We start from the raw sequence: 104483 nt of genomic DNA, 5'->3' as shown, positions 1-104483 counted from the left end.
AGAGAGAGAGAGAGAGAGAGAGAGAGAGAGAGAGAGAGAGAGAGAGAAAGGACACTTTCATACATGTGAGATATTTGATTTGTAATTCATTATATTTTATAAGTGTATCTACATGTCTCTCTCTCTCCCTCTGACTCTCCCATTACACTGTAAACGATATGTTTAATTTTTATGCCTAATCCATAGCTCACGTTAAATTACATTGAAGATAACTACTGGTTGTTAGAAGAAGTGTAATGGAAAAAGAAACTGAAGCGTCACACTTACAAATGGTCTTGTCGTTTAAATGCTTTTGAACACATGCCACACACATATTTTCGTTCATCACTATGAGTAAGCTTATGTTTTGCCAGCGCGGACGCATTCCCGAACACTTTACTGCAAACCTGAGGGTGATAATCAAATGAAATTCATTCATTGGTTATAAACAATAACTTATTGAAAGCCAGTGTGCGACACATAAATGATGTTATTGATTAAACGTGAAGTCCATTTTTCAAAATAAACTTCGTATCCATATAAACGAGAATTGCGAAACGTGACGATATTTACTTGGCATTGTTGGGGTCCAACATGTCGTGTTGGTGATGATGTTTTCGGCCTGGATTTTTTCACTGTTACTGCTGTTGCTGCTGTTGCTGATGCTGCTGTTGTTGTTGCTGTTGTGTTTGGAGCAGTTGCAACCACATTTTCTTTGGCATTTGAGTTCGATGATTGGCTACGATTCACGTTGCTGTTGGTGTTTCCGTTGCCAATGCCATTGGTCGTTGTGACTGGCACGGTTGTAACGGTAACGGTTCCATTGCTTTGCACCGAGCTTTTATTGACTACGCTACCGACTATTGAACATCGAACGAAAATAAGCAGACGCAAATAATCGAGGGAGAGAAGGAAGAAGAAGAAAAGAGAAGAAACAAAAAACAAACGAAGAAAAATATGAGAAACGTTCAGTTGAAAGCATTTGGTGTTCGAAGAAACAATTCGAGTACACGCAATTAAAACTCAACACCTGCGTTACTCTCTCAATGGCCACTGTAATGCTTTTATTATCAGTATTCTTAAGAGCACATTCATTCGAAAATACTATAGCTTCTGGTGGCTGGGTATATTCATGTGAAAGTCATCAAAGCGAACAATATTGAGGTGATAAAATTAACTATGTATAGGGAGGTTTATGTGTTCTTTTTTTTTATTACATACGCTCTCTGGTATATCTATAGTCAGCGCGTTAGTTTGAGGGTTTCAACAATATACCGCACGTTGTTATCGCAGTTCGCATAGGCATAGCTAAAATGAGCAAATGATTCTTGTGTGTGTGTGTGTGTGTGTGTGTGTGTGTATTTGTGCTTGCGCTTGTGCTTTTTTGCTCTTCACTCTCAACAATGTTTACCTGTTTCGCCTTCAACATATGTAATAACCGACTGTGTTGCTTAGCTGTTCGAAAGAACATTCAAAATGCCTTGATCTGTGTTATCTAAAATATCGAAAATGGTAACATCATCTGTTACTTTAATTTTGGCATACAATAAATGTAAAAATAATGCGTTATCTGGGCACATTCCTTGAGATGTGAAATATCATATGTGAAACATAAAATGAAAAATCAAAATGCGATTGGTGAAACTCAGCACACCGTCTCGCTCTCTCTCTTTATCTAACTCGAACAAACAAAACAAACACGCCCTTAATTCACTCGATGCTGTTGTTATTTGGTGCCGTTGCCATTGTTTCAATCGCAAAAATTTCACCACTCACATATGCATACCAAAAATCACAGAATAACACAATAAATTGAAGATATGGACATCTGCATAGGATTCGCATAAAAATCGCTGAAATAAAGCCCCAAAGAGCTCTCTAAATGACTCTTCAGTTATTTGCATACAGAAATCGTTTATGCTTAATGCACACAAACATTTCACACTCATATTACGAACGAGAGAACGAGAGCAAACGAGCGGACGGGCGGTTGGTCGGTAGAGTGAGACCGTTTTGCAGAAGTTTTGTGCGCTTTCAGAGAATATATCAGCTATTCATTTTTGCACATGTACACATAAAAGCACCCCACACACACACATAGTAATAATGAATTATGTGTCGAAAATGAATATATGACAACAGACGGTGTTCTGTTCTACGTTCACGGTTTTCCACTGTTTCTGTGTTCAATATTGATAAAAGCTTTTGTTATTTTTTCTCCGTTTTTTTTTCTTTCTTTAGCCTGCACATTTGCTGCTGATGGGTAGTAATAGTGACACACACACACAGAGCGGTGCCGGAGCTAGGATATTGGGTCAAAGATTATGATTTACCTGTAGCCTGTATTGATCCTTGTATGTCAGCTAAAAGATCTGTCTCTGGATAGCCGATAGTCAGTGCGGTTGTGTCAGATTGTCCACTTGAATCGGGCGCTTCGACTGCCTCTCGTAATTGAAGTGTTACCGAACCTTCTGCACCCATCGATGCGCTACACATCAAAAGCCTCGGCGATGCGATACCAGCTAAAGGAAGTCGAAGGCCTCCTTGAACCTAAACCAAACAGAAGAGAGAAAGCGAAAAAAAAAAACCGATATGACAAACATAAATTTTAGACCGAAACTTTGGCAAAAAGTTTAAATTCACATGAGACTAACTAATCGACAAGCATCTCTGTTTTTCTTTTAATTTTTTTTCTTCTCTTCTTTCGACTACATTCCAAAATCCCCCGACTATTCATGTGAATAATGAGTAATTGGATATTGTTTTTGACACACCACTCGTATCTATCGAATATCACACACTTACCGAATTTACTGCAGCCATTGAAAGATTACGTCGTTGAAGGTATCCGTCTGAAAATGATAAGATAATAAGAATGAAAAAAATGTTTCATCTAAAAACTGTGTCATAAAATGGATGTATGTGCTGTTATATGTATGGGAACGAGAGAATGTGACAAACAGCGCCACTCTGGCTGTGACCCGCCAAAATTTATTGATAGTTTTTCTTTTCTCTTTGGTTCCATAGGGGAACTCTACTGTACACGAGACCAGTTCACATTCGAAGCAAATCACTTAAAAATGAATTGAACTTCCAAATCATTCGAAAGTTATAGCCTGTGTTTAGGAAGAAAAAGCAGTTAAATGACACAAATCAAAGGGGAGGAAAACGACAACAATGACAAAAACAACGACGACGACGACGACGACTATGAAGAAACGAAACAAACAAACACATTTTCGTTGATTTGGTGAATATAGTTTTCATCTCCCTCACCCCGAACTGATTAAAACGTCGTGAGAAAAAGATTTCGCATCAATTCCAGCTAACAATTTCATTTTATTGTACACAATAAATCAGTGTAAATATTCTAGATCGAAATTGAGCTGCGTTCATTACAATCCATATAAATCACAAATCGTTGAAATGGGAAAATATGAAAATATCTCACGAGCTAAACAATATATGGAAAATATTCATACTTGTTCAATCGTGTCACTGAAGCGAGTAAGTTTTTTTCCCTCACTCTCTCTCTCTCTCTTTCTTTATTTTTTTCCTTTCCGAGCAGCAGCCCAACGTAACAAACATAACTGTAGATAGAGATTTTTATTCTTCGCTGTTTCGCTTTCAAAGCATTCGCTAAGTGGATGTTATTTTTATGCGTTGGAGATGTTTTTCATTGTGTGTACGTGTTTGTGTGTGTGTATGTCTATATATGCGTTGTTTTATGTATCACTTTGTTGTTGGAGGAAAAACAGCCCTACCACTCGCTTTTCATTTTCATTTGCCAGACTGTTTAAATGGTGACAATAAACCAAGTAAACACACACAAACAGAGAAAATGAGGGAGCGGAGGAGTGAGAAAAAGAACGCGAGAGAGTGAAGAGAGAACGAAAAAAACACACACACACAAAAACATGCAACATCATACGATAATCTGGATATTCTAGATTTCATGACTGAATCAAGGCTTATTGAATACACAATTGTTTTGTTTTATTTTATGTTTATTTTGTTTTTCATCCTTCTTTTTTTCCGCATCCAATCTATAGCGATATATTTTTTTTTTATTAAGTATGTGAATGGATAGAAAAATGCCAAGTTTTCGGTTTAGCTGCGATGTGGTGGATGGGGATAGAGGGAGCAAAGCAGCCACATACATGATGTTTTCTTGATGTCTTATATGCGCTCATTGAGCTCATGGTTGGACATGGGCATAATAGAAATCAAAGTTAATGTGAAAAACTTGATCAGATGAACAATTTTCATAGACAATTTATTCACAGACTATTGATATTTTACACGACATAGAGCACACAGAGCCGAGCCAGCCGAGCAATGGCAGTGCTTAAAGCTTCAATACAGCTGAATGGGTTTTTTTTTCATCTTTGAGATCTATTTTTTTCTCTCTTTTGCTTCGGTTCAATATCGTTTTTTTTTCACTCCCGTCTCTCTGTGTCAACGTTGGCATCGTACATAACATTGTTCTTAGACTGACGGCAGTTTTACAAAAACCATCTTTTCATGCATATACAATATACATACATATAAATACATAGAATAGGGATACGTCCGTATATAAATATAGATGTATATACGCGTCGAAAGTAAACGTAAATATGAAAATGCCTCGAATTATTATAAAATGCAGAAAAAAAAATTCCACAACACTCGGAATCACTTGAAATACGTCTATAAGCGGACTTGAGGAATGCTTTCAAACGGAGAATTAATGCCACTTTGGTTTATTATTATTTTCCAGCATTTCTATCAAAAACAGTACGCTTCATTTCGTCCAATGCGCTGTGTGAAGCGTTTGGCTCCGTCTCTCTTTTTTTGACAAGCCATTTCCACACTGTTTTACAAGTAGAACATTTTTACTGGCTTAGATATTTTTTTTTTTATTAGTTTCAAAGACCATATACAACATCCAAATGGTCTTGCTGCTAAAAAAGGTGCTACTGCTCCTATTGAATGAATGAAATGAAAATCAGTTTATCGTCGAAATTTTTTGTTCTCTACTTTTGCCATTGTTTTCACACGTTATGAAATGGGCTTATTGAATAAAAATGCCTGTGCTGTGCTGTGTTTTGTTGTCAATCGACATCGTTGTCGGTCGCAAAATGCCACCGTATCGTCATTACGACTAAAATCAATCAGGCAGGAATGACAAAAATGTGTACCATTTGACTGATGGTGAATGCACGTACATCGCGTCATATAAATGTTGGGATGCGCGTGCGGGTTTTTTGATTGAAATCTCACTCATTTTTCGGCCGCATTCAGATATAATGAACGCCCTTTCCACATTTCACGGCAAAATTATAACTTTCAAACTTTTCCAAACAAGGGACACACGGGCGAAAGACAAATAAAATGTCCAAAGCTTACACCTTTTAAAATGTCATGCTGTTTCAATTGAGCCCATGGCACGCGCACATCCACATCGCCCTTTATTCTATTGGAGATAGGTTTTAATTATCGCATACAAAATTATGCATAAATCTTTCACAATGCTCGGCGCGTCACACCAACCACTGTAAAGTAGAAAAGTGAAAAGCGGTAGGCGAAAAAGGCATGTTTTGCGCGAATCCCCAACTGAACGTGGCACTCCAAATGTATAAAGGTAGCGGTTTTTTTTTCCTTTTTGAAGAAATGCGATTTTATTAAGTAATGTGCAAAACGTCCGACCGAATCATGAAATTAAAACAAAAAATATGCATGAAATGAAATTCGATTGTTTTTCGTACACGTAAAGAGAGGGAAGAAAAGAACAGCTGAAAATTTGTGAGCGATGAGAGAGCCGACGAGTCAGCGAGAGCGAGCGAATGAGTGAGTGAATGAGCGCAGAGAAAAAAAAACAACACAACAGAAATAAATGAGCATAGAAAGGCGAACATTTGTGTAAAAAGACGCAGACGTTTACATATGGCAGAACCCTGGCCCACATTTCCTTGTTAATTACTTTTGGGTAACATATTTCAAAGTTTATAAATATATACGAAAATAGTTTCATTTTCTGTTTTCTTGCGGTTTACTAGATTTTTCTTTGTGTTTTATGTTTCATGCGGATGGTTTGTGTTGTGAGACTTCTCTCTCTCTCTCTCTCTCTCTCTCTCTCTCTCTCTCTCTCTCTCTCTCGACGTTATTGTTGCGTTTCAGTTTCTCTCGGTTTCACTTGATGTTTTTTTTCTTCTTTCTGTCGGTTGTTTTTTTCATTTAACTACATTTCATGTCAATAATACTTTTGGTTGTTGTTTCTGCTTCATTTCGACGATACTCGCCCATAAATTCGCAAAGTACACGAAAATGTATCGAATCTCGGAGTGAGAGGCCTCAAACTGAATTTCCGTTACGGCCCTAATATAATATCTATCTGTGGTGTTCTCATTTTTTGCCATCAAATCGTTTCATTTATAGGCTTATAGGATTTCACAATTGATTTTTTTCCCTCATCGTTGTCGTATTTTTCACACAAATACCAAGTACCAAAACCAATGAGACTGTAAAATGAGTCAGAAAAAAAAACGAAATTAAATGTGCATTTAGACGTATTGTCCGTCACACATGTACACTCCGGAAATAAAACGAAACGCAGACACATTTCGCGTTTTTGACTTGAAACCAGAGAAGAAAAACAAAACACACAATTAAATGTAGTATCCCCAATGTTTACGTCTGTTCATATCTACGGCAATGTTCATATGCTTTGGCGAGCAAATACACATCAAGCGCCCAAATGCTTCGTACCATTGATGAAAATGCGGTAAATTTTCGCGAAACACATGCCCAAAACATCCACAACTGTATGATGTTTGACATATATTGCCAGACAATATGAAATTTAATTATTATTGCCCATTTATTTTGATTGTTTTCGTTTTTTTTTCTCCTTCGTGTAATTTATCTCTGTGTAATGCGCTTTTTATGGTTGGGCAATGCGGATCTCTGAAGAGTGAGCGACAGAGAAAAAAAGGCGATTGAATTGAATCATCGAACAAGAATCCGATGTTTTTATGTGCTTCCGCTCAACGAATAAATATCATTGTCGTATCAATAACGCAATATTATTGTCAATTGATATTTTCTTTTTTCATCGCTCAGCTGAAACAACCCCACTTCACTGACAACAACAAACATGCAAAACGAGAAGAATAAGGAGAAAAAAAATGTCAGTTATAAATATATTTTCAATGGTCGGATTTAGTACTTATGTCAAAGAATCAAATTCTAAATCGCATTTATTTAATACAATGCAAATAAAAATAAATTGTACGACTCTGAGTTCAAAGAAGAGGGCGAGAGCGACAGAGAAATGGAGAGAAGGAAATATTATGACAATGAACCCAAACTCCTGTGAAAATTATTCAAAATTATATATGCTAACCGAAACTTCTCCGAAACATTTCGAATAAATGTAGTGTTTCATTCTATTATCTATGCAGAATGCTAAGCCGATGAAGGCTCATCAGAGTTTTGTACCTGCGATTTGAATGCTAATGAAGCCAGTGTAGTTTTCTCAACATTCCATATTGTGGTATATATGGTACATACATTATATACTGGCTATGTGATGCTATGCTCGTGTTGTCAATTTTAAGCGTAGCTATCAAGCTGTGCATATCTTGGAACAAAAACAATTTCGTTTTAATTTGGTTAAACTAAATTTTGCTGTCAGTTTTATACAAAATATATACATATGGATAGATGGATAGATGAAGTATGCGTTAATTTGATAAAAAAAAGACTGTTCGTTAAGCGTAATTTTAATCTCGCAGTGGGAGAGTATGACAGTATAGCTACATATGTGCATTTCTCGTTTCGAAAAGTGATTAAAATCCATCCCAGGACATTAAAGAAACACAATCGAACAAATTGTGTTATGTGTCAATTACGTTAAACTGTCCCCACTTGAATGCCACTGTTCTTAACGTCTCGGCGCACACGAATAGACACACACGCACACACATATTCATTCGGCTTGGAGTTTCATGTCCATACATGACTACATGCAATATTCTGCGATATATAATGGTTGCTTGTTTGAACAGCAGACGATAAATGGTGTGGGAAAAATAATTGTTTTTATTTCTTTGAGCAGGGGAAGGGGGTTTGTTGGTTTAAAATTTCCACTTGAAACCATGAAATTGCATTGATTTAGAAATCTTTATTATGTTTCAGCATGCAATAAATTTGGTTTTATCTCGAAAAATCATAGTAAAATTCCCATTGTGATTTCTCTCTCTCTCTCTCTCTCTCTCTCTCTCTCTCTCTCTCTCTCGTTCTTGTTTTTGCTCTCCACCCAAAATGCACTAAGTACACGAATACACACATTTGGCGTGAGCTTCCCACAAGAGTCGTAAAAATCACACTCTGCTCGCACTCTCTGCTCGCTGCTGAACATTTTCCAATCAGTCCTTGGTTTTTCATATTACATACATGTATGTACCATCGAGCCATAAATACACAATACACACATGCTCTCGACTGCGGCTCTGTGCGAAAACAAGCAACAAAAAAAACACATTCGTTTCGAATATTGGTATTACGCAAAGAACCGAAAGCATGTTAATGACGACTACATATTTTAGGTGACAATTAGTATAAATGTCTCTCACAGTTTTTTCTCTCGCTGGTTTTGATTTTAGTGCGCGGTATTGTTGGTGCCGTATTTTGTTATTGTTGTTGCGCGAATACATTTATCGCGCCTCTTTTAACTATTGAATTATTTTTATTTATTTGATTTCTGACATTTATTATCAAGCATATGCGCTCGTTTAATACAAAAGTGTTGAGCTTTGTCTCGGTTTCTCTCTCTCTCTCTCTCTCTCTCTCTCTCTCTCTCTGCCTATGTGTTTATATTATGTGCATGGTGAATCACAATCGTGCCCATGTGCCAGGTGTTGTTCAGTTTGTGCATCATTTGAGATTTGCTTTTATGAAAAAGCTCCCTTTGATACGAATCTCGCAACAAACTTTCTTTTTTCTGCTTCGAATAATAAAATTAGTCGCTCCGACTTTATTCCCTTGAATATTATGCGACATTCGAAATTTACAAAACAAATCCAATGGACTTAAATAGTTTTTTCTTCCAGATTTTTCTTAATAGCAAATTTTCTACGCAAAGAAAGTCAAGATATGTCGACTCATGACAAATTGGTGCCTCATGCAAAAAAGTTTTTTTTTTCTTTTTCTGCGGTACATAAGAAAATATGTAGTCTGCGCGCCTGCGATGAACTCACGATGTATGTAATAGAAGCTACAGATAGATTGAAATCGACGGGAACCTACAAACATTTGACTAAGTTAAATAACATATGATGGCAGACTTGGCGAATTATCAAAATTTAAGTTATATTTTGTTTTCATCGCAATTTTCGTAATGTTTGCTCTTTGTGTTTCTTTTTCGGTCCGTTTTTTTTCTTTCTCGTCATTTTATTTATCTTTTTTTCACTGCTTTCCGTTCGGTTTCTCAGTCTATCTTCTTTTTTCTTGCTGCTCTTATTAGCTCTCATGTTTAATGTATGTATATTTTGGCTGAGATCGCATTCATTTTGGGACATCAACGTAGCGCCTCATAAAATCAACGTTTGTACGCATAGTATAGTCGAGTCGAGTCGAGTCGAGTCGAGTCGAGTCGTCGAGTAAAATGAAGTGAACAGATTAAAGAAAAATGCAACGACAGAGCGAGAGAATGACAAAAAGAGCACCACAACAATCTCGACACAAAAAATGTAGGCATCAAAATGTATGACATGCGTCTGCATATGCTATGTCGTTGACTCACCATTGCCCTTTTGAATTTTTCGTTTTCGTTTTAAAAGCATGCCGAGTGAATTTTTCTGTTAGCGCTCTCTCTCTCTCTCTCTCTCTCTCTCTCTCTCTCTCTCTCTCGCTCTCTCTCCCTCTCTCTCTCTCGAATTTCGTTTGAGACGATGAAAATTCGTAATCGTAAAATGTAAATGAAAAACTTACAATTTTCTTAAATAATATCGAGCAAATGGTTTGTCATGAAAAAATGGTAATCATCGTATGACATTCAACTTTCAGCCATATTTTGACACGACCATTGGTACCTATGTATGTAAAGTGTTGCCGACCATTACAAAAAGATGACTTCATCCCAACGTATTTTCCATAATTCACATAAAAGCTCCTGGCTCTTGTTCCTCAAAGCTTATTGCTCCATTCTTCGCTTATTCTCTCAGATATTTGTGGAGAATGTTTTCCATTTGAATGGCTGTTCAATATTTAAAACTATTGAAACAAAAGGACACATTTTACATCGACCATCATGCTATTTAGCATAGAGACGAGCCAAAACAAAGGGAGAGAAATAGAGAGAAACAGAAAAAAAGTAGCGTAGAACACACACATAGCTGCTGAACGGGCGAAGAATGTGAATAAAACTGGTATCATTGAGTGAATTGTGAGCTGGCTGTGAATTGTGAATATCAGTGTAATTGACATTTCATTTGCATTTCATACGCATCGATCAAAGCCGTAACGTTTATGCCGATGTTCGAGTTTTAAATATTGAATTGGGTTGCCTTTACATGGGGACAGATTTAAACATCGTTTATTTTTTGTTTGCTTTTTTGCTCCCACTCTCTCCACCACCCCGGCCCATTTTGGGCCTATGAAAGGAAGAAGAAAAAAAAAATTCGCTCCAATTTCCGTATGCACCATAGGATAAATGGATGGAATCAAATGAATGTGCAATTGTACATAATAGATGATGCGGGATCTTTTTCATTTTCATTTTCAAGACTTTTCACAACGCGCGCACACACGCACGCACACACAAACGGAACACTAGTGGGTATCTATATAATGTTTAGAAAGCGCTATGAATACGGCGCCATTTGTCACTTCGAATTGCAAAAAATACGAGCGATGAAGAAGAAGAAGAAGAAAAATGCTTTGTGCCAACAACAACGAAAATATACATATATCATTTACGAAATTTATTGAGACGTGTACATACATACCTTTGGAGTAGAACTTGGCTGGTAAAACTTGCTTCGCACAGGAGAAAACGAACGGGATCACACGAAAAAAAAGGAGACGAAGCTAACCTATTGAATTAAGTCCTTTATTTGGTGCGTCCTGAGCAGTATAGTTGTCAATCAAGGTGCTATTTATTATCTGAATTGCAATGAACGGCTTTCAGATTGCTGTGATCGAATAGTTGTCTGCCACTTTGATGGATCACGAAATGATAATTCGAGATTAGTTTATGTGTTTTGTGGGTGTTTTGTGTGTATATGTGCGATATAATTGACGGTGGCGGATTTTATGTCAAAGTTCACACTTGTCAACCGAAGCAGAAAAAAAAGGTTCGTCCAATTTAAATCTCACTCGTACTCCGTCACTTATTTGTACATTGTTTACGGTTGTATCGCGTTCGTTTTTCTTTTCGATTCACGTCCTTTTTACAGTTTATCCTTCTTTTTTTTTATTCTCTGGCAAAACCACCCTTTTTTGGGTTTTGCTTTTGATTTTCAACACTTCAAGCTGTGTGCCAACCACAACTTATATGATTCCCCGTTTAAAACTTTGGCTACTTGATTTGTTTTTTTTTCTTTTTATATTTGCGTTTGGATTTAACCGCGCACGCAATGATCAAAGATTTATTATTCAAGTGAATATATCGTTGCGATTGAAAAGGAAATGGAAAAGAAAAACAAAGGATAGGAAAAAAACGCTCTAACAGCTAGCTAGCTTTTGATTTGATTACTTTTGGCTCCTGCTGCCAATGTTTCTTCGGTCTCTCTTTCTCACTGTTCAGTTTATATCCATTTATGTTGTGTATACATATACAAAAAATAATTGTAAATAAATCTTTCTACAGATCAATGAGCAAAGATAAACACGTCGATATTTGGTTAAAAATTCTTTTTTTATCTGTTTTGTTTAATAGTTTAAATATGAAATGTTTTATTTTGAAATTGCCTCATTCGCAGTTAATAGTGTGTGTGTGTTTTTTTTCTTTTAATTTGTTTTAAAAAGAGGACGGTAGTTTTATTTAAGTTGGTTATCAATAAATTTTATATATGTATATATACTTTTTGTTGTTGTTTAAATTGTTTTTTTTCCTTGGTTAAGTGTAATTTTTCTTATGTTGATTGGCTTAAATAAATGACGAATGATTAAGAAATGATTATCGATGGAGAAATTAGTTTTATACGTAATATTGCGTATCGTTTTGTGTGTTTGTTGATTTTGTTGCAGTTTTTCTCTTTCTCTCTCTCTCTCTCTCTTTTTCTCTTTTTTTAATTTTATTTTAATTCGTAAACATGGATTATGATTTTATTACATGTCGTAGCTTAGTCTTTTGGTTTTGTGGGCTTTGTTATTGTAGTAGTTGTTGATCTCACGAGTTAAAATTAAAATGTTCACAACCATTTGAGAAAAATTGGAAAATCAAACACATTGTTATTGATTCGGCATTTAGTCCATATTGATGGTATATATTCTAGATGCAATTCGCCAATTCGGCGTTGTTGATGATATAATTACTGTTGTGTGCAGCATCTATCATCATAATTGGCATCGACATCGCCCTCATCATCATCATCGTCATCGTCACCACCACCACTGCCATTGCGGTGCCTACAGCTATGCGTAAATGCTTTTGTCAAGTGATTAAATTGAGTAATTGTTTTAAATTTCAATCGATAAATCGCCTATATTACTCTGCCACACTCTTTCTCTCTGTCTCTCGTTCGTCTATTTAATGCACACCAAACTGTTCATTGTCATTTTAACTGTGGCCATGTGATGAACGAACTCCATTCTCATTTTCACATTGAATTCACTCGTCGTCGTCGTCGTCGTCGTCGCTGTCGTTGTCGTCGATGGTTTTTTTTTTCGAAAGCGGTTTATCAACACTTTTTTGTTTAGTTCTTTATTGAATTGAGCATTGTGACCGACCGAAATGTTCGAATTCAAACCGTAAAAACCCGATTCATGACAAGGGTGAAATCACGTTTTTACTCAATCCCACTTCGTCGCCGTTGCATATTGGATAAATTGTGGTGGCTAATTTTATCGTGAATTTTGCGATGCATCCTCAATGCTCCGATTTTTTTTTTCTACTAATAACTATATCGTTCTCACTCTATTGTACAATGTACATAAGTACACAACCATTTATTTACGTAAAATATTAAGGACTGCGATTGTTATTTTTATTTTGTTCTTTTTTTCTTCTTTCGTATGCTGTCCTTTTTCAAACTTGCTTGCTTTCTGTCTCTTTGAAGTGTTTTTTATGAATTTGTATGATTTTTTATGGATGCCAATTATTTCATACTGTTTTGTATATGTACAGGAAATTCATTCTTTTAAAATGTAAATAGTTTTTGTTGTTGTAGTTGCTTGTAGCGTATAAAATAATTGCGTATAATGAGTGTTTGTTCACTATATATGTAGAAGAAAAAAGTGTTTGTATGAAATAATAAAATTTTTGAGCAAATCTTATCAAGTTATATATTTGTGTGTATCATCGCAGCTAAATCTCACTCGCATAACAATTGTTGCCGTCATTTTCAGAAGAAGAAATAAACTTTTGTGTTTTAGTTTTCAGTTTTATCGTCTTAGTTTTACTAAATTTTGCATCGTATTTTAGGTACACTTTTACAAATTTCACATCATTTTTATTGTTGTTATCAATATTATTATTATTTAGGGGTAATTCGCATAAAGTTGATGTGCTTTTCCTTGAACGAAGTGGTAAACGAACAAATTACGAAGATTGATGTCTGTTTATCTGGAATGGACAGAGAGACGAAGAAAAAAAAGAAGTGAACAAATGGGTATGCAGGCATACACATAAAATGTATATGTGGTTTGATCTAATGTTGGTAATAAATGAGTACGTTGCTGTTGGAATTTAGCAGTCATATCATAATTTGGTCGAATTCTCTGTCAACTTGGTCTATTTTGAACGGTTGTATTCGAGTAAATATGAAGGATAACTAAATACACTACATTCAAAGAACATGTCTATTAGACATTGTCTATTTCTATCTTTTCTCTCCCTATCTACCCCATTCATCCATCCATCCATCTCTATCTCACATCGTATCTGAGCCAAAATAAAAGCGACCGAAACCAAAACCAACACACAAAAAATGGTGTTGTTTACTCGAGAATTTAAGTTTAGATTAAGATACACTTAGAGTACGGTTACATACAACAGAAGAAGAAGAAGAAGAAGAAGAAGAAGAAGAAGAAGAAGAAGAAAAAAAAACAGTGAAAGAAGAGAGCATACACAACACAATATACACATACATAAATGTGTATGCCCCAAAGTGTAATCCATCCCTTGTACAGAATGGTTTGACTTCGCAACGACAAAGTAAATTATCCCTGAATGTGTGTTATGGTAAATGACCTATTTAAAATTCCGAGTTCGTGAAGCGTTCTCTCTCTCTCTCTCTTTCGGTTTTCATGTTAGATTCTTTGAAAGATTCGCAAAGAAAAGCCACAACGAACTTCAATTTCACACCAAAAAGAGTCCACAATCCAACATACATACAATATCACCAAACCGAACGAAAAAAAATGGAAGAGAGAAAAAGAAAAATAGGAGAACGAGAGAAAAAAAACCGAAACGAAACTAAATTAAATAAATCAATGAATGGTCCATTTCTGTGGAAGTATATTCTCCAAATTGGTGTTTATGTAATGCAATGGCTGGATGTATATTCGTGTATTTGTTGTACGCGCACTCGCGCATTCTATACACAAATACAAGCACATCCACAGACATGGAATTATGTAAAGAATCCAAATGTGCCAGCATCCAACAACCAACAACCAACATTATCATCATCAGCAGCAGCACCAGCACCAGTACCACCACCACCACCGTCAGCAACATGAATAGAGAGACACATGCTTTATTCAGATTGACCGAGCGTTATATAAATTTTTATTAGCATTGTTTACTTGCTCATTGTAGTGTGTTTCATTGGGCTTTAGTTCTCTTGAGTGTAATTTATATAATTGTTTGTGTATATACACATGATCCGAATTTTCTTCGTCGTCTTTTTTTTTCCTCTTTCGCATCTCTCTTTTGTGCCTTTGTTTGGTCAAGAGTTACTAAATGGATTCGACAACACCGAGAGTGAGAGTGAGTGATGAAGAGAGAGAGAGAGAGAGAGAGAGAGAGAGAGAGAGAGAACCACTCAAAACTAAACTGTTTTCATATCATGCAAACCATCATACGAACAATCAGCCGGAATGTTTTTTGTTCTATGTCATCAAATCAACATGCAAAATCAGATCGGACACACAATTTTAAGACATAAACCTTGCATTAACTTTGCCCCCTTACACAGATACAGCTCCAAAAATGAATCGTTCGCGCCTCTGACAAACGAATAGCGAAAAATCCAACATAAAAAACAAACTTTGTTCTTCGGTTCTTGTGTATATTTGATGGTGCTGTTGCGTAACAAGCTTAATGTATTGATGCCAATGGCACCGCAGCCACCGACAAGCGATTCAATGCCAATCTTAATGTATTAACTACTCGGCGATGATAATGAGGAAGCGCTCTCGTAAACAAAGTTTAGCCAGTTTTAAGTTGAGTCCCTCCCCACGCTCATTCACTCTCTCCCTCTCTCTCTCTCTCTCTCTCTCTCTCTCTTCCATGTCAAAGCATCATCTTCTGGGAGCAGAAATGTGTTTTGTTGTGTTGTTTTTCGTCTTTCTGGCCCGTCAAGTATCATGTTTGCTAATGCTTCATTATGAATTAAAGAACAGTGGTCCCCCTACAGTACTTTAAATTGTCTTGAGTTCCGTTGTAAGATGTTCGCATTGCCAGTTGGTTGCGACAACAGGTAACAGATGTGTGCGCTATGTATCAAGTTGTTTTATAGGTGGGAACCATTAGAGTTGTTTTTTGTTTGAAAATTGCAGTAAAATCATTCTGGAATCTCTCACAATCTAGCCGGCTGTATTTTGTTGCTTCGAAGCGGAAATAGTTTTTAATGTGGGGGACAACTTTCGTAATTTTACTGCTTTGCAACAGAAGGCAGTAACAATAAACTCACGCACACACATACCATCACTATCACAACCTCAACCGCATCGAAGCGAAAATTGAAAGTTTCCCAAAGTGTCATGAAAAACTGAATACAGTCAGGTGAATTGCTTAATCAAATCCAGAGTGTGCTTTCAGCGATAATTTATGTGACCACCGCACAGGAAATGTTGGCAATGTGCGTTTAGTATCAATTATGGATATGTAAACAAAAAACCTTTCTCTCGGTAGAATTGGTTGAGTAAATGTTGCCAAGTGTTTGCATTTCCATAGGCTTTGCAAGTCGAGGATCGAGGCATGAACATGTTCTCGCAAATTAAAATAAATATTTACATGGTATCCGGCCGTTTGATGAGAGGATATTTGTCGTTGTCGTTGTTTTTGCCACCCCACCACCACTATCATCACCACCACCATCACGGCGCAGCCATTGCCTTTTGTCATCGTTGCCAATGCAAAAATATATCTCTCAATTTTGACAATTTAACTATAAATAAATGAACCCATTAATTAACATCCAGCGCTTTTGAACTAGTCGTTTAAAGAGTTTATTGCTGGCATAGTAATTATAATTCAATTCTGAAATCATTCAAGTACTCGAAATCATAACGGTCCGCATTTATTTACAGTCAATAAATTATGAAATTAGTATCTGTTGTCTGACAATAACGATGACGATGACGATGATGATGGGAGGAAGAGGAGGAGAAAAAGGCATGCAGGCGGGCGTATGTACATGGCCCTCAAAATCCATTTACGTTGGTCGGGTGGTTGGATGGTTGGTTGATTGTTCGGTTGCTTCGTTGACACATCGACATTATGCCAATATACAAATATATTTGTATAGATTGATAAAATCACCGCGGGAACGGGCTTGAGCTTTTTCTCTTCGCGCTCTCCCTCTCTCGCTATCTGTGTATTGCTCTCGTGTAACCAGCATCACTTCTTGATCTTGATTGTTTTCATTGTTTTTATTGTTCATTTTTCACGTTTGATCGTTTGGAACAAACAATTATCATTTGTCACAGCATTTGGGATTTGTACACATTAAATGGCGCGGTAGCGCATACACAAACACATTTGAGCAATAACAACAATGACGAAAATCTCCACACTAAGCACATCTCATGCAAATCGAAGCACGAATGAATGGCACACGGGATTACCGTAGTCAGGTGGAAAATTGAAATCTACCTCAATATTTATTCTCATTTCGTTTTGTTTTATTTCATTCGTTGTGTTCAGAGAAAGAAGAAAATCATCTTCTCGCCATGTCGCTATCGAGTGAGCGAGCGCGAGAACGAGAAAGAGATAGAGTGCGCACGAGAGAGACTTCAAGAACTTCGTATATAAGAGTATAGAAAGCGATAAAAAAAAGAAATAAAAGTAATGGCGAAAGATAACAAAAACCATGGAAAATTGCTTCGACAAAGGCAAAGTCATCTTTCTATGTGGGTGTGCATATTTTACAAAAATACTTTTTTTTTCCTGCTGTTTATTTATTTCGCTTGCTGCCTTTCCTATCGTGAAAATAACAAACCATTCCGTTTTTTTTCCTTTATTTCTGTCTTTTCTTCTTCTTTCACAGTCATTTCATTTCGTTGACTTTTTTTTGACCGTATTTTGTTTCGTTGCTTTGCTTTTCCTTTATTCTGTTCTGTCGTCCAATGAAATATTGCAACTGGATTCAAACATATTTTTTTCTCAACAAAACAGAAAATATATGGCAACTACACTACAGGTGTGAACTATATATGCTCACTGTGAGTTGTAACAAAGTTAGTTTGGATTCGTTGTGATACTGGATGCTGCTACGTTCTTCTTTTTTTTCCATGGACTATTCGGACTACCACAACTTCAATTACAATGCAATAAAAGTTTCGCGTAAAATATGCATCATCTGTGATGATGACGGTTTCTTATATTTTTATTCATTTTGTTTGTTTGTTTGTTTGTTTTCTTTTTCGTTGCTTTCTTGTCGCATTTACGCAACTCATAACTGCACCACAAAATGGATCGAAAGTTTATCTTCAGAGAAAAACTAAAGAAACACTCAAACACACTGGTCCATTGTCGATAGTTGTTGTACTTTGTTTCAAAGCATCACAATTTCATTCATGTATACGACGACATGTAAAATATGAAAAACAACAAAACTATCGCTCAAAAATGCAACACCAACATTTTGGTTTTATTCGAGAGCTTATGATGAACTGGACCATTTTTTCTCTATCCTTTGTTGAACTCTTCTTTTGCATTCATCGTTGTGATTATTTTAGAAGATTGTGGTGGAGAAGACAGAAAGAAAAAAAAACATCGAACTCGTGCTCACTGTTTTTATTCACTTCACTGCAGATTCATTCGAGAATAAATTGTAAATTCAACTTGAGAATCATGCGATTTCAAATAAATATGCTGCTATTTTTTTTCTCTCGACATGTACTCTTTTACATTATGCTATTATTACTTTATTTGTATTTTTACCATAATTTTTTTTCTCCTGTCTAAAAAAATATTGTGTGTACTATTGCATGTATGTATGCTTAAGAATTTTTCGTGATCTATAATGATTAAAATAAAAAAATGCGCTATGTATAATGTGTGCATTCGATTACCAACTCTATTCAGACACTAGGAGAATTCGTGAAAAATGTCTCTAGTATATCTACTCACGGTAGGAAAACTGTATATTATTTTTTCTCTCTATCATGTGAACGAAAGGAAAAGAGCCGAACGAATCTCGTTCGTTAGTCTGTTCGTATAAAACGATTCGTGCCGGAGTCGAAGCTGAGTTTGAGAACTCCGAATTGAAAATGCTGCGCCGTTTTCTATTGCGTTTTCGCTCTCTCTTTCTATCTTTCTCGCTTGCTCACTCACTCACTCGTTTGCTCTCGCAACTCGTCTCGTTCTCGCTGCTCTCGTGCACATTTTCACTTCTGCATCTGTGAATATTGGCAAGTGAGATTTGTTGCCATGTATCCGTGTGTTCCATCCGTGTGTGTGTGTTTATCTCAATATATACGCTGTGGACCTGTGTATGTGGTTGTGTGAGAGCGAGACAGTAGGTGCGTGTGTATGTCAGAGATTGAAACGAATGAAAATCCTCTGGAGTGTGTGTTTGTGTGTGTGTATGTTGGTTTTCTCGTTCGATCTTTGTGTGATGTGGTGTATATTCACTTCGCATGTTTTCATTTCATTTCATTTCATTTTCAATATTGGAAATATAAGTACAATTCAGACACTTGCTAGACAATATTTAATTTTAATTTTCTTTTCCATTCGCACCACCAAAGAGACACCGAGTTAAGAACATTAAAGACAGAGAGCATGTTGTTCGGTTGCGAACGTATTGGCACAAACGATGGGAAAACTCTCATTGAGAAAATCGGATTGCATTGCAAATGCGACAACGGCAAACGGCGTTGAAATCGAAGACGACGACGACGACGACGATGATGATGACGATGACGAATAGAAAGAATAAGCTAAAAAGAAAATAAATAGAATACATTTGCCCTCACAGCATTTCCCAAATGATCCACGATCTGTATGCTCGAATGAATCGGGTGAAAACAAAATGCTTGAAAGATGCATCGTAAAGCACGTTCTCTATCATCTATGCAAAGTTTTCGACTAAGAATTCCCCCGATTCAATTCCATTAGAAGATTTTCTTCTCGGATAATGCTGATTTTCCATGTCAATTGTTCCGTAAATTCTAAACAAGTGTGCATGTCCTCACATATTTATTGTCGTTTGTTTACTTAACATCTCTTTCTTTCGTTGTTTTTCTTCGCCTTTTTCCCTGTAACAGTTAACTCGTTTTGCATCTTTCGGTGCGACTGTATTTTGGTTTTGGTGCAGATGTGTACGTGATCAGCGTTTCAACCATGTTTATGTGTATGCGTTCATGATAATGATTTTGATAGGGAATGCGGGCGCACATTAAAACGGTTCGATGGACGGTCGCACTGTGTGGCCTTTTGCAACATAAAAGCTTGTAAATTCCAATCCAAATGTATGCCATATTTGGTTGCGTTTTCCCAGCGATGCGAAGCGGTTGCCGCTGGTCGGGTCGGATCGATAGATGGTCGTGTGATGCTTTCAGATTAAATTTCACCAAGACTGTTTTCGTACTCTCCGGCATGCGCACATCAAACGTCAATAATTTCTACGAAGTTTATGTAGTTGCTGCTGGGCGAAACATAATGAAAACGAAGTTGCTGTTGAAAAGCAGTCAAATTTGTGCTAATGAATGTGTTGTATACCACTTCATTGAGCTTAATCTCTTTCGACGGTATGTATCGCACAGCACATCTCATCTCACACAGAGTAAATATGTACCCATGCACGAAGGCATACACAGGCATAGCATGACCACATCTACAGAGCAAGCATATCGGTTGGGCCCATTGCATATCTCTATCTATCTCGTTGTATGTGTGTGTGTGTGTGTGTGTGTGTGTGTGTGTGTGTGTGTGTGTGTCTGTTTCGCCTCAACTCTGATGAACATTCGGCAATTAACATTTTTCAATTCCTATATTATATTGTGCGTTAATATTCCCTTCGAATATATCTCGACGAATTTCGATGAATTTATATCATGTTATTTTTTTCGAATAAATTTTGCTGTGCCGCTCATGAGTTACGGGTACGGCCACCATACATCAGAGTCTAAAATACGGAAAATTTGATTTTACTCTAGAATGGAACGACTGAACGAACGGACGAATAAACGAATGAAAAAAAAAATTATTATAATTTTTAAACCATTCAATTTTAAATTGACGCTGAAACAATGTTGCGGAAAATTTCACGCGTTTGTCTTCATTCGTTCCCGTTTCAAGCGTTTGATATGAATCAAACCGTAATTATCGTCAATTTCCAATTCAAATTTTACTTATTAAATTTATCATGGGGTCGAGGTGAAGCGATTGGCTGATTGCACACGATTTTTCATGGTGTCCCCTATTGAAAGGATGATTTTTGAATTGGAAATCTCTTTTTGTTCATTCGTTCGAAATATTACAACAGTTCTGAAACTGATTATTCATATATAAATGGATGTGTTTCGTGGAAAAATTATAATGAAAATGTCAAAAACGAATGAATGGGGAAGCATGAAAATGAAACTAACGTTTTTTTTTCGTTTGTTCCGCTTGATTCTTTCGCATAATGTGACTTGCCACAACACATCTCGGCATCAGCGCATATTTCAATTGTTGGATGGATCGCAGTTTTCTCTCTCTCTCTCTCTCTCTCTCTCTCTCTCTCTCTCTCTCTCTCTCTCTCTCTCTCTCTCTCGTTCGCCTCAGAAGTTTCGTATGTAGTTTGATGAAAGGCAGGGTAACAGGTGTTTTCGGCGAAAAGGTTTTTATGAGATCTAAATTCTTGTCGCATGTGAATTCAATGAAAAATCGGGAAAAACGAACGGAAAAAGCAAACAAACAGAAGGAAATAAGCTTCGTCAGAGAGTGGTAAGTAGTACAATCGTTCTGGATTGTGAATTTTTATGGGTTTCACAATTTATGCTTGGCGTTGCCAATTCAAGTGGTAACACTTCAGCTGATATTAGGCTGTGTCAATCCATCGTGTGCTTTTCGGTGCATGTGTTTCGCCACGAAGTTCTATCTACATCACGATTAAACAATATATTGAAATTACGATGCATAGATGGTACAGAGGAGTTGCATACGATAATAAAAGGAGCCATTAAGAGTACAACAACACTTTGCAAACGAACGACAAAGAGTGCTAGAGAAGGAAAGTGATGAACGGATAAAAGGACGTTTTTCCCCCTGCTTTTTGTTGTTGTTGTTGTTGTTGTTAGCTAGAAAATCATGCGATGGACATTTCGCAATGTCTTTACACAAACACACGCATAGAGTTCTATATGGTGTGCATAAATGTAGGTGGTTTCTGGGTTGAAAGAATTGAGCGTATAATTAGTGTATATTGGCAAGCGTGATGATATAGAACATAATGTGAATGGGGAGGGTTCATTTGGGGTACAAATGATATTGTTGTTTGTGTTCCGTTTTCAACATTAGTATGTATTTTATTATCGATAAAACACCGAAAAATACAAATAGCCCAGCTCAATAAATACCGCGAATTGATTTCTTTATTACCATTAACATGCATCGGAATGTGCCAAATAACGTGCCATAAAATATACGATAGTCTCACACCAGTCGTTCACAAAAGAGCGGTCATTTATGTTTGGTATATGCCCACTAGCTGGGGCTATCTTGGCCGCTAATAGTATACACACAGACACAAAAATATTATGCTTTAGCCATCGGGTCATTTTTCACATAAATTAAAAACAACGAATTTCTCGTAGTATTTTAATTGTCAGCATATGAATATCAGCTAGCAAGAAAAATGTGAACAAGAGAATAAAATAACAAAAGTGTATTCATATGTATAATACACACGATGATGATGATAAAAAAGAGAAAAAAAAATGTTTCGTTTTCGACATCCTACTCGTTTAGTTTTACGTACATTAGGAAAGAATTTTTGGCCGAAAGGCAGAAAGGAAAGGAAAGAAAAAAATTAAAAAGCCAACTAATGTGATGTGATGTAAATTTAGAAATGTGTAAACAAATGATGTACATTCGCCATATGTTTCTAGTAACTTTGCCACCCACTAACACATTTCTTGTCGTTATCGCGTGTGCCGCATTCAAATGCCCGTTCAGATTTATTCGACGTCGACGGTGACAATTATTCGAATGCGGCATTTTTTCACCTATGATTCCGTTTTTGCGAACCAATAAACGTGAAAATCATTTACGTACGGAGAAATTGATTTGAACGGACACAACTCATGGCCTATCAACGCGAATGAGCATTGGTATTTCACACCATGCTCGACGACGGTTCACTTTTCATGTTACACATAAATGCTAGGCTAAATTAGACTATTGTTTTCGTCATATAGTTGTTCATGTTTTCTCATCCGACTATTTTTATTTCTCACTTGTTTTTTTTTTTGTTGCCTCTGCTTCCTTTTCCTTCTTATTCTGTGGCATTCTATTCCGGCCTGTCCTTTCCGTCGATGTTTTTGCCGCTCATTGCACGGAACGGGCAGAAACAACAAAAAATCATGAGCTCAAGTGGCTTGCAGAACAATTTGGAACAAAGACAAATTCATTTGTTCTGAAGTAGCAAAGAGTAAAATGACGCACAACCGAACAGAAATATGATAATTTATTAACTACGGCAACAGATCACGCTCTAATCTACTCTTTGCCGCTAATCCTCATCTTCTTTCATACTTTATTCATGAGTGTTGGTCGCTATAGCGGAAGTGTATACACTTCCATTTATTTCACACATTTATATGATTTGGTGGGACATTTCGCAATGAGCCAAAAATTTATCAACATGAATTATTTGCAATTTGGAAAATTTATTTTTAATTTACCCAAAAGTAGCCATTTCATCATTTCGAAGCGTGAAACGACTCGCAACTAATCCGATAAGAAAAGGCGCGAGCGGTATTAAACATTCACATTTAGCTTGTGAAACAAATACAGATATCGTTCGCCCAATTGAGATTTCCGTAACGAAAAGAGAATCTGCCATGGTTTTTGAGTCGATTTAAGAATGAGAAAGAGAAAGATAGATAGTGAGAAAAAAATACAAAGTGGGTCGGAAAGTTTTTTTTTTCTCTCTCAAAGCAACTCAAGGCCAAAATGTAAATCAATTATGGTCGAAGTTTTTATAATTTTAGAGAAGGCAATAAATCTGTTGGGATATTTTTTTTATCTCTGTCAGCAATTACTATATTGTTTTTCTTTTCTTCTTCTGAAGGCAACAAGGAAAAATGAACAATAAAATTGAATGAAGAGGTTACGTTTCATTCGGTTGGCCTCGGTGTACGTGTTTTTCGTCACACCGTTTTTTTCTTCTTCTCCTCTTCTCTATCTCTCGCCTTTTACTACTCTATTGCTTCGCCCAAATTTCGTAAGTAGATCAGTTTAGGGATACTTGAAGCGAATGAAAAGTGTTTATTTGCTTCGTTCACAAATTGTTGACTCAAAACATCTATTCCAAATGTTTTCATTAGGAATTCTCCACTCTATAACAAGAAAACATGTACTCCACTTTTCGCTACTTGGACTCATCGTTTCGGCTTGTCAGCAGTGGATTTGAACAGCTCAAGTTCATCCAGTTAGTATATTATTTTTTATGTGTATGTAGTTGTCGTGGGTCGATCCAATTTTGTTTTTTTTTTCGTTCGGCTAAACTATAAATTGGGCATTAATACAAAAATAGATATAATCGTTGGCCGAAAAACCGTACTTACCCTTAAAGTTTTATGCCAAATGGAAACCACAAAAATATTCTTCGATGGTGACACAAGAGAAACGGAGCAAAAGTTAGACAGCATCCCAATTGGGAATAATACTTTTTCACATCACAGAATTATGGAAGCAGAAGAAGAGTGAGCATGGTGGGTGGTGGCTGGTTTAGAAAAAAAACGATATATAGGCTGTGTTGAATGAAAAGCCAAGTGGTCGCTGCTCTTCAAACGCATCGATAGGTTTTTGATCAGTTCAGACGCATAAACCCATAAGTATTACGTTCAACATTTTCTGTCATCTGGAAAATCACTTCCATTGAAAATAGAAAATAGTGATGCCCATGAGGCATTTGTACATCAAGTGTGCTATGTGTGTCTATGTGTGTTCATGTGTGTATGGCGTTTGTGTTTAGTAGAGTGCAACAAGCTTTATACCATGGAACGTTATCAAATTAAGAGCAAAAAGCGCTACCGCGAAACCTGATGACAACGTCTCGTTTTCATTTTTTCATCTCTCTCCCTCCCTCTCTCTCTCTCTCTCTCTCTCTCTCTCTCTCTCTCTATCAATGCAGACGATTTACCAAAGTCAATGAAACTATATGAATGTCCGAGAATGAAAACGCAACTTCTATTCACAACACATATAAGTGAAACAAAAATAAAAAATTTATTGAAATGAAACAGCAAAATCGAATTTTTCCAAAGTGTAACAACAAAAAAGATTTTTTTAAAGTGTAACATCTGTATGTAGTAAGTGTAACAACATACCGATGTTACACTTTAAAAAAATCTTTTTTGTTGTTACACTTTGAAAAAATTCGATTGTGTTGTTTCATTTCAATAAATTTTTTATTTTTGATTCACTTATATGTGTTGTGAATAGAAGTTGCGTTTTCATTCTAGGACATTCATATAATACTCAAGCACAATGGAATTCTGCGACACAAAAGAACATACACAAATTGCACGGGGTTAAGTTTGCACACGAAACCATTGTACATAGCAATCTTTTGTGCATAAATTGTTAGCCAACTTCAAAACTAACACTTAACCAACGGCTAATATTAAATATTATCTGTTTATGCTTGATAATACGTACGGAATCACGAAATTCATAAATTTATTCAAATCTAAAAATAGACAACAATAATCGTTTATTCCATTTACATTGCAATAAGAGATGGAAATAGATGTAGAAAACGAGAGAACATTACAAGCAAAGTTATGCTTACCTTCGATTATATGTTAATAGAATGATCCGAGAGGAGTTGTCAGTTGTCGGTTGTTTTACAAGACAGACAGGCAGGCAAGAAAGAAAGGAACAAGAAAAGGAAAGCGGAGAGTGTGAGCGAACGCTAAATCACTGTAGAGAAAAAAGAGATGAATAAGCAAGAAAAATACTTGATATAGGCATTTTTCAATTCATCCGCCTATGGATCATATGACGTTTATTCAAAGCCACACACTCATGATATTCCAACACTCAATTTTATATGGATCTATACATATATATTTATGGTATTTTTTGTTGCTCTCATATGATGGCTCTTGTCTAGATAAATCCAAAAATTCACTTAAGTTGAATGTGAATATTCCAACGTAAACTGTGTCTCTGCTCTCCGAATGTTTTCTTCTTCTTCTTCAACGCATAGGACATTTCATTCCGAGAAGACGACATTATGTGTTGAGTATGTTGTCTTTCTCTCTCTCTATCTTTCTGGCTTCTTTTTTCTCGCTCGTATGGAAACTCATCTGTCAATATATATTTTATAATGTATGCATTTGCATTTTTGCGTTCACATCCATCTCGATTGATGAGACGATGAATGAAAAAAATAAAAATAAAATAAAACGATACATTTTCATCACACGCCATCGTCGTCATTTCAATCGAAATCCAAGCAGCAAAAAAAAACACATCGACAAAGAAAGCAATATCAATAAGAGATAATAGCTCTTAATTTCAAGAGAAATGGTTTAAACCGTGGATTTGAAAATGAAAGTAAGATATTTGCCAACGACGTCACTGGCTTCATTCGAGCCGAAATTCCAATTCAATATCGTTGAAAATGCCATTTCGATAAATAAGGATTTTTGATAGCGAATCGCTTGGCAAATTAATGGTAAAAATAGCATCAGTTGTAGTACATTTTAGACTTTTTTTGCTTCAACCAATAAACTGTTCGATCTTCGTTGATACAAACGCGGAGGCGGTAGGTCTAGAAAAATGGATAGGTGGCGAATTTCAATAGGATGCCATCAATTCCATTTTGGAAATGCGAAAGGAGAAATGCGGGAAAATTTACATTTAATAAAAATTCATGCGAGTCATAATGCTTGTGTTGACAAAAACTTATTGATTTTATCGATGTATATACCGCACAACGAAACGCAATGGCATCTTCTTATGGTTTCTTTTCACGAAACGTTAACTAAAACTTCGATGTGCTATCAATGTGTGCGATACCTTTTTTTTCCTCCCTCAATCTCTCTTTTCCTTGTCACCTATTCCGAAAGAGAGACAATGAAATTTTATTGAAAATTGTTTTCCGAGTTGGCATATTGTATAAATGGTATGGACCGAGAGAGCAAGTTGTGTATAGATAACATTTAAGCACATTTGCTACAAATTGATATCATACAACGCAAGAGTGAACGCCGTGTATTACTCAGCTGGGGATGATTTGAAATTTAAGGAAAATACATCTAGGTAGAAGAAGCCCACACACACACACACACACACATACACAAACACACACACACACACATTCACAAACACATTTCGGAATTATATGTGCTGCTGATGCACATCTTATCAATCCAATGTTATCAATTTCTACGATATATGTATTACATTTTACATCATCGTCAAGTGTGTACAAACATTGTAATACGACTACAACTATTTCATTTGATTATGTGTTGTTGCAAATATTTGCGCTAAAGGCTATTGAATTCAGTGGTTCTGTCTCTTGGAGACGTTTCTCTGTTCGCCATTCATTAAACCGTACGTACGTAATCCATACAGAATGTATGGAATGGACTGAAGCAATGTTGATAAAATTTATCAATATTTTGATGAAATAAACAATGCTGGTGCTGGTACTGCCTTTAGTGCTACTGATGCTGCTTCTGCTGCTGTTGCTGAGGTGCCACTTTTTCAATCTTTTCACATTTGTTGTGTGCGTGTGTTTCACGCAATGGCATCCATTCATTCGATGACGGCATTTTCTTGTGCTGAACGATGTGCTGAATGGGCACAACAATGAAGATATTTACTTCATCTACTTCTCGTTTTCTTCTTTTTTAATAGCACTCAAAAATATGCAATCCAACTCTTGATAAGAATTGGGGAAAAAGTCGAAGTTCTTAAAGAAGCTGAAAACAATATTAAGTTTTACATAGAGACACACACAGAGAAGTAAAGCTCATCACAAGCTGATGCTTTACATCACAATCTCGTTTAAATGTTTGTTACTATACAGCAAAATGAAACAGCGTAATGCCCGAATTACACACAGTCGAAAATCTTGAATCGTGCCCAGATTTTCATTCCGCCATGTAAACGCTCTCTCTCTCGACTCACTTCATTTTGTAAATGTTTATGTTGGTGTGAATTTTCCCGACAAAGTACAAAGTACGAAAATGAAGCAAAGAAAAGTTTTTCAGTAGTTGACTTACAAGTTATCTGCTCGTCGTGCGTTGTTTCTACGGCTTTTGGTTAGGGGCAACTGCATCAACACGCTTATTGGCACTGTTTACGTATTCAATTCTTTTTTCGAAAAATTTACTCTATTTATGGAAGCAGTCCACCGAAAATATTTGTCAAGATTTATGATTTTTTCGACGATACATAAAATCTAAATAAATCAATAGTATAGTATCCTTATACTGAGCTCATTGCTTTTATGTCGTTTTTTGCCTTTCCGCTCACTCGCTTTCTATCTCTCACTCTCGCATATCTACAGCCACTTAACGCAAATTGAACAAATTTATGGCAACATCATGAATTGATAAAATAATTTTTTGTGTTTTCATCTATCGTGTGTATGAGTGCGCGCGCGGATACGCTTCGTCTCTTCATTCACATAAAAATCGATCAAGTGTATTCAGTTTGGCCAAATTAAAATTCTGTTCACATGAATTAGGATGTTGTTTCATCATTTTAAATCGTTTACACTCGCTCAACAAACGCGCCGAGCCACTTTTCCCATCCATGCCGTGGATAGAGCACGATTGGCAGAGTGAAGTGCGCAGCAAAGTATGGAAATTTTTATCTGTACACAAACTTTTTACTGCCATTGCAAGCGGATGACGTAAACTAACAACATTAAATGTTCATTTTTTTCGGTTCATGTTTTTTTTTAACGGAAATTTTCTCTTTCTCTACCTCTCTCTTTTTCTCTCTACTCGACAGAAAACATCCATGCATACGTACACACATCCATGCATTTTCTTCCTTCTGAATGTTCCAAATCATAAAATGGGGTAGGCCATTCCTTTCTTTTACTTATGAATATCGAATTTCCACATAACCCAAAAACCATTCCATGCACCGATCAGATGGCCACAAATATGCAAATCAGCTAGTATCCAAATTGGTAGCTGTTCTTATTACTTTTCAATCGACGACCGTGTGTATGTACAGTGTACACGGGTGTGTGTGTGTGTGTGTATGTGTGTGTTTCATTGGCATGCAATTGCGGCGAGCGCAGGCATCGTTATTATTCCATTAAATGTATGAATTTTCGAATATTCCTCAAAATTTGTCGAACAAAACAATGCTTTATGATCAAGTGATTGATTGAGCGAGCCGAAACGACTGGGTATAAAATTAGTTTCAATGGGGCAGCGAGCTTCGTTCCAAGTCTGTGGTAAATGAAATCCCCAATTGATATGCCCCAAAGGCTAAGTAGAATTTCCATCACATAATATATCTCAAATGAGGTTTTGTTGAAGTGTTTAATAGCAAGAGAACTCATTCTTTTTTTCGTTGTCATTTTCACTTGAATTCACTCGCTTCGTATAAAATAAGATAGTATGCAGACGCACGTTTTTACAATCAGAAACCGAAGCAGCAGCACCAGCATCAGCAGCAGCGGTAGCGCAACTCTTTGAGGACGTAATCAAACATCGGAAATGTTCATTTTTCACAAAATCTCAATGTGCTCCAACGAACGAACACACGAGAAAAATAGAAGCAATGAATTATAAATTGAAATTGCAGTTCGTGCGACAGATGATACGGTGTAACGTAAAGATTGTCTCGCTGTAAGCAAGAATAGAATCGATCTGGACGCACTCAGTTCAAATGACATGATGTGAAAAGAAGAGTTAATGTCTATTGAATGCACAGCACACACACACACACATACATAATGCATTCAGCACGCTTGCTAGCTGCTCAAACCATTTCAAAACGTTTATTTCACATTGAAGATTGATCCCATAAATTTATTCTCATGACATGAATACTTAATAAATTAGTACGGAATGACAGCAAAGACAAAGGTAAATCCACGACTAAAATGACACAATGAAAAATAGGAAGAAATACAAAACGAAAATAAACCAAAAAAAAAACATTAACAATTAACTCAAATCGATTTTCTTTGGCAGCACTTTAAATGTGCCTTAATGAATTCGAAATGAATAAAGTTTGTCTTAAATCCATTTTAAATATTATATCGTTCTAATTGGGCGAATTGTGCAAACATATAATATATATATACACCACAGGCCATAAGTTTGGATACCCCTATGAATGAATTTGGCCCAAAATTTTAAAATTTCAAACCGCTTGTCCAATTTCAACATGCTATACGTCGTTGGAAAGGTCTCGGAGAGTACGTATCATTTTTGGTATTAAACATCAAAATCGACCAGCTTTTGGCCAAGATATGGCTGATTGAAGATTTCGGCCAAAAATTACAAACGGCCATATTTTGGCCAAACGCCGGCCGATTTTGATGTTTAATACCAAAAATCACATCGACTTTTCAAGACCTTTCCAATGGCGTATATAACTTTTTAATCCGATGGCCCGTTTAAGACTTTGATTTTGGCTCCCACAGCTCAAAGGCCAAAAGATGGCCATAGGCCGGCCAAATGTTATCTTCCAAAACTTCCATTCGGTCAGAATTTCGATATATTTTCATATCCAATACTAAATTTCAAGTGAAAATGTTCAAAAAACGTAGAATCAAACGTTTCATAGGGGTATCCAAACTTATGGCCTGTGGTGTATATATATATATATATATATATATATATATATATATATATATATATGTTAACTGCTTCTTCTTGTATATACATATTAGTAGTAGCAAAACTTCGATTTGTGAACGACTTGCGTTCGACGCATAATCCCAATGTGATATACCAGTAACGCACACCAATCAAGTATATTGAATCCCTCTGTCTTGCAGGAATCATTCAATTTAGTTTTGTGTTAATTGAATGGGGAGAGAGACAGAGCGAAAATAATACAAGCAAAATGCAAACGATTACCTATTTCTTGGTATTTTCGTGTCAGATTCGTTGATTAGACGAGAGAAGTTTTAGCAAAAGCAATAGCCGCAGCATCAGCACCAACACCAACAGTAACAGTGGCGGCGACAAAAGGCATTGGCAGTAGCAGCACACAGTCATGTGTTTTGTTGAACAGAGTCGGTTGTTCGTTATCATCCAGTTGACCTTAGAGTGAGTGTGTACACGTCATACTCACACTCTATCTCTAATACAGCTACTTTTGTCATAGCTTCGTTTCGTCTCGATATATAAATAAAACTAATTTTTTTTTCTTCGTTTCGTATTCATTTCGTTTGCTTCTTGCTTGTGTCGATATGATCAACGTTTTTGTAAATTAGCATTTTGACTGGGAACATCACAACCTGTTTGATTTGTTGACAGACATGACAAAAATCTCTTAATACTGCTTCATTCCCGTTCTTGTTTGTGTGTACATATCTAGACTGCTTCTTCTTGTTCATTGTTGCTAGATTTTTGTCTTCTTTTATTCATCGAATATAACGAACCGAATAGCGAATCTGGTTTTTCGTCCGTCTCTTTTTATTTTGTTTCCACTGGGTTTCAAGTTTGTTTTCAGTTTTGCGTCGTAGGTCATGTCAAACTGATCATTTTTTGTTTGTCTTGGTCTTCAGTTTAGTCATTGCATTTGATTCGGTCGATTGTATTAAAAGAGAGAAAAAAACACATTTTTATTTTTCGTTTGGCAATTCAAATTTAATATAATTATGAATTGCTGGTGCATTTTAAATTATCTAGTCGTATTGTTTTTACTGTCGGAATCGGCATACGGTGCATCGGGCCCGTTTAGGGAACGAGCCAAAAAATACTGTAGTGAGTATAACGAGAAAAATGAAATAAAATGACGAATACGAACAGGTTCTTTCCCAACCGAAATTCCCCGGATTAACAAATAGTTCATGTGTTGTTGTTGTTTTTTTTCTTCATTTTTTTTTCTCTCTCTCTTCCTCTCCTACCTAGGATTGAACAAAAAATGTAAAATACGTGAAGAGCGAAATTATGACTATAAAAAATTGATGAAAATCAGCGATTTTCCAGGAATTCAAGTAAGCAAAAGTTGTCATTCCATGGCAAATATTCGAAATCAGTTTATTGGTTTCGTTGATTCAATTTGATTTATTTATTTTTTTTCTGCAGCCTTCAGGATATTTTGTACGACTACCATTTTATGTCTTAGCGCCAAGAGATGCGCACATTGTATTTTCACCGACTGAATCTCCTAACTGGACACGAGACAATGTGTATGAAATATGTTAGTACATTGAATCATGTGTTGTCTGCTTCGTTTTTTTCTCTGTTGACTTTAACTTCACAGAGGCGCTTGTGTTTGAAGCTCTAATAATTTTGTTCTTTTGTATTTTGGGCGAATGTTCAAAAGTGGTCGGCGGATGGGCGAATAACCGAACTTTGATACGTAGAAAGCGGCAAGACTACGACATGACCGTTGAATACACATTCAATGCTTTGCGCAAAGATGATCCACTGAAGTTGCTCATCGAAATATCAAATGGTAAGTGCTGATGCGGCCACTGCTGTTGCTGTTGTTGTTGCTACTGCTACAACTATACGGTTGATGCTGAGGCAGGCTAGTGCTGTTTTTGCACAAATTTGGCAGAAGACCATCATATTTTCATTTGTGCGTTAAAAGAGAGCGCCTTTTTATGATGCGTTATTTGATCAAATTGTCGTTATTACGTTAGCTCCGAGAAACCAGAACAGATGTTCAACGCATTAGCCAGAGATAATTCTTTAAATCTAATTTAAGTCAGTGATTTCGAATCAGGTGGTCCAATAAGGCACAGTGGACAACGCAATGTGAGGGTGTATTATCACTTCACAGGCTTCATTACCTTCTAATTGATTAGGACGAAAATTCATAGCGATTATCAAGATTTGGATGTTACATCGTTTTTTTTTCTCTGTTCATTTCCTTCTTCTCTTCTCTTCTGTACATTATAATACTATAATGAACCTTTATTATTCGTTAATAAAAATGTTTGGTGTGTGTGTGTGTGTGTACGCACTTTTTTGTTTTTACAGAGGGGAAAATCCAAGTCTTTATTGAATATCAAAAAGAGCCGTTAGCTGTGGCCCAAGATAAAAGCGTTTTGCCAGTGAAATACTTTGGTTTTGCTTCATATGACAATTCGCCAGCCAAATTTTTCTACGATTGTGAGGGTGAAAATGCTTACCAAGATGAGGATATAAAGAAATTGTGTCGTTATGCTGACGCTACGGAAAACGAATACAAAGAATTCTTCAAGATAACCGACATAACTGGCATTCGGTCGGAGGGCTACATCATCAATTTCCCATTTTATATTCAAGCCGAAAAGGATGCTCATGTTCTTTTGACAGCAGTGCCAATGGCAAATCGTGAAGCCAACGAATATGAAATACGTAAATATTCAATTACTCTCACATAAACAGCGACTTTTCTCTTTCACTTATAGATTTATTATTGTTGCCATTGCCATTGACATTGCCATCGTTGGCGGTGTCGTTTGATTTGTTCAGTTTCGTGTGCGAAAATCTGCACGTCGAACCAAATGTCATGGCAACATTTAGTGTACAGTGTACAGTGTACACACATTGGAAAGTGGTGAAATTATTTTAATTTGTTCATATTTATCATTTCCGGTGTACGGCATCAACGACGACAACGACTAAAGTGATCGGTGGATGGGGAAATCAACGTGTAATCGTCCGTAGAAAGCAGGGCGCCAATGTGTTGCGTGATGTTTCATTGGTGGATATTTTGGTGCCTGACAAATGGATTGCGTTTTTGATTCAAATTACCACACGTACGACTGCGATAAATTCCATTCGCTTATGATTTTCAGCCATACATTATTTTGTTGTTAGGTTTTTTTTCCACGTTCCACCTTTAATCCGATTGAATGTAATTTGCTCTTTCTTTGTTTGTTACACTTTTGACAGGAGGCGACATAAGAATATTCCGCAAAGAAGACACGCATTCGTTCAAACTAATGGCCGAAGCGTACGACCCCGAACCGCTTCCAGTTGAATACATTAGTTTTGGGTCGTACAACACAAATCTCGTGAAATTTTATTTCAATTGCTCATTTAGCTTTGCCACACCAGATGCCGTCTACGATACAACCGACCATCCATTGCTCGCCAAGGACGTCCCTGCGTCCATTGATTTGAGAAATTGTATGTGGCACATTTTCAATTACTACAAAGAAAAAAATACCAACCGCAACCAATTAATTCAAACCCGAATTCATTCCTCTTCTTCGTCTTTCTCTCTCTCTCTCTCTCTCTCTCTCTCTATTTTTTCTCGTTTGGTTTTGTTTCTTGTGTGTTTGTGTGTATAGTCCTCGTTACGAAATGCGGCTACTATTCAATTTCTGACTATGACTACCGTCACTTTGTCAAAATAAGCGACATCAAAAATTCGCAACCCGATGGCTACATTCTGCGAATCGTGATCTACATTCAAGGCGCACGAGATGGTAACGTTTTGCTCGCAACATCCGATCATCCAAACTGGGAAAGAGATTTTGTCTATGAATTTGGTAAATAATAACAATATTTTGATAGAATTTGTCGTTTGCTCAAATTCGGCACGTTTTCTCAATCGAAAAAAAATTCTATTAATAATTTTATCAAATGTTTTTTCCTCTCTCTCTTTTTATAGTGATTGGCGGCTGGGGCAATGAGTTAAGTTACCAAAACCATTCTATATTATTAGAGCTTGTTAAGAGCAAACGTGACTCTAGTTGACAATATTTTGGAAACAGTGTATTTTTTCCCATTTTGATTGTTCAATTGTTACTTTGTTCTCGGTGCATTTTCAATGGTTAAATGCAACCGAATGAACCGAATGATTATATCGAATGTTGGCTTACGCTTGCATTTGAATTGCATTCATTCTATCTCGTCATCGAAGTCCATGCCATATGTATTGTATATTCTGTATCTAGAGTCGCGTATGCACATCATTTTGCAATACATATACCCACATTGCGAAGTATACGTAAGCATTTGGAATAAAGTGTGCTATTGATTTGTTATTACAGAGGGTGCTTATAAGAAAGAAAAAAGGTGCCAATGTGTTGGCTGAAGTGTACGAAAGCCATGTAATCAATCAGGAGAAACCGACGAAAATGCTCTTGGAAATCGCAAACAGTATGTATCGAACCAATAATATGAAGAAAAAAAAAAGAAATATATTGAACAAATTCCCAAAGCCCATTTCCATCCATTTACATTGCATACATACCGTTCACACACATACACACTCACACTCGCTCATTCATCTATTTACTTTTCCTTTTTTTCTTCTTTCTCGCCCTCTTCTCTCTTTTTTTAGGTGGTAACATTCGATTGTATACGGAAAAGCTGAAGTCACAGCCAATAATCGCCATTCTCGAGGAGAACCCATTGCCTATTCAATACATCAGTTTTGCTTCGTTCGAAAACTCGGAAACTCAATTTTTCTACAATTGCAGCCACATTGACACGTCTGTTAAATCCGTTATGGGCTGAATTCAGTGTTAAAATATTCAAAAGACGAAAATTTGTAATAGTTTGACAAAGGAATAAAAGTTTTATATTCATGCAACTTTTCTACAATAGCTTCAACTGCTTGCTTTCTATTTCCCGTTTTTTCCCCGCTAACTCTTTCTGTGTGTGTGTGTGTGTGTGTGTGTGTGAGTTGATGGCTTTTATCTCTTCATCCGCACACCGCACCACTCTGTGCCGTACATATACAGGCAGTTGGTCGACACAAAAGAAATCGTCAAAGGACGTATGTATGTTCTTTTTTTTACCATTTGAACTGCAGAAGAAGAAATAAATAAAAAATACTTTTTATGAAGTTTCCGTGTGTCCCTTCAACTGCAATGGAACAGAGCTAAAGTGACAAGCATATCGTACAATTGGCGTGCGCGCGCGCTCGAATCGGAGGATGCGTTCGCTTAATTAAACAAAATCAAAAGTCGATTCACTTTTAAGTGCACCCAGTGAGACGACAGGACGATTGGCATTGCGATGTGAACGACATTGGAAGGGGAGCTGACTCTCGGTAAAATGGTAAGCAATATAAAGCGAACACGAAAAAAATGAGCGATTGAGAGAGAGAGCGAGCGAATGAATCGGTGCGCCGACAGTGACTCGACAATGGAAACAAAAATATGTATGCGAAACGATTTAACATTTAAGCTGATTCATTTGAAATTCTCAATAAAACACAACTCGATGGCATTTGTGAAATGTAATTGTTTTATGCCTCTCAAACTCATTAATTTTGATTAGTTAATTAAAACAACCATTTCTGAAATAACACATGTTGTTGCTCGGCATTCTCTGCTGTAACGCATTTGACAAATGGTTGAAAATATCTCCAAACGAATTGTACAATGTAATTTAGTTGGTAAAATTTAGTACTGGTTTGTTGTTTTTGTGCTCCTCGACTTGCTTTGGTTTGTAATTGCGTTATATTTTACAGCGCTCGGTCTCTTTCTCACTTTAACTACCTGTTATGTACGGCATAAAATTTCGACGCACTGAAATTGGTTTCAAGTGTGGAATGAGAGATAAGAACGTCTTAAGCAAATGCAGCATAGAAACGGCGCTTAAACTTTTCTCTCACACTCTTACGTCGACTCTATACGTCTAAACTACAGCCAAGATCCATTGAAATGTCGAAAATCACAAAATCAAATGCTTCGCTTTAATCTTTCTCTCAGTTTGCCCGTCTGTATGTACCGTTTGCATATTGTTTATTTGTTTATTTGATGTGTTTTTGAGGGAAATTCTGTTTCGTAAGCAAAATACTGTCAAGGGCGAGAGTGTAGGATGTTGAATAAGTCAAGCCGGGGCAATTATATCTCTGATAAATAAAATGACACTTCTTTCGATTGCATTAGCAGATTTTCAAATGAAAATATGTTATCAGTGTTTCGGATGCAGTTAAACGATTTGTGTGTGTTGCGTATAGTGTTAACGTCAGCTCAGTTTTCGATACGAAACGTGGCGACAAAATGCCAGTGTCGATATGAAAACGGTATTGATAATCAATATTCACATTTGGTTATAATATTACAACTATTATTGGTTGGACAGTTGCTGAGTCGGTTATTGAAACAGAAAAAGAAGAAGAGAAAACAGTATGTTGGTGGTGCGTGTGTTTTGTTTTTGGTTAGCAAACGAAATATTTTGCTGCATAGTTTCAATTTCGGCCATTAAGCCGTTGCCGACAAGTGATGCGTGCGAGAATAATTATACACCATTTTGTGGTACGTAGTAATCAATTATAAAATTATGATGTCCGAAACGAATTTCGATTGCTGTGCGTGTGTCTGTGTGTGCGAATATTTATTTTGACTTTGTGCCTCATTCACAGTTATTTTTCTTTCCGTTTCATTTACTCCAATTCTCTCTTTCTCCCACTCACTCTTTCCGATCGGAACCCGAATAGAAGAATTGCGAAACTGCAAAAACGTTTACACAAACAATATCGAACATCGTGAATTCATCGAGCTGTCATCGAACCACACAACCGATTTGTTGTTGGAGTTTTATGTGATTGGATCCAGTGATTGCCATGTTCATTTATCGCCGGTTGTCAATCCAAATCAAACTAACTATGGAGTCTATGATTTTCGTAAGTGAAAAAGAAAATCCATTTTTTTTTCGTTTCTTTATTTCATTCTTTGCATTGTTGTTCTGTTCTGTGTGTGGTGGCATTGGCACATTTCATTCTGTTGCTCGTCTTGTGCACGTGCTCACCGCCCAGAAAAAGTAGTTTTTTGCACATGTTTGCTATATATTCACGTTCAGCAATTGTCGTTTTCAGTGATTGGGGGATTTAACAACTCCCGCACCGTTGTTAAACACGGACGGAAAATATTTCGAGATTTACGAACGGCAAACGTACTATCGGAAAGTCAACCAGTTCAATTCCGTATCGAAATCATACCAAGTGAGCACAAAATTAAGATAATGAGGCAGCCTGATGTGGCGACGGCGGCTTCTTCTTTTCTTTTTTCCTTTTACTTTTCCTCCTTCTCCTCCTTCTCTCTCTCCCTCTCTTATTCTTGTCATGATAGCCATTCCATATCTCGGTTGTTGTGTGTTGACAAATATTATCGTTTGTATTGACATGATTCTTTCATCTTAGGTGGCGTTATTCAAATTTATCGCAACGATTTACTGCTGTTGGAGACGCTCGATCGAAATGTGGCGCCTGTTCGATATTTTAACTTTGCAACCGACGACCATTTGAACGGAATGTATTTCTATTATGATTGTAAGCACGCTTCATTGTCGGCCAAAAACGTCTCAGCCGATGCCCCTGATGATTTCAAGAATGCTTCAGCGTCGGCACAAAACATCACAATCGATGATGATAAGCACGTTTCATCGTCGGCCGAAAACATCACAACCGATGCCCATCTCAAAGTCTTTGTCTTGGTCGCCTTATGTATACGATTGACCTTATTTAGCTACAGATAAGTTTTGATTATTCGTCTTCGTCGTCGTCTTCTGTATTTGACTCAATTAAAACGAAAATAAACATGAAAACACCCCATAATACAATTCAGCAATGACAACAACATCAAACAAAAACAAAAATATTTAGAAAGTATTGTAGTAAAAATAAATCGATTATTTTTTTTGTGTTCTGTGTTTTCGGAAATGTAAGCCTAATGAAAACGGTTGTATAACGTCGAAAATTTTACACATTTGTTGTACTCCGTATGTACCGCGATGGTTTTTTTCGGAACAAATATCGATCCTTTTGTTTAGCACCAGACAGTTGAGTGCGTGTGTGAATAGAATGAGTGCTATAGCTTTAATCAACGAACGTATGAACGAACAAACGAATGAATGAACGAATGAATCCCAATAAATCCACACGATATGAACAAAAGGCAAATCCATCATAAAGCATCAAAAGAGTACTTCATCCATAAATCGAGATGTATATTTCGGTTTTTTGGCTGCTGACTGTGAGTCTGCGGTGCGGGGGGTATGCTCTTCAGTTGTATCCACCTGAGTTATGAATTATATTGATAAATGGTAATTATAAAACATTTAATAAATGTATTTGAACTTTGAGTGGAAAATGTCGGCACGTTTGTATCTTGTTTCTTGATGCTAGGCTTTTGTAATACGATTTCACCGATTTTGAGTCACAGTGCATATCTCGTATTCAATGTACCCATCACAAACACAAACCAAACCAAACCAATCCAATCATATTTTAGACGTGGCATTTTATGTGAAGGGCAGTAAAAAGTGGCATATATCGTTTAGCCAAAGCGATAAAGTAAATTATCACGACGGTGCTAGCTATGAAATTCGTAAGTACACCCATAAAATTAGCTGAAGAAAAAAGCGCGCCAACACACACACACACACACACCAAACTACATGTATATATTTCTGAAAAACCTGTGCGAAAACTTAAATGAGACAGCATATCCGTTGAGATTGAATAAAAGATGAAGGTAGTTCGCTAAACGGTTTTTATTGTCAATCTAATAGCCTGAAGAAACGCGCCTTTAAATTACTCGCTGAATTTAATGGCATGATTAAATCGGGCGTGTGGTGCTTATTAAAATAAAACCCGAATATTATTTATTCACACAGTTGCCAAATAGAATAGCGCACGCGAATACTAATCATTCGCAAGAGGCGCATTTTCAGCCGATATGTTCTTGAGGCCAGCAGCTGTAGCGGTGTAGTTCTACATATCGAACTAAGGAAAGTTGTTCAAAGTCAAAATACAAATGACCAAAAGGTAACAACGTTCAAATAATAATAAATACCATAGTCTGGATAAACGAAATTTAATTTCCTTCTATTGATTACTTTTTAGCTGGATTCATTTATCTCTATTGTAAGAATAGTTTATTGGTGCGAAACGACGTTTGACGTTTGATCGAAAGCCATTGTACGTGAAATGGTTGAGCTTATTGAAGTCAGCCCATGTAAAATATTATTATAACTGCTATCCTTCAACACCAGCGGCACCGCTGCTGCTGCTGCTGCTGCTGCTCGTCCTCCACCACCAGCATAAGCAGCAGCATCATCATCGTCGTCGTCGTCACTCACGCACCGTACAACATCCATGAAAAATTCATCAACCCGTAGTTCTTATGGTGTGACATTCATTCATTCGCCTCCCCTTCATCATTTGGCTTGTGTTTTACATATCATCGAAGATTTAATTGATCCCGTTACTCGTTACCAGTGTTTTATGGCTTTCTATTTTGGGCACAATTTGCCAATTCACATAAAACAGTTTGTGTAATAATTTTGCCTTTTCACTTAGCCTGATTTCATTTCATTATTTTCAGCATCATGCCGATGCTGTGCCATATCAGGCATACTATTATACTTGCTATTGTTATTTTCCGTCTTTTTTTTCTTATTTTTCGCGTACATTTTCCTGATCAAGATTGGCAAGCCGGAAATAGCACAGCTCAATTTTCTTCATACACACATCCATTCATCATGCATTAAGATATATTGGCAGTGAGAATATGTTTATGACACAATGTCACCATGTTATATATTTTTTTATGCTCCTTTTGCCATGTTCATTGATTTATATTTTCTAAATAATTCATCATTAGTGTATTAGAATTTCTGCTTCATCCTTTTTTTACTCTTGTACAGTTCATCCGCTTGAACGGTGTGCTTTGAGTGATTTTTGATTTACGCAAATGCCATTCCATCGTTGGAAACAACAGGAGTAAAAAAAACATGTAGAGAAAGAGAGCAGAAAAAATAAAAAACAAAAACCAACAATAAAAAAGAGAAAAAGAGGAGCGAACACACACACTCTTTACATATTTATGGCAATCATACGTATGTTTAACGTTTTCAGAGGGTTGAAATAAAACGAACACATTACAGCAGCTATTCCGAATTGGTACATTTTTGGATGTATATACTCATTCCATTTTGGTGGTTGATTTTGTTATGCGCGCTCATACACACACAAGACGTCTCTATCTCACTCTCACTCTCGCCTCTATCTATTTATCCGAATCTATCTATCTTTCGATGTAATACATACATATGTAAAAGAAATTTGCGGATGGAAAATATATTCCATTTACATAAGCATTCATTATGAATAATATAGTATTATGGCTAAGATTCTGTGCAACCAAACAATGTGTTTATTTTCATTCTTTGAAAATTTTAGTTGTAAACTTAGCAGCCGCATTACATGTTGTACAATTCCCGCTGTACAAATAGCAACAATTTTATGGATTTAATTATTGGATTCGATGTGTGTCAGAGAGAGAGAGAAAGAGAGAGAATTTTTCTTGGCTTGCTCTGTTGCCACACACACGCGCCCGCTCTATCTTCTCCCATCTCTCATCCGCTTTGAGTTTCGATCGGTGTGGCGCTTCTTCAAAAATTCGTAACATGAACGGCAAAGCATTCAAAGTATCGTTTTATATTGAAATAGTACAAATTGAACTTTTCCGCATAGTTGAATTCTAATGCGATTTCACATAAAACACCGCTCATTCAACGTGCACAGGCAGGCAGGCTGGCTGGCTGGCTGTTTGGCTGATACACTCACACCGAGTGAAAATCGTTAAAATCGCATTTAGTTTGGTGAATCGAGAAGAACATACCAAAAAGTTTGCTATATGACTGAAATCCCCAAAGCTGAAAGCAATGTATTGACGCTTGTGCGCGCGCTATTCAAACATAGCATCGCAACATACACACTCACTAACTGACACAAAATGTTCCTCCTACGCGCAAAAAGGAAATCGTCTTCCGAAGCACGTAGTTATCACTAAAGCATTTGGTGAGGAAGTCACATGCTTAATTGATGATGATTGGTGTAGCTTGAATGATAAAAATAACGTTCTAAGAGTTTCCTGAGGTAGTTTTTATTCATTTTTTTTTTATTCATTAAACATTTTTGGTATAAAAAAGGGGAGAACGAACACACAAAAAATACACACGAAATCACCAGCTTTGTACAAAACTTGTATCATTCGGTATGAGAATGAAGTTTAAAAAATAGAAGAGCTATTAAATCTGTCGCTGAAAATGAATTAGGTCTTTGTAAAGTTGTTTCATAATTTTGGAGTTTCCACGGCAAAACTTCTTTCTTACGGAAATGTATATAAGTAATACAAATGGCCCCGGCTGCCAGCAAAAAAAAAGAAATAATATTCCAACTGCATACGGTTTAGGCAATCAAATTTAATTTATCTGGACGAATGAAAAGAAAAGAACGAAAAATGAATGAATGGATTTGAATGCAAGAGTTTTTGAAAAATGTTTTTATCAATTCGGCTCAGCTCTTACCATCGGCAGATTCAGTTTGCTTATTGTTAGCATTGTCTTTCTTGGTTGCGGTATTGAGTGACAATTTATTACCTTCGGTTAAATTCTTCGCATATTGTGATTTTTTATTATCCTCATCCTGACTCTCATCATAGTCAGTCTGGCATTTGTACGTCAAAATAAACGACAACACTATGGCAAACGTACATATTCCAATCCACACGTATGGATCTATTCGAATGGAAAGCATATAAATAATAATATAAATTCAGAACAATGTCAAACGAATTGGAAAAATTGCAATGACTCACTGATTTGAAGGCAAGGACGCTCTTTTTCAATTATAAAAGTGGCGGTGGTTGTCAAACGGGCATCGGCTTCGATTGAAATGTTATACTTTCTTGTGGGTGTGATCAAAACTCCAAAACTCGCTTCGGTTTGATTCTGTTTTCGGTTAAATCAATCATGTTATAAATTCAAAGAGTATTTTGTTTTGTCTTCCGACATCAGCAAGCGTGTTCACTTAGATGGAACGGATTTAAAATTGAAATAAAATCAATGAGATTTTAAATTGTTCAACACTCACGCCGGGTATCGTTTTTTTGGCAAAAAAGTCTTTGTCATCCGATTGAACGGTAACATTGAAATGTTCGGGTAATTTTTCGGATGGCGTCCATGATATGTGTATTTTCTGGAGTTGATTTTCCAATCCAACTGAAATTACATCGCGGAGTAAGACAAACATTGTTTTTACTCGAAATGATTAGGCAAAATGTGATTATACAGACAAATAGGCAGTGGGAGGGAGGGTTTGAGTACTTACGGCAATCGATTATGTTGGAACCGCTTGTGATGTTGACATTCGTAGCTACTCGATCAAATTCAACGTAACGAAGGAGTTCCGGATTATTTTGTGTGATACGATAACAACCGAGTGCATAATCAATTGAGCAAGTCGATAGCAGCATATACACAAAACTGCGTGCTGAACACATTTCGACTAATTACACACGTTGCTCTTGACTGTGGAAAAACAAAGTAAAGAGCAAAATAAATTTGGTGAATGATTATTTTGAAGCCAGAAAGTTTTCCTGAATTTATATTCTAAATGCGATTATTTGGGTCAAACTGATGTTTATCAATATCAAAGTTTTTGGCATTTCTTTCTGCTGGGAAAAATGCTATGTATATTCAACTCATGTACTCTATCCTCGGTTCCCGGTACTATTAGTTTTTTTTTTAACCGATGTATTAACAATAGATTCAAATATCTTGTCATTTAATTTAAAAATGTTTACTTTGACTTGTTACCAATTGATTATTCTTCAGGCATTTTTATTCAGTTTAACACTTTTAAAACATATAATGAAATTGAATTAACTGTTACTTTTTTTCAGTACACTTTTGTTTCGAAAAAAAAACTATTGGCCCGAATTTGTTCTATTCATATTTTGCAAGAATGGAAACCATTTTAATTCTCGGGAATGAAATAAAAAGCTTTTTTGATTATTAAACAATTTTCACTTGAATTTTGAAACTAAATTGCCAAACGTTTTTGGTTTTATTGTGATAAACAAAAGTTATTTAGTAATTTGATCGAGATTTGAATCAAAATGCAATTTTACTTACCAATGGTCAAACTATAAATGCAGCTGTTGTACGAAATGATGCTGATGCAGCTGTGCGCCCTGAAAATGTAAACGACAGCCGCTTTTATGTGTTTTTGTTTATTGACATGTGTATGCAACTCAAATCCAAAACAAAGAACATATCCCAATACACAAATATCCTTTCCCTTCGTTTATCCTGCAATGCGAATTGAAGTGTGTACTTTAATTTTGTGTGCATGTGCACGTGTATGGGGTGCGTAGATTGTTGTGCGTTAAATGTCACTAATTTCTCCATAGACGAAAAAAAAATTCAAAATATTTCCCGCCGTTTTTTTTTTTTTCAAACAAAAACTCATAGACAATTGGATTGTATGAATAAAGGATGAAACTTAACGTTTGATTGAATTGTACTCCAGATGAATCAGCTCGCAAGAATACCTATAAATTTCATCATACATTGAAGATTTTCCTTCAAACAAGTGCATACTGCATTTGACAACATTTTTGCTTCCGAAAACAAAGTAAAGCTTTTTATAGATCTATACAAATATGTATATTTGCAAATTTTATTCAAACAATAATTACATATTTTTGTATCAACCATGAATATTCACAAAATATCGTCATATTTGCGACTCTGTTTCCAACTACTGGCGCCCTCTGTCGTAAATACATGCCATTCTCAAATATTCATACAAATACATATTTGTAAACATGTCACATATTTCTATGGGTGAGATTGAGAGTAATGTATGTTTCATTGACTTTGTTACGAAAGAGAAGAGCAAGTTTCTGTCGACTTAAAAATGGTTAAAAGCGAGTATGTTCGTTTTTAGCGGGTCCTCGCGGTTTTTCACGGTTTCCGCGGAACTGATAAGAGATAACAACTTGGTGTCTTCGGCAAAGTTGTAGCACACGAGGTCTTTTATAACATCGCTGAAGTTAGTTATCTATTATCTCTTATCAGTTCCGCGAAAATCGCGAAAAATGATAAGAAAAAAAAAGTTCTATATAAAATTTGCTTTTTTACGTGCGCGATTTGCGCGCAACTGATAAGAGATAAGAGGTAACTGTCTTCAGTTTAGTTATAGAAGACCTCGAGTACTACAACTTTACCGAAGACACAATGTTGTTATCTTTTATCAGTTGCGCGAAAACCATGAAGACTGTGGAGGCTAGACGGTACTACAACATACTCTACTTTAACGCCAACAGAATCATCAGAAAACATACTCGCCTTTTCAAAAATATAAATCGAAGAAAAAACATACTCCACTCTCAATCTCACCCATAGATTTGTGAGCATTTGAAAACAGACAATTGATTCGAATTCTACATTTTATCTACAAATTTTTGAAAGTATGGTTCATTTGAAAAACATGTGATCTAAGCAACTGTCACATAATATATAACATATGTATCCAATGACAAATCGATTTATTTTATTCATATTTGTATATCTTCACTGTTAGCTTGCTTCTATGCTTTCTGATTTTTTTAACCCTTCGTCGGATACCTGGGTCTGGCCAGACCTTTTTCGTTTTTGATCATTAATTTAACATATTTCTACTTGAGCTAGCGACTTGTGCTTCCTAAAATTTTATTTTCTATTGATCTAGCCACAGGATAATTACGAAAAGGTCCTTGAAAAGGATGAAAAATAAGTATTAGAAAGTTACACCTTCGAACGGAAGATCCCCTTTATATTTGTATGGGAATAAGGTATTCATGCCATCTCATTTTTCACGAGACTGATAAAAGATAAGTGATATCTGTCTTCGGCAAAGTTGTAGAGCAGGTCAAATACTACAATTTTTTCCTCTTCATCTCCTTATCTCTTATCAGAAGAGAAAATTCGCGTTTTTCGCGGTTTTTTGCGCAACTGATAAGAGGTAACGAATTGATGTGTTGAGCAAAGTTGTAATACTTGATCTGCCCTACAATTTTGCTGAAGTCGAAAATCTCATATATTTTATCAGTTACGTGAAATACGCGAAAAACAGCAGAAGACCGCTGACAGGATTTTGTGGTTTGGATGTAGGTATATTAAACTGTAAATGTGTGTGCGAATATGTTTCAGGTTGGTGTCGGGATAAAAATGGAACGAATGTAAGAAATGGAGAATTCAAACCATCGCTTCAGTGCGTTCCAATGTGACGATATTATTGTTGCGATTCATTCGCCATTTGCCATCGCAAGCTGCTCTAATTTGTTCATCAAGAGTACGGCCAGCAAAAAAAGCAAAACTTCTCAAAAATTCCATATGCGACAATAGGAGCGGTAATTCGTCTATATTGTCACTAATCGATCTAAAGTAGATAATGTCTTTTAAATATGGTAACATATTCTGCAATTGACCCGTTCCTATCATGGACAATACAGCATACCTATCGAACGTTAATTTTTCAATCGTTCGATTTTCATTGATAAAGGTTAGAAAGATTTCAACAGTTGAAACATACTTGATTTCGAACTCTTCCAAATGATTGAATGAAAAGGGAATTTTTGATGCGGGTACATCCCTTTCATAATAACAATATTTGAATTTTTTAACATTTGGCAAATATATCGAACTGTCAGATGCTTTTTGTACCCCTATCCATTCAACATCAAGACTTTCAATGGATTGTAGATAGCGTTCACTAATTCTTTTGAACACATCAAAATCGTCCATGCCAATCTTAAAACTGCGTAAATTTGAATTTAATCGCAAAATATCAGTAACACTATCAGAAAGTGGGACATTCCAATTGAATTCCAAATGTTGTAAATTTGTAAAATACTCCGACAGAAATGAAAAAGTATCATCAATACAAAATCCTAAATTCAAGCGATTCACATTTGGGAAAACTCTACTCAAACACTTTTCTTTCAGTCCGAATAAATGTTTGATCGTTAGGTCTTCAATATTTTTAAATGGTATCTTGAAGCCCTCAAATCCTAACGCTTCGTCAAACGAAGCCTTTTTCAAAGATTCAGTGCAAAACTCGTATATGTAGCTCATAATACGGTGATAATTTGTGAATTGATTATTTTTCGAACGTTTATAGTAACGAAATTCCAGCTCAGTTATCATTCCACCAAAGCATCGTATCATTTGAAAGATTGTTTTCAAATCGACGATCGTTATATCTTTATCGCAAAATAGAGGATTTGGCGCACTTCCATTTGTTTTCGTAATTATTTTCGTTTTTGTATAGTAGATTAGTCCTGTCTGATCAATTAAGACTGATTTTCCAGCATAATTCCAAACGAATGGCATACCAGTACCCAATTTGAGGTATGCATTAGAGTCGGCAACATTAAGCAGGTCTTCCAAAGACAAATGAATGAAGATTTGTTCCAAACAAAATTGATTGACATCAGTGATTTTTGTTCCATTATTTAAACCAGTGGTCTCATCTGTTCGTCTTTTCTTGGGTTGACTATCTTCAGTTTCCATGCACTTTCTTTTCAAATCATATTTTGCATCAGCCATTTCAAATAGAACCACAAACAACTGCAAAGAAGAAAACATGGAAAATTAATATACATTTTTAGACATGTTTCAAGCAATATTACTTACTATCCGGAAGAATAGCAAAAATAACAAGAACACTGAATTGAATAAATCAATTATTCGAATATGCAACTAATGAATTGATTCTCTTGAAAAATAGTTCAGAATCAAAAATAACTTAAACTCAGTTTGCACTTTCTCAATGTTTTATTTCATTAACTGAATGATGTATTTGTCACGACGGTTTTCGCTTCAGAAATGATATGCTAATTCAAAATCAGTGCCGTCTCAACTCACAAACATCAACTGAATGTCAACACACAAGTGTCAAACGGCGTGAAGAATGTAAGTGATGGAAGAGATAGCATGGAGAATATAGCGTTAACGTGTGGAGAATGAATGTATATTACTTATAGGTGTTCATTTTCTAAAGAAATGTATAAAAAATCTACCATTATTTCAATTCTAATATGGTTATTTATTTATTTTTGAATTTTACAATCCTAATTATTTGAATTTAACCTGTTTTTGTTTGCAAAACATCATTACCATGGTAAACACAGTTTGTACTCATAACCAGAGATGGCGCTTGCGTGGGAGTCATATGTGCATGTATTCAGTACAACAAAATATCATTTAAAACCGATTTAAAACAGTTGAAAATTTTAAACTAAATCGCAATCAAATAATCCGAATAAAACTAAATACTCCATTGAAATTGCTAGAGTTTAACATTTGATAAAATGATATCGATTTTATTGATTGGAGTTTTGAAGCTGAACATTTCACGACCGGAGAAACCGAATTGTTTGCCAGATTTGTAGTCTTTTCGTTTCTGTTCTTCTTCCTTAGCTTGTAAATCTTTCTTTTCTTGGATTTTTCGCTTTTTCCACGCCAAAAATTATTCCAATGTGACTTTTGTCTGCAATTAATTCGAAAAAAGATTCAATTTTCTGAACGATTCCGATCAACGTCAAAATATGTTGAAATAAAATGTCATACGAAATTGGATCGACGAGCGAAATGTCTGGTTTCTTTTGTTGTGGTAGTGATGGCTTCGAACGTTCGTTCGACAATTTAAAAAAAATATTTTTTGTTCGTTCGTTCGTTCGACAATTTGAAAAAGTATTTTTTTTGTTCGTTCGTTCGTTCGTTCGTTCGACATTCATTTTGTTCGATGTTCGGTCCGAACAAAGTTTTTTTTATTTCAAAATCTCTCAAATAAAATTGGTATTACTATGAAAAATTATAATAAAAGCTAATAAAAGCATGAGCTGTAACGATTACATTTTAAATTTGATCAATACATCGAATTTTCTAATGTAAAATTTTTTTGTTCGGACCGAACATCGAACAAAATGAATGTCGAACGAACGAACGAACAACATTTTTTTTTAAAACCATGTCGAACGAACGAACAAACGTTCGAAAGTGTTCGACGGCCAACACTATGTGGCAGTCCATGACGATAGATACATTTTTCACCGTTTGGACCAGCCTCTCTGATCGTCTGTACAAATAGATAGGAAACGTCAAACAAGAACAATAAAGTGGCACCTGGCGACTGGTTGGAGAAATAGAGAATCATGCACATAGTTTGCTGTAACAAGTATGCGTCTGTGTAATTCAAACGTTGCAAGTATGACACGTTGCACTTAGTCCCCAGGTGCCGCTGTATTGTTTACTATTTTCATGATCAGAAAGGCTGGTTTGGACATTCCCAGAACCATCCGTATTTCGATTTTTCTACAGCATACAAAAAGTACTTGCAAATCTACAATGAGAAACAGCGCCAGATTAGGTTTAAAAAAAATCTCTCACATTGAACATAACAAACACGAATTCCAATTTTTCTGCTGCGGCGAAATTGAACGAGCAAATTTTCGAACACAAATTCAAAACGCACAATTTTTTCCGTGATAAATTATTTAATTGATGAATCTATTTAGATTTAAATTGATTTCCTAACAAATATGTGTACATTCGTTCCAAGCTTGATTCAATGGCAAATTATTTATATTCGTATGAGATGGCTAGTGAATGGTTTTGAGCATGTTGGTGGATTTCGATTTATTGAGCCCATTGGTAAATGTAATGAAATATCCGGTGCTGCACTGCTTGGTGACGTTATGGAATTATTCAATTTGGTGATGGTGGTTCTTAAAAGGATGCAAAAATGATTGCCGTGAACTCGCTCTGTGATTTTTTGACATAATTTCATTGGAATGTGATGATTTGTAGCTGGGTAACGACACTGGCGCTTGGAAATAATTGGTCGAATCGATCGGATCAAATGCACTTTGAGGCTGTTGCTGTTGCGGTTGATGATTGTACGACTGTGGCTGTGTATACTGATACGTATTCGTTTGGTTTGATAAATTATTTGTGCAAGAGCTGGACGCTGCATTATTGCATTCAATATCGAACTTTTGATAGTTTGTGTGGGGGGCAAGAATGTCGTTGGGCGTTGAATTTTCATGGGTTGATGCATAGCCTTGATTGCCCGAAAATTCACTGGACGGAGGAAAGTTTAGCTTGGGCCGCTTTGACTGATCTTTTGCGTTTTGATCTGTCATCGCCGAATCACCGAAATCACTACTATCACCACCCTTCAAAAAAAGACATTTTGTTTTCCATATTATTTCGATCAATGTCAAATAAATTTTGAAATAAATTGCCATACCCAATTACGTTCCACGCTCAAGTCATGCGAGTATTTACATTTTCCACCCTTTCCACAATTAGCATCTTTGAAAAAGGTACACACCACTGACTTTGGATCAGTACCTTTTTTGACATTTTGTGTTTGAACCGGTCTGTAAAGACTAAAATATTGAATAGATCACTTTACGCTTGAATTACTGCAGCGACCAAATCGGCACGAATGAAACGATGGCTGACGCTGATTCTGACGACAGCATCAACATCAGATTCGACGCAGAAACTGTCATTCGTGATTTTTTGGGGCAATAAGTGATTGCCCACCAATTCGAATGAAATCACAATTGTTCACCTAAACAAGGCGTTCATTTCCTTTTGCTCTTGCAATTTCTTCTCCATCTCATCTTTTTTACTGGTTGGGAGCAGTGGATGCTGCTCACCACTTTTCACTTGCTTTCCTACTTGTTGGACGAACTTTTGTGTTTTTGCACCTTTCTTATTTTTCAAACCGAACGTTTCATCCTGAAATAATGCGGTGTTTATTGAGCAAAATGAGTATGTGATTATAAGAAAAACGAAACGTCTCAATCAGATCATTCCTAACCTCAATGATTTTGTCCTTCTTTTTAGCTTCGGTCTTTTTACTTGCACCAGCGGCAGTCTGATACAAGACAGGGTTCGGATGGATTGGCAAAGCAAGTGTTGCGGTGACAGAACGATTCAGTATTGATGAAATACTGTGATTCGGTATCAGTGATGCAGTTGAGGTGGTTCTTCATCCATTTTTCGCAAGCCTTGCTGGCTGGAAAAAAAAACAAAAAATAATAATTACAGAGAATTTGAATTTTTTTAAAGTTATGAATTGTACGCAAAAGTCATCAACAATGGTATCATTGGTATCATTTGCAAAAACCTTAATTGAATAAGTTCGGCGAAAACATTCCAAATGTCAAAATCGTACGAGATTTAAAGCAGAAAAAAACCGACGAAAAATGAGAAAATCTACATTACATAGCATGTTGTTGTTGTTGTTGTGTGTTTTGTTTTTGACTGGCTGTACCGGTCTAAATGCAATTTCGTTTCTCCCTCTTTTGCGCCCAATAAACCGCAATTTTTCCGCATACATTTCTCTCACTTCTTCTCTGGTCATTATTACGGTTATGAATATAGGTTAGGAACACAACCAAGACCGGAATGAAAAAACACACACAAACAGCAATTGCAATTTATTACTTGCAAAGCGTCGATCGATCAAAAGTAGAGAAAGAAGCAACAATTTAGTCAAACTTACCAGTGAATTTATTCGAGCCCTATTATTTTTTTATAAAATCTACGCTGATATGAGAATTCTTTCTAACACTTCGAAGAGCTTTGAAATGAAATGATTGACAACAAATAACACTTATAAGGCCAACTGAATGTACCGAAAATGTTAAGTAGTCTTAGTACTAGAGTACTAATGCGTACTTTACATTCGTAGCCGATATACAAACCAATGATTGTAGCTCGTTGATATTCGATTCTTCTGACAGTTTGTGTAAAAAAAATTATATTTTCGTTCGTCATAACATTTTATTCATGCCAAAATCTCTCTCTTTTATTCACAGAAGAAGAAAAAACTAACTTTGTTTAAATTAACGGAGTGAGTGAGGAAAAAAGCATAGAAAATAACCGAAACATTTTAATAGCTCGACAGGTATGAATTGTGAATTGGCATCAATGCAATATTAGATCCGTGATTGTGTCATATAGAGCCATTCTTATTTGACGTGTAAGTATTGTACACTCAGTCGATGATGACGCTGTTTCGCGCTTTCGTTCGTTCGTAGTCTGTTGAATCGTGATTAGTTTGTCAAAGATGGCTGAATGGAAACGACATTTGGGTAACTATTAAAAGTGTATATTTTTTTTTCCTCGTATTTATTTACCTAGATAGAAGTCACAATAATAGTCGATCGAATGTGTCGATGTAGTATGACGAATAGAAAGTTTATAGGTTGAAAAATGATGATGAATCAATTTATACATGAAAATTCGTGAAAAAAAAGTGATGTGAAATCAGCGATTTTTTTTATATTCGTCGCAAAAAAATTTTTATTATAATTTCGCGAGAGAACAAGGCAGTAGACACTTTGGTAAATACTTGACAGCTGTAATCTGGACGAGTTTAAATGTATATGTGTTTACGTATGAGTTTTTGTTGTTTTTTTTTGTTCGTTCTCTTCTCGCATCGTCGTTGTCTTCAGTTCAGGTCGATTTTTTTTTTGGTGATATGTAAATAAAGAAGACACACACGTTCAAAGTGTCAAATGATACTACGGAAATCAGAAATCGGTTGCTGATAGGCAAATGGATGGAAGAGTGTTTCGTTGTTAGTTTCCATGTAAAAACCACGTGAATTTCGGGCAAATTGTTGGTATTTAATCATTGGTAATTTTGTTGGCATTGATCCATTGAAATTTGGTGCCTATGTTTTGCATCTCTTGCATTCATACATGCACACCATAATTGTGGATGCGTGGTTCATCGCTGAAAATGAATACACTTATTCATTTCTCTCTGTCACACTCACACACATGATTGCGTGGCGAATGTGCGAGTGCGTGTGGCCGTGTGCACTGTTGTACTTGTCTAACAATGACGTTTCGTTATTTTGTCATTTTGTATGTGTTTATATATACAACGATAGAGAGAAGACAGACTTTGTATAGCATTCAATACACACCGTTTCGCCACATCTCTGTTTCTTTTTTGTATGTCTCTGCCTCCACTTTGGCTCTCACAGTATAACAAAATTCGCGTTTCATCAATTCGTGGTTTCTCGTTATTCATATTTCTCTCGTGTGTTAAATTATTTTTAAATATTTTGTTGCTTTATCCGCTTCACTTTATTTTTCCTTCGTTTTTTATTCGCTAATGTTAGTGGTGTCATGTCACAAAAATACATTTGAAACGTTGAGTCTACCTGAAACAGTGGAATTGCTCCGCAATCAAAATCTTCTTCGTCTCGTAGTGCATCCATAGACGTAGACTGGGTCAAATTCTATACGTATATATATATAAACACTCGAATAATAATAACAACAATAATAACCATCATCGTAATCGAAATCATTTTTTCCTTCTCTCTCAATTTGTTGTATGTGAACACATATCAGTATTATCAGAAAGAAAAATGAACATTGGTAAGAATATTATTTTCGACATTGACCAATCAATTTGATTTGACTTGTTTGTTATGTATTGTGGCTGCCCGAATTAAGTGAAAGAATTTGAATTTTTTTTTTAAGGTTAAAAATTGTACGCAAAAAAAACACACAAACACATTCGAAATAATCATTCTACATTGCAAATAGAAAGAAGGCGACAACAAAGTATTAGCAGATATTGTTGAATACGTAATATTGCCAAACGCCAGCCGAAGAATTAATTTGAAATAAACAATTTTGGAATATTGGAACCCAAAAATTGACACGTTGTCCGCGATTAAGTGCCGTTATGAACATTTTTTGTACAGATGTCATTTGGTGACTGCAAAGTCATCAACAATTTGTTGTTTTTGTTGTTTTTTTCCCTCAATCCCTCTCTCTCGCTATGTTTATTTTGGTATCATTTGCAGAAACCTTAATTGAATAAGTTCAGTTTTTTTGTTGCCTTCTTTCCTTTTGTACCAGTCTACTCAGGCAATTGATGACATCGTCCATTTAAATCAATTCGCTTTATCGGCTAAGAGTGAAACGAATCCGCTCTAACTCAATCAATAATTTAATTGTTAGTAATTCTTTCACCTTTTGTGCGAACAGCAAATGAATTTCAATTCATTTTCGATTGGTTTAGATTCTTCCTCTGGTCACTACTCAATGCCTGCGGTTCTTTGTTTCTTTTCATTATTTTTTCCTAGCTTTTCTTTCAACAAAGCAAAATATAACTCAATTGATTGTCTGTTACATGCAATATATATACTGATCGTGCCAATTAGCAATTGAAATTGACTTCACTCATAAATATTTATTCACAATTAAACTGTGTGTTTTCGACATCGAGCACGAATGAGTGTTTTCTTATAAGTACAAGCACCTCATTTCTCTTTGATTTTTTTTTGTTTCACATATATATTCATATGAAATAATTGTTTGCCACACTCTTTGTGTCTAAAACAAAGGACCGAACAGAAGGTTTTAGTCAATTTTCGTCGACAAGTACTTGGTTTTTATGCGAAAACATTCTAAATGTCAAAATCGTACAAGATTTAAAGCAGAAAAAAAAACCGACAAAAAATGAGAAAATCTACATTACATAGGATGTGTGTGTGTATGCCCACGAGTTGTTGTTGTTGTGCGTTTTTTTTTTTGGCTGGCTGAATGCGCAGGCTAAGCGAGCGATTGTCATGGGAAAATGAATATTCGAAAACAGGTGCTGGCAAAATCAATAGCGCGCATCCACACCGAAAAAGCATCATCGCTCGATGCGCGCATGTGTGCTCTGCACAAAATATGTACGCTTTGCTAAGTGATCAGTAGCGGCTATTTTTACTGCGTACCGGTCTAAATGCAATTTCGTTTCTCCCTCTTTTGGGCCCAATAAACAGCATAACATTTCTCTCACTTGTTCTCTGGTCATTATAATGGTGATGAACATCGATGGTTAGGAACACAACCAAGACAGGAATGAAAAAACACACATATCAAGTGTAGTTCATTAGTTGCAATATTTTCAAAAGCGTCGATCGACTAAAAGTAGAGAGAATTTTCTAAAAACATCCATATCAAACAACTGTTTCGAATGCAATTGCACCAGTGTTGCCTGAATCTGTTTTAATTTGTTTCGGTTTAATTTAATTTCGTTTCAGATCGAATGGAAATAGTTAACGATACTAATGAAATGGATGAGGCCAAAGAGGCGCGACCCATTCAAATCGTCACAACGGAAGATGATCACACATTTGTGTTGGATGAAGATACCCTGGCAGAGGTTCTGTTGCAAGATCATATCAAAGACAGATTTGTTGTCGTCGTTTCGGTAGCCGGAGCATTTCGCAAGGGAAAGAGTTTTTTACTTGATTTCTTCCTGCGATATTTGTACGCTCGGGTAAATTATTACATACACATATTCGATGCATTTTTCACCAGAATTCGGTTTCAATCTAACGATTTTGAATTTATTTGTTGATTTTTCTTCGGTTGATTAGTACGAGAAAAAGGATGTCACCGACTGGATCGGAAAGGAAAATGAACCGTTGCATGGATTTTCATGGCGAGGCGGTTCCGAACGTGATACGACCGGTATATTGATGTGGTCCGATATCTTCACATGGGACTATAAAAATGGTGATAAAATTGCAATCATCCTGTTGGACACACAGGGTACATTCGATAGCGAAAGCACTGTACGCGATTGTGCAACGATTTTCGCATTGAGCACCATGGTATCGTCCGTTCAATGCTATAATCTATTCCATAACATCCAAGAGGATGATTTACAACATTTGAATTTGTTCACCGAATACGGACGATTGGCCCTGGAAGAAAATGGTAAAACGCCGTTCCAACGATTGCAATTCATTGTGCGAGATTGGAGTTTTCCATATGAAGCGGAATATGGATCGGTTGGTGGTCAACGTGTGCTGACACGACGCCTTGAGGTTTCATCAAAACAAGCACCTGAACTGCAAACACTGCGAAAACAAATCACATCTTGCTTCTCAGAAATTGCATGCTATTTGATGCCACATCCAGGACTCGTAGTTGCCAGCAATCCAACGTTTGACGGTCGATTGAGTGACATTACACCGGAATTTAAAACTAGTCTCAAAACACTGGTTCCAATGTTGCTCGCCCCCGAAAATCTTATTGTCAAACAAATTAACGGGCAAAGAGTCTGCGCCGGTGATTTAATTCAATATTTCAAAGCGTATATGGCAATCTATAAGGGAAACGAATTGCCGCACCCGAAGAGTGTTCTTCTGGTGAGTTTCACGGGGAGCAATTCAGTTTGAAGTGGATAAAATTGGAACTAAAACTCATTTCGTTTGTATTCTGTAGGCCACCGCTGAAGCCAATAATCTTGCCGCCGTTGCAAATGCAAAATCCGTGTACACCCAGTTGATGGAAGATATTTGCGGCGGTTCACAACCATACCTAAGCGAAGGCCACCTCGAAGCTGAACACTTACGTATAAGGGATAAAGCAATATTTCAAGTGAGTTTCTCGCAGCATTGCCTTACGTCATATTTGAAAGTTATGCTAAACGCATTGTTCACATCTTTCTGTTTGCTCTCTTTTCGTCGCATTCAGTTTACTTCAAAGCGGAAATTGGGTGGCGAAGAATTTTGTCAACAATATTTGGATCAATTGGAAAAGGACTTGGAGGAGCAGTACATCAGTTATAAGGCACAAAATGAAAGCAAAAATATATTTAAGGCAGCACGAACCCCGGCCGTTTATTTAACAATCGCCATCTTTTTTTACATACTCAGCGGTGTATTTGGCCTATTTGGTATTTACACATTTGCCAACTTTAGTAATTTGCTCATGGGCATTGCACTGCTTACACTTACACTATGGGCTTATATTCGGTATGTGAACGATGCTGTTGTTGTTGTTGTCGTTTATTTCTTCTTCTATTTTCTCATTCACACCTGTTTGATACATTCATCATTTTGTTGATTGTTCTAATGCTCATGCGTTTCTCTTTCTACGAAAATAGGTACAGCGGGAACTTGAGAGATATTGGTGGATCAATCGACGATCTAGCCGATATGACATGGGAAAGCGTAAGTGTTTGTTAATCATATCATCATTCAATGAGAGTTAAATTTAAAATGATCGTATCCCATTTGGATTTCAGTTCCTCAAGCCAATTTACAAGGGATGCATGGAAAAGGGAATTCAACAAGTGTCAATACAAGTGGCTGAGAATGCGTTGGGCCCAACGTCATATTCATCGAAAAAGACGGCGCAACAAAATGGCAAAGTGCGCAAACGATCATGAGATTGCGCCAATCCAATTTCAGCTATTCTCAATAAATGTAAATACAGAGCACAAGCATACAACCGAAATATAAACAATAATAACAGTTCAAACGTGTCATTGTAAGGCCCAATCATTGATTACGTTGATTGCGCTGGTGTCTCTCTAAAGGATGGAATGAAAATAAGAACAAGAAGAAGAAGAAAAAAACAACAAGAAACACATTTTTGTTAAAGTCTGTGCCTAAAAACAAATCAATAATTTTAAGTCCAAGTAAATTCAGAAGCAAAAAAAAACACAATAAGAAGAAAACACAAATAATAATCAAGAGAGAGAAAAAGAAATGGTAGATCTGCGAGAATAACATTATTTTCTTAAGTAATATAAATTACAAAAGCAAAAAACATGCTTCCGATTTTAGAACAGAATAAAATGGAAATTTCCGTGGAAATTCGATTTGTGCGACAGCATCGATGAAGATTTTGTCAATTTGTAATCATTTTGTGAAATGAAACATCAACGTCTACGTAAATGTCTTCAATTATATGTACTAATTTTAGATGAGTTTTTTTTTCTTGGTAGCTGCCCATCATTGCGGCGGCGTCAACCAAACGTTGCAGGGAATCCAATTCGCAAATATGTTTTCCACTAGATGGTACATACGTTCAACAACCATTGAACATTGAAACGAAAAGACGTGACCCAATTGGATTTCCTGCAAGTTTTTTTTTAATAAGTCAGTGCTCCTTGGATGTAAATTTTAAAAACCGCTACCCCGTCGAATGGAGATTCATTTGTGGCTGTCCAAATTTTAACAATAAATTCAATCTTTTCTCGACTAAGAACAAAACATAGTATGCGAATTTCAGAATCCAAATAATATGGTGGTGCTTTTTTCGAAATTGAACAAAAAAAAAGAAGAAAAAAATAGTCTCAATTTTATTTTAATCGAACATAGTTACATATACATCCAGTTCGATTTATTTTCTATTATACAAATTAACAATATATTGTTTTTGGTATCACGATTTTCGGTCCCATCGAAGCTCAAAACCACTTTGAGCTCAATGAAATAATCTATATGAAATGTATTTTACGATGCATTGATGCACTGTAAGCCAAGCATCAGTCAAGTCATAAAAGGTTTCGAGAAATTCGTATTGAATCATTTAATTGGGAGAATAAAAATAAATGCAATTGCAAAAGACATAGCCTAGCGAAATGAACAGTAATTTGAAATAAAGTTTTTTCTCCATTAAATTCAACACTTCCACTGACGGCTCGATCTCCTCGATTAGAAAGTTCTTGTAATTATACGTAAAGCCATTTGTTTACAGTACGATTGGATGCAATTTATGACCAACATTTTTGCATGAACCATAATTGAATGGGTCATGTCCATTGCTCATGAATGGGGTGTTACATAATCAAATCGAAACAATTATATCCATTAGAAGTTATGATCAACCGCACTGTAAATGATGACTTTTAACTTGAAATCAATCAAAACAAACTTCTTAACTTTTCGGTGAAGGTATAAGAAAAAGAGCACTTTGTTGTTTAAAACACTCTCTAATATGTCGTTAAATTAATAATAACAATTTAGTTGGCATATCATTGTTAAAACGTAAAAAAAAGAAGAAAAAAAAACGAAAATAAATTAAACATTTTTTCTAAATAAGTGACCCGAATTACGTTGTTCTTTTTTCCATACGACTTTTCCCCTTCTATTCTTATCAAATCGAGAATTCATTGACTGAAGTTGATGTTCATAAGCTGTGTGAAATTCCATTCAAGAAATTACGCATTGTGAATGCAATGTCGTCTCTCCATTGGAATATTCTCTTGAGCCTTTTCTAGAAGATCACGCGCATTCTATTCCACTTGAAATTCTTTATCGATTTTGTTATTCAAGCAATAAACCTCAATTATACCATGAGGTTGATAAGAGGGTTCTAGTATACAAATTTTCATCATGATATTCGCGAATGAATGTGAATTGCATTGTATTCAGTTGTTTTGTTGGTGCGTGTATCGAATTGAGACGGAGTTCATGCCATCCAATTCATTGGCTCAATGGGAATGAGTAAGCGCACGCGATGGTGTGCATCATAACACTTATCCATTTGTGTGTGAAAATTGGCATGACGGAACGCGAAAATATTTGGGAGTTAACCAAACACACACTGCATCACATCAATAGACCGTATTTCTCCATCCAATCATTTTCTGCTTGCGCAGTCCGGCACTATATATTCTTATGATGTGGTACACAAGAGGTCAGACAAGTATTGACTTTTAACCGAATCACTACTCGAAACAAGTAATCGCTCTCCGTTTCAACCTATTCTCGAGAATACCCAGTATCTGTCGACAAAGAAATACACTTTTTTCTGGATCAACATGCCTTGTGATTGTTGCAAAGGTAATTGGACAGTGATGTTTTAAAGGGGTTTTTGTTCCATTTTTTCTTCAAGGGACAATAAAATGACATTCAATAATCGTTTGTTGTCTTAGGTTGCAAATGTGCCACAGAAAAGTGCGGTGCCGAGTGTAAATGTGAAAACTGCTGCTGCAAATCGGGCAACAAGGAAACTTGCTGCTGCTGCTCAAAACAACCAGCAAAATAGATGTGAAAAAAAACGTCAGCACCCACAGCGGCGTTCGTGCTATTGCCACAAATCTGCGCGAAAACAACCACATAAATGCGATTTATTAAAATGTCAATAGCGCAATCATTTTGCAAATAAAGCTTTCTTCATTGCTTAACTTTCTTTTTGTTTCAATTAAACACGCCTCATCTTCTGTGTGTCTTCGTTCGGAATATTTTTCCGAGCTTTTTTCTGTCGTATTATGCTGAAACTTTTCCTGAAAAATCAACAACGAATCGCACAATCTTGTCATTCTAATTACGGATTCTATAAAAAGAATGTTGAAAAAAATATGGTACTCAGGAATTGATTAGCAGTGAGAACTTTGTTGTCGTCGCCGAAAAGCAAACAGTCTCGATAAGCAATTTAAAATCAAGATAGCGGGCATATCAACAAACGAAGAAGAAAAAAAGATGAAAAAACTCAAACACTCAAGCACCTGTTTACCCAGGTCAGAAATAGGTGAAAACAAAGTCGAATGGATAATAAACCGACTAATTAAATATTCTGTGAAATAACTTTATTTCTGTAATTGTTTTAATGTGTAATACTTTGCGTTTTAAAAAAGAGTAAAAATACTAATTTTATATTTCATTTAATTACATCTATTTCTTTACAGTTTCTCGTACATTTACATATCATTCTGCAGATGGATTTTCGTTTCCTTCACTTTTGATGAATCGGTTTTTTTTTGCTTCGCGTCTGAACATTACATAAAAACCGGACAATATTGTTTTTTCCTTCCATCACTTAAATCATAAATAATAAATACAAACTTTCTTTCTTCCATTCGCTTAACATTTTCTCAAGAGAACAAAATCATCAATTTTTTTAGCTCTGCTTCTTCTAACGTTTCATTTACTCTAGAACAAACAAAAATATATATATATAAAATTTCCATAATTTCTTAGCATTAAGTGAATGACGATGATTACAAAACAAAGAAAATTATACTAACGTAGAGCATTTTTTGAGTACAGAGTAAATGTTAAGGACTGTTCATGTAACGTAAGTAAGACAAATATATATCAAAATAACTCAATAGTAAATTCTGTTCTGATGATTTTTGTTTTCTTCTGTGATTGTGGAGATTTTGTTTTGTTGTGGTTGAAAAAGCGTATTTTTACATTAGATGTTGCAGCTTTCGCAATGTCTTTGCTCTTTTCGTTCTCAGTGTGTTCCTAAACAGCACTTTAACGATTTTCTTGGAAAAAAAATTCTTTTCGCTTCGCCATTTAGAAACGACATTTGTTTTTTTTTTCATCTGTAATTTGTACAAGAGCCTGATGGAATTTTTTTTTTGCTACTGTTTTTTTTCTTTCACTATCTTTTGCTTCCTCAGTCTCCTCTCAATTTCTTTTTCTCACTCTCTCTCTCTCTTTGTTCAAGCCAATTAACGCGAGCCAGTTTCTAAAGCGAACCAAATCAAACCCGTTTACTTCTGCGAAAAAGAAAAATCCAAAATAAGTACACATCATAATTTTCAAACCAAATTCCAATCATTTTCAGCAAAAATAAAAATTTAACCAAACGAAATAAACCAAAAATATTAATGAGAAAAAATTGTTGTGGTCTAATTGGTTTTTGTACATGAGTTAAAACAAAAAATCAATGTCAATCATTCAAACAAGAAATAAAATGGTACAGAATTCAAAGCGTGTTTTGTGTGTATGGAACTGTGCCGTAGTGCTGCGTTAAAAATGCATCGAAAGACCAATTGATCTAAATCGAATAACACACCAGTTTTCAAAATGTGTTGACATCAATTTCAAATTTTATGCGCGTTGCATGCACTTTAAATTGTTTTTTTTCTCTCAATTGATTTTATGCTATTTTCAATGGTTTTTCATTTGCCCAGTGAATGCCCCAACGTCTTTGAAATGTGCAAAGATGCAACAATTTTGTTAGTCTTAATGTGTCAATAACACACACACACACTCACACACACAAAAATGTCAACACTGTGTTTGAATCAATTTTACGCTCTACTGACTGCACCGATTGCCACCTAACCAATATGAGTCAATTAGTAATTTTATGAGAAATTCCTTGAGCACATTGAATTCGACCATCTAAATCACATCAATGTTATGTTGCGGTTGGGTTTCAAATGTTGAGAATTATGCTCAAGTAGAGAACCAATTAAATCATCTGTTTCCTTCTCTATTTGTGTCTAATTGCAGTGTTATATGTACCATATTTCCGTTCTATTGGTTGGTTGTTGCTGTTGGTTTTTTTTTGTCATTTCAATTAATTTTTTTCTCTCTTTAAAATTTTACCGCTAAGGAAAACCCATGTGTATTAATTGGGATTGATTATTTATTCTACGTGCAATGTTTTTGTTGCCTTAAATCATGTTAATGTGTTTTTGTTTGTACAGTGAGAATTCCGGTTGGGTTGCCCATATTATATTTATACAAGAAGTATCTACAATTTTGTTTTCTCTGAAGATGATTCTGGGTTGCAACTGATTGAATGCAAATATGTGCAAAGATTTCATTGTTAGACCTAACATTAAATCCGAAAATTGGGGGAGGCTCAAAAAGCAATCACCATAAAAGAGACTTAATTTTTCGCCCAATTTTGAGAGGAAAATGAAAGAGATATCAATTTTATATGAAACTAAAATGCTTAGAAGAAAAATTAACGTAAAAAAATCTATATCAACCGCAAAAAGCACATTAAAATCAACCAAAAAGGGATGATGGAAAAAAAACAACTAAAAAAACAAACAACTTAAATGAAATGAAAGGTGCTTACAAGAATGGATTTTTACCGTATTTCAGAAAAAATGATCTTGTTTTCGATCGTACGGTGGAGACGAAACTCTATAGTGGTTGTAATGTTGCTTAAATTCGGACTGATTTTCTAAAATTGAATCATAACTTTTACGAGAGCTATTTGAAGCTGATAATTCCTTTGGAGAACCAAAAAGAAAGAACACAAAAAAAAGATATTGTATTTAATTAATAAAAAGGGGTGTGGACAAATGTTCAAAAATTGTGGTGGGTAGTATTGTTTTTGTTTTCAAATCAAAAACCAAAAATTAAATGCCAAAAGAAAAAATCAAGGGATTGCCGATCAAACGCTTTGTTTTGCTTAAATTTCCTCATGTGTCTTGGTGATCGAGACAGAGGAATTGATACGAGCTCTTGTTTGTGGTATTCGGATGTATTCGTTTTCATTTTTAAAGCTGTAGATCAAAATATTTGCGCAAAAACGAGCTATTTACCTTCAGATCGTGTATAATTTGATTGTGGTCGACTTCATCGCTGATCGAAGCGTTTGCGCCTAACGATGCCGTCGGCTGATGCAATTGGTTGAGCATTTGAACGGTATTCGGCAGAGGTACGCTGTTTCGTTGTTCACCTTCTTTGCTCTTTTTGTTGTGGTCTTTCTTGGGCTTGTGCGGTTTGGACTTTTTCGCCATCGGTTCGCCCTCATCTGTATCACACAAATCTATGGTGTCCACTGGCAGCGGACGCTGAACGCCAATCGCCTTGTTATTATTGTTATTATGAAGGAAACTATTGTTGTTTGAGCCATTTGCGGTGGATTGTGGTCGATGTGGACCGTCGAATTTCGACTTTGAACTGGAACCCTGTGTACTCTTGTTCGATACTGAATGCGCTGATGTCGTGGGATTTTCCGCATAGGACGAGTGGCCCAATAATTGTGATTGATGCTTGATCGTTGAGACATAAGCGGAATGATTGGATGTCGATGATGACATCAGCTGCTGAATGCTGTGATCGGATGCTTTCTTCGTCGGTGACACATATTCGAGCGACAAATTCGTATCCGATTGCCGAACGTAATTAGTTGCATTTCCATTGCTGCTGGAAATTGACTTCGGTTTTGTACTTATCGATGCACTTGAACTCGACAGCAGCGTGTCTAATGATGGTTTAGTGACCGCCTAAATTGAAAAGAGATTATTGTTTATAAACATTTAAATTCAATTCGAAACCGATTTAAGTCGAATGTTTTCATACTGATTTCGTAATGAATGCATCACTTATGTGCATTGGCAGTAGGGGTGATATAATCGATCGATCCGATGCGCTGAGCGCATGTTGTGGATGTTTCTTATCAGTCTTAGGTATAGTTGGCTTTTCGTTGGCATTTTTGATGAGTTTTGTTGGATCTTTGTGTGACTTTTTCTTTTCCGTCGTGTGTACAATCATATTGTCCGAAATAGGCAACGATGGTTGTGCACTAGCTGCTGTTGGCTGTAACGGTTTCGATGTTTTCACTTCGTTTGCAGGCTTCTTGGATTCCTTCACCTTTGGCTTCGGCATGCAATGAGATTGAATATCATTTAATTTCATCCAACCATCAGGCCACATTGGTACTAGCTTATCCGTAATATACGACGTTGTATACTGTTCAAGCGTTTGATCTCGTATTTGCTTCTGTGCATATAACGATTGCCACTTTGTGATCAGTTTATTCACACTCAATCTGTTTGAATAGATAACAATAGCAAATCATTCCAATTAAAATAACGCACTTAGATAAATATGGGATCGAAACAAAAAAGAAAAATTTACTTCAAACTATCATTCCAGTGGAATTTTCGGCGTGGATTTCTGAATGTGTGTTCGGGTTTTTCGGATCCTTGATGAGCGGCACGTTGTTCTTCCACTCTCTTCATTTCTTGATCGAATCTCTCTTTGACAGCGGGCATGATTTGATTGATTTCCTTTTGTAAAATTCGTTCCTGTGTTCGCACATCCATTTCACTCTTCTTAATGGCATAGTCTTTTACTTCGTTCATCATTTGTTGCTTTGTGCATGGCGTCAAATGTTCCAAGTAGGTGAAAATTTGATTATGTATCTTCGAGTCACTTTGATGCGCTTTAATGATCCTATAAAAAATAGCGACACCAAAACACATTAGCATTTATTCAAATTGAAAATTATCTATCGGTTCAATGGAAACGTACTCATAAAGCAAATCCAGCGTTTCGGGTTGGATAAAATTCTCTTTCAGATTCTTTGAATAGTCAATGAGTCTTCTGATTGAATCACGTTCATTGGTGCTCAAATGCTCGAAAAATGTGATATCAGGCTCTTGCGGAATGTTATTGGTTGACGTTGATGATGTTGTAGATGTGCCGTTGATCTGAATTTTATTCGAAATAACACTTGGTGCGGGTGCGGGTACGGATACGGGTACGGGTGCATTGTCTATTGCTTTATTTTCGGCGCCGTTATTTTTAACACTTTCAAAGTCATCCTCATCACTGTGACGGCTTGGATCGGCATCGGAGCTTGATTCACTTGAATCGGACTCACTGCTCGACGAATCGTCTGATGTGGCTGAGCTCGTTGACTTTGATCCTTTGTTACTATGACTAGATATCTTTCCTTCTCGAATACTTGCATCTCGTTTTTGTCGTAGCATATTCATAACCGTGGTCTCTTTATTTCCAGCGGATTGATCTTTGATCGTTTCGCCAGCATTTACACTGATCGGCGGTTTGTCCTTTTTCGCCAAATCATTATTCTTTTCCTTATTCGTCGACACGATTTGGTCTTTTTCAACGATTTTTGGCTTTTTGGTCGCGTTACCATTTTCCAGCATAACCGAATTTTCACTACTGTCACTCTCATCATCACTGCTAAGTGGCAATGCCCGCTAAAAACGAAAGAAAAATCGGAACAATGTTAAATATGGACAGACGAGCGAAATCGAAAACACTGAATATTACTTTTGACGCTTTGTTTGAGAAATTCAGTTTCTTGAATTGTAACGGACCCGAATTTATGTAAAATCCACCTCGATCCGTATCCATTTCATCAGGTATCACTTCATCAAACTAGAAATAAATCAAACATCACATATTATTGATATGACTCAAAGTCAATTGTCGCGTTTTTTTTTTAAATGATTTAAAAGAAAAATCTTCTTATTTATCAAACCAAAATCACTTTATTTTCATAGGGAAAAAGAATCAGCTAAAATATTTACCGCTTCTGAATCATCGATGAATCCGTTGTTTTCATCATAACCATTTCCATATTTTCGTTCAAATTCTTGGGCTAATTTTTCGGCATCGTGATCAACCTCTTCCAGTGGGTCGGCAAAACCATTTGGGAGTGGAACTTTTTGTTTTTCCTTCAACTGGTGGATGGAACGCGTGCAGAAAAAGAATAAATCGAGAAAAAAAAATCAATTCAAAACATAAACAACATAACATCGACATGCTTGACCAAATTATTCATTGCGGTTGACCATTGAAAGTGAATGCATAGAGAGAGAGAGAGAAAATCCGCCCGAATCGCAGCGCCGAAAGTAAATAAACGCATTCATTGCGAATGAGCTTATGCACAGGAGGAGAAGAAAGGTAAATGTTTTTTGTTCATTCGCAAAGCATTTAGCTAGGTTAGGTATGTATAAATATACATGTATTGATACAATCACGAATGCGACGCGTACGCGTATTATTAACACCGAAAGTTGAGATACAAAACAAAAAGGCAACGTATTCGTTCGTCCGGATTGCAGTGGATGCTGATGCACGCAGTGAAAGCGGGAGTTGGAATGAAACGCGAGAACGAGAGAAAGAGAGATAGACAGAAACAGTACAATGTATTCAACACAATGTCGTCTTTATTCAACAAAGACCACGCTTGGACGGGATTTATGCCGAAATATATTGCACGTAACAAACAACGAACATTCTCAAGAACAATAAAGCATTTATGATAAAGTTGCCGAGGAGGAGAATGTAAAACCGAAAATGCGATGGAAAATATTTGTCTCTTTTGCAAGCATTTACAGGTCACCAAACGTATTTGTACTTCATTCACTTTCACGGTATTGTGCACTATCAAAATTCACCATTCTCATTTCGCACAAGAAAAAAAAATTTACCTTTTCCGCTTGACACAGTGTTTTAAAGTTGAACAATGGATATTTATTGGCATTTGGCTCAAATAGTTTCAATTCGATTCGCATTGTTTTCTCATTTTTCGCTGATGCATCGGCCGCCAAATTTTTGGAGCTACCCGATGATATTGTCTCAAAAGTTACACGTTTCGGTTCAGACATTGTAGATTAATGATTGTTCGCACCATAACATTCTATGCGACATTAATACACGGGAAACACTCGCTTCTTTTTTTTCCTTTCGGGCAGAGACTTTATTCGCTTGCCTCACTTCAAGTCTCCCTTTCGTTGACTCTCTTTAAGAAAAAAAAAACACTTTTTCTTCTTTCACACAATTCGATCACGTTGGCTAAAACTGCACATAATTTTTCCTCTTTTCTTCTGGCTCGAACACACTTATCCCCTTTTTTCGATTCCGATTCTATTCTTTTTGTATCGATTGATTTTTTTTTTGTAGTTAAACGTCGAATCGCATGTAAATATAAACTTTTGATAAAAACTATTTACTATAACAAAATGACTAAATTTACACTGTTCTCGTGCCGAAGCAAATTTATATGTAGTATTTTCTTTTTAAAGAAACAAAAAGACGGAGTGAGTGAGTGAGCACACACAAATACAATTTAGCGCAAGATGTATGGCTGTCATTTTTATTTGAATTATTTTAGAGATTTGTATGTTATCGTGTGGTATTAACGAACTCCGCCACTGTGTGTGTGTATAATTTATATTTAGTACTCAAGCCGTATTAAGTACCACAAATACTTTGTCGCATCACACGCGTGTACTTTGCCTGAGAATTTTACCGAAATTCGGCCGGTTCGAAGAAGAAATAAATGTGTAGGTCATGTTGTAATTCATATTTATTTTCACAAAAAAAAATTATCTTTGCCGTTGATCAAACATTTCTCACGCCTTACATTTAACATCTTAAACAAATCAATTATATCTGTTGCAAGAAAATAACAACAACATTCGATACAACAATCATAATTGGTACTAAATTCTTTTTTTGGCGCTAAAAAGGAAACCGGTGTGAATTGTGATTCGATGTCGGCAAATTTTTGCTCATGCTTTTATTTCTATTGATACAAAAAGAAAATTATTTTGTCCTTAAGTTTAGGCAACAGGTTTTTTATATGTGTCATAAAAGTATTCGTAAATTAATTTTAACAAAAATTGAAACGATTTGCTTTCTATTAACGGTCCCAATTCTGGTGCATCCAAAAGGTCTTGTAGTGGCGGCAAAAATTCTTCCAAGTCAACGTCTGAAATTTTGCGCGAAAAAAAGAAGATTAAAATTATTTAAACAGATAAGGAAGAAAAAATAAATCAATAATTCGATTAAAACCTACATAAAATAAGACACAAATCGATCAATTTGTAAATCATGAAGTGCTGAACAGTTTCAAGCGGTGCATTGACATTGTATGCATCCCAATTGTCGCGCAAAATTGCGCTGCACCAGATTTTGTGTCTTATATCCAATGGATCGTCGACATACGGTGTCAAACTAAGCGCTTTCTGGTAGTCTTCTTCGTTAACGTCTGTATTTTCGTCAGCGATAAATAACTGTTTGGAGGAAAAATAGAATTGAGCAATAAAGAGACACCAAACGGTTTGAATGAAGCATAAAAAATAGAAAAAAAATCTACGAACATTAATAATTTCTTCGGGTTTGAGAACTTTTTGGTTGTCTGGATCATATCCGAAAATGAGGAGCATTCGTGTTGATACTTTCGATTGATAGTCGATCAGCCGTAATTCATCATTAATGACTTCAATTTCGTTGGACAGCTCTTCGTCGGCAGCCAAACTTGTCAATTTAGCCAGTGAGAGCATTGTCTTTTTGCGGGACACAGAATCCGTTTCATTTTGTGCTAATGACAGTAATATGCGTGAGGCTCGCGATAGATCACCGTTGAAAACGGTCTGAATCCATTCCAAACTTGGATGATCGCCCAGGAATCGAGTCAATTCGTTTTGATTACGCTTAAAGCGTTCAAACAAATCACCACGTTTATTCTGCTGTAGATGCCAATTGATGGCGAATTGTGAAAAATCTTGATCTTTGTACCGTTCAATGTACTCCTCTAAGCGTGACTGATTCTTTGTCTGATCACAAACAACGACGAGCGTCTTAAAATCTAAATACTTTTCCGCTAATTTGGCTGCCAGCTCATATTGACCGCCGTCAACTATAAGTTGAGAAAGAGCAAAAAAAAAATCAATATTAAATTCAACTGTCGTCGAATGCTTATAGCCTAGTGTAAGAATATTTTCTTTTACCAAAATTAAAAATTAAGTCACTGCGCTCGGCTTCATATTTTCGGAAAAGGGTTTCATATTTATCCAACTCTTTGATGCTTTCCAAGTACGCTTTACGCCCATCCAAGTAAAAATCGACCAGTTCGACGAGATTTTTGAAGTGCTGCTGCCGCAATTCTGGCTCAGCCGTCGACCGAACGCCATTCTTTGTGATGATATTTATAATATGCAATATACTGTCGCGAATACCATTTGGAATTGCTGCAGATGTCCATGGCAAATACTCAAACTTATTTGCTTTATCGGCTGGCAACTTGAAAATGCTCGCTTTGACCTCACGGAATTTGAATACCTCATGCAGAATGGCCTAAATAGAGATGGGTGGTTTTTAATCTTCAATCGAATTCGTCGAGTTTCTCATTATTATCGATTCAACAGATTATAAATAATTCTTACCAAAATAATTTGGCTGATGTCAAGCAAAAATTGGGAAGCCTTAGCTGGGTTTTGTTCTTGTTGAATCACTTCATCGGCGAGCGATGTGAGTGATTTGAAAAATTCATGAATGCGGGTAACTTGAACATAGAAAATGTCTTGTGACGTCAAATTCTCAGGTGGAATTTCATTTCGTTTCTTCAGTGTGATATCAATGGCCTCATCGATTATGGCTGAATATTGGTTGTGAATGCCTTTCAGCGCGATTGCAGCAACGATTTTCTCATTAATATCAGATAGTAGATGCCAGGTGGCTTTGATTTGGCTGCGTTCGGTGACGGTATCCAGCTAATTTACAAGAAACATAATAATGTGATTTTTTTTATTGTATTAAAAATTCAATTCAATTCGAACCTTTTCCCACAATGATGTTGTCTGAAGGAAATCGATGAAGTGCGTGAATGCGCGACTTTTCTCTTTCAGTTGTTGAATAATTTGTAACGATGTCGAGCTGCCCAATGAACATTTGTTTGAGAGTTGCTCTTCCCACCGTGGATCAGCGGCTGGAATATCTTCAGCTAAATCTTTTGCAATTTTTACGATGATATTATCAAATTCATTGGCAAACGATGATGCATTTGCAAAGAGTTGATTGATTATGCCCGAACATTTTGACGTATTTTTCTTCAAGTGATAAATGAATGCGGCCTTAATTTGGCTGATGCTGTCGTGCAGATTGTAAACATCTTCCGGGTTAACGTCGTAAATTGTAAGATTGGTCGCAGTCTCATTGTGTATCGTCTGACTGGTCATATGAAAATCAGACAAATCCGACACCACGGAGCTATTCAAGCAGTCTAAATTACCAAAATCGGACGATGATATGCTGATGAAACCATTGAGACGCGAGAAAAATATTGGTATTTGACTATAAACGGCAGCAGCCAAAATTCGGTCATTCGGAGCGGGCAATTCGATTTTTTCAGTATTATCAACACCTTGTTGAACGACACCTTAACAGAACAATAACAACAATTAAATGGAATGAAAAATTGAAATAACAAAAAAATGCAATAAATTACCACTCAAAAGCACTTCAAAGATGGTGTGCTCCCCATAAACGTATGCGGTTGAATCAGTCAAAATGAATTTGTACTTTAAACTCTCCTCGTTAGCGTCGCCCGAGTAAAATGCATTGGTTTTCATTTGACAAAAGTCCTTGATAGCAAAACACGATTGTTGCTCAATCAAAGTGACCAATGCGAATAGAATCTGTGGGGTGTGTGCCAGATTCATAGCGGCTACAAGTAAAATCAATTCCCCATCTTTGTTTGGATGCATGTCCAGTGTGAACATTTCGACTTCGTTGATATCGCGCGATGGCCATGCTTGATGATGGAATGCCTGCTTGATTTTCTGGATAATTTGCTGATCTTCAAACAGAAATGTCTCATTAAAATTCAATTCGACACACCAACGCTGTATAAACTTATCCGATAGCACTGATATATACCAATCGGATGATTCCGAAATTTTCGCGCATATTTTGATGAATCTCTGAAATGCATGCAGAAAACGATGAGTTCTAAATTACAGAATAGAGGAAAAATTCAATCAATGCTTACATTTTCGCGATCTTGTGAATTGCTACCAATGAGTATCGATGCAAATCTCTTGCCAATGCCACCCAAGAAACCGGTTGGCGGCCGCACTGGCCGATGTGTGATGCTGTAGCGGCCGTTGTTCTGTTGCAACTCAAGCAATACCAAATTGCATGTTGTCGTAGCTAGAACATAGCCTACCGATGGTATGGTGACGAGATCATCGAATTCCTGTCCCTCCAATATACCCGTTTCATCGATTGAGATCGCATCATGTGCAATGGACGGCCAATATCGAACATCGCCGGTTGGTGAGATCGATAAACACGAAGCCATCTGTTGACCTTCCGTTGTGAAAACGGTGATAAGCGATGCTTTATGGCCGATATCACAATGGGGTAACGTCAATTCACGACACTGGCTGATCACTGGCCGCCGTTGTGGTGTTCGCATTTGTAATTCCGACTTTGGTGACGTTGGATTTGCATCTTTGTACTGCCAAACGAGCAGCTTGCGACCGCATATCGCCCATGCCCAACCGTTATGCGAACAATTTATCGTCACATTGGCATTTCTTTCGCTGAACATAAGCGCTTCATTGACGGTAATTGGTAGCTGCAATCCAAATAACTGAGCCACATTGTTTGCCGATCTTGCAATCACCTGATTCGACTGAACGGATCGCCCCGAAACACTGTACCGGCTGGAAAGATAGGTTATGTTTAGTACACATCCAAATGCAAATGGAAAATAATTGGCCGAAATTGAATTTACCTGGGTGTTCCAAGTGGTTTTTTAATGCCACCATGCAATGATTTACGACTGGAATAAATCGAACTAGCCGAAGATTTGCGTGCCGGTGCTGGAAACGGCAAACTGGTTCGACTCTTAAACGAGTGCTCCATTGTTCACTTCGAATTTTATTGCAACAAATCTAATTTCAATTACAATACCAATTTTCGTTTTTTTCCTTCGTGCAGCTCACAACACAACAATTCGGTCACTCGATATCAATAGAATTCCAATGGAAAATACGATGTGTTTGTCAGAATTCTTCACACTTCCATCGTTTGATAAAACAGTTTGGCGCGGTTAATGTTTCATCATATTGGACAACAATCAAAAACACTGTCGCATTAGCAGGGGAATGTACTTAACCAATTATCAGATGGTGTACGAACTTCATCATAAAGCATAAGTACTTCAAATGGTTAAGTATTTTTTGCATCAAACAGATAATGAATAAAAAGTGTAAAAGAAGTTATTTTTAAATTGCAATCGCCTGTGAAATATCATAAAAATTCGAATGGACAATTTATATTGGGTATTTGGTGGTGAATTGTCCATTTTTCTATTGTGATTAAGTATTGATGCGGTTGAGTCCGTATGATCTACTGCGACATACACACACATAGGCATTTTGGATTCGTCCACACTTTAAGTGTTTGACATTTGTGTATGAATCGTGCAATTTTTTTTTTCAACAAGGGATGCATTTACTTAGGTAATTTTGACAAGAGAAGACTAACTGTCCGCAGAATCTAATTGATTTAAAACAAAAGAGAATTTTGTTGAAAAATTCTTTTTTGGGGTAAAAAGAATCGCGTGGATTCGAGTGAGATAAGTTAGTTGAGTCGTTTGTTATTCTTTGCTGGTGAGTTTTCAAGGCGAGGATTCCGTTAAATGGCTGGTGTAAGTGAATGTTTTTCCATCGGAAGCACAGTTTCGTGCACCACTTGTTTTAAGCAGAGCGTCGAGGGTGAAGTTTTGGCATTCGATCAAATGACCAAAATGCTAATTTTGAGTATCCTTTTTCAAAAGACAAAAACCGAAAACAAAAACTTTTCAAACACATTTCATTTTGATTTAGTTTTATTGCTTTCGTTTTTTTTTTCCTGTAATGAACATATTTCCATACATTTTGTATGTCAATACAAATTTTCCTTAACATAAAATTGAATGAAACGAAAAAAAACCAACATCAGAATGCACAAAAAGCGGCAAACAATTAAATGATGTGTTCATAGTAAACTTGGGTCTGTGCAGCGATGTACAAGTAAAAAATGAGACTAATTCTGCACCACAGGCACCACCATCGCTGAATTTGCAAAGAGTGAGTATAGTGTATTTGTGTCAAATATTTAGTCATTGCAAACGATTCTATGAAAGCCTATCGATTTTCTATCGATTAGTTGAACACACGCGTTCGGAATTCGGTTGAGGACAAGAAACGATGGGTTGCTGCAATGTCGGCTGGTGTCAGTCCTGAGGGTCAAAAACTCTTTTTGGCCATCTCGAAAACGATCAATGAAGTAAGTTGCCACACTCGGTTTTTTTTTATTTCAATAGATTTTTTTCGTTTTTTTTTTCTTGATTTTAATACGATGTACTATTTCGACGTTTGTCGCTGCACAGGTCGCGTGGATGGGACCGAATATTGTAGTATTCAACGATGTCACAATTCGACCACCATACAGATTAGAGAATGTATCCGGTCACCAAGGGTCAAAGCAGTTGAGCTATGTCCGAAAAATCGTCGAACGTTCAACACGAGTGGACCGACCGGTAAATTCACATCATTCGATGGCATTGATGCAATCGCAACCACCGTTGCCACAGCGGAGAAATTCGAACGGCAATGGGCCAGCCACCAATTCATCGCTCACACCATCCACGAAGATTACAGAGAGAAACACGAACTCAAATATAAAAGCAAATTAATTTATTCAACGAATAAAACGATTAAGAAAAAACAAAAACAAAAAAACACACACAAATACACATTACACGCATTATACGCATACATACAACATGGATAACGAAACCATTTCGATGATCTATCGGTTTTTTATGTGATAGTTGAACACTTTTGTTGGCAAATTGTTACTCGATAGAAAGAGCCCCGGCTATTTAAATTATCATACCTTTTCTGAGTTTAATTTAGTTCTTCTTTTTTTTCTTTGTTTGAACCACGATTCCTGTTCAAAATTACAACAAACCAAAAACAAAACAAAAATCATTTTCAAACGAAATCGAATAAAAAAAAATCGTAGCATTCTTTTGTGTTCGAATTTAAAAAAAAGAGACTGCATTGTTATTGATTGTCATCCCTTACAGTGCGAAAGATAATAGAATAAATGCTCAATGACTGAGATATAATGATAGATATTTCCGTCTGTATCCCGGGAGGCTGCAACATTGACTTCTTTCCATACTAATTTGACGTTTGTCAGTGGTGAACGATTTTACAGCGCCATCTGCACATATTTGACTATTCAAAGTGAACTAGCTGTCATCAGTATCGATGAGTTATCGATGCTCAATTTTGGGTCATAAACGGCACATTTGAAATTTTCAATGTACCGTTTACGACCCAAAATAAATTGAGCATCGATGACTCAACGATACTGATGACAGCTAGTTCACATTGAATAGTCAAATATGTGCAGATGGCGCTTTTTGTGTTTGAAGCGCAACGTTGCAGCTGCCCGCTGTATCCGCATCCACAACAAGAAAATGTGTCAAATCTCATGGAAGAAAACGCAAGGGAAATGCCCCATTTTAAGAAAACCGTAACACAAACTTTATTTATCGAATTGTAATTTATTTCGTGATTCTTACTTTTTTCTCTGTTATTCAAAAACACTCTAATTATTATTTGGAATGTAAAAAAAAACATCGGCTGAATCTCAAACAACAACTCACACAAATGTATGTCATAAATTACCGTTTTTCTTCTCGTTCACATTCGGAATGTGCCCAAAACTAAATGTTTTCCGTAATTTCAATTATTGCGTGATACGAGTCGAGTTGAGGGAAAGGTTTAGAAAAATTGGTATAAAAGAATTGTGTGTGTTATTTTTCTAAGAATCAACACTTGATTCGCCTATGATTAATTCTTTGCCATCGTTCTAATGAAGGTTTGCATCGGGTTTGTTGCTACAGACACGAAACTTTTACGATATGGCTCCTCCGTCCAGGCGTCCAATGAGAATGTGTCGATTTCGGAGCACGAAACTATCGGATTATCTCGTTCGATTCGCTTCATTACCCACTTTTGGACGGTATTAACTGCATCCGAGTTTCGGCATATTATCGCTGCCAATGTAGTGCCATAAATTTGTGCTTGTTGTTCTGAAATCGGAAATTCCGCATGAAAATTCACTTAATTTCAAACGTGCCAAACACACAGCCAGATTACCTCGTGTAAAACTCTGTGGGCCAATTCTGCGTTCGTACCAGTGAGAGTCGCCTCTTTTCAAGCGTAGAAATTGATCGGTTATTATACAGGATAACAGTGGTCCAACGATTGCACCTTCCATTGGCGGTTCGCTCAGTGCACCAGTGTAAACGTCCACATTTTCTGCATCTCTGTTTGTCAGATTGAGGAACAAAAACATCAACAATTCGATTCAACGCACACAATTCGGTTTTAATATTAAAAAGAATATGTTGAATTACCCGAAAATTCGTCTTATAGTTTCCAGTGAATCAATATCAACAGCAAATGCCATTTCTTCCCACGTATCCACGGATGGTAGTTTACAATGTCGTCGCCATTCATGATATGCTGGCAGACCATGATCTCGCCCTCTCTGAATGTTCAACGACACCAAATCCAAACCGCAAACGTTTCGTTGATTTGCAGTTGGTTGCACAACATCATTTGGGTCGGTAAACAATTTTTCGGTCAATTCAGTTGTAAAATATTGATCGGATCGCGCTAATGGCGTCACCGACGCTGCTCCAATTGCGTTATCCAAACCTTCGGCTGTCCACAATGAATACGGATTGAAGAGCATTTGGTGTAAGGCAATTGTGTTGGGATTATCCAAGTCTCTAGACGTATTCATTACTCCCTTGGGTGGAGAATGATTCGAAATAGAAAAACAAAACAAAACCATTGACCATGTTTTTAAGCTACTTTTCGTTCTTCACTTCGAAAAAAAAAATAATAATTCTTAATTCAATTAACTTACGGGTATCAAAGTATGTGCAAAGCGAAAAGCACATGCAGCAAAGATATTTGCAATTGAAGCATCAATCGATTCATCATAAGTATCTTTCTCCGAATCGGGCTCTGACGTCAAACCAATTCTATCGCTGTAGCTTTGCCCTGAAAATGGAAAAACAAATAATGATGTCGAAATTGTGTTGGATTGTTCTCCCCCATTAAAACTTCAACTTGAGTTCGCACAAATACCTAAGACCACCGGCAAAAATTCATTATACGTAACATGTTGTAATTGGGCGGCAACGATTCGTTTTGCTTCTTGGAACAATTTTTCATCACTCCAATGTGAATTTCTTTTTTCCAATTCGCTGGCAATATAGTTGTGATGACGTGCCCAAATGAGATGCATCGAAGTCAAGTGCAAATTCTCATTAGCTCGTGTATCGCCCGATTCAAAACAGTATTGACCTTTAGCATTTTGTTCTTCATCATTGCATCCATCCTGCGGATCAGTTGATACGGGCAATAAAGTTCGATTGTCCGATGTATAATACATTCGTAGCAAACCGCCTTTGTCTGTGGAATCAAAACCAATTTTAACACATTTCATTTTCAATTTTTCGATTTCTTGAACCAATTAAACCTACGTTGTCGTAGTGATTCGACTTTTTCATCAGTGAATCCATACACAACCGACCCGTCAATATATGCACTCGCTTGATTGAGCTGTTGTCTTGGACCAAATCGATCGGTTGGTGCCGGCGCCGATCGCACGAAATTCATACAAGTTATATTATATAAATCGAAATTTGGGTCACCTGGACCCAATACCACTGGGAAACACTCTGGATGCAAATCACCCGTTTCAGCACAACAGTCGATGGGTTCATTGTCTTGACCTTGATTCAAAGCTGTGGCAGTCAAATCATGGTCCAAAAATTGTCCAAACACCGCCACCATTACGGTAAACTCCGGATCAATTGAATATGATGGTCTGTGTACAGATAGAGATACATTTCTAGCCGATGGCAATTTATTCGCCGTATGACTTTCTCTGGGCGCGGATATTCCGTCTGCGTAGTCTGGATTCAAAGCTCTGAAAATCAGAAGAAGAAAACAAAAAAAGCGAAAATTGTAGTCTTCGAATGGAATTAAATTGAGAGGGAAAACAGGCCATACCTACGAAACGGTGTATAAGCTACACCACATTCGAATGGACACCGTTTATTGTTGCAGCTTCCATTTGGCACACGATATTTTGCATTGAAATCACATTTTTGTCGCTCACTTTTGGCCGTTTCCAATTTGATTTCCGGCCCTTTGCCAATGCTATGACGTCCATTTGGTTTTTCGTATGCATTTCTGTATGGATTCAAACACAATATCGCATGAATATTGTGCCACATTTATATCCTAATTAGATTCGTCTACGTACCGCTTGGCCAGGGAATTTGTGGCATGATCTTCGATATAACCACGTTTCGTAAGTTTCCTTGCATCAGCCGTTGTACTAACCGCTCGTTGATGTCTAAACGATGGCGTATTGACTGGTACAACTTGTAGGTTTTCTTCAAACAGCTCACGATTGCCAAGTGCAATCATTCCGTCGTTTAGCGCTTGTTTTATCTCCTCATCGCTCGGTATGGGTAGTGTCCAATTTATCGGCTGTTCATCTATTCAAATTTATTTTTGATTTAATTAAAAAATTATCGTTATAATATACTTTATGGAATAGAGTGGAATAGTGACAAATAAATTACCGGGAATGGGTCCACGAAATGATTGCATCAAGGTGAAAAATTCAGCAGAATTCACAGCCTGAGCTGGATTTGTATTTTGCATATTTTCTTCATTTGTATCATCTTCACTGTTTCTCGTTACCACAACGGCTATCGTAATGACCAGCGCCAAAATGAACGCGGCTCTGTCAATTAAAACGAAAATTAAAAAAAAAAGAAAAAATTCAACGTAATTTCCTAAATTAAAATCAAAATGGTCTCACAGAAATGAAGTCCAAATGCAGAATTGCAATCGATTGAAGCGATCGGATTTGGTGCGTGTAAAACGTCCTGGAACCGCATATGATGTTTCACTTCTCGAATTGGTGAATAGAGATGTCCTTTCGTCAACCATTTCCGTAATCGATCCAGTGAGATGCGCGCTTGTACACTTAAAACAAAATTCAAAACCAAAGAACAACCGTTTCTTTTTCTATATTCAAGCTCGCTCGAAGTGTCGGTGTTCGCTAAACCGAAGCTATCATTCAACTAAAATCACCTACAAAAATTATTAGACGGAATTCTAATGATAGATTGCTCGACATAAATGAAACACAACATTTCCTCACCATCAATGTATCAAATATCGTGTATGTAATGCAATCATATAAGAAGGCATTTGTTCACTCAAATACGTGCACGTACAGTAAAGCCACCGATACAAAGTCTGACCGATTGGTGCCGATCATGGTGACAACATTCCTTCGGTTTGACTGTAGCCAACCAAATCGTCGTCACTTCATCTGGAGAAATACACAACAAGCTTGAGACGTGCGTCGAAGAACTTGGACTGACGTGTGCACTTTATTCACGTTTTTTTTTCAAACATTTTTACTGCCAGCCACTTGTGAGGTACGTACGCAATTTTATGTGATGGTTATTTAATCCATTTGTCGAAATGTGAACAACAAGAAGTCATAGGGAATATTGTAAGTATGTTTTAAACGTATGTCCACATCCATTTATGTTGATTGTATAGCTACGGTATGGACACCCTGTGTGTGTGTGTATTTTGAGTGGCACATCGGTATGGCTTCTTTCTTTAGAAAAAGTAAAATCGAACATTGGGATGCATGGCTTCATGTCGATGAACGAACGCTATCTCTCTCTCTCCCTTTGTGACATGACATAAACATAATTAGTGTTCGATTACAAGCGAGAGCAAATTTTCTTAGAATCAAATCCATTCGAACATCAAAAAGAATTCATCGAACTAACTGATTGTTACTTTAGCCAGTTTTGAGTTCGTTGAGCTACTTTATACAAACCGACAATACATAAGGCAATGCTGCTGAAATGATGCAAATGATAACAAGCAATAAAACCAAATTATATCGCTGAAAATTTCATCATTTTTGTATGTATTGTTAATATTTGTTGGTTTTTATCACGAAAATCTTTCGATTCACCCTGATAAGTAGCACAATTGCAATGTAAAATACTGAATCAAAACAAATGTTCGTCTCGCGGATTACACTGATTTGAAAGAGCGTATAATATATATATATATTTTGTGCCGGGCGGAGCGTGTAGCGGCGAGCAGGACATTTGATTTGTTTTTTTTTTTCTTCTTTTTCTTCTTCTTATTACCCCATATACTCGACTAACACGGTTGAGTCGAATCAATCATATAATCTCAAAGTCAAACAAACTCAACGGTTTTCGAGTCAGTCATTTGAAAATTGTGCTATTGATTGGTTCGCCGCAAATTTAAAACGGACAAACACATTTAATTGCTTTCTTTGTGAATTGTCAAGAAACGAAATGTTGCATTCGATTTGAACGACAATTTAAAACGGATATCAATTTTGTATTCACATTTCAAAATAATAGAATACGATTTCAATTTGTGAATTTAAAGCTTTGAAATGGCAACGGAACAGTCGAGACTTTTGAAAAAATCATTCGATTATTTATCGAATGCATCGCTAACAGTCGATCCAAAATTGAGGGAATGTATTGTTGTGGTGCCCGCAGTGTATGGTAGTAACGATAGTTGCGACAATATCGATGAGTAAGTTTGGCTAAATGCATATAGCATATAGTAATAGCCCCATATTCTCTGGACCGAGTCATGTGTACACGAAATAAGCTTCGGCAATTATTGATTTTATTTTTGAGTATGGTATATTCTAAGGACGATTTAACCATATCAAGGACGATCGAAACGGTTATAATTTCCGAAATTTGGCTCATTACCGAGTGCAACTTTTAGGACAATGATTTTTTTTATTACCATTCAGAGTGAAAGAGAAAAAATATATAACAATATCCACCATAACAATCAGTTGACGTAAGTGATGAAATGATGAAAAAAAAACAAATTTATTACTGAAAAGAGCAGAAACCCATTCTATCAGTCGAACGAAAATAAATCATTGCGTTTCATTTGAGATTTTGTTTGCCGCTTCATACTTATGAAAGATTTGTCTTGTAAGCGATTTGTTCGTTGAAACATTGTAGGGCGAAAACAAGGAGTTTTAGTTGTTAATTGAAAGCACAACAGATCTTTGCATCATCGAAATATTTCTTTTTAATCAACGGCCATTTTTTTGTTCCTTTTTTTGTTCCTTTTTTTGTACTGTTGATTTATATTTGCCGGTTCCACAAACATAGTAATCGTTTCCATATATACAAGGCCACATTCCCCGCCATGATAATGAATAATATTTGGAAGAACGAAAGATGAAATGGTGTCAGAATGAAACGAAAAAAAGAAATAATAATATGTAAATTAACAGGACCGACCAAATTATGTACCATGAAACATAAAAATTGTCAATATAATTCGAATATTTGAAATACAATGTGTTCACATGTACATGTGCACAGCACGTATAACTGACCTAGACATTTATTGAATGCGTATTATCAGTAGAAAAGTACACAAGTGGGTTCTTCCATTCGCGCATGTTTCGCTTCAATTTGTTAGCAAACAGATAATAATTATAATTTTGTGTTTTTGTTGTTGTTGTTCCTGTTCCAGGCAATTAATTTGCCTTTCGAGACAATGACATTGTTTACGCTCATGGTTTACGCATAATTTTCCATTTTTAATCGACAGCGAATGGTGTTTGTGTGTATCTATTCCAAATTGACGTAGATATTGTGGTGTGAACGGCTTGAAATCGGTGTTTATTTTCATATGTTTTTACGCTTTTCATTCTATCTCTCTATCTGTTCATATTTTTCATTTCATTTCAATTTGTTTATTTATTTTTTTCTGCCATTTTCCAGGTTCGTAGGATTTACACTTGAAGAACTGTACATTTATTTGGACGATCCATGGTGGAGACTATTACGGCGTAGCATTTTGATATCATTATGGATTTTACTGTTTGCAATTTTTGCATCAGCTTGCATCATCTCAGTTGTTGAATATGACATGCAACGATGCACCATAAGTAGTACTATGAAGTCACCAATATTTTCCGCAATCAATCTTATTAGTGCTGATACAATTTCAAGGACTAACTATACAATATCATCAACAAATGCTTTGGCTTCAAACAGTTCTATAGCAGCCGCTTATAACATCAACGCTTCGACGATGCAATGATTGTGCGTGTGTGTGTGTGTGTGCCGATAAACGCAGCACCGGTTTCATTCAAGTGATGGAATGCATTTTGTACCTCTCCCTCTCTTGCAATCCGCCACATTGATACAGACCCGTTATGAATTCTTGATCGAACCGATCAAATTCTCAAAAGAGAAATTTATCAACACTTTGGCGCCGCAGTGCTTCAATTTTCCATAGAAATAAGTTCATTAGTTAGGCTTAGAACAATGTAAACAATGATCGCATAAAGACACCCTGGAGCTGTCTAGATCTCAATGGACAGATGTAACCAATGTTATAAGAGACAGAGTTATTTTTTGTCACTGAAATGTAGTTTTATTTATAAATTAAATTAAATTTAATAAATCAATTGATAACCTATTTTAAGCTATTTTCAAAACATTTTGCTAATTATAGACATTAATCGGGCAAAAAATAATTGGACATAAATGTAACTTTGTGTGTCTGAATGGCACACAATTTTGATAAAATGCACATGTTATTAAGTGCCAACTGAAATCATTAATAGTTGTTTATCAATTCACTCTCTCTCAATTACACTCTCCCTACTTTATGCATGATGTAATATTGAGTAAAAATTTCATATCAGTGCCGCTCCAACTAGAATGCATCGTTCTATAACACTCCCACTGTCAAAACAAATTTCGAACTTTGACTATTTACGAAGAAAAAAAAATGGTTTCAATTATCATAAACTAATTCATGACGTGTACGCTAGCGCTTATTTTTTGATGTTTCTTTTCTTTTGGGTATGAACACAACATCTTGCATCAAACTTGACTAGAAAATTGAAAATCAACAAATTTTAAATCAAACAACGGCTAATATTTGATATTTCATAACTAATTTAAACTATTAGATATCAAAATAATAAAAAGAAGTGGTACAATAACACTAATTGAGCCTCGAAACATTTTTGAATCATTTTCTGGGTCGACGGTTGATGTTTCGTCCGTGGGCGATACTGATCCATCATCTTGGTTTCCTTTTTCCCTAGCTGTGTTCGGTAGTGAACCGATCGTAGATGAAATCAATGGAACGCTGCTTGTTTCTTCAATGGCTTCTTTTATGACATTGAACATCTGAGTCGCTTCGTTTGTTGGCTTTATTGTTGTGATGGCAACATTTTCATTTGATTCTTGTATTTCGACAGGTATACTTGTGGTTGTTTCACATTTCTTCTTTGTTTCACCACAGGATTCAGCAATTTGATCTAAAACATTTGGCTGTGTCGATGTCTCTTTCTGATTATTGGGTTCATTTTCTACGGCAGCTTCATTTGCTATTGTTGTTACATCATCTTTTGGTGCTAAATCGTTTTCATTGCGATCAATTTCAATAGGAATGGGTTCATTTTTGTCCGCTGGCTCCTCAGCTGTGGCATTGCAATGAGTTCCAATCTCGGCAATGACAGATGATGATGATTGCGTCACACCATCTGCTTTGTTATTCGTTTCAATCGATGGGGGCATCGAAGCAGAATCTGTATGACCAGCATCAGAATGATCTACATTAATTGACACAGGTGAGGTTGTTTCGGCATGTTTGTCCATTGTTGCAGTACTCGTAGCGGGCGAATCAGCTTTTTCCGGTGCAGTTGGCTCCCGAGTTATGTGTTCTGTTGTTGACATGGTACTCGTTGGCGATGACACTGTCGTGGTTGTGGTACCATCGCTGCTTGGTTCATGATTGTCCATTGTTCCAGTACTTGTGGCGAACGATTCAGCTTTTTCCGGTGCAGTTGGCTCTGGAGTTATGTGTTCTGTCGTGGTTATGGTACCATCGCTGCTTGGTTCATGATTGTCCATTGTTCCAGTACTTGTGGCGGACGATTCAGCTTTTTCCGGTACAGTTGGCTCTGGAGTTATGTGTTCTGTTGTTGGCATGGTACTCGTTGGCGATGACACTGTCGTGGTTATGGTACCAGCGCTGCTTGGTTCATGATTGTCCATTGTTCCAGTACTTGTGGCGGACGATTCAGCTCCTTCCGGTGCAGTTGGCTCTGGAGTTATGTGTTCTGTTGTTGGCATGGTACTCGTTGGCGATGACACTGTCGTGGTTATGGTACCAGCGCTGCTTGGTTCATGATTGTCCATTGTTCCAGTACTTGTGGCGGACGATTCAGCTTTTTCCAGTGCAGTTGGCTCTGTAGTTATGTGTTCTGTTGTTGGCATGGTACTCGTTGGCGATGACACTGTCGTGGTTATGGTACCATCGCTGCTTGGTTCTACGCCTGGTTTTGAACTGTCAATATTTGAGCCGGTTGTCGTCTTTTGATTGTCTTCTTGCGGATTAGTGACGGAAATGGCCGGCTGATCTCCAGTTGTCATGGTACTCATTGTTGCTGGAGCGGTCGTCGGAGTACTACCAACGGTTGTATCAATTTCTGGTTTAGAACTTTTTGCTGTGCTTAAGGACATTGTAGTCTTGGGAACAGACGTCGTAACTGAATCGGTGTGTTCTATATTGTTTGTTTCAAAATCCAAATTTATTGAAACTTTATTATTTGGTAGCCATGAACCTGAGGTGCCTCCTTGATTGGTATTTGGGAATTGTGTTGTCACAATGGTTTTCGGTGCATGTGTCGTTGTTTTGCCAGTTGTCATCATTTCCTTTTCCTCCAAATCAAAATCCACATTTGATGACACTAGCCGTTGACTTCTATGAAATTAAAATAATCATTGTTAGTAATACGAATTGGGTGAACAGGTGATTTTTTACAGTAAATATTGATGAGCTGGTTCCATTAGTAAGCCTAAACCCCTCTTTTGGTTTTGTTTTTTTTTTTTAATCTGAACACCATTTGACCACATGCATAAATGCACTTTAACTTATTATATTGATGTGACCACATGTATTGATATACAGTAGAATCTCGGAAAGGCAAATCGAAATGTTCCAGAGTTGATTACCTTTTATGAAAAATTAACTTTCGGAAATCCTCGTTTGTTTATCATCCCTGTTGCATTTGATTTCTGATAATTTTGAGATCAGAATGTTCCTTTTCTTGAACCAATAATGTCAAAACTCGCCCAACTTTTCTGGACAATTATCTTGTGTGTGAGTTAACTTTTCCAAGATTCTACTTTATCATGGAACGATTATCGTTATCATTCAATGATATTAATTGTACACTCAAAATATCTTCATAGTTAATTGTTGGGGTTCAACCGAGTTGGATCCTTGCGCACAGTTGAAAAAAATCATACATTCTTTGAAATAATCACACATTACAAGGATTTTGATATTTGATCAACATGTGTTTTCATGGACATTATCAAATATGAATGATTCAATGGCGTTGTTTCATTCCCACAAATAGTATCAAGGCTGCAATTGATACCTTCAAATTCAGAATAAAACATATGATACGTCGTATTAAAATTGAGGCTGAAAAATCTTGATGGGAAAAAAGAACAAATCAAGTTATGAGCACAAGTGGCACTAATCAAAGTTGAGAGGAAATGGGATTTTTTTTTCATTTTTCTTGTTACTGAGAAAAGATCAGAGATCAGACGTCTTCGGCATAGTTGTAGAACATTGGAAGAACTTGGACTGTGCGTTTTTTCTTATTTCAACTCTATTTTGATTAATGCAACTTTTGCTCACAACTGTATATTATACTGTGTATACTGTACCTGTATAAATGTATAATATTTGCTTCTTTTTTTTCACATAGATTTTTTCGTCTCAGTTCTATAAAAACTTGTGTCACTCTGCCTGGACTATTTCTTTTTTTTGGATGATGCCAAATATATTCATGCATCTTTTACACAAACTACAAAAGTTGCGAAATGCAAAATAAAATGTTCCGACATCATTTGAAGAGATATCTGTTTATATCTCCCAAAAAGCTAATGCAATCATTGAAAACCAACAATTTAACGCTTTTCTTCAATTTGTTTGTTCAAGTAATGATGAGTCATTTGACTCAATTACCGAGAACCAAAAGTATGCTATCCCATAAACGCTTGGCTATGTGTTGTTAAAGAATTAAATATTCCTTCTATGACACGAAAAGCATTTGTGAAAGGTGTTGCACGCAATATGTAAACAGGTACATAGAATGCACTACTTTGTGGACGGGAAATTCCACGTGAACGTGGCCCAAAAAATGTCCGTTTCTTTGTAACAGTAATTTGAAAGCTCTAAAGAGCATTTTCGAAATTGCAGCCAAAGACATTGGATGCATTCTCGTTATATCATCCTAGATTTCATCACTTCATTTTTGTATGCTTATTGATTCGATATAAACACTAAAATTTAAGTGTGTAACACTGTTTTATCAGAAGAAATTGACCGAAAAAAAATTACTTCGAAATTTGGAGATTGCCGGCTTTGTGTATTGGTACAGCTGAAATGATCGAAGTAGCAGCAAGAATGATCACAAGATATTTCATTTTTGTTGAACAGGTGAACGCGATACACTTTTCTTGAATTTCGTTTCACTTTTTTTCGTCCGCCAAACTGTATGTCGGTTAACCTGAAAGCTCACACGTAACACTGAAAGCTGTTGCTCATTCGGGCGTGTTTAAATAATACTGTTTTGTTTCAATCTTTATTTCCAAACAATGCACATCTTTACACAAGCTCTGCCACTGAAATGCAATTTTAATTTATGATGGCGGAAATTGTGATTGAAATTAATTGCAATTGTTTGCACCTGCCGTTTACTTTTGGCCAAATTGTGTCACATTTGCCCCGCACAAAATTGGAAAAATGTCGATTGGCAAATGCCGTTAGAATCAGTTAGATCGAGCGTATTGACTTGGAGTGATAGAAGTGTCGACGGTTGGAAAGCTTTGGGGCGACTGATAACGAAAAGCCATTCTCTTGAATAGGTGAAATTGTATGTTATGGAAAAAAAGATTACACGTTGTCATCATACAATGAAATACAGTAACAATCAAAGCGTTCCGGTAGTGTTTTGTCGTTGTCCTCTTTTTTTTCCTGCCATTGAATTCATATATCGAAAGGCCCACATTGCGATTGTGATTTGTTCTTGTTGTATTGTATGGATTGGCCTAATGAGCGAAATCCTGACTCAATAGTTCAATGTCAGTCTCATATCGCACAGTTCTAATTGTTCACGTTTACGACTAGAATATTCATTGCAGAAGCTCGACAGTGGTGTGACCGTAATACGAGAGTGAGAGAAATACAAGTTTGATGAATTAACACTATAAAATATTCTGACACGAGGACCCATCTAATTAGTCAATCAATCTCTCGGTGCTATTTCCTTGAAGTCATTTGAAATTTTTATATGGTTTATTTTTCTGCGTAATAGTGTTAGTCTTCTTTTTTAATCAAAAGTTCTTTTTTTCATGCAGGGTTAGAGTCAAATTTAATGTTCGACTGCGTGGCGTATCAAAAGTTTGTCATGGTCTCATACATGTTGCGAAATCAAGAAAGTTATTGTTGAATATATAATTCCCTATAAAATCAGAATCGATTTTATATTGAGCTATGTACCAATTATTCAGTGTGTTGCACCAAGGTGTGCAAACTGCACAAGTAAAAATACTATTGGGGAAAATGGAAATGGGGAAATCCTTGAATAATTCATTGATGTCTCCCAAACCACTGGTTGGATATGTGCAGTACGCGTGCTAAATGTAAAATGATGGTAAAAACGAAGCGAGTTTTTTTTCCACAACCCTTTATTTTAAGGAGGTCAAAACACTCCTGAATATTTCCAGGTTATAATTGAAAATCTGTAACCATTTTCTGTTGTTGTCATTAAACAGTGCACAGGTGACAACAAGACATACAATCGATATTCAATCAAAAAGGATTTGGTGATTGCGTTCAATGAATACTTTGAGAATTTCTTGTCGACCAATTCTACAAATCCATATTAGGTCTTTTATAACACACGCATATAGACAGACCATTTCGGAGAAGGTGAAATGATAAAGAAATTCAGAAATGGATAAAAATTTAGCTTTGTTGATTCATTACTATTTTACAATCAATCGACAGGGGCATGAAATTCTAACATTGGATGCAAGATTGGTTCGGATTAATAATGAATTCGCATGTGATGTGCTTCCAATACGTGTGATTCGATATTCCATCTAATGGACCAACTAATTAATGTTGATTAGGCAGTTATTACCATTGACATAGTATAATTGCTACTCAAAAATGACATTCCCAATTATATTGATAATTCAAGTTGAAATTAATTTTATCCAGAAAAGATTGAATTAGAGTGAAATTAAAAATAAAAATAGAAACAATAAGAAAATGAAAAAATGAAAAAGCGATGTCGCGACAAAAGCAAAACGACAACGGAATTTGAGTAGCGCTCCTAAAGTTTATACTAACCTCTATGTATTTAACGATCAAGTACAATGGTTTTCAACTTGAGTAAAGTTGAATAGTACTAAATACTCAACACATGCTGACAACATGAATTCATTTTTTTTCTCGTTCCGTTTTTGACATTTTTCTATGGACGCACAGACACAAGCACAACAATGAAATTCTCACCAATATGTTGACATTGTTTGAACATTCACTAACGCCGTCACATTCACCAGCAAGCAGCAGTAGCAATAATAATAAATGTTTGCTTTCTGTATGGTTATCGTGGTAAACGAAAGACAGACTGCGAAATATACATTACAAACAGTACACACAGTTTCATAATTTTCATCCACACACAGAAGCAAACCGTATGAAGAGAAGAAAAAGAAGAAAAAGAAGAAGAAGAAGAAGAAAAATAAAGAAAAATAAAGAAATAACATTGAGACAGTGAGTGAGAGCAGAAAAACACAGACAGAAGTAAAGGGACGTACATTAAACGTTTCACATTTTGCATTCGAAAGAAGACTACGTACAAAAATGCAATAGATTTATTTGATTGCAATTTGTACATTTGTGAGTCAATCTCAATTGTGTAGACGTTTCAAATAGTGATTTCCCATTTGTGTCCATCGGTTTTTCGTCTCCTCGGTCTGAATTTGTGTTTTTTTTTCATTCTCCTATTCAACACATTCATTTTTAATACACACAAGGAGAAACAGCAAGAAGAAAAAATACAGAAAAAAAAATAAATAGAAACGAAGTGAAGAGACAGTGAGCCAATTAAAATTAACACGAAATATTTTGGCTGTACAAACGCAACAGTGTCGACAGTGACATCGAATCACGGTGAAAAAGAGAGCGAAAAAAAACACACACACATATCATACGGGGACACGAGATGGTAAGTTTAAGTCGAACAAAAAAAAGTAATAATAATGTACGCAGAAGGCGACTCAAAAGCAATAAAACATATTGCGTGATTAGATGCAAAGGATTGATCAAAACGAGTGGATTCACTTGGAATCGTTTTCAATAATTTCGATTGTGTTTGGTTTATTTTTTGATCTTTGTATTGCTGTTGAAAGCAAGAGACACATTCATTGGTATTAATCATAATATTTTTATCACTGTCATTCGATCGACGGCTAAAAATAGGTAATTCAATAATAATCATTTTCAACTAAAATGAAACTTGTTTGCTAAATGAATGGCAAGCCCGAGAAGGTAAAGATGAAATTAGTACCAAATACAAAGCCGAACTTGTGACGGAGCGACCGTAATTCATTTGAAAATCTCAATACACTAAACATATCGAAAAAAAGTACCGAACGAACAGAAGCAAAATAACACACAGCGAGAGAAAGAGCAAAACAACAATTGAATATTATTGACGGAAATTATTGTATGTGTAGTGTTAAGTACGTTCCCAGTGAAACGAGATGTTTTCTTGTTAATTTATCGACTTTATTGGCAAAATCTAGCGATTGCAAAAATGAAAACATATCAAAATGGCCTTTAGTTTGTTCTTTCTCTCGGCCAAATTCCCCATCGTTCCAATTGTATTCACACAGAGAGTTTTTTTTTTATAAACGATAACATTGTGAGTGAGTGCGTGTTCAGTGATATATATAAAACCGAGGTCCAGGCAGATCAACTGAATGAAATTTAACGACTCAACAGAAATTCATAATTGAAAAATTATTAGCACCCAAAACCTCGACTAAATTCATCAGATGAAAGAGAAGAGGAAAAAAAACAACAAATTGATACGTTACGGGTGTTGGAATGCTGCGAATGATTCATATCGGCTGTGATGTGCACACATCATGTGTACAATGTACATACAAACACATACTCGTGTCGAGCCCGTTCTGGAAATTCATTGCGTGAAATTTTTCAAATGTTTTAAAATCTTACAACATCAAGTTACACATGAAAAAAGCAACAACAACAACAGCAACAAAATGAAATATGAAATCACAAATACAAAACTAAATGCGAAACAAATGTCATGCCAGGGTGGAGGAGGCGGAGATAGAATTGAAATTGTTAATGCATTTCGACCGAACAGCAATTATGAGAGCGCAATATTTGAGGGACAGAACAAAATGACAAAATGTTTAGGTGTGCATTAGCAATAATTGATATTTGAATGACGGCTGTTTTTTTTTATCTGTGCCTATTAAGAACGGAGTGATAAATATCTGTGCGGTGTGTGATGCCTAACGACACTATAAATATGTGTATTCAATCAAGTGGCGTGTGGTGGCCGTGTCTCAGTGTGTGTGTGTGTGCTTGTGCATTATCAAATAGTATCATGGTTGCGACCCCACAATAGAAGGGAAATGCAAACCGAAGAATTTACAAATAATCACATTGTTGGCATATACTCAATGTCCAACAATCACACAGTAATAATAACAATTTGCTAACGTGTAAATGCTTCTCGGACAAATGGAATGGATCCAGTTTCAATACCAGTTCGCATGGATATATGACGAATAAATTTTTTTTATAATCAGTTTGCATTTCAAATGCGAATGAACATTTTACGGACGACAGAAAATTGAAAGAAAGAAGAAAAAAAACACAAAACAGCAGAAAATAACGAGACAAACGAATGTTGTTTTATCTGTTCTCGTGAGAATTGTTTCTATGCGTTGCCAAACACACCGACACACAGACACACATTGAACAACAAGAAGCTAAGAAAAACACAGCACACAATGATTGCACAATTAACCAATTAAGAGCCTCAATTACGTTGAGATTTGGCAATTCGCACCACATGAATGAGTTGTGTCGGGCCCAGAGTAATTAAGCGTCCATTCATACCGAATTGGCTGGTGTGTTGTTATTTTCTTTTCTTTTTGGACACAAAAGCGAATCGAAAATTAATAGAGTCTCATCAAAAACCAACGAAAGACTTGAAAGCAGAAAGCAAAACATAACACACAAAAAAGAGAGAGTGAAACGGATTTTTTTTATCGGAATACGATTTTTTTTTTTTACAAGTTTCTTCTTCATTTTTTAATCCAAAAATACGCTTTTTTCAACATGTTTCCTCTTCTTCTAATCAATGAACAATCATTTTTTTGCGCACGCTCGTGCGATCGTCCATCATAATTGTGTCGTTTGTAAAAGTAAGAGGATGACTGGATGTATAGACGAATTTATGCAAAAAAAAAAAATAATTGAATAAACACATGAAGTGTGCTAAAGAAATGCGCCAAAGAAATGCGAAAACTTGTAAATCGAATTAGATAATTTCATCCGGGGTGTGCTAGATTAGATATAGATATCGGACGAAAAAAAAATGGGCAACTCTGATTTTGCTGTGTCACAAATCCGATTTAATTCAAGATAAGAGTACGGCATTTTGCACATTGGCCTAGGTAGCCGATCAATGGTCATACGGTAGGCAGGCAGATAAATGAAGAAGAGAATGAGGTTTCAACCATGCCGTTTATGGGCATTTAATAGCAGGAAAATGAGTTGTCAATATAGGTTGTTTCTTTTTCTGCGGAAAAAAGAGCGTGTATCGTTTAAACTGAACGAATATGGTCAATTTTATGTCGGTGTATGTTTATATAAAATACATGATCAGTGGCCAATATTTATGAGCGGACGAACGAACGAACGAGTGAACGAACAAGAAAAAAAACTAACAGCCAAGCACTTGATGAAGAAACACGTTGACGGACCACGTTTACTTTCACTTTATCGTCGGATACGTATGCGTATTGAATTATCGCTTCAGGCCCCTGGACTAGTGTGCTTATGAAGTTTTGCCATTGCCTGCCCGAGCTTATAAGCCAATATCTTCGCTGTGCAACAAAGAGAGTTAATTCGGTTTCGATTTCATTATTTACATTGTCTTTGTTGTTGATGGTTTTAGTCAATGGACTAGTCATTTCGGTTCGTTAGCAAAATCATTGATAATGGTCATATGATCAATGCGCATTGGCAATCGATCAAATGGATATAAAATGATCTATTTGATTTATTTGATTTTCGGCCACAACTCTATCGATACCAAATATCAAACGACCAATCTATTTTGGCCCCCACATATCATGCAATCCACACCTTTCATGTTCATGAATCAACATTACATTCCATTGAATCAAAGTTCAACTGACTCGTTTTTTTTATTGAAAATTCTTCACTCAAATTCGCTGACAAATATAATAAACAATGATGGGTGTTTTTTTTTTCTTTCATTCGTTGGTGTTGTTGTTTATTTGTTTCAAGAATCACACACAAATTTCTTTGAATGATGCACGCGATCGTAGTCACGCACCATTAAAGCTTCAATTGTATGCGCCTTACAGATATTTAAATTAACCTCCGTGTTCAGCGTTCAGTGCGGGTTATTCACATATCGAGAAATATTAAATAGAAAGAAAGAAAAAAAAACATACATAAACTAAAACCAAACCAAATATTGAAATTGGTTTCATAACAACATTGTGCGCAATTTGTGAGTGGGATTTTTCTTGACTTATCTGATCAAATTGATGCTCTATTTAAATAGAAATGAACCATTTGTTGTGTTGGATTGATTGAAAAACAAAATATCATCTCGTTGCCTTTAACTTATAATTTTCAAAAGGCACACTCTAAAGTGGTCCTTAATAACCCGTTCTCTCCATGTGCCTGTGTGCAAACAACGTCAATGTGTGTTTTTTTCTTCTTATTATTTTTCCGTTTGTATCATTCATTTCGCATTCATTGACAATTTTATTGCTGATTTGCCAGTTTTGTCGTCATCGATTCCGTCGCATTTCATTCCTGCTTCTTCTTCATCATCATCATATTAATCATACGCTATTTGCTCGTTTGTTTAAACGTTCTAAATAAATAAACTCACTTGAACCGCATACGATAGCTCAACTCGCCGCTCACAACAACCATCGTCACACATTAATCTAACATTACATCAAAAAATAGCAGCAACAATTCATTAAAAAGAGTCGCACAATGAAAGACTGTCGCTGCGATTAAATATTCCAATTTTTGGCGCTTGCGGAAAAAAAAAATTAAATCAATAGTATATTACTTATTCTGAGCTTCCGACTTGAAATGAAATAGCAAATGAATGGTACACTACTGCGGTGGGATATAGTGTATAAGTGTTTTGTGTTTTTTTTTGTTTCTATTCGTTTTGGTTATGACCGAACTACCACAATGCCATAATATCTTGCCCATTTGCGGTTTGTTTCCTTTAGGCAAAAAAAATGCGGCTGTGAATTTTTGATCGTACATTAATGGCAATCCACATAGATAGTCAATTTAGTTATTTTCATACCAAACACGATCAAAAGCAGTTTAAACCAAAGGCTGACAACGATCATAATCAGTTCACAAGATAAATGAGCGTATACGCTCGCGCCAAACACTTGCCCCATTGCGGTGACAATACCAATATCATTCGCGCGCGCCAATTGTTTTTTCTCTCACTCTTTGTTTTTCGTCTGTTTGTTTGCTTGTTCGTTCGTTTGTTGGTAATGTCTCGCACAAGTGAATCAATAGCAAGCCATAATATCATTGATGTTGTGCTGCTGCTGTTGTTGTCATCATCAATTTGAATATGTTGCCTCTTTTTGATATTTTGATTTGACCCGTAATAAATACGTCATTCTATGAGAATATGCATCAAATTCAATTATGGAGCACAGTGTTTTTTATATGTATGGAGTGTAGTGCGCCGTTCCATTCCGTTCCGCATCACATTGTCCTATAAATGAGCACACACTTACAAAATTTATACAACCTTTGGCCGTAGAACGTTTTGGAGAGAAAGAAGAATGACAAGCAAGAAGAAAAATAATGCCCGATTGATGCCACCGAATGTGGGTTTTGTGTTTCTCGCACAGAAAACAAAAGCAGTCGATTCGATCAGGACTTTTCTCTCTCTCTCTCTCTCTCTCTCTCTCTCTCTCTCTCTCTCTAGCTCTCTGTGCGTCGGTGTGTATACAAATTCTTCGCAAGCATTGAGCTAGATTTCATCAAGTAATTTTTTTCTCGTTCTATGTTATTTCGTTGCTCTTGCCATTCGCGTTACGCGAGATACGTATTAATCATTTTTTCTGTTTCATTCTGATATCATATTAATGTTGTGTGCTGCGTTTTCTTTTTCGTTGTTCCAGACTGAATCAACAGAAGCCTATTCGCACATACAGCCGGCCGTACGTAATCCACCAAACACCATCAATTGTTTATAAACTCATTTCTCTTGCTATCCCATTTTACGTTAAGTTTTTGTGTATTTTACGGTTTATTCGAAACTGAACGAGAAAACAACAGCATACACAATAGGAACAACAACATTATTTATAACAACATACATTACCGAGCACATTTTAATTAGAATTTATTAAAAAGAAAAAAGATTGTTCATAATATTTTCAATATTTGAATGTGCACACGATAGAGTAATTACACTCACAACAACGCGAGAAAAGGAAACGACGCGTCGATTTAGAGAAGAGAAAGATAGAAAAAAAACGATAACACATAATATAGAAATAACGAAATAATTTAGCTGCAAAGTGAAATTGAAACGATAATCAAAGTCGGCACACAATAACAATATCAAAAGAGAGAGAGAAAAAAAAAATAAAAAATAAAAATATAATATTATTAATACACACATATACAAATACAGCGCGAGATCGAGTGAAAAAAAAAACAACAACAACAACAACCGTACAACAAGTGTAAAGTGTTAAGGCGAGAAACGATAGAAGCAAAATCGTGTGTGCGCCCGCAAGATAACAACAATTTTTAGTTTCCTTCGTGTTTTCACACATAAATTATGAGCAGTAATAATTCAAGTAGTGGCAATTCAAATCGAAATGGTTTCATTTTTCCGGATTTTTCGCTAAGACGATTGTTGCTGCAAACACGAACCGGCCGCACTCCATTCACAACGCGAATGTGTGATGTGGAACGCGGTGGTGCATCGAATCCAAATAGCGGTGTGGTTGCGAATGGCATCGGAAATAGCGCTAATAGCAACAAACATGAAAAAACCAGCCACGGATCGGCCCTAAGCAATGGCAGCAGTGGCAGCGGCGGCAGTGGAGTCAGCGGTGGTGATGTGTCATCAGGCAAAGTAAGTTCCTTGTTTGCGATTTTCAATGTTATTATGCACAATTTTAGGAACACCTTCTGTAATTTGCTTGCTATATCTTTATTCACTTTGGGTAGTAATTCATAAATTCCCTAGACGTAATCAGAATTTATTATTATCGGGAATTTCAATCAAACGAATAATTTCCCGTAAACAAAAGCATTGCGTTTTAAAATTCCACCATTCCGACGAAAACAAAACAATATAAAAACCATTGATGTGTTGTTGAAGGCTCAATTTATCTAGTTTGCAATGCTCATTCCATTTCTGAAAAGTAAAAATTTCGGCAATGTTTGTGAGCGTGGAATCGAACGTGGTTTGCTCAAGATTTTCGCCCAAAATTACACAAAATGTATCGAAATTTCCTCAGAATTAAGTATATATATATATATCAATCAGCACATGAAATTGATAGTTGATACCATGATGATATAATTTCGAAACACTTCCGTTTTCATGTGTAAAACAATACAAAATGAATAAAAATAAGAAGAAGAAAACAAATCACACATCATTTTTTATTCTGTGTTTGATACATTCAAGCCGTCATTATTAGATAGAGACGAAATTAAACTTATTATCTCATTCTTTTCAATGACTATTGTATTGCGTCACAAACTACGACGACGCTGTGTGGATCAATTGGTTTTTCGTCGAAATCGGTCGCTTTTGCCGGTTTTTTCTTGAAATTTCTGGCTTCACTTTTCGAAAATCATCCAATTTCGATGCCAATTTGTTGTAATATGTTTGCAATATTGTCGGTTTTTTGTTAACAATATCATTGGTTGCATGTTAATTTAGCACCTATTTTCCTGGTTTCATTCGGGCGCTATTCCTTTTGAATAAAGAATACCTGTTAATTCAATGTGTAGATCACAGTGTGATATGTGGGTGTTATGTGTTGATGACATGAGCATCGAAAAAAATTGGTACAATTAGAGAAGATATTCGTTCAATCAGGATATAACTGACATTGAAACAAATCATAAACGACTGCTCAATAAATTAGTCGTGCTATTTTTGGATTTATGTTCAACATAACAAACTCATTCATTCGCACACAAATTGATGACGCTCTTACGACTGTTTTTTTTTATTGCGCTTCGCATTTTATTTTGCAGAGTAATGCCGACGCGCTGACTCAAAATCAGAGAACACACGCATCGTCGTCGACATCGTCGTCGTCGTCGACACATCAACACAATGGAAACAATCAACGAATTAATTCAAGCGGATCGTCATGTGGTGGCGGCAGTGGCGGTGCTGGCAGTAATTCGAGCAGCAACAACAGCACAAACAACAACAATCGAACCAATCGAAACAGTCAAGAGTGTCCCCTATGCTATAGCCCGGAGCCGTCACAAGGATTTTATACGATGCTGAATTGCAAACATTATGCATGCCGTTCGTGTTTGGAGAGTTATTTAACGATCGAAATATTTGAATCACGGACAGAGATCGCATGCACACAATGCTCGGATGCGATGCATCCCAGTGATATTGAAACACTGCTACGCACATCGCCAACCATCATGAAAAAATACGAAGATTTTATGGTACGGCGTGTTCTACTCTCGGATCCAGATTCAAGATGGTGTCCAGCACCCGATTGCAGGTAACCTATTCAAAATTCGATTTTGAAACCGTAATAACTGGACTCTATTCGATTTGAAATTCATTGCATTGGCCGCATTTTGTTCATACATCTTCTTTTTTTTGCTTCCGCAGTTACGCTGTTATCGCCACTGGATGTGCGTCGTGTCCACGTATTAAATGCGAACGCCCTGGCTGTGATGTTAATTTTTGCTACCATTGTAAAGCTGAATGGCATCCGGATCAAACGTGCGATGCTGCACGTGCATCAAGGCAAAGTCCGATGCGAGCACCATCGGGAAGTATCAGTCAAGACTCTCAGCATCGTACCGATGACATCAAACCATGCCCACGCTGTCAAGTGCTGATCGTTAAAATGGATGACGGTTCATGCAATCACATGGTGTGCGCTGTTTGCGGCTCCGAATTCTGTTGGCTATGCATGAAAGAGATAAGCGACCTACACTATTTAAGGTAATGATTTTATAACGAAGAAAATACAAACAGCCGCCACACATTTGAGCGAATCCAAACTAATTGATTTGTGTTCGTTTGACTTTAGTCCGTCGGGATGCACATTTTGGGGAAAGAAACCGTGGTCACGCAAAAAGAAACTGCTATGGCAACTGGGAACATTGGTTGGAGCACCGGTTGGAATTGCTTTAGTTGCTGGAATCGCTGTGCCGGCTATGATTATAGGTAAGCCAAGGGGCGAATTTTTTTTTTTTCGTTTTTACTTTTTCATGTGACATGTCGACGACACGTGATCTTACGTCTATTGCTTTCCATTCAATTTACAGGTATACCCGTTTGGATTGGGCGGAAATTGCACACAAGATATCGTCTGTCGGGCAAACACAAACGGAATTTCGCAATGCTTGGCGGTGTCGCAGCTTCGGTGAGTATTTCATTTTGTTTTTCATATGATTCTCGTTACGAAATCTTTCGTCATTATCATTCGTTGAAACATTGCTCAGCATGCACTCGAAAGGGATTCCGGAGAAATCGTGTTTCTATATTTTTGCCTGGCAATCGATTCGAATCTCGTCTCGAACGAAATAAAGAAAAAAAACATCAGAATTCATTTTTTCATGTAGTTTATTTCATGCCATACTTTTAACATATCAATTCTAAACATCTTTTCTTCTGGTTAGGATTTAATCGTCATGCATTCGAATCTAGTGTCAATGCACACATGTTTCTAAGCGAATTGATACTGATTATAATCAATATTGAGTTTATTAAAGCGTTGTCATCAATTGCTATCTTCGGATTGATGGATTGATCTTCTTTTTTGCTTGATGTATTTTTTTTTTTGTTTAAATTAAATATTAGTTGTTGCTATTATTGAGAGTATTCGAATGAATTATCAGTATTTAAATAAATAAAAAGAGTACGTGCTAAGTTAAAATATGTCCCTAACGGTGATATTTTCTTTTGTGTGTATTCGGTGTTTGATGAGTGCGATCTAATATGGATGTGTGTGTGTGTGTGTGTGTGTGGGCTCCTTAGAAAGATAGCTCTTCAATGTTGAGAACACCTTCTTTGTAGAGATCACGGAGCACATCGAGAAAACGTTGTTCGGCTTGCTGATTCCCAAGTGCAATATCAGCCGAACCGATGCACAGTAAAAGAGCTAAAAGTTGTGATTTCCTGTTGTTGTGAAGAAAAAGCACAAGCACAAATCGAATTATCAGCGATTGCAAATCACTTGAATTATGAATCACAAAGCACACACGGGACATTGGCTAATCGCACAACAAACTCACTTATAATCATCGAGTAGTTTTTCCTTCGTGTAGCTCAATGTCACTTCAATATCAATGTTGATTTTGTTGAGATTCTCCTTCATCATTGTGTAATAATGATTCAATAGCTTCTGTGTGTTGTCGCGTCGCAGTTTTGATGGCAAAGATGACAAAATCAATAAGGCGAGATCATTTGTTGGCCTACACATTGGATACACGTACAAAAAAGAAAAAAGAAAAATGAAAGAAAGAAAAAACAAACAAACCTTATAACAAGCTCATTAAATTAATGGTAATGATTTCGGGAAATCGGCCTAGAATCTCTTACCGGCTGTAGGTAATCATTTGCCAGTCCAAAATGACACAGTCGATGGATTTATTGCTATCGTCATCGGTTTCCGATTTCTCTTCCTTTAGCAACAAATTGTTGCACCAAAAATCGGTGTGCGTTATCAAGCCCATTGGTTCTATAGGCTGCAGTAATTTCTCAATAATTGACTTGGTCTTTAGTCTGATCACCTCCAGTGCTGCCAACTCATTGGTAAATCCATTGACTCCCTTCAAAAAGTTCACCAACTGTGGAAAACCCTGTTCAACTAGCTGCTGATAGCTCGATGTTGCCTTTGCTATTTGAAACAAAAACTAAACAAACACACACAATATTGCAATTCTATTAATAATAGATTAAAACTGGGCCAACTTGATTATTTTATACCATCTTATCATGTTCAATGAACTAATAATGTATAGTAGCTTACAGGATATTTTTCATTCAGATCCACTTTTTCTTTCAACTTCATGCCCAGTGTTAGTGAATGCACAGCAGCTATAGCTGTAATCGCACCTTCCGCTTCGTTCAAGCTCAAACCATTCGATAAATTGACAGTCTGTTCGAGAAATTGAGACACGACAAACGTACACACATATTAGTACATAGCACGCTTAAAAGATACATTCGACATCAATATCAACGTTGTTTTTTTCTAACGAATTTGTCAAAAATGAGATAAAGTTCGTCTTGCCTTAAATCCTAAGGGACGCATATCTTGTAGAACTAGTATACTCTCGGGTGGCTCTGGGCTCGCATTATCGTCCGGTGCATCGGAGAAACCAGATTTATACTTAGAATAAAAACATTTTGGCACCGCTATCGCTATCGGCTCGCAACCGGTTTTCAAATGCGCATTTTGAAAGTTCATTAAATCGGAATATATCTAAAGAAAAAATAACGAATGGAGCGGAGCGAGAAAAAAAAGACAGAAAAAAAACGTGTGTCAAAAACCATTAACAGACAAAGAAAACACATTAGCATATTGTACGAAAGCAACAAAACGGCAATGTGTCGTGATAATGTAATACAAACCTTCGTATAGAATTGAATTTCTCTCAAGTCGAATTGGTTAATCGTCACAAAATAGCGACCGAATGGATCTTGTGGCAAGAGTTTTATGACGATGTCTAATTGCTTTTCATTGCTATTGTCACCTATTTCATATTTGATGGAAGCCATAATTAAATCGCTCAAATTGCTCACACCGTGTTGACATATCGATTTGGCACTAAAATACTGAACACATAGAGAGACACAAGCAAATCGGTTAACCTTTCAAAATCCAATTATCGAGCTAAATGTATCGGCTTATAGAAAATGCAGTGAAATGGATTGAATTACATTGATTTTGACTTTGGCCTCTGATTTATCGTCATCCTTCAAGATATTCAACATCCAGGCTTCATTCATCGGCCAATTATTTTCCGAATTGCTCGAATCCTCTTCTGAATCCGACATCGTATTGTAATCGAATGCTATTCACACAACGGATGAAGCGAATAGAGAAAGAAAAAACCAAACAACGACCGAAACAAATTAGTTGAATATATTCTACAAGCGAGTTTGTTTTGATTTTCTCTATTGACATGAAAAAAAAAATTATGAATTTGATAGCTTTCACTGCCAAAAAGGCGTCAATTCATTAATTCATCAACATCAATTTTATCTATGCCTGCTATATTATGCATGCGTTTATTGAGAGAGTCTGGCCTTTGTGTGAGCACGTGTTTTTTTTCTCTCCCTCTTATGAGCTTTGCTTGCTTGCTAGCCCACAGAAGACGCATTTCTATTTTCGGAACATTTTTTTCCCCTTCCCTCTGTGCCGTCCAACCATTTCCAATATATGAGATGCTGATCGCGATTGCGTTAAAATCAATTCAAGTGCCATAAAGGGACTAACAAGATATAATTGAAAAACGTTTGCCTCAATCAAATTGTGGCCAATTTTTTTTTGTTCAGTCTCCGCTTATTTTTGGATGTTCGTCTGATTACATTATTGATTTATGTTGTGATTCTTTGTTATGAGCTGTATATCTATATACATTACAAAGAGGCTGCGTTTATGAGCATCACTTGTGTTAAAATTCAATTATTGTTTTTGTTTGTTTTGAGCACTTTGAGTCGAATAAAAAGTTTAAATTCCGTTCACTTCAAACAATTTATTCACAAAAGGTTCAAACTTCACCGATTGATTTTATGTACTTATCAAAATTCGCAGACACATTCAAAAATGAAATCTCAGATTAAACGGATGCAAAAGAAGACGTTTTTTACCTATGCAAAAATAGAATGTGTAACTTTTATGTCTGGTTCTTAAAATGTAATAAAACAAATAACAGTATAGACAGAAGCAATTCGGCAGACTAAAATACCATGCCTCTTTATCACACCGACTGTCCTATGCGAATGAACTTCCTTCTAATAGCGAGAATTTGGTGAGTCGCTTCCTTTTTTCCTCCCTTTCTCTCTCTCTCTCTCTCTCTCTCTCTCGCGCTCTCTCTCTCTCTCGCTCGCTCGCCTGCTCTTCCTTTTCTCTCATTTCACCATCCGATGAATAAAACACATGTATACAGTGTTAACTGGAAGTGAGGCTTTTCCCTTATATTTGACGCCGCGCAAAGCGTCCTCTTGTCACATTTCAACGTACAACACGTATTTTTCGATCCAGGTCGTATCAATGCGTGTTTTCACTATATTTCATTTTCGGGCTATGAGGAACGAAGGATAAAAAAGGGTACTCATGTGTGTATATGTATATGTATGGGTGTGTTTTGTGCTTATGCGCTTTCGCTCCGTATGCAGCTGTGAACGAAACAATCACACACCACACACACACACACACACACACGCACAGCGAGAAAGAGAGACTCCACACTAAGATAACAACAGTTACAACAATTTCTCCATGTTTGGCATTGAGGAAATTGGTAACGCACAGAGACGTTCAGCATATTCTAGTTTGATGGGAGATGCTTTAAAGCTCGGCTACTTCAAACCAATGACAACACAAAACATGTTATCGTTAAATTTGTCAATTCAGAGGCGTCTATTATCTATATGATTCACTTGAGCGTAGAACTTTTGCACTCTGCATGTATGCTGATGTTCATTCGTTTTATTTCTTCTCCCGTGACCTTTACAATACTTGTTCCGTGGTGCTGACGAGAGAATATTTTATATGACCCTGATTTTTTGTTGTTCTTAATTTTCTGTTTTTGTTTTAAATGGTTTCATTAACGACACGCATTTATTTGATTATTTTGTTTTTGTTTTTGGCTCACACATAGATACTTGTATCACCAGTTTTGGCTGGCTTAGCGGTGGCCATCGGTGTGCCGATCTTATTATTTTATGTGTATGGCGTGGTTCCAGTTTCGCTGTGCCGAGCCGGCTGTGCGGTGTCAACAACACGTGATGGTTTTAAATTTGATTTTGACGAAGAGGACAACAGTTCACGGAATCATGATGCAGCCAGTGTTGATGCCGTGTCACGCATCGGTGCGACGAGCATCGGTGAAGTTAGCTTAAGTGTAGTAAGCGGAAGTCAGTTGGGCGCCTCATCGCACAATAATGCATTTACATTGGCACAATCGAATGCAAATCGAGAGTCAACTACAGCTCTATCAGGAAGTATTACTGGGTGAGTCATTAACAACGAATTTATTAGCAAATTAACATTTAAATGACAAACGTAAAAACGACAAAATAAAAAAAACGACAACAACAACAACAGCAACGTCGTAATGATATTTATTTATGTAAAAAAAAATTTTAGAAATAAAATGGAAGTACAAGCTGATGTCAGCGCCTCCGAAACTGCATCTGCAGTCACATGTGTCAGCGAAAAGTCAAATAATACACAAAATGACAACGCATCAACAAGGGCTCTGGCCGGTTCAATGTACAAACAGGTGAATATCCGGATCAACGTTTTTTTTTTATTCTCGACTCATCGAGTAGACGAAATATCAAATCGAAGAACAATAGAATCAATAAAATAATAACAATTTGTCATATTTTCTTTCCTTTCCACAGCACATAGGATCATCGAATGTAAGCGAAGATGGTGCTTCAGAGCGCGTTCGCTTCGACAACATTGTTTACTATTCAATGGATGAGGCCATTGAAAAGGTATGTGAAGACGAAAACAAACATATTTCGTTTCGAATAGTTCAATAACTGATGATTTGTAATGACTTTCAAAACAAAAAAAATATTTAGGATGCCAACAACGCAGACAAAACAAGCGTCAGCAGTGAACGGTCGTTTAAATTGTGTGGAGATGATGGCGAATCAGCAGGGGTGACGTCATACAACAAACGAAACCGGTTATCACAACAAAATCGAAATGCCGGCATTGCAAAAGCAAATCCACCCGAAACGGATCAATTGATAGTGGAAAGTGATAACACGAAAGATGCTGTGACCGACGAGAGTACAGTGAAAACACAGCAACCGAGTAAGCTATCGCTAAATCTTAATCAAACTGCCGATCCAACGAACCAAGCCAGCACATCGGATACTTCGAATTCACAACTGAAAAATATGTCAAAAGCAGCTGTATTAAGGCATTTATTCTTCTCACCAATAAGTTCCAACAACAATGCTGCCACCGCCGAAACAACACCCAATGTAGCTTGTTCAAGGGAGACTAATTAATTTTTGAAAATTGTTCATCCAAAAATAGAAACACACACACAAAAACCAAAACATCGATTGATGTAGATGATGGAATGCTTTGCATTTTTAGCCCACAAAACAATCATCGATATACATATTTTCCATTCATTCCTTTTACAAAGCATGCTCAAGATGTACGAGTCGATTTTATTAACATTAACTCTATGACTATATTTTTTATTCATTACTCTGTCTAAATGCAAAAGAATGTGGTGTAGAATGGAATGTCATCGCTCGACCATACATGAGATGTGTGTTGTTCGATTTTATTGGGCTACTGATATCTAGCTTCTAAGTTCATGTACGATATTGATTATTAGCGTTAAGAGATATATATATATATAAAATAGATCAAAACGAATTGATTTCAACGGCGTATGAAAAGCTTTAGATATATATATACAGACAAACAATTTATGTTTACAATTTTAACAGAATAATTGATTGATGAAAAGAAGATGATGATGATGAACAAAAGTAAACCGATTTTTATTGCTTCCAGCATATAACATTCATACAACTGACAATGCATTGAATTTCCAAAATTTCCAAATTGCCACATTTTCATCTGTGCTTAGTTAAAAATCACATTCAAATCTACTTTATTTAAGAACTTTGCCAAAATTATTTTGAGTAAAAATGGAGCCAAACCATTTTCTGTGAAACCAACGCATTTCCTTCTTTTTCCTTTTTTTTTCTTCTTTTCAACGAAATTCGATATTTTGATTCAACATTTCGTAATAAATTAATCCATTATGAAAGAGAAAAAACGATTTATTTATATTGAGCTCAACTGCAAACATCGAACGAATTAAGGAAATTTGTAATTTTTTGTACAAAACTTTCAAAAATAATAAAAAAAAGAGTGAATTTGAAGCAGTCGCATTGGAACAACATCAAAACTTGTCGTTTTATTTCGTTTTATTTTTATGCTTTGTTTCGAACCACCTTCCATAGCGTGGTTAGAAAATCGTAAAATTGAACATTTTCATGGGAATTTTCATTTAAAACTATAGGAATGACCTTTGAAATGTGCATTTATTATTTGAAGAAGAACAATTTAAAAATGAAGTGAAACTACGATTCGAAGTGTTATATCTCTGGGATAAAGTCAATACATATGTATTCTGTATATCTATTGGTTCCAATGTGACGATATGATCGTTGCGATTCATTCGCCATTTGCCATCGCAAGCGGCTCTAATTTGTAGATGAATATTCAAATCTTGGTAAATTTGCCGAAATGTCTTCGGGTAGGGCGATTTCAATTGTAGATTTTATGTAGTTTAATGTAGTGTATTTACTTCTTTTATGTAGGAACAATTTTTAGGCTATCGAAAAACCGCTCCAAAATGGGGATACTCAAATCTTGGTCAAAAAACGAATTTTCCATGAATCAAATATTTTTTTCGAATGGAGAATGGTTTCAAAAAATTGTAGATAAATTCTAGAATTCAAATCAATTGTCTGTTTTCAAATATGTCTGCCCGTTCGTTCGATATCGGTACGAGTCATGAAAATTGGTCCAAAATCGGTAATACTCAAATCTTGGCCCCAAATCGAACTTTCCACA

At 36.3% G+C, this 104483-nt stretch overlaps 14 protein-coding genes across 30 annotated transcripts in view; 6 read left to right on the top strand and 8 right to left on the bottom strand.

The window, feature by feature from the left end:
- LOC129579232 (uncharacterized) overlaps positions 1 to 18776 on the bottom strand; it is a 26535-nt gene extending 7759 nt beyond the window's left edge. For 2 of the 3 annotated variants that reach the window (XM_055469088.1, XM_055469091.1), the window contains exons 1-6: positions 18518 to 18690; positions 10971 to 13750; positions 2785 to 2831; positions 2313 to 2529; positions 553 to 839; positions 268 to 386 (exon numbers count right to left, since the gene is read on the bottom strand). In XM_055469088.1, coding sequence (XP_055325063.1) covers positions 268 to 386; positions 553 to 839; positions 2313 to 2529; positions 2785 to 2802 — 641 coding nt within the window. In that variant the 5' untranslated portion in view covers positions 2803 to 2831; positions 10971 to 13750; positions 18518 to 18690. The other variant, XM_055469090.1, reaches the window with a different exon arrangement.
- A 12527-nt stretch (positions 18777 to 31303) lies between these two features.
- On the top strand, positions 31304 to 35491 carry LOC129579217 (uncharacterized). Its single transcript, XM_055469070.1, has 11 exons — positions 31304 to 31713; positions 31861 to 31946; positions 32038 to 32152; positions 32279 to 32410; positions 32941 to 33300; positions 33573 to 33704; positions 33841 to 34077; positions 34242 to 34442; positions 34565 to 34587; positions 34947 to 35055; positions 35240 to 35491. Exons 1-11 carry the CDS (start codon positions 31608 to 31610, stop codon positions 35413 to 35415), a joined length of 1677 nt encoding a protein of 558 aa, XP_055325045.1. The 5' UTR covers positions 31304 to 31607; the 3' UTR covers positions 35416 to 35491.
- Positions 35492 to 36321: 830 nt separating this feature from the next.
- Positions 36322 to 41058, top strand: LOC129579226 (uncharacterized). Of its 5 annotated transcripts, none has more exons than XR_008689206.1 (7): positions 36559 to 37166; positions 37349 to 37534; positions 37727 to 37852; positions 38051 to 38952; positions 39035 to 39383; positions 39526 to 39676; positions 39755 to 41058. XR_008689206.1 is itself a non-coding variant. In XM_055469082.1 (4 exons), exons 1-4 carry the CDS (start codon positions 37040 to 37042, stop codon positions 38383 to 38385), a joined length of 774 nt encoding a protein of 257 aa, XP_055325057.1. In that variant the 5' UTR covers positions 36322 to 37039; the 3' UTR covers positions 38386 to 41058. The 5 variants fall into 5 exon arrangements, 2 of the variants coding, with proteins under 2 accessions (XP_055325057.1, XP_055325058.1); XR_008689207.1 differs by having other exon boundaries at positions 36562 to 37166; positions 39035 to 39236; XR_008689205.1 differs by having other exon boundaries at positions 36322 to 37166; positions 38051 to 39383.
- A 721-nt stretch (positions 41059 to 41779) lies between these two features.
- Positions 41780 to 47625, bottom strand: LOC129579219 (uncharacterized). 2 transcript variants are annotated; one of them, XM_055469073.1, is made up of 7 exons: positions 47377 to 47625; positions 43831 to 47310; positions 43025 to 43224; positions 42788 to 42915; positions 42513 to 42645; positions 42223 to 42432; positions 41780 to 42126 (listed from the first exon to the last, which is right to left on the bottom strand). In XM_055469073.1, exons 3-7 carry the CDS (start codon positions 43194 to 43196, stop codon positions 42104 to 42106), a joined length of 666 nt encoding a protein of 221 aa, XP_055325048.1. In that variant the 5' UTR covers positions 43197 to 43224; positions 43831 to 47310; positions 47377 to 47625; the 3' UTR covers positions 41780 to 42103. The 2 variants fall into 2 exon arrangements, with proteins under 2 accessions (XP_055325048.1, XP_055325047.1); XM_055469072.1 differs by lacking the exons at positions 41780 to 42126; positions 42223 to 42432; positions 42513 to 42645; positions 42788 to 42915; positions 43025 to 43224 and having other exon boundaries at positions 44340 to 47310.
- A 280-nt stretch (positions 47626 to 47905) lies between these two features.
- Positions 47906 to 50865, bottom strand: LOC129579426 (zinc finger CCCH domain-containing protein 15 homolog). Its single transcript, XM_055469508.1, has 7 exons — positions 50840 to 50865; positions 50576 to 50744; positions 50324 to 50493; positions 49994 to 50135; positions 49452 to 49919; positions 49038 to 49084; positions 47906 to 48209 (listed from the first exon to the last, which is right to left on the bottom strand). The coding sequence occupies exons 1-7, from the start codon at positions 50863 to 50865 to the stop codon at positions 48032 to 48034; spliced, it is 1200 nt and encodes a 399-aa protein (XP_055325483.1). The 3' UTR covers positions 47906 to 48031.
- A 692-nt stretch (positions 50866 to 51557) lies between these two features.
- Positions 51558 to 59709, top strand: LOC129579216 (atlastin). 4 transcript variants are annotated; one of them, XM_055469065.1, is made up of 9 exons: positions 51558 to 51667; positions 51724 to 51854; positions 54821 to 55059; positions 55160 to 55936; positions 56013 to 56168; positions 56265 to 56545; positions 56677 to 56743; positions 56818 to 59365; positions 59458 to 59709. In XM_055469065.1, exons 2-8 carry the CDS (start codon positions 51830 to 51832, stop codon positions 56959 to 56961), a joined length of 1689 nt encoding a protein of 562 aa, XP_055325040.1. In that variant the 5' UTR covers positions 51558 to 51667; positions 51724 to 51829; the 3' UTR covers positions 56962 to 59365; positions 59458 to 59709. The 4 variants fall into 4 exon arrangements, with proteins under 4 accessions (XP_055325040.1, XP_055325042.1, XP_055325041.1 ...); XM_055469066.1 differs by lacking the exons at positions 51558 to 51667; positions 51724 to 51854 and adding exons at positions 52669 to 53020; positions 53130 to 53156; XM_055469067.1 differs by lacking the exon at positions 51558 to 51667 and having other exon boundaries at positions 51841 to 51867.
- Positions 59710 to 60173: 464 nt separating this feature from the next.
- On the bottom strand, positions 60174 to 67209 carry LOC129579212 (yemanuclein). Of its 3 annotated transcripts, none has more exons than XM_055469054.1 (9): positions 66475 to 67201; positions 65569 to 65721; positions 65309 to 65416; positions 64541 to 65235; positions 64145 to 64462; positions 63587 to 64055; positions 62824 to 63510; positions 62352 to 62508; positions 60174 to 61032 (listed from the first exon to the last, which is right to left on the bottom strand). In XM_055469054.1, the coding sequence occupies exons 1-8, from the start codon at positions 66649 to 66651 to the stop codon at positions 62374 to 62376; spliced, it is 2742 nt and encodes a 913-aa protein (XP_055325029.1). In that variant the 5' UTR covers positions 66652 to 67201; the 3' UTR covers positions 60174 to 61032; positions 62352 to 62373. The 3 variants fall into 3 exon arrangements, with proteins under 3 accessions (XP_055325029.1, XP_055325030.1, XP_055325031.1); XM_055469055.1 differs by having other exon boundaries at positions 62368 to 62508; positions 66475 to 67132; XM_055469056.1 differs by lacking the exon at positions 62352 to 62508 and having other exon boundaries at positions 66475 to 67209.
- Positions 67210 to 67529: 320 nt separating this feature from the next.
- LOC129579211 (nuclear pore complex protein Nup133) lies at positions 67530 to 71959 on the bottom strand. The gene is made up of 9 exons (XM_055469053.1): positions 71568 to 71959; positions 70818 to 71496; positions 70275 to 70749; positions 69607 to 70205; positions 69214 to 69540; positions 68779 to 69124; positions 68149 to 68687; positions 67845 to 68061; positions 67530 to 67757 (listed from the first exon to the last, which is right to left on the bottom strand). Exons 1-9 carry the CDS (start codon positions 71696 to 71698, stop codon positions 67609 to 67611), a joined length of 3462 nt encoding a protein of 1153 aa, XP_055325028.1. The 5' UTR covers positions 71699 to 71959; the 3' UTR covers positions 67530 to 67608.
- Positions 71960 to 72263: 304 nt separating this feature from the next.
- On the top strand, positions 72264 to 73955 carry LOC129579227 (protein LSM12 homolog A-like). Its single transcript, XM_055469084.1, has 4 exons — positions 72264 to 72597; positions 72779 to 72906; positions 72986 to 73105; positions 73209 to 73955. Exons 1-4 carry the CDS (start codon positions 72477 to 72479, stop codon positions 73512 to 73514), a joined length of 675 nt encoding a protein of 224 aa, XP_055325059.1. The 5' UTR covers positions 72264 to 72476; the 3' UTR covers positions 73515 to 73955.
- A 389-nt stretch (positions 73956 to 74344) lies between these two features.
- Positions 74345 to 78251, bottom strand: LOC129579213 (peroxidasin). The gene is made up of 10 exons (XM_055469057.1): positions 77750 to 78251; positions 77508 to 77671; positions 77183 to 77420; positions 76927 to 77109; positions 76395 to 76843; positions 75997 to 76323; positions 75773 to 75909; positions 75255 to 75652; positions 74995 to 75164; positions 74345 to 74927 (listed from the first exon to the last, which is right to left on the bottom strand). Exons 1-10 carry the CDS (start codon positions 77878 to 77880, stop codon positions 74686 to 74688), a joined length of 2439 nt encoding a protein of 812 aa, XP_055325032.1. The 5' UTR covers positions 77881 to 78251; the 3' UTR covers positions 74345 to 74685.
- Positions 78252 to 79172: 921 nt separating this feature from the next.
- Positions 79173 to 81648, top strand: LOC129579230 (uncharacterized). The gene is made up of 2 exons (XM_055469086.1): positions 79173 to 79539; positions 80763 to 81648. Exons 1-2 carry the CDS (start codon positions 79394 to 79396, stop codon positions 81082 to 81084), a joined length of 468 nt encoding a protein of 155 aa, XP_055325061.1. The 5' UTR covers positions 79173 to 79393; the 3' UTR covers positions 81085 to 81648.
- On the bottom strand, positions 81398 to 83852 carry LOC129579425 (mucin-2-like). The gene is made up of 2 exons (XM_055469507.1): positions 83827 to 83852; positions 81398 to 83766 (listed from the first exon to the last, which is right to left on the bottom strand). The coding sequence occupies exons 1-2, from the start codon at positions 83850 to 83852 to the stop codon at positions 81948 to 81950; spliced, it is 1845 nt and encodes a 614-aa protein (XP_055325482.1). The 3' UTR covers positions 81398 to 81947.
- Positions 83853 to 87585: 3733 nt separating this feature from the next.
- LOC129579214 (E3 ubiquitin-protein ligase RNF19B-like) lies at positions 87586 to 103387 on the top strand. Of its 5 annotated transcripts, none has more exons than XM_055469062.1 (11): positions 87586 to 88321; positions 93573 to 93611; positions 94091 to 94540; positions 95680 to 96173; positions 96287 to 96625; positions 96714 to 96850; positions 96952 to 97049; positions 101518 to 101870; positions 102006 to 102141; positions 102266 to 102361; positions 102452 to 103387. In XM_055469062.1, exons 3-11 carry the CDS (start codon positions 94241 to 94243, stop codon positions 102887 to 102889), a joined length of 2391 nt encoding a protein of 796 aa, XP_055325037.1. In that variant the 5' UTR covers positions 87586 to 88321; positions 93573 to 93611; positions 94091 to 94240; the 3' UTR covers positions 102890 to 103387. The 5 variants fall into 5 exon arrangements, with proteins under 5 accessions (XP_055325037.1, XP_055325035.1, XP_055325036.1 ...); XM_055469060.1 differs by having other exon boundaries at positions 87618 to 88321; positions 93857 to 94540; XM_055469063.1 differs by having other exon boundaries at positions 88306 to 88575; positions 93857 to 94540.
- On the bottom strand, positions 97232 to 100636 carry LOC129579220 (uncharacterized). The gene is made up of 8 exons (XM_055469074.1): positions 100505 to 100636; positions 99572 to 99705; positions 99263 to 99466; positions 98922 to 99113; positions 98658 to 98786; positions 98228 to 98541; positions 97921 to 98100; positions 97232 to 97804 (listed from the first exon to the last, which is right to left on the bottom strand). Exons 2-8 carry the CDS (start codon positions 99686 to 99688, stop codon positions 97660 to 97662), a joined length of 1281 nt encoding a protein of 426 aa, XP_055325049.1. The 5' UTR covers positions 99689 to 99705; positions 100505 to 100636; the 3' UTR covers positions 97232 to 97659.
- Positions 103388 to 104483: the final 1096 nt, after the last annotated feature.

This window comes from Sitodiplosis mosellana, unplaced genomic scaffold (genome assembly GCF_009176505.1).
Source record: "Sitodiplosis mosellana isolate CC-2019 unplaced genomic scaffold, AAFC_SMos_1.0 Smas_scaffold_6226, whole genome shotgun sequence".
Classification (NCBI taxonomy): Eukaryota; Metazoa; Arthropoda; class Insecta; order Diptera; family Cecidomyiidae; genus Sitodiplosis; species Sitodiplosis mosellana.
Note: the sequence above shows the minus strand (reverse complement) of the source record. Positions and strands in the feature narration are given on the sequence as shown.

What these genes read in the sequence shown, in the direction of transcription:
- LOC129579227 (XM_055469084.1), top strand. Translation starts at nt 72,477, where the DNA reads ATGGCTGGTGTAAGTGAATGTTTTTCCATCGGAAGCACAGTTTCGTGC. An exon ending in GACCAAAATGCTAATTTTGA is followed by an intron (nt 72,598 to 72,778) that starts GTATCCTTTTTC and finishes AACCAACATCAG; the next exon opens with AATGCACAAAAAGCGGCAAA. An exon ending in CATCGCTGAATTTGCAAAGA is followed by an intron (nt 72,907 to 72,985) that starts GTGAGTATAGTG and finishes TCTATCGATTAG; the next exon opens with TTGAACACACGCGTTCGGAA.
- LOC129579214 (XM_055469062.1), top strand. Translation starts at nt 94,241, where the DNA reads ATGAGCAGTAATAATTCAAGTAGTGGCAATTCAAATCGAAATGGTTTC. An exon ending in AGCGACCTACACTATTTAAG is followed by an intron (nt 96,626 to 96,713) that starts GTAATGATTTTA and finishes GTTTGACTTTAG; the next exon opens with TCCGTCGGGATGCACATTTT. An exon ending in CTATCAGGAAGTATTACTGG is followed by an intron (nt 101,871 to 102,005) that starts GTGAGTCATTAA and finishes AAAAAATTTTAG; the next exon opens with AAATAAAATGGAAGTACAAG.
- LOC129579219 (XM_055469072.1), bottom strand. Translation starts at nt 47,289, where the DNA reads ATGGCTGATGCAAAATATGATTTGAAAAGAAAGTGCATGGAAACTGAA.
- LOC129579226 (XM_055469082.1), top strand. Translation starts at nt 37,040, where the DNA reads ATGTTGGTGGTGCGTGTGTTTTGTTTTTGGTTAGCAAACGAAATATTT. An exon ending in TAATTATACACCATTTTGTG is followed by an intron (nt 37,167 to 37,348) that starts GTACGTAGTAAT and finishes GAACCCGAATAG; the next exon opens with AAGAATTGCGAAACTGCAAA. An exon ending in CCGTATCGAAATCATACCAA is followed by an intron (nt 37,853 to 38,050) that starts GTGAGCACAAAA and finishes CTTTCATCTTAG; the next exon opens with GTGGCGTTATTCAAATTTAT.
- LOC129579213 (XM_055469057.1), bottom strand. Translation starts at nt 77,880, where the DNA reads ATGGTTGACGAAAGGACATCTCTATTCACCAATTCGAGAAGTGAAACA. An exon ending in TTGCACATACTTTGATACCC is followed by an intron (nt 75,653 to 75,772) that starts GTAAGTTAATTG and finishes TCTCCACCCAAG; the next exon opens with GGAGTAATGAATACGTCTAG. An exon ending in ACTATAAGACGAATTTTCGG is followed by an intron (nt 75,165 to 75,254) that starts GTAATTCAACAT and finishes TCTGACAAACAG; the next exon opens with AGATGCAGAAAATGTGGACG.
- LOC129579217 (XM_055469070.1), top strand. Translation starts at nt 31,608, where the DNA reads ATGAATTGCTGGTGCATTTTAAATTATCTAGTCGTATTGTTTTTACTG. An exon ending in TTTGATTCAAATTACCACAC is followed by an intron (nt 33,705 to 33,840) that starts GTACGACTGCGA and finishes CACTTTTGACAG; the next exon opens with GAGGCGACATAAGAATATTC. An exon ending in GTCCATTGATTTGAGAAATT is followed by an intron (nt 34,078 to 34,241) that starts GTATGTGGCACA and finishes TTGTGTGTATAG; the next exon opens with TCCTCGTTACGAAATGCGGC.
- LOC129579230 (XM_055469086.1), top strand. Translation starts at nt 79,394, where the DNA reads ATGGCAACGGAACAGTCGAGACTTTTGAAAAAATCATTCGATTATTTA. An exon ending in AGTTGCGACAATATCGATGA is followed by an intron (nt 79,540 to 80,762) that starts GTAAGTTTGGCT and finishes GCCATTTTCCAG; the next exon opens with GTTCGTAGGATTTACACTTG.
- LOC129579212 (XM_055469054.1), bottom strand. Translation starts at nt 66,651, where the DNA reads ATGTCTGAACCGAAACGTGTAACTTTTGAGACAATATCATCGGGTAGC. An exon ending in CACTGTGTCAAGCGGAAAAG is followed by an intron (nt 65,722 to 66,474) that starts GTAAATTTTTTT and finishes TCCATCCACCAG; the next exon opens with TTGAAGGAAAAACAAAAAGT. An exon ending in ACGCTGGATTTGCTTTATGA is followed by an intron (nt 64,463 to 64,540) that starts GTACGTTTCCAT and finishes TATTTTTTATAG; the next exon opens with GATCATTAAAGCGCATCAAA.
- LOC129579426 (XM_055469508.1), bottom strand. Translation starts at nt 50,865, where the DNA reads ATGATACCATTGTTGATGACTTTTGC. An exon ending in CCATTGTTGATGACTTTTGC is followed by an intron (nt 50,745 to 50,839) that starts GTACAATTCATA and finishes AAATGGATGAAG; the next exon opens with AACCACCTCAACTGCATCAC. An exon ending in TGAGCGTGGAACGTAATTGG is followed by an intron (nt 49,920 to 49,993) that starts GTATGGCAATTT and finishes CTTTTTTTGAAG; the next exon opens with GGTGGTGATAGTAGTGATTT.
- LOC129579211 (XM_055469053.1), bottom strand. Translation starts at nt 71,698, where the DNA reads ATGGAGCACTCGTTTAAGAGTCGAACCAGTTTGCCGTTTCCAGCACCG. An exon ending in CTTTGAAGTGCTTTTGAGTG is followed by an intron (nt 70,206 to 70,274) that starts GTAATTTATTGC and finishes TGTTCTGTTAAG; the next exon opens with GTGTCGTTCAACAAGGTGTT. An exon ending in TGACTTAATTTTTAATTTTG is followed by an intron (nt 68,688 to 68,778) that starts GTAAAAGAAAAT and finishes CTCAACTTATAG; the next exon opens with TTGACGGCGGTCAATATGAG.
- LOC129579216 (XM_055469065.1), top strand. Translation starts at nt 51,830, where the DNA reads ATGGCTGAATGGAAACGACATTTGG. An exon ending in TGAATGGAAACGACATTTGG is followed by an intron (nt 51,855 to 54,820) that starts GTAACTATTAAA and finishes ATTTCGTTTCAG; the next exon opens with ATCGAATGGAAATAGTTAAC. An exon ending in TGCGATATTTGTACGCTCGG is followed by an intron (nt 55,060 to 55,159) that starts GTAAATTATTAC and finishes TCGGTTGATTAG; the next exon opens with TACGAGAAAAAGGATGTCAC.
- LOC129579425 (XM_055469507.1), bottom strand. Translation starts at nt 83,852, where the DNA reads ATGGAACCAGCTCATCAATATTTACT. An exon ending in CCAGCTCATCAATATTTACT is followed by an intron (nt 83,767 to 83,826) that starts GTAAAAAATCAC and finishes TTAATTTCATAG; the next exon opens with AAGTCAACGGCTAGTGTCAT.
- LOC129579220 (XM_055469074.1), bottom strand. Translation starts at nt 99,688, where the DNA reads ATGTCGGATTCAGAAGAGGATTCGAGCAATTCGGAAAATAATTGGCCG. An exon ending in AAATTCAATTCTATACGAAG is followed by an intron (nt 99,114 to 99,262) that starts GTTTGTATTACA and finishes TTTTTTCTTTAG; the next exon opens with ATATATTCCGATTTAATGAA. An exon ending in TGCGTCCCTTAGGATTTAAG is followed by an intron (nt 98,787 to 98,921) that starts GCAAGACGAACT and finishes TTTCTCGAACAG; the next exon opens with ACTGTCAATTTATCGAATGG.